Source organism: Metopolophium dirhodum, chromosome 3 (genome assembly GCF_019925205.1).
Source record: "Metopolophium dirhodum isolate CAU chromosome 3, ASM1992520v1, whole genome shotgun sequence".
Lineage (NCBI taxonomy): Eukaryota > Metazoa > Arthropoda > Insecta > Hemiptera > Aphididae > Metopolophium > Metopolophium dirhodum.
In genome coordinates this window covers 28,262,314-28,393,582 of record NC_083562.1, presented here as the reverse complement: position 1 = coordinate 28,393,582, position 131,269 = coordinate 28,262,314, and the positions used below count along the sequence as shown (strand labels likewise).

General features: G+C 28.8%; 13 protein-coding genes and 1 long non-coding RNA gene across 25 annotated transcripts; 6 read left to right on the top strand and 8 right to left on the bottom strand.

The window, feature by feature from the left end:
- Window positions 1-11,398: 11,398 nt before the first annotated feature.
- Window positions 11,399-31,618, bottom strand: LOC132940734 (mediator of RNA polymerase II transcription subunit 13-like). Of its 4 annotated transcripts, none has more exons than XM_061008457.1 (24): window positions 31,277-31,617; window positions 21,422-21,788; window positions 21,270-21,354; window positions 21,100-21,183; window positions 20,883-21,040; window positions 20,664-20,825; window positions 20,385-20,543; window positions 20,086-20,308; window positions 19,853-19,978; window positions 18,691-19,315; window positions 18,436-18,621; window positions 17,820-17,951; window positions 17,476-17,745; window positions 17,204-17,412; window positions 15,644-16,125; window positions 15,237-15,577; window positions 14,035-15,141; window positions 13,768-13,959; window positions 13,400-13,698; window positions 13,196-13,335; window positions 12,848-13,128; window positions 12,403-12,780; window positions 12,044-12,336; window positions 11,399-11,980 (listed from the first exon to the last, which is right to left on the bottom strand). In XM_061008457.1, the coding sequence occupies exons 1-24, from the start codon at window positions 31,343-31,345 to the stop codon at window positions 11,848-11,850; spliced, it is 6,501 nt and encodes a 2,166-aa protein (XP_060864440.1). In that variant the 5' UTR covers window positions 31,346-31,617; the 3' UTR covers window positions 11,399-11,847. The 4 variants fall into 4 exon arrangements, with proteins under 4 accessions (XP_060864440.1, XP_060864441.1, XP_060864439.1 ...); XM_061008458.1 differs by having other exon boundaries at window positions 13,196-13,332; XM_061008456.1 differs by having other exon boundaries at window positions 13,400-13,959; window positions 31,277-31,618.
- On the top strand, window positions 31,592-36,359 carry LOC132940735 (uncharacterized). Of its 5 annotated transcripts, none has more exons than XM_061008460.1 (5): window positions 31,592-31,797; window positions 31,878-32,028; window positions 35,503-35,597; window positions 35,690-35,889; window positions 35,951-36,359. In XM_061008460.1, exons 1-5 carry the CDS (start codon window positions 31,592-31,594, stop codon window positions 36,193-36,195), a joined length of 897 nt encoding a protein of 298 aa, XP_060864443.1. In that variant the 3' UTR covers window positions 36,196-36,359. The 5 variants fall into 5 exon arrangements, with proteins under 5 accessions (XP_060864443.1, XP_060864446.1, XP_060864444.1 ...); XM_061008463.1 differs by having other exon boundaries at window positions 31,663-31,801; window positions 31,898-32,028; XM_061008461.1 differs by having other exon boundaries at window positions 31,731-31,823; window positions 31,898-32,028.
- Window positions 36,360-38,416: 2,057 nt separating this feature from the next.
- Window positions 38,417-51,010, bottom strand: LOC132940732 (protein hobbit). 2 transcript variants are annotated; one of them, XM_061008454.1, is made up of 36 exons: window positions 50,715-51,010; window positions 50,522-50,642; window positions 50,182-50,367; window positions 49,686-50,129; window positions 49,488-49,626; window positions 49,329-49,423; window positions 49,118-49,237; window positions 48,271-48,457; window positions 48,006-48,196; window positions 47,821-47,939; window positions 47,527-47,669; window positions 47,317-47,456; window positions 47,077-47,239; window positions 46,876-46,989; window positions 46,620-46,809; window positions 46,377-46,536; window positions 45,766-46,309; window positions 45,500-45,664; window positions 45,239-45,439; window positions 44,989-45,182; window positions 42,552-42,691; window positions 42,095-42,467; window positions 41,830-42,036; window positions 41,398-41,746; window positions 41,104-41,313; window positions 40,863-41,032; window positions 40,560-40,763; window positions 40,327-40,484; window positions 40,148-40,262; window positions 39,834-40,066; window positions 39,614-39,764; window positions 39,458-39,551; window positions 39,228-39,397; window positions 38,931-39,143; window positions 38,723-38,830; window positions 38,417-38,591 (listed from the first exon to the last, which is right to left on the bottom strand). In XM_061008454.1, exons 1-36 carry the CDS (start codon window positions 50,774-50,776, stop codon window positions 38,541-38,543), a joined length of 6,624 nt encoding a protein of 2,207 aa, XP_060864437.1. In that variant the 5' UTR covers window positions 50,777-51,010; the 3' UTR covers window positions 38,417-38,540. The 2 variants fall into 2 exon arrangements, with proteins under 2 accessions (XP_060864437.1, XP_060864438.1); XM_061008455.1 differs by having other exon boundaries at window positions 48,012-48,196.
- A 2,257-nt stretch (window positions 51,011-53,267) lies between these two features.
- On the top strand, window positions 53,268-55,872 carry LOC132940899 (transcription factor A, mitochondrial). The gene is made up of 4 exons (XM_061008701.1): window positions 53,268-53,583; window positions 53,671-53,837; window positions 55,148-55,353; window positions 55,410-55,872. The coding sequence occupies exons 1-4, from the start codon at window positions 53,516-53,518 to the stop codon at window positions 55,698-55,700; spliced, it is 732 nt and encodes a 243-aa protein (XP_060864684.1). The 5' UTR covers window positions 53,268-53,515; the 3' UTR covers window positions 55,701-55,872.
- Window positions 55,873-57,585: 1,713 nt separating this feature from the next.
- On the bottom strand, window positions 57,586-59,806 carry LOC132941972 (general transcription factor II-I repeat domain-containing protein 2B-like). Its single transcript, XM_061010242.1, has 2 exons — window positions 57,748-59,806; window positions 57,586-57,666 (listed from the first exon to the last, which is right to left on the bottom strand). The coding sequence occupies exon 1, from the start codon at window positions 59,319-59,321 to the stop codon at window positions 58,176-58,178; it is 1,146 nt and encodes a 381-aa protein (XP_060866225.1). The 5' UTR covers window positions 59,322-59,806; the 3' UTR covers window positions 57,586-57,666; window positions 57,748-58,175.
- Window positions 59,807-65,874: 6,068 nt separating this feature from the next.
- LOC132942121 (troponin C-like) lies at window positions 65,875-70,028 on the top strand. Its single transcript, XM_061010432.1, is given in 6 exon segments — window positions 65,875-65,923; window positions 65,926-66,044; window positions 66,149-66,173; window positions 69,284-69,427; window positions 69,494-69,745; window positions 69,815-70,028. Coding segments are annotated over 6 exon segments (603 nt in total). The 5' UTR covers window positions 65,875-65,889; the 3' UTR covers window positions 69,844-70,028.
- LOC132942120 (proteasomal ubiquitin receptor ADRM1 homolog) lies at window positions 69,911-74,783 on the bottom strand. The gene is made up of 8 exons (XM_061010431.1): window positions 74,395-74,783; window positions 73,523-73,639; window positions 73,344-73,446; window positions 72,628-72,736; window positions 72,413-72,570; window positions 72,247-72,345; window positions 71,987-72,165; window positions 69,911-70,265 (listed from the first exon to the last, which is right to left on the bottom strand). Exons 1-8 carry the CDS (start codon window positions 74,596-74,598, stop codon window positions 70,038-70,040), a joined length of 1,197 nt encoding a protein of 398 aa, XP_060866414.1. The 5' UTR covers window positions 74,599-74,783; the 3' UTR covers window positions 69,911-70,037.
- Window positions 74,784-74,949: 166 nt separating this feature from the next.
- LOC132942119 (probable ATP-dependent RNA helicase DDX46) lies at window positions 74,950-84,224 on the top strand. 2 transcript variants are annotated; one of them, XM_061010428.1, is made up of 15 exons: window positions 74,950-75,301; window positions 75,359-75,469; window positions 76,381-76,495; window positions 76,787-76,913; window positions 77,498-77,625; window positions 80,276-80,479; window positions 80,540-80,725; window positions 80,785-81,061; window positions 81,318-81,518; window positions 81,614-81,816; window positions 81,877-82,265; window positions 82,375-82,525; window positions 83,083-83,326; window positions 83,473-83,834; window positions 83,894-84,224. In XM_061010428.1, the coding sequence occupies exons 1-15, from the start codon at window positions 75,285-75,287 to the stop codon at window positions 84,134-84,136; spliced, it is 2,958 nt and encodes a 985-aa protein (XP_060866411.1). In that variant the 5' UTR covers window positions 74,950-75,284; the 3' UTR covers window positions 84,137-84,224. The 2 variants fall into 2 exon arrangements, with proteins under 2 accessions (XP_060866411.1, XP_060866413.1); XM_061010430.1 differs by lacking the exons at window positions 74,950-75,301; window positions 75,359-75,469 and adding an exon at window positions 76,617-76,728.
- Window positions 84,124-86,088, bottom strand: LOC132942122 (DNA-directed RNA polymerases I and III subunit RPAC2). Its single transcript, XM_061010433.1, has 3 exons — window positions 85,925-86,088; window positions 84,329-84,601; window positions 84,124-84,259 (listed from the first exon to the last, which is right to left on the bottom strand). The coding sequence occupies exons 1-3, from the start codon at window positions 85,928-85,930 to the stop codon at window positions 84,218-84,220; spliced, it is 321 nt and encodes a 106-aa protein (XP_060866416.1). The 5' UTR covers window positions 85,931-86,088; the 3' UTR covers window positions 84,124-84,217.
- A 3,115-nt stretch (window positions 86,089-89,203) lies between these two features.
- On the top strand, window positions 89,204-91,207 carry LOC132941426 (uncharacterized). Its single transcript, XR_009664161.1, has 5 exons — window positions 89,204-89,268; window positions 89,334-89,437; window positions 89,505-89,628; window positions 90,722-90,852; window positions 91,113-91,207. It is a non-coding gene; the product is annotated as an uncharacterized LOC132941426 (long non-coding RNA).
- On the bottom strand, window positions 89,827-92,646 carry LOC132941425 (uncharacterized). 3 transcript variants are annotated; one of them, XM_061009470.1, is made up of 10 exons: window positions 92,430-92,451; window positions 92,209-92,343; window positions 91,719-92,146; window positions 91,411-91,641; window positions 91,111-91,350; window positions 90,876-91,032; window positions 90,509-90,802; window positions 90,230-90,443; window positions 90,106-90,172; window positions 89,827-90,006 (listed from the first exon to the last, which is right to left on the bottom strand). In XM_061009470.1, the coding sequence occupies exons 2-10, from the start codon at window positions 92,233-92,235 to the stop codon at window positions 89,949-89,951; spliced, it is 1,716 nt and encodes a 571-aa protein (XP_060865453.1). In that variant the 5' UTR covers window positions 92,236-92,343; window positions 92,430-92,451; the 3' UTR covers window positions 89,827-89,948. The 3 variants fall into 3 exon arrangements, with proteins under 3 accessions (XP_060865453.1, XP_060865452.1, XP_060865451.1); XM_061009469.1 differs by having other exon boundaries at window positions 90,106-90,443; window positions 92,209-92,267; window positions 92,335-92,646; XM_061009468.1 differs by having other exon boundaries at window positions 90,106-90,443.
- Window positions 92,647-93,244: 598 nt separating this feature from the next.
- LOC132940864 (CDP-diacylglycerol--inositol 3-phosphatidyltransferase) lies at window positions 93,245-95,719 on the bottom strand. The gene is made up of 5 exons (XM_061008659.1): window positions 95,145-95,719; window positions 94,386-94,520; window positions 94,019-94,172; window positions 93,791-93,954; window positions 93,245-93,732 (listed from the first exon to the last, which is right to left on the bottom strand). Exons 1-5 carry the CDS (start codon window positions 95,188-95,190, stop codon window positions 93,587-93,589), a joined length of 645 nt encoding a protein of 214 aa, XP_060864642.1. The 5' UTR covers window positions 95,191-95,719; the 3' UTR covers window positions 93,245-93,586.
- A 1,169-nt stretch (window positions 95,720-96,888) lies between these two features.
- Window positions 96,889-125,284, top strand: LOC132940081 (N-alpha-acetyltransferase 16, NatA auxiliary subunit). The gene is made up of 18 exons (XM_061007496.1): window positions 96,889-97,074; window positions 97,270-97,354; window positions 97,411-97,555; window positions 97,648-97,765; window positions 100,009-100,149; window positions 101,223-101,367; window positions 101,894-102,109; window positions 102,178-102,357; window positions 102,685-102,854; window positions 102,936-103,088; window positions 104,408-104,536; window positions 104,697-104,910; window positions 123,427-123,626; window positions 123,690-123,798; window positions 123,867-124,109; window positions 124,214-124,311; window positions 124,368-124,559; window positions 124,946-125,284. The coding sequence occupies exons 1-18, from the start codon at window positions 97,018-97,020 to the stop codon at window positions 124,958-124,960; spliced, it is 2,610 nt and encodes an 869-aa protein (XP_060863479.1). The 5' UTR covers window positions 96,889-97,017; the 3' UTR covers window positions 124,961-125,284.
- Window positions 107,429-115,418, bottom strand: LOC132940080 (uncharacterized). The gene is made up of 2 exons (XM_061007495.1): window positions 115,241-115,418; window positions 107,429-111,786 (listed from the first exon to the last, which is right to left on the bottom strand). The coding sequence occupies exon 2, from the start codon at window positions 111,784-111,786 to the stop codon at window positions 108,853-108,855; it is 2,934 nt and encodes a 977-aa protein (XP_060863478.1). The 5' UTR covers window positions 115,241-115,418; the 3' UTR covers window positions 107,429-108,852.
- Window positions 125,285-131,269: the final 5,985 nt, after the last annotated feature.

Here is a 131,269-nt window from a genome sequence, read left to right as displayed (position 1 = left end):
GCAAAATATTGCGTACGCCACTGCAGGCGACTAACGACAGTTGTATGGTTGTATGGTTGTAGGTACCTACCTACTTACTGAGGTAATCATTTTGACGCGTTATCTTTCCAGTGGCGTGCTCAGTGGGAGGGAAGTTAGGGGTTATATACCCCCCCCCCCAATGTCTTTTTTTTAAATGACCTACAGAAAAGTACTTATTAGTTATTACAGCTGTTAAGAGCCAATAATTTTTCTAAATTATATTATTTTATTCGTTGAGTCAACAAGCTTGAAATTAAATTATGATCCTAATATATTCTTACAATGACAGTTGAAAAATATTAAAATACAGTCACAATTTCTTTCATAAGCATTTAGTTCGAATTTTGACAAATTGCGTAAAAATCACGCAAACTATTTTGAATTAGAAATTCATAAAAATGTTTATCTAACTATCTAAGATTTGATCATTTAATACAAAGTTCCTCATAAGTTTGGCTACCTTTATCAAAAAAAAAAATGTTTACTGGAAAGTCAAATTACATTTTTATGAGAGTCTAAAGTTTAAATTTTAACATCATTGGATGTTCACTTGATTACTCATGTAGTGACTTTCTGATGTTGAATTTGTTTTTTATATAATATATATCAATACATTTTTATTTGTTTGGTCAAAAAGCGTCAAAATATAATACACGGCTCCTAGTATATTTTTACAATAGCAGTTGAAAAATATTAAAAATACATATGCACAATTTTTTTTAGAAATATTTAAAGTTTTAATTTCGACAAAATGTATCAAACTTAAAATTTAAAAGCGGGTAAGTGGATGTCACTCTGCTGTACAGTAGATTACAAGTGGGTCAATGTAGATATAATGGATTGTATTAAACTTGAATTCAATGATATAATATCATTGTACAAGAAAAATGATTCTGAGCGGAGACGGTTTGTCAGTCTGAATATTTTATATTGTTATTTTTTATTACCTATAGCGCCTTTAAGTTGAATTAATATTATAATATTATTATTTTTTATTCGTTTCTATGGTGATGAACAAAGCGTTAGAAATTCATGTTTTTTGCGGTTTTTCGTAATTTGTCGGTGGTTTTTCCGTTGCATTAAATTACTATTGAGTAAATCGAAAAATTACTTCTTGATGAAAGTACCATCTTGATCCAATTTGCTAAAATATAAGATACTATATGTTGAAATCAAAGCACTCCTTTTAGTAGAAATGTTGTATCCAGGATAAAAAAAAAATAAATAAATAAATACCATTGTAAAATCACAAGCTTCCAAAATAATTTTGTAGTTAAAAATGTATATATATTAATAATAACAATATAAGTATAATAGAAAATAACCTAGGCTGCCAAACCGTCTCTGCTCAGAACCGTTTTTTGCACACATGATATATATAATTGAATTCAAATTTACAGTCACTCACTTGTAGCCTACTGTACAGCAAAGTGACTTCCACTTACCTGCTTTTTTTTGTTTATTTAAAAAAAAAAAGTTGTCCTCTCATTTTAAATTCCTGGGCACTCCACAGGATATTTCCACAATAGATTGGAGCAGAGTAGTAGAGTAGGTAGAAATATTAAAAATGTGTTGATTATTGTCATTAAGCGCCAGTTCAACGTAAAAAAGTGGTAGTGGCCGTCGGTTTATTTTTTATATTCACCACACGTAATAACGAGTGTCCTAGATCCGCTAGAGCATCTGAGATATAATAATTTAAGAGTAATTGTAGACTGATGAAAGTTACGTATTGGCGCATGTAGTGAGGACGGAAGCTATATGCAATTTCTGTACTGGTACTTTTTATATATTTCATTATTGTAGAGAAGGTTAGGTGACTGTTGGTACTTGGAGCGGATTATTAAAAATGTTGGTGTGGACTTACAAGAAAAGTTATTAATACCCGTGAGCTAAATTATTTTTTGTAGAATGGATATTGTTATGCTTTTGATTGTAGGTAGTGTATAGCTCACCCATAATAATATATAATTGGACAGAAATATGCCAGACTCAGTCTCATCATCTGCCATTGACACAACAGCAAAATGAATAGATGAACTGGAAGATTTGATTTTTGGATGTTGAGGAGAGCTGCAATGCGAAGACAAATTACTTTTTAGATTTGTTGCAAAAGAAGATTGAGGCGATCAGCGTGGCGTCATTTCTGTTTTCAATAGAGGGAGGCAAAATTGTAGACACGCCAATGGGTAAAACTTAAAAAAAACTACTTGTTTCGCTCGCAAGCTCACATTTGCTTACATTTAGGTTAGATTAGGTTAGGTTAGGTTATAAAACTATCATTCCCACCTCAAATATTTTATAATTTAAATATTTTTTACTCTAATCGTTGCAACAATTAAATTATTATTAGATACATAAAAATATACATAAAAACATAGTTTCCAAATACTTATATAAGGTAGAACATATTTTATAAAAATAATTGTACATACAACAAATTAAGACTATTAGAAATTGTTTTCGATCATTGAGCGATTTGCTCTAACTAAATTAATTGTTTTGCCTGTCCCATCCATTTTAGATTCTGAGCGAAGCGATGAATGTATTGATTTTACAATGATGTGTGTTTTTTTTTTTTTTTTTTATTATTTTTTTATTTTTTTGTCTGTCATCACCTTTTAGGACAGTAAAAGTGCTTGGATTTTCTTCAATAGTAACTTTTCTGATAGGAAAGTGAATCTAGTTGGTACTTTGGGGGGTCAAAAGTAAAAATTTCCAAGTAGTTTTCACAAGCGACGTGAAAAACAAAAAAAAAATTAAGAAAAAACGGGAATTTTTACGCAAAATCTGTTTTCGAGAAAATCGATTTTGGTTTTTGGAGTAACTCTAAAACAAATGACCGTAGGGACGTGAAATTTTGACTGAATGTTTATATTAGCATTTTCTATATACCATAAAATTTACAAAATATTTTGACTCTTTTTGAGCTGTTTACGGCCATTGTCAGTTTTCAATTTTTTTAGTTTTTTTTTTCTATAAATATCAATACAATTTTATCTGTTGAGTAAAAAAGCTTGAAAATTTAATAGAAGGCTCCTAGGTTATTGTTTCAAAGGCAGATGAAAAAAATTAAAAATCCTTAGTCACAGTTTTTATTTATAAGCATTTAAAGTTCAAATTTTGACAAAATACGGAAAAATCACGAAAAATAGCAAATTATTTTGAGTTGAGAATTCATAAAAATTTTTCTTTTTAAATCTAAGATTTGAAAATGTAATATAAGATTACTCATAAGTTTGTCTACCTTTATCAAAAAAAAAAATGTCTAGAAGAAACTTAAATTAAATTTTTATGAGCGTCTGAAATTTATATTTTTACAACATTTGATATTTACTCGATTTCTCATGTAACAATTTTCTTATTTTATTGTAATTAAAAAACGAATGACTGTAGATACTTGAAAATTTCACTGAATGTTTATATTAGCATTTTATATACACCATAAAATGTTGAAAATATTTTGACTCTTTTTGAGCTGTTTACGGACTTATTTTGTGGTTAAAAATTTATAAATTTTTAACTTTTATGGCTAAGGATTGAAAATTTAAAACAAGGCTCCACGTAAAAAGGTTATATCTAAATTACTTTATTCACAATAATATCATCAAATATACTTGGAAAAATCATAGGCTGACTGACCGTTTTCGCTCAGAATCGTTTTTCTTATACAATGATATTATATCATTGAATTCAAATTTACACCATCCATTACAGTGACCCACTTGTAACCTACTGTTCTGCAGAGCGACATCCACTTATCCACCTTTTTTTTTTTCGTATTTAATGGTTCTAAATGTAAACAGTCAGGCAGCCTATGTAATATATATTACTAAGTATATTTGATGATATTATTGTGAGTAAAGTAATTTATTTAAACCCATTTACGTGGGACCTTGTGTTAAATTTTAAATTCTTAGCTATACAATTTAAAAATTGTATAAATTTAACAACAAAATCATTTTTAAATTTTAAATTTGATAAAAAAAAATGCGCCTATGTATTTTCAATATATTAAAACTGCTATTGCAACAATATATCAGGAGCCTTGTGTAAAAAAATTTAACGCTTTTTGACCAAACAAATAAAACAATATATTAGGTACCATATATTAAATTTTTAAGCTCTTTGACCCGACGAATACAATTTTATTGACATTTATATAGAATAAAAGGTGGATAAGTGGATGTCGCTCTGCAGAACAGAAGGTTACAAGTGGGTCACTGTAATGGATGGTGTTAAATTTGAATTCAATGATATAATATCATTGTATAAAAAAAACGATTCTGAGCGAAAACGATCAGTCAGCCTATATGATATTACCAAGTATATTAGATGATATTATTGTGAATAAAGTAATTTATATATAACCTATTTACGTGGAGCCTTGTTTTAAATTTTCAATCCTTAGCCATAAAAGTTAAACATTTTATACATTTTTAACTACAAAATAATTAATGAATGTTGTCAACATTTGAACTTTAAATGCTTATAAAAAAAAGTTGTGCCTACCTAAGTATTTTTAGTATTTTTCATCTGCCTTTGAAACAATAACCTAGGACTTAGGAGCCTTCTATTAAATTTTCAAGCTTTTTTAATCAACAGATAAAATTTTATTGATATTTATAGAAAAAAAAACTAAAAAAATTGAAAATTGACAATGTCCGTAAACAGCTCAAAAAGAGTCAAAATATTTTCAAAATTTTATGGTGTATAGAAAATGCTAATATAAACATTCAGTCAAAATTTCATGTCCCAAGTGGCCCCAAAGTACCAACTAGATTCACTTTCCTATCAGAAAAGTTACTGTTGAAGAAAATCCAAGCACTTTTACTGTCCTAAAAGGTGATGACAGATACAAAAATAAAAAAAAAATTTTAAAAAAAACACACATCATTGTAAAATCAATACATTCATCGCTTCGCTCAGAATCTAAAAAACTAAATAAATTGAAGATTTAAAATGTTCGTAAACAGCTCAAAACTAGTCAAAATTTTATTAAGTATATGAATTGATAAAATAAACACATTAAACAAATTTCAAGTGTCTACAGTTATTCATTTTTGAATTACAAGAAAATAAGAAAATACTACTTGAGAAATCGAGTGAATATCCAATGTTGTAAAAATTTGAACTTCATACGCTTATAAAAATGTAATTTGACTTTTTTAAGGACACTTTTTTTTTATATATATTAGATTTAAAAAGTAAAATTATTATGAATTAAAAACTCAAAATAATTTTCAAATTGTTGTTTTTTTTACGTATTTTGTCAAAATTCGAACTTTAGATGTTTATAAAAATAAATTGTGACTGTATTTTTAATATTTTTCAACTACCTTTGAAACAATATATTAGGATCCTTGTATTAAATTGTTAATCTTTTGACCCAACAAATAACATTTTATTGACATTCATTCCTCTTCTTTTGGCCTATTAATACGGACCATTAAGGTTTCTTGCTGCTTCCATAATCCTTCTCCACTGATCCCTATCCGTTGCCATGTCGATGCTGAAGGTGTTGTTTATTTTGGACAGGTCTCTCTTCACCGAATCAAATCATCTCAGACGTAGTCTCCCCAGGGGTCTCTTTCCAGTCGGGTTCCCCACCATAACCTACCTTCCGTATGAGGTATCCTTCTGCCCGCCATACGTGGCCTGCCCATTCTATTCTCTTACTACACGTATGAATTGGCATATAGGCACTTGGATTGTTATAAAGTCTTTGTAACTCGTCATTCCTTCTTCTTTCGAATATCCCTGATTCCACATTATACATTGTCCCATATATTTTCATCTCGAAATTCGAGTTTTTCTTCATCTCCTTTTATACTTGCTCATGTTTCACATGCATACGTTGTTATGGGGCACAGGTATGTAATGTATAACCTCTCTTTCGTTCGGAGCGACTGAAGCTTTGATGAGAACATCTCTTTCATAGCGTAATAGCTTCCATTCGCTTCGCACATTCTAAGTTTGATTTCGTTGTGCATATTATTTTTCTCGTTAATATTTACACCCAGGTATTTAAATTCTTCCACTTGCTCAAATGAGTGGTATCCATTTATCTTGATATTATTCTTTTGGGTCACCTGCCTTGACATAACCATATATTTTGTTTCATTAACTAATAAACCTATATTATGGCTAGCTATAAATAGTCTGTTTGCCTTTTCTTCAATTTCTTTCATCTCATGTTCCTGGAATGACGATGTCATCCGAATACGCCAAAAGTGTGTTTACCCCGATTATTTCCATCTCTTGTTCCTCTTGGATGTCTCTTATCACTTTTTCAAGTGCCAAGTTAAAAAGCACCGGCAATAATGTGTCTCCTTGTCTCAAACCGGTTTTACGTTCAAAGTTTTCAGATGTCTCTCCCATGAAACGTACGACATTCATAGAAAAAAAAACTAAAAAAAATGTAAACTGAAAATGTCAATTAATACAGTTTATTACAAATCAATATTTTTTGAAATTATTATCGTATGTGTAATATATATATAATTAATGCTAATTTAAACAACCAATGAAAATTTCATGTATTTACGGTAATTTTATTTAGAGTTACATCAAAAACCAAAATCGATTTCGAGTAAAAATTCTCGTTTTTCTTTAATATTTTCTGTTTTTTTGGCACTTTTGAAAACTACAGATTTCAGAACTTTCGAATCGAAGCATTATTTTGATTACTTATATTGTACAAAGACGCAAAAAATAAATAAAACCCACACAACATGGTAAAATCAATACATTCGTCGCTCCACTCAGAATCTAAAATTAATGGAAACACGCCGAAAAAAATCCATTTTGATACACTAAACTAAATTCAACACATTAGACCGTAAATGGCTCAGCCATGATGGCTGTCACAAAGTTAACTGAAGTCTAAAATCAATGATAAATAAGAATGTCAATTGGTTGTTGTTTTTAAAATTTTTATTAATTTTAGATTTTAGAAATAAAACTATAAGTCATTGTGATATTAATTATTGTTATTGTTTTAGGTACATACAACATTTTTTTTTTTTTTGTCATATTTGTTTTTTTATTTGTACAATCTGTATAAAAATATAATTACAATAAGCACAATGGAGGGGTAATACAATTTTAGGGCATTGGTCATGGTTGGCTCGAAGAAGAAGCTATTCATTAATAACACTTCATAACAGGATAGTAAACATACAACAATTGAACAATATATTAATTTTCCTTCATAAAACACACGCACACACACCTTGCCACCTCCTAAAATCAAAACGATGCTACTGAAGTCAATGAAAATGTATTAGCTCATTAGAGAATGATAATACAGAGGGAACCAGGTTATCACTGTTTAAAAAAACTCTACAAATATACCAACAAGTTAAATTAATTTTGAAAAAAATTTAAAGGGGTGTTTGCGCCCGCAGGCAAATGCATTTTAGAAATAAATTTTAAGAATATATAAATATTTTTTTAACAATTTCCAAATAATTTGACTTATTTTGAGCTATTTGCGGACATTTTCAGTTTCCATTTTTTATAGTTTTTTTTTCTACAAATATCAATAAAATTGTATTTGTTGGTTCAAAAAGCTTGAAAAATTAATACAAGGCTCCTACTATATTGTTACAATGACATTTGAAAAATATTAAAAATCCTTAGTCACAGTTTTTATTTATAACCATTTAAAGTTCAAATCTTGACAAAATACGGAAAAATCACGAAAATGAACAAATTATTTTGAGTTGAAAATTCATAAAAATTTTTCTTTTTAAATCTAAGATTTGAAAATGTAATACAAGATTGACCATAAGTTTGTCTACCTTTATCAAAAAAAAAATGTCTACAAGAAAGTCAAATTAAATTTTTATGAGCGTTTGAAATTCATATTTTTACAACATTTGATATTCACTCGATTTCTCGATGTAACGATTTTCCTATTTTGTTGTAATTAAAAAACGTAGTAATGCCCAGTACACGAACCAACCCGCACTCTTCTCAACCTACCACCCAACATCAAAGAAGCTCTAAATGAAGAACACACTTTAAAAACTATCGAATTCATCACCAAAGACAACCTTATCAACAAAATATAGTTTTAATATAAATCAAATTGTAAATCTATTTAAACAAATATTGTAATTTTTTTAATATTGTAATCTACTTTTCTTTTTTCCTTTTTTTTGCTTAGTTAAACTAAAACATAAATGTTGGCTAATAACCTTTGTAGTTGAAGCCTGTAAACTTTAAATAAAAAAAAAAAAAAAAAAAAAAAAAAAAACGTATGACTGTAGATACTTGAAAACTTCACTAAATGTTTATATTAGCATTTTCTATACACGATAAAATTTTGAAAATAGTTTTACTATTTTTGAGCTGTTTACGGACATTGTCAGTTCTCGATTTTTTTAGTTTTTTTTTATAAATATCAATAAAATTTTAATTGTTGGGTAGAAAAGCGTGAAAATTTTATGCAAGGCTCCTGATATATTGTTACAATAGCAGTTGAAAAATATTGAAAATACATAGGCACAATTTTTTTTTATAAGCGTTTAAAGTTCAAATTTTGACAAAATTTATCAAATTTAAAATGTAATAATTATTTTGTAGTTAAAAAATTATAAAATGTTCAACTTTTGTAGCTAAGGATTGAAAATTTAAAACAAGGTTCCACGTAAATAAGTAAATATATAAATTACTTTATTCACAATAATATCATCAAATATACTTAGTAATATCATATTATGACCGTTTTCGCTCAGAATCGTTTTTCTTATACAATGATATTATATCATTGAATTTAAATTTAACACCATCCATTACAGTGACCCACTTGTAACCTACTGTACAACAGACCCACCTTTTTTGTTGTTTGAAATTATGCTTTTAAATCTTTTTCTTGAAGTTGTTACCACCATATTATCACTTGCAAATACTATGTTTTCTTCTGCATATGTAATAAACATAGTAAATTAATCCATTGCTGGGTTGCGAGTTATTGTTTAAACAAAAATTGAAGTAGGTAATATGATTTTGATTTACTGATAGACCAAACTACCAAAGTCTCTACAGGGATTAATAACTTTGTATTAAATAATCTCTCAATATTATCACTAACTTTATTCTTCAATGCAAACGGTAAAACTATAGGTTTCTGAAAAATAGGTTTAAAATCTTTTTGTAGAGTTAAATCAAACATTTTGTGCTTATAAGACCCCAAAATATCATTAAAAACAAATGGAAAAGTTTGTACTACATCTTGGTATGATTTTATTTTGATACTGAGTAAGTATCTGAATACATTGGAATACTCAACTCAGTTAACCATTTCCGAACAATGTTCGGAGGACCACGTGGTTATTACACTCTTTAACAACAACCGATTCCCAACTCTTTATAAACATTGTTATATTGAACTTTAACTTTTAATACACCTAAAGGCAAAATAATGGTATTGTTATAAGTCTTCAAACGTACATTAGATTGTTCTACTTTATAAAGTCAAAGTATACGATATCTATATCAAATGAGCTTTTGGTAGACAAACCAAAACAATATGAATTAATACTAAATATTAATTAATAACCAAAATAAAATTATCAGAAATTTTTTTCAAAACGAAGTACCTGCACGGATGCACATTAAAATAATAAATAACAACATTTTTATTATCGCGTTATTATCAGTGGCGGTGGTAACGGTTGTTCCAAAAAATAGATGAAATTTCATCTATTTTGTGGTTGTATGGTCAAATTGTATTCTTATAATTATTATATTTATGAAATTAATGAATGATAAATAGGTAATCCTATCTTATTTACTTTTAAATCGTTATAAGTTAGCCAATTGTAAGGTCTTATCGATTCGAGACGCGAGTGGCTTATAATCACAGAAGCCAGTGGGTACTTATCATGCAAACTATTTACCAATAGCCTATAATCAGGCGTAGGCTTCTCGGAACTTCTTTACTGGTGGTCTCTAAAAGAAAAATGCAAACGAGATATTTTCATATTCTTTCGAGTTTAAAATTTTATATTTTTGGGGGTTGTGCCAAATCTGTACCATTCAGGTATTCCAACCAATAGCACTTCGTTTGTCACTTCTGCACCCCAATACATAGGTATCCAACAATGCACTAGACAATGATTTAAAAATAAAGCCCCAAAAAATTTATCTTTAAATAGGTTATTATTCTTTATTAGCTACTTTAAATGACATATTATATATAAGTAATTTTTTTCATTATAATTAATTAATACATTTTATTTTATTTCAGATTAAATTTTAAGAAATCCGGGACACCAAAATTAAATGTTTCTCATAAAAACAGGTAATATTATGTACCTTTCTTTATTTATATATATTTATTTTCCAGTAAACCAGTAACGTCCCGGGAAATACAAGACAAACAGCCACCCAAGCCTAAATGATTAAATTCAAACTTTTTGAGCACAATTCCAGTTTTTACAGATTAAGATAATTGATTAATTAATATAAAAAAAATTTTGCTTAACCAATGCATTCCATATTTACCTCTCAAAATCTAAAAATAATAAATAGGTAAACATCAATGTAATACAAATACACATTCTTCACTTCTATCACAATATAACATACTCTATTCTAGACTTCTTCTTTTTTTTGTACAGCTTAAAGAAGGTGATATCCATTATGAATAATTGAATAAATAACAACTCATATAATTTTTTTTTCAAATGTTGTTTTCATTGGAATAACATTAACATTGCCTGCGTACAAGTTATTATTATTTTATATATTATATAATATTCACAATAATAATATTAAAAACCGCCTGTATTCCTTTGTAATGTTTGTACAAACCTTAAAATGTGTATTGTAATAATAAATTTTGTAACATTAATAATTTATTAAGATTATTTTTTACATGCTATGTACCTGTACAAAACAAAAAAAAAAAAAAAACTAAAAAGATTTAATTATAATATTAATTTCATTATTATTCGAAAATGTTTTATGTATAAATATTGACTTTGGTTAGAATAAATATATAATTTAATTTGTTCAAATTGGCTACAATTCTGTTGGAGTTTCTACAGGATTTTTTTTCTTTTTTGGTCAATTTGATAAATATTTTACATAAATAGTTAATAAAATATATATATATATGTATATATGTACAATTCAATAATGATAATAATATACGATAATAAACCAAAATACATTTATAAATAAATATTATACAAGTGGTCCGATTTAAAAAACCGAAAGGGAAGGGGAAATAAAAGCCCAAAAAAAAGAATATATAAAGCTAAGACATTTAAACACAACAACAATCACATTTAGATGTGACTAAAATTGACATTTACTAAAAAAAAAAAATAATAATTTAGTAAGATAAAAAAGGAGAAATAAATTATATTATACAAAAAAAAAAAACTTAAATATGAACAACCATTAAAACGACACAATATTTTATGGTAACTCGTTCCTTGACAATTTGAACAGAAATTGTCATTAAAAAAAAGAAAAAAATAATGTATCAAGAACAATAATAATATTATTACATTCACAATTCGCCTATAACGCGCTGTTTAAAATAAAATTGCCCTAAAAATTTTACTATCCATTGGTACCTAGATATTACATGTTATTTGTTAAAAATTTGTAATTAACATTTTGTCTACACTAAAATGGTGTCCAGTTATTTTTCATTTTCATTTTTTTTTTTTTATATTTTTCTTAAAATAAAGCTAAAAATTTACATTAATTAAATATCACCTTAATTGACCTAATATTAGCTGAAACAATAGAGGAAATGTTTCACGAAAAATTTAACTATGTTATTCGAAAAACATGTTACCGTCATATAAGAGCATTCATAGTGTGGTAAAGCTGCATTAGTACTTGCATGTGTATTGGCAAGCAAGACATCCGGTCATGAGTGTTTGAGTCCAATGATAACCATGATAATGCATTGTAACCCTCCAAGACATACCTGTATAAATATTGAATTAATACCAATATTTGATATACATGAGATTTGATTATTAGCTATTACCTTAGGACGTCTGTGGTATATTGAGAATCTAGTGGATGTGCTGAAACTGCAGATGTCGGATGAAGGAGATCTGCAGCTGCCGGATCAGCATTATTAGGTAATTGCACAGTATGCATGTGCAATGCACTTTTAAGGAATGCAGGACTGCATTTCTCTATGTCAGGTGCACATGACGCCCAAAACCATGTAGGCATACGTCCAGTTGGTGCTGTAGATACTAGATATCCTAAAGCCAGTGGTTGTTGGAGTAATGCTCCCACTTCTTCATGGCCATCAATACAACTACCACCATTCTGAATAGAAAATAAATACATATTATATAAGATACAGTATTTGTCTCATAACATTTATTTTCTTACTCTGTATGAAGAAGATCCACAAGTATAAGGACTACAAGGTTGTGAAGACGGTGGGCTACCAGGTTGAGAAGAACAGTCTCCTCTGGTCCCCATTGACCCTCGACTCATTCCTATGGAACCACCTAATGATCCAGAACCCATAACGCCTCCTATAACATTACTACTAGGACCACCTAAAACCCCGGAAACACCACTACTAGGAAGCCCCAAGCTCGTATTTCCTACAGCGTCCGAATCATTCCATGTGCTAAATATGTCGTTGAAATCACCCATGCCCTCCATACTTTGCATATCTTCTTCATTAAATGCACTGAATAATTCATCATCACCAAGTTCAGGACCATTAATTTGTTGTTCTTGGAACGCAGTTTGTGAGGACTGAAACATCAAAAATATACATGTAAAATGGATTATTAGTTAACAGCCTACAATTATAAATAATTACCTGTGTTGTAGCTGATGTTGGGAAAACTAGTATATGAGTTGCTGAAACATCACGCGGTGTAGAGAGTTGACAAGCAACAGATGCTTGGCTAAAGCGTTCATCGGGTGTGAATTGGTCTGTCATCAGTCTTAATGAAGAATCAGGTTCCAAGGAAACTAAGCAAGCGCTGACTACAGAAGGTACATCAGATTTTTGGTACAACAGACTGCATTGGCCACAAGATTCTTTTAAGTGACGCGATGCTTTCATCAATGCTTTACGACTCAATAACCACGACCAACCTACAATTTACATGTTACACATATTTATTTAATGGTACATAAAAATCAATTTATATTGTTTAATTACCTTTAAGTTCTCCGTGGCCAATTCTTCCTACTCGACCTACAACTAACCGCCAAGGAGTTACACTTTGACTCATTACACCTAAGATGAAATCCATTAACTTTTGTAAACCAACTCTTCGGGCTGGAGATTTTCTTCGCCTACTAAAGATTAAGTACATATTATATAACTACTTCATTAATATAATATAAAAGAAATATTTCTTACTTGTTTGGTACATATATATTAATTGTAGCAGTTTCTAATAGAATTCCCTGTTCATCAGTTGCTGTAGCTAATATCCACCTTTGATCTTCTGATATACAATAACTGGCATAAAGCACGGAACATTGTTGATCGGTACCTGAAGGAGAACCAGTCCCATTGGATCCACCAAGGTTTGATAATGAATCACCACCACCATTATCGCCAGCTATTCCACTATCTGTTCGACCAGTTTTATTATTTCTATAACTAGCTAAAATAAAAGGGGGAGTATATGCCTTATATGCTGCTCGGCTTTTTTCCTGTAACAAAACACATGAAACATTTAAGTACAAAACTATTTTCCAACTGAAAATTTTAAATATACGAACATCTTTATTTTTTAAGAACAATTCAGTCATGGCTGCTGTGCCAAATCCAGTTAATGCTTTGATGTTAGCAGTGTGAGTTAAGTACCGCCTACATTGACTGAAGACTGACAGGGCTAAGGTTCTCATATTATCACTCATTTTAAGATGGTCTGAGGATCGACCGAGTTCCAAAACACTTTCTAAAGATATTAACTGAAAATTCAAATTCACAAATTTAATACACTTACATATAACATTTTTCTCTTTGTATTGCAAATTAAAAATTACCTGTACTGAAATATTTGATCGTATAGCTTCTGGAAGTGTAGCCAAAACTGTATTATAACATCGTAAAAGTCCATGGCAAGCAATCCTAGCAAGGTTACTACTATCCTTGCCAATTGAAAATGGTTCAACAAGATAAATAACAATGGCTGGTACTTCACCATCATCCTCTTCACAGTGACTATTATCGCCATTACTATTAAAACTTTTATCAGCCTGTGAACCACTAGAGGAATCATCTAACCCATCACTCTTAGGAGTGGGTGCACGCTCATTAGATGAAACAGGCGATTCCACAGAGTTAGGTGTCAGTGATGCTGGTGGTGGCATTGGAGAAGGCGGAGGTCTTGGAATACTACCTTCTGGTGGATCCAATAAAGTTTTATCCATAGAAAATTGAGAGAGTTGTGGAGCCAAATAATGACGACAAACTTGGGCATATAATTTTAACATGGATGATTGATGATTTTCACCCAACATCGAGAACCATTCGTCTACAGGTTCTTTAGCTAATTTCGCAGCAGCTGATTTGCCAACTCTAAGAATACCATCTCGTAATACTTTAGTAATTGGACAATGGCGACCTAATCGATTGATTTCATAAGCGGCACTTAATTCTTTGAAAAACGCTCTTGTTCTTTGTAAAATAAATTCATTATCTGGACTAACAACTATGTATGCAACATCACGTGAATATGAAAATGGTTCTAGTAACAATTTATCCCAATAATGAAGTGCTAAAGGAGCAACAGCTACCCAATCTTTGTCATGTCCAACAAGAATCGGAGGGATTGGCTGTGGTTCACATCTATCATCGGTACCTCGACCAGCTAACCGATGGAATTGTCGCCAAGTTAATGGTCCGGTGACAGTGTAGGGTTCCCATAACCGGGAAGTTACACTTCTTCTTTGAATAGCTTCTTGTAAAAGTGGTTGTAATGTCCTCATAACTCTTATAAGCTGCCTACTGCTACGAGGTCCTGGTGCTTGACTGTAAGCCCATCTATGCACAGGGGGAGAATTATTATTCAATGGCGGTAATGACTGTTGGTGATGACCAGGCCAACGATGATGTTCAACTTGCCAATGATTATTCATTCCACCTTCCAGCTGTACAAAATAATATTTAAAATAAGTAAATAAATACTTCAAAATCTGTAAAACGAAAAAATCTACTAGACTATGAAATATATTGTTAAACAAACCTTAGCCAATCTCCCTTGTTCTAGAGCTAGTAAAGCTACTTGATTAGTATCAGTAAATTCCAACATATTGACAGCTGCAGTTTGTGGAGGATGGTTTATAGGAAACTTTGCTGCTGCCCGTACTAGAGAACTACACGAACTATAGATTACAGCAGCACATTGTTCCCTAACTAGTTCTAAAACATCTGGGTTCATGGAGTTATCATCAACACGTGCAGGGATATCTTCAATAAGTCCAGTTATTTCAGCTTCATCTTCTGGAAACAATCCTGATTTATGAGATAATCTGCGGTTCACAACAGCACTGAAACCACAACTGCAACGGATTCCGTCCTCATCACCTAAAATAATTTAAAATAATTAAATCCAAGTAAATTACTCATGATTACAAAAATCGTAATAATTACCAGGTATTCCAACAGACATATGATGCTGTTGATACTGAGATGAGTATCCGTTAGGAGTTAAAGTATGAGTGAGATAAACAGCTGCATCTGTACCTTTAATATTACCGACCACTTTTGGACCAGCATTACATACACACAATGTGCAACTGTCAAAATTATGATCTCGGAAGACATTTAGTAGTGAGTCAGTTAACAAAACATTCACAACAATTGAGTTAGCTTCAGGTACAGGTGGAGACATATTTGTCGGTACAACATTTATATTGTGATGCTGTGAAAGTGCAGGACTATATGGTGGAGGAGGCACTTGTTGATGTTGTTGTATTTGTTGTTGTGGTGGTCGATGGTATTGATTTCCTCCTCCAGGCCATGGTGTACTATGAGGTGATGGACTCATCATAATTGGATGATGATAATGATTATTGCGATTCATATTTGGCAATAAATTGTTATTAGCGGAAGATGCCGGAGGAGGTACAATCCTAAAATAAAACAAATTTCAAATTGTATTGATGAAAATAAGAACACACAATTAAAATTAAGACAGTTAAGGAACTCCTCAAATTTGAATATTTAACTTAATTTACAGGAGGCAATATAATTATTAAATTATATAATTTGACTAATTTTGAACTATTTTTAGGCCCGGCCAAAAAGTTTGAACATTTTATTTAAGATACCACTTAAGTTGTGTTCTCATAGCAGCGAGTGTTCGTAATAGTATACATATACCATATAAACTTTCACCAGTTTTTTTTTAGTATTAATTTTAATTTTTAACTGTTTAATGTTAGTAAAAATTTAGAGTTTAGTTGATTTCAGTTTGGTGACCTTGAAAGACACTTTACCAACCAATTGATAGCATGTACACTCTACGGAGCCATAACCAAAATTAAACTATTATTAAAATTTTGCTTAAAAAAGAGTGCTTTACTTTTTTTTTTTTTTGTTATAAATGATTACTAAGTAAGATTTTGTGAAAATGATAATAGTCAGTCAATAGAATTGAAAATTCAACAATTATTATTTTTTTATCTTTTCACAGTTCCACACCAGCTATGTATGATTTTTTTTATAATTAAAACTTATGTACTATTAACAAGCAGTATTTCCAAACTAGTTTATATAGTGTATTATATAATTATGTATAATAAGTTATTCAAGTCTGGAATTTTAATTTATTAAAAAGTGTAAAATATTAAGGCCCATTGACGCTGCCACTCTATAAAGTTTTTAATGAAAACTTAACCAAAAGATAACATAAAAATACTCATTATATGATAAAACATTTACTACATTTAGAAAAAATATAAAATTTAATAAATGATAAATAATTGTATAGATAAATACGAAAAGTATCTTATAATTTTTATATAAAATCTCATTTAGTATGGAAGATTAAAAACAGCAACACAGAACTTTAATTTAGAAATATTTATATTGATTAAATATAAATTATTTCTTACCAATAAAATAATGTATAACCATTAATAACATACTATTGCTTAATATCTAAATATAACTGAAAATAAATCCATTAAAATAAAATGTTGAACTTACTGATTTGGTTTTTCAGGCTGTGGTGGATGATGTTGTATTTGTTGAGGTTGTGACGAGGCGTGGTAAACAAAAGAGGAAGGCTTATAAACACAATTGGAAGGTACTATTAACGGGGGTAGATTTTGGCTCGGAAGATTTGTGAGAGGTGCGTATTTTGAAGAGCCAACCATTTTTGCTATGGCTGGAGGTTTGTACACATACGACCAATCCTATTGAATGAAAAACAAATAAATATTAATAAAACACTAATTAAGTTATTTAGAATAACCTACATCTATGTGATCATGTTGAGGACTTCCCATGTAAGAATTTGTTTGGTAAGTACGAGGTGGAAGTAGATCTATGTCAGGACACGGAGATGCTATAGGATTGTGTTCTAACGATGGAGGAGTTGGAAACATTTTAACTAATTCTTCAGGCCTTAACACACCACCGCCACTGCCACCACCACTACCTCTTGGCGGTCGCACTAAAAGTGTTGTCAACCCTCCTCCAAGACAATCATCTGGTTTATTTGAGCCAGGAGGTGTTTGCATTTGTAACTATAAATGTTATTATTATTAATGGAAAAAGAAAATAAAAAATAAAAATAAATTCAGTTAATCCCAATGCTTACAGCAGCCACAGCTTCATCACTAGATAAATCATCAGAATTGTCAAACATATGATCAAGTTCCCGCATACTATCATTCGTACACCTATTACCATTCATTAACCCAGGATCATATTCTTTTTTGATATCTTCGTTCTAAAAAAAAAAAACCAAAATTATTAGGTTTAAAGAGCTTTTTTTATAATAGTTTCTGGGCTTCTTCAACAGTATATTTTTGAATATCGATATCGTTTTGAATTGTACAATATTGAATCGCGATATGGAAAAAAAAAATTTGGTATCGATATATCGATATTGTCTGATATCTCTATGACTATAATAAATGCCAATACTCAAATACTCAATTAACTGGGTACTAGGTAGTAACTAGTGGGTATTATATTAACAATTAATTGTTTTGAAATATATTTTTCAAGAGCTTTGGCATGAAAATCAGTTTTTTTGATGTACATCGATTATCGATATATTACGATTAACGATATATCATACAATACATTATGATTATCAATACCTAATTTTCTGAAAAAAAGTTCGCGATATCGATATCGTTGAAGAAGCCTAATAATTTCCAACTTTTTATAATAAAATAATGTATAAATATTAAATAACAATATTTTACCTTCATCACAGCCATAGAAGTATTAAGTTTATAATCATTAGACATCATAATATTATTGCTAGAACAAGCTCCACTCTCCTCATCAAATTCATAAGGATCTGAATGACCACCTTTAAATCTAAGAGCATTATTTCTTAATTCTTCAAAGCTGCTAAAATTATTTATTGAAATTTCAGATGGTTCAACCTTAAAAGAAATTAATAATTAATAAATTAATCTATATTAATATCATATTATATAATAATTTTAAATTACTGGAAGAATAGGTACACTAGTATCTCTTCTAATGTATACTTGTGGAGGGGATGCTGGATTATCTGTCACATTATTTATTCTCGTGATTGGTTCTTGTTTAGGTACAATTGGCTTAAACTTCTTTACTGGATGATATAACCAAGCATCAATACAAGAATAATCATATAAAAGTTTAGACGGCATTATTTCTTCTTCGACCAAATTTGCTTCATAATCTTTAGATGAGAGCTGTGGTCGTTTTAACGTAATATAAGCACTTGAACTTTGTGTTTGCATTGGAACCGGCGTTGTTGCAGTTGGAGTTGTTGCTGGGATGCTTACAGTATTACTAGGTGGTGCAGGTGTGCCTGAGTTACTTTCTCGTCCAGATTTTACAGGTTCCTGACTAGCAGGAGCCGATGAAGGATAAGGTGAAAATACTTGGTTGGAGACAGATGATACAGATTTAGGCTGAAAGTCAACTGAAAGAGGTGTAATAGGAATTTTTTCATCATGTGGACTAAGCATTGGAGGAGGAATTGAAAGTGGTGCTGGTTGTCCAGCTGATGGAGGGGTTGGCACTGAAGGCAAAGGTGGTACAGAATCCAGCCCACAAGGACTATCTGTAGGACAAAGACGTGTAGACCTAAAAAATAATTAAACATTTATTAAAATATCTATTCAATGAAGATTTAATTTAAAAATGCTTATTATTTGGAAAATGGGGGACAAAAACCATTTATATTAGTTGTTTTTAATATAATAGTTCATGCAATTATGTACATAATATCAATATAAAATGTATATTATATTTTAATTATATACCCAACACCACCACCATTTCATGCCATTTATTTTTGTATTATATTGTTATTATATATATTGAATATTCAGTAATTATTAAATATTACAATTCAAACGTTCACAATTAATAAACTAATGTAAAATACTCCCAATTTTAAATTCAAAACAATTAAAAATTATTTTAACTATTCATAAAATAAATTACAAAAAAACTAGACATAAAAATTGTTAATGTAGATTAGAAATATAAAATAGACTATCAGTTGTTATTTAAAGGCCTTTGAAATAAATTGATAGACTAGAATCCTGTTTAGGAATATAAGATTCGTTTTATTTTTAACACCATTTCACCTCCCAAGCGTCTCATCAATAGACAAACCTGAGGGTGGCATTGTTTGCATCGGGTGGCGGCTGCTGAGTGACGAAAATATCAGGGAGGGGAGTGCGTCTATGGAATGGTGTGCCGATTGGCTGTGTCTGGTGCTTGGAACTCATTTTTCTACACCTGTAAATAGCCGGCCAAATAACAAAAACCAATCGACTTCCAAAGCTCCAAAAGACAAACATCGCACTAACATCTCACTCATAACATATAAATACAAATCATCTTACCTTGTACAGGAACATGTTAATTTTTGTAATGGATCGGATAAGTGCCATTGACCTAAAGTTGGTGATTCAGGTCTGGATGGGGGGTTCTGCTCTGTGTGTAGTGGTCCTAGCACACAATCTTGCCAAGCTCGTTCAGGTATGGATGCCACTGCATTATCCAAAGCATATATTATTGTATCTGGATGGTGTTGATGCTTAGTCGCAAACAATTGTTGTTTAGGTACTAATTAAAAATAAAAAAATTCAATTTTAAAATAATCGTATTTGGTATATATTAATCAACAAATTAAATTAAATACTTTGTTGCTGTGGTTGTTGATGCAGCTGTGGTGGTTGTTGTTGCTGTTGCTGTTGAGGAGTTGTTTGATTATTATTCTGATTTTTATACAACTCAGCAGTACTGTCATCTAAATCAGTTACCAAAACATAACATGATGGATATCTCATTTTTACACCACCTACAAAAAAAGTACAATAAAACAAACAAATAGTTGTGAAAAGTTGTAAAATTTTAGATTATAAAAGTTAAAAGTATCGATGATGACAAATTCAAAAATAGTGAAAATATTAAGACTTACCAACTAAAACTTCTACTGCAGGAGATAATTCATTAGGTCCATTATTATTAACAGCTGGATAAAAATGACTCCATTCATCCATCATACGGCTAGTTTCAGCGTCCATATTTTTATATACATGGCCAGTTAATGTACCAGCAAGGCCAAATGGTGCAAGCATTACTAGAATTATGGAATTAAATTTAAGATAGATAAATAATAATAATAATAAATAGGTACCTTGAATATTTGTTCCATTTTGAGGTTGAGAAGACGCTTGTGCTAAGTGTTCTTTTGATAAAGTTCGTACTACAGAATGTTGCCGTACATCGATGCTAGCACAAACGGTACTTTCTCCGTGGACAAAAAATGCAAAAGAAAATGACAAATGACTCGCACTATAAAAATATGAACATTAAATTATGGTAAAATGTATTTATTTTACAAGTAAACTTACCTCGAATTATCTAACTTCTCTGAAGATGAATAAGGTTGTACAAACCATTTCCCTAATCGAATAAATTCTCTTGACATTAAACATCTGAAATAATCCGGACACGTTTTAGATTAAAATTAAAATAAACTTTTGAAGTATATTTAATAATAAATCATTTTAAACAAATTTACCTTTCAATTAAATTATGAAGTGCCTTAAATAAAAGTGAACGACATTCATAAGATAGACCACTTTCCCATGATCCATTATCACCTTCTGTAAATAATATATATAATATTTTAAAATTTGAATTTAATTAAAGCTTAGTAATATTTAACTTTACCATTGAGTAAAAGTTGAGGAGAAACAAGTCCGGTCAGATCTGGTTCTTCACCATACCAAAATATCCACAACTCTTTCGATGCTTTCAAAGAAAGTGCTGGTGGAAGAGCTGGTATGGGTGTTGGTGGTGCAGGAACCAAGGGATCAAGTGATGTCTGTTGAGAATTGGCAGGCGGTAATGAAACACGTCGCCATACAGCCAACATATCATGTGTTAAACATCTTGTATAACTAGATAACACAGGATCCTCAAGCACCGAGCCACAGGCATTGGTTCCGCCACCAGGACCACCTCCCCAGTCAGGAGGTCCTTCTGGACCAGCTGAACAATGTACAAACTTACGCCATTTTATGCCGCATAAGTCAGTCTAAAATTAATAAATTTAAATTCAGTTATTTTGTTTTTAAATGTTTAATTAAACTTTGTATAGTTAAATCAAATTTAGCTATTTATATAAAACAAAAATAATTAAGTATTTATTAATTCAAAACAATTTTTTATTGTAGTATATGTTTCATGTAAATATAAGTTATAACTAGAGCCTAGGGATCAGAATCTCAGAAAAAAAATATTTGAGAAATAAGCTGTTAGGGTTTCTAAATTTTTATCAATTAATTTGTTAAACCAAAAAGCCAGCCAATGAGAAGGCCCATTCATAAATCCAATCAAGAATTACACTCATAAGCGTGCTCGAGGGCAGTGGCGTCATATGAGGGGGGGGGATTTGAGCCGGTAGAGCAGTGAAAAGATGCCCTTGTCTAATAAAATCTGAAATGACACCACTGCACAAGGGGATGGCTGAACCTGTAAGATGTACCATAACTGTTATAGATTGTTACTTAGATCATAATATACATAGATGACTACACTAATAATATAAGATATGAGTTTAAAAAGTAATATTATCAAGCTTATAGATTCAATTACGGGCAGGTTAGGTAGATTATTACGGGAGATTATTTATTATTTAGGTACGTATTTATAGATTAATCAACAATGTTAACAGTTTTATAATAAAAAAAATGTTATCAATATCATCCCGAATTCCGGATTTTGGAGCTAAATAATTCTCAACCCCGTTCACAACTATATTAATTGTATCTGGTCGATAAAAAACATTTATTAAGGTGAGGAGAATATTGTACTATGACCTAACATGTACCACAACAAATCATACATAGGTACCCGATAATAATAATTTTTCATTTTACATAATTTATTGTTTATTGTATTCACGATGAGAAACCCAACCTAAAGCAATACTTCTAGAAAATGCCTGATCAAACTGACATAATATTATATAAATGCAACCTACGGATACGATGTAACTTGTGGCAGTTGTAGGAGTACGCATTTAAAAAAATCTTAAGATTTTACGAAGTCAATTTTAAATAATATTATATAATATAGATATATATATATATAGAGAGAGATTTAGTATAAAAAATCAGTAGTTTACATTTGATAACCATCCCGCGCCTAAAACTGTTCGACGCCATAAGCTCAACATGTTATACATCACACATTATCCTGTGTAATTGACAAACGGCAAACAAACAAAATAATATTAAGAACTACCTGGACACCATACAAGTAGATGGTCCGGATGTACGCTCTCCCATTAATTTATCATAATTCATAAGTAATGAGTTTTTTTCTCAAAATCAAAATGTACATTATTTTACATTATACGCGCTGCGCTCAGTTATTCTCTAAATTATTCGTCTTGGCCGTGGTATGGCAAAAGCTAACTTTGTAATATAAACGTTGACAGGCAGTTATGCGCGTTGACCGTTTTACCACGGTGAGATTAATACTTAAAATTAGCGGGTACGAAAATGTATAATATTCTAGGAAAGTGCACGACGGAACGGAACACCGATGGGGGTGGTGTTGTCGACTTGAATATTTGAATAATATACCGAACTAGTCTACCACTGCTCGTGCTGTTACGAAGGCACGTGGTGATGACGTTTCTCCTAAATACAGGCAGCCACAGTGGTGAGTGTAATGTACGCTGCTGTTAGAGGGTGGAACGAGACGGTGGTCGGGTTAGTGGTAAGGGTTGGTCGTGCAGACAACCGACCGGTGTTACAGCACACGTGCGGTCGCCAGAGGTCGGTCCGATAAGAGTTGATATGACGTTGCGCAAAGCGGGAGAAATCGTATTATTTCCTACGGAATAATAATATTTTAATTATTTATTACGCAGTGGTACAAGCGTACAACATGTTCTGTGCATGTACGATAATTGTACATAAGACATCTATAAATCAATAAATTATAATGTGACGTACAATCATTGACTTGACGTGCGCGATACACGGTGAGTGTACAGGATAACGAAACAAACAAAAAAAAACCCACAATCTAAATACACAGATTTCAGGTGGAGGCAGAACGGTAAAAAGGCGCGAGAACGTCGGCGAAGGCAAGAGTGCGCGTTCTCGTGATGAAGTTGTGCACGGCGGCGAGGGGGCATTATCGACTATGCATCCTCGTCTTCCTAAAGACATGGACCCGCCGCTCCCACTTCCGCGCGTTAGTCGCGAAATCAATATCCGCTGGTGGCCGAGACACGAGTACACGACACGACCCTGTGGCGTCACGCCGATATACCCCCTTCGCGCGCGCACTCGTGTATTCACATTGAACACAAATATAATATATAATTTTCGTACTTGACGATCCCCGTAAGTCCACGTCGGCGAAAGCGGACGTATACTATAGCGTTATACACGCTAAATATTTCAAAAGTAGATCGACGAATTACGAGACACTGCCAGAGGTGCATGGCTTCTAAGCCACCCCCCCGATACAGACCAGTTCAATTATACCATACACTATACTACTAATACTACTACTACACCAAACCGTAACGGTGGAGGTCGTCGTCGACGCCGTAGCCGGTGTATGTTGCGATGGACATTCAATGTGCGTGCGGCGGATCATCACATTCCAGTGGGCGCCAAACGATATGATAAACAATAACAAGGGAAGACGGGTAGGTGTAGGTGCGTATGTGCGCACAAACGACGTTTACATAAATAATATATTTTTCAACGTTTATATCAACCTCTTTTAACTCCTTTGTCACCGAGTGAATTTCGGACCAGAAAAATCGATACGGCCTTTTCGCTAACGAAACGAACGAGTGCTCCGACAAGTGCTTTTAAGCAAACATTTTTCCTGCAGGAGTAAAAAAATAAATGACAATTTTAACTAGTAGTGCGTACTGTAACGTGGGTTGTACACCCCTAAGATTTTCAAAAATGTAGAAACGGTATTTTTGTATAATATTCTAATGCCCACCAAACCCCTTCAGTCTTCTCATTTGCACGCAACAATTATTGTGGTTTCTTCCTACGTGTAATAGACGGTAAAAACAATAACTTATTATGCGATGCGCCTTTTTGGGTAACCCAATAAGCAAATAATATTTTTAAAAGTACAACTCTCGGGATCTCTAAAAACACAGTTATTGCTTATGAAAATATTATACATTTACACCTAGTGTATGAATGGGTGGTGTTCTAGATTTACCAGAGATTTTACGGCAGCGCGAGTGTGCGCGCGCCGCGTAAACAAGTTACCAGAGAACACTGCAAGAAGAAGACACCGTTAACCCTTGCGGGTAGACTGGTGGCGGGGGCGGGCGGCAGCCGACCGGTGTTAATAACCTGAATGATGTGTCTGAGACACAATTGATTCTCCTTTTCTTTCTCGACACGGTCGTCGGTCGTATACACAGGATACGGCCGCCACCCACGACATACCGTAATAATAGTAGAATAAAATTAGTAGTTGTGGACTTCAGCAGTTCGGCGGGAGAATAGTTGGCAACACTTGGCCCCAAGGGGGAAGGGGAATTCGTAAAATGGAGAAAACGACGGATACGAGGGTCGCGGAGAAAAAATGTAAAAGTGTAAGGAAACGATACAGAAAATATTAAGTATTAGCTATTAGGTTTGGGATTATAAGAATGCGCGCTGTTTTCACCGGGTAGGAATAATTGTCGCTGTATATTTTGGTGGGGGGCAAAAGAAAAGTATATGTACATAAAATGAGAGTACGTGACCTCGTTCGTAAAAACAAAATACCTATGGAATATACGGTTGAATAAATGGTGAACATCGGTGATGGTCATTGATCACCCCCCCCCCCCTCCTAATAAAAACAAATATGTATTAAACGTTTGTTTTGTTTTGTATCGTTGAAAATTGAAATAATCGGGGTTGAAACGATAATAATATCATAAAAAATAACCGCCGAGTTATCGTGATGTTTTCCAATATTTTGGTAACCACTGCACGCGTCCGGTTGTTACGGTACGCGGAATTATAGAGGTGTCGGCGACGACGGAGGTACAGTGGTTGCGGCGGCAGCGGGGTCCCCTCTACCGCGACACAACAATACGATCAAAAGAAACTGCATGTAAATCGTACGGCGTAACGACACCGGCCGAAGTGAAAGAGGTCGGAGCCGGTCGGATTTTTGCGCAAGACGATCGCCGACCGTGACCGAACGAGTGGCAACGTCGCCCCCCGCCACCGACAACGGCTCTACTGCTTTAGGCGTCCCACCACAGTACTACACAGTACACCGCGACCGCATCACAAACACCACCCTATCCCTACTAAAATATAATAGCGTTTTCTCGCAGTGTCCGCACGATGGCGACTCCGTCGACCCGAAAAAAGAACATCTGTCAGCGGTGAAACTCCGAGGGAGCGCACGTTACATACAATAATATTATGTGTATAAATGTATGATAATATGTAAAAGTATTAAGTTTACTGTATGTCCGTAATATAGCGACGAATAGTAAAGGTGGAGAGAGGGTGGGATGATAGTCAACGAGTTGGCTTCCCCCGCGACCGAGAGAAGTAAACACGAACTAGACTGATATTCGATAATAGAGTGACCCGTGATGCGACGGGTTTGGGTGAGTGTCGAATGGTGAAGGGGGCGAACGGGTGAAAGAACTGTACAGTCGGTGGTCGAATCCGTGATTATCCAATGTCGGGATAAATTAAATAAAAACGTCTGGACAAACAATCGAGCGCCGCCAAAGGTGGTTTCCTCAGTCAGCGCTCGGCGAAAACGTCAGTAGTGAGTAGTGTAACAGTGAGCGAGAGGTACACCTCTAGACGGACGAGACGGGTGAGGGGCGAACGCCTATTTTGCGGCCAGGTCACTTTTTAGAGCGGCGACGGCCAGCCGCGGACCCACCGATAGCGGGCGGCAATGATTACATTAAACGTGTGCCGTGTTATTATCCACTACGGGCTGGTGGAGTAGAGGAGTACACACACTCATTACAAATGTGTTTATTATCGAGTAAACGCTACCGCCGCGAGGCCGAAAAGACCACCACCACCACCGTTTATCACCCCCAACGAAATCATACTTATTATAGTATTATCCCTCCGACTAGTTTTCCTCGTAAAGGGTGAAACACCTCTACGGACAACGACACAACTCTCCCCACCGGCGCACAACAATAATCCAGTTTTTTTAATCCGTACACATTATTACAACTATCCGGCACGCAACAACATAATGATATGGTATTAATATTTTATAATATTATGTGTGCACCTTGAACGACGCGAAGGCAGACACACGGAATTCTTGAGTATGTCAACTATAGTCGTCGCCGCCGCCGCCACGGCCACATTTACGAGAGGGAGGACCCGGTCGAAAAATAGAACGAGAGCGCTTATACAGACATATTATATTAATAAAGTTTATACGCAATGATTTAGAAAAATCAAAAAAAATCAATCGATGGCCATGTGGCTATCTCATAATATGCGTGTGACTAATAGAACAAACTTATATGATGTATACTTTGAGGACGTAAACTGCCAAGGAAACTATTCGAGAGATGTATTTTATCAAAGAGAGATCTAAATTCGAAATGTATATAACAGTAGTAATAATAGTTAATATATATAGATAGCACAGATGATGTTGTGAAAAAAACGAGCGGGGCATTGACAACCCTGTAAAACATTATAAATTTATAAACAATGAAATCAGTCTAATAAATACGATTTTTGATATTTTGTAATATACACACACGCCAAACAACGGAGTCGTGTCGTGCCCCGTAAACGGTCAAACAATAAAAATATTATGAATTTCGTCACCGCCGCCCCGCGTTTACCACAAATACTATTGTGGACCACAGACGAAGTGCTGCAATGTATACAATAGCAGCAAATGTACATTTCGGGGACATCTATAAAGAAAGAAAACGCGCGCGTGCGACTATTAGGCGGACGAATTTACAGCGGCGGTGGAGGCGGTGACAACAACGGAGGTCTTCCGGCGGGCGCGGGAAAAATCAATATTTAACCGATACGGAAATGTTTACGAAATTTTGGGATGGGAAAAAAATATGAAAAAAACAACTGATAATGTCGGCCGCCCGCTTTTGGGAACCACTGAAAGCGGTTTGACAATACGCAGGACATTGCCTCTGTGTGTGCGCGCGCGCGAGAGGCGCATAATATATACTTATAGTAGACAGTGGCGAGGATATATTATTATATTTATTATTGTGTGTATTTTACGGGGGAAAAATATTTACAGAAATATATTTTTAAGAAACTGATTAATGCATAGGTATTATAATTATATTCTCATTGAACGTCAAGGCTTGTAGATTTCGAACTACTGATTAAGTTTGTGAATACCCGGAGTCGATCATCAATATTGTCTTCACGGGGTGAATGCAAAGTTTACTACTGCCATGCGTCCGCTTATCTACGTGCACGCGTCTCGCCGCCGCGTTTTGATAAAGAAATAGTCAATAATAATAACAACAACGAAAGCCACGGCCCGTTATGTTGTTGACGATAAGCGCAATATTGTTCGAAAATACGTTTTCGATTAAAGTACTATCTCCCCGTATGAGATTTCGTAGATATTTATAGAGACAAAGTAATAAATTCTCGTCTCGTGATAAGACGTAGTTTGTTGACAGGACAGGTAGACAGTCTGACTAGTCGTGGTGGACGGTGATGGTATCGTACAGTTGTAACTCTACCCGGTGGCATATATCTTACTTAATTTATAGATAAACGAATTGTTTTGGATTTTTATTACGAATATCTAATCAGTTGTTTACATTATTACATTACCACTATGATAGTACTCCGAAACGTAAGGAAACCGACTTGGTCAAAACAAAAACATTGAAAGATTTAACCCTACTGACACGTCTTGCCAATAAATAAAACCTAGACAATGTCCAATATTACTCAAGTAACAAAATAGTCAATAATGCTTTAACTATGCTATTTTTTAGTTGGTACATATTATAATTTTTTTTTTAACTTCTTCTAACCATAGGTTTCAGAACATCAGTTCAATCATTTTTACCTAGTTTTTATTTATACCTAATGTTACAAATTATAAATCTAAGAATTGAACACCTGAACTAAAATAAAATAAATGTCAGGTATACAATAGTAAAAAATAAACTTAATAATAATTTTTACATTTTCCTCTCAAGTTTGTATTTATGCTGTTTTCTTATCACTAATATAAATATTGTACTGACTAGCCAGGGAACCTATTTTCGAAGATCAATTGTGTTTGCAACCTGTACATTAATTAAATGGCAATTATTGGGGGAAATATTACAAACAGCAGTTCCTCCTCCGGTCTTCGATACCACGGAAAAAAAAATAGCAAGTTTAGTATACATAATTTACTAAAATAAAAGTAGAAAAATGAACATCTGTTTTGAATGTAAATTGTATTGTTGGGTATTATTCCATATTTTATTTTTGAAAATAAAATCCTTTTTGTACTACCTACCTAATACACATCCATATATCATAAAATTAATACTATAATTCTGAGTTCAACATAGGTAGGTTTCATCACATTTTCCAAAATTATTAAATTCTTAATAGATATTTAAGGACAATAATGTAATAATAATTGAAATTAAAAATAATGTCTAGCTATATTAATTACAAATGCATCTTTTTTTTTTTTTTTAAGTGAACAGAAATGATGATAAGCGATCAAATATACATTTATTAAATAAGAATTTATCAATTAGTTATATGAAAATATAAATAACCAGAACTACTAGGATGATTATTTGACTAAAATTTAAAAAAAATACCGATTGATTCAAGTTTCTATAAATTATAAAAGATAGAAACTAACACAAATTTTAATACTTTAAAAGAACATTAATATAATAATACTAGGTACCAACGGGCTACGACCTACCTAAATACTATGATTTCGAAAAAAAAATGTCTGATATAGTTTGATACATTAGTTTTGTGATAAATATTAATGATGTGAAAAGTAAATTGTTTGCTGTCTTATCTAAATTGGCAATAAAATGGAGTGATCATTACAAAATGATATACCTGCCTAAAATCACTAAAACATATATGATTGACAATAAATTATTTAAAAAAAAAAAGAATTAAGAACATTCAATACCTATCTATAAAATTGTTTTAACATAACATTTAGGTAATTAGGTAACACCTTAATAATATTATTAGAATTATTTTACTTGCATATCAAAATTTAGCTTGATACCTATATGTTCATAGGTTACATATTTTAATAAAGATGAAGATATATTTAAAATGGAAAATCATTGTAAAAAATTATAGTGTTGTCTTTTATTTTAAAGTAATTGCAGAAACAAAATATGTCAACGTAATATATTATGTCAATATATTATACATTATGAGTTCCAAGGTAAAAATCTTAAGGTAGCTAAATTGGAACAGGAAAACAATTTAAATTTAATATTAAGAAATACTTATCTATTATCATTGATGACCTAAAAACGTATGACCCGTCTATCATTTAGGAATATAGTATTAATGAAATCCTAACTCGGTACACAAATATCATATATTATTTTGAACTTAAAATAGCTAAGTAAATAAAAATGACTAGCATAGTAAAAGTAAAAATCATTTTAAAATTAAAGATATTTTTAAAGATTAATAAAATTGAATAGGTATCTACTTAGATATTTGTATTTGTCAGACGTTTTCTGGGACGCCATTTCTTTTTAAAAAGATTGACTTAGTTTTGAATAAAATAAACGATAGTCACACTGGAAATAAGTTATTATCTTATCTTCCCGAGCAGGTGACAACGTACTGACATTGATTGTATTTGAATAAAATATACCGTATAAACTGACCTATTCTATCAACGGTTATTTGCCAAATGTTTAAAGACCTTAAACTTTGAGCTTGATATAACTAACAGAAAATAATTGAAAGTTGAATTTTCTAAATAGGTCAACATGTACAGTCAATGGTTTTATGCACCAAATGAGTTCTACTTTCAGTGTTAAAAGACTTTCATTGAGATTTGTATTACGCATTTGTATTCCAACAGGCCAGGAAAAGCTCTGGGAAAACCCAATGAGCAATAAAACTGTAACTACCTAGACATGTAAACATTTGTCTATGTGATATGTGGGTGCTAGAAGTATTGTTACATGGAATTGCATCATACAGGTGACAAGCAACTAAATACACATCAACGGTGTTATTAGTTTGTCATCTGGTGGATACCAGTCCCCAGATTAGGGGAGGTACATTATATGGAGGAATGTTTGATGGAGTATGAACGAGTGGCGGAGGATAAGGGCTGCTGGCCATCGAGAAAAATTACATGTTTTGGTTTTGCACTTGTGAGTTGTGGCGACAGCTGACGGTTAAACATTATATTATGCGTAAAATACCTATATCATGTATACCTTCGATTATAAATTACCTATTACCTACGCGGCTTTAAAGAAAAAACGATGTAAAACGGATGCCACTAATGGTAACAACTACTAACCAGAGCGAAGAAGTTTGTGTGGCAATCCTCCAAGCTGGCACCGTTGGTCTGATGGCTGGAGTGAGTCATTTTTCATTGGACATTTTGCCTGGTACGACGGCTGCTGCGACGACGACGGCGACGTCTTGGACGTCACACAAACACCACGGCTGAGGCGCCGGCGGACCGCGGACACCACGACCACGACGACGCGACGGTATACGCGAAACAGTTTCGGCCGAACGACGGACGTGCGTCAATAACGCGTACGGACATAATCACAGGCCGGAAACGCGACAATCATTATCCGATGCGCCCGGAGCTGCGTTGTTGTTCATGTTCGACGACGGCGAGTCGCGTAAAATGGCGGACACACCAACACACACACTCGCGCACGCACGCACGCACTCACTCTCGCACGCACTCGCAACCCGAAGGACCCGCGCACCCGATTGGCTCAACACCCGTCACATGGTTAACACAGTGGTAACCAGAATTGCGGCCACTGCGGTAAAAACATACGCCGCCGCCGCACCACCAGAGTAGGTATATCACGAATTCATGATATGTACGCAATTTACGATGATAACAAATCGACAATATTTTAATAGATTAATTTTAGTTTATTTTTATTTTTGAAAGCTACAACGACAACGACGATGATGGCCGGATACGTTTTAAATCGGCCGGGCGCCTTACTACGTTTGTTATCAGCGAACGCCAACAACAACAACGGTGCTGCCACGACTTTGCACGACCGATTCAACGTTCAGGTAAATTATAAAAATTCGCAACAACCGCAATCATATTACATCATTTCGCGTGATCACAGAGATAATGTCGAATATCGATACAATTTTTCGCTACACATACGAATGTTTTCGCCTTGACGATATCGTACTTGTTTTAATTGTTTTCGTCCCGTCAAAGTCTTGTTGGACGATGTAACCTTTTGAAGGTTATGGCCGTAGTTTTGGAACAATACGCGTGTGTGATCAAAAAATCGGTTTCGATCCGTTCGTGCCGGCGAACCAACAAAACAACAACGATATCGTAACGATTATTAAAAATAATAATGATGGTGATAATAACTGACGTTTTAACTGGATTTGTCTTACAGTCATATATGAAAATCGTGATCGTATTATTGTTATGATATTTTTATCATTTTAATATTGTTGGCGGTGTCGGAGTCGGTGTAAAAAAAATCATTATCAAATCTAGTGTATTGATAAAATAATATTGTTTTGGTCGGCGCCGCCGCCGTCTTACCAGTGCCGACTGACACGACAGGCATGAATTTCCCGCTTACCGAACTTTGTGCCAGTAGTTATTATGTTTTTATTATTATAAATAATATTTTACTGTTTGGGTTTAGGACAATCGTGTTATACCTTATAGACCTTACTAATTAGTACCTTAGTCATTAATATTATGGTCATTGGTCAGTAATTTTAGCTTCAAATCACAATTCACAAGTTTGAAGTTTCCTCGTATGGCCATTTATAACAATTTTATATTTCCACTAATTTAGTATTATAGTAAATACTAAATATTACATATTATTATATTGAGTACTGTCAATACTTATGTAAGCTATATAATAATATTATAACACAATAATAATAATGACAAATATAAAAATATTATTATTTATTAGGTATTATCTTTGGGTGATGGTTCGCATGTTCATTGGACTATATATATTTTATTATTTGGATTCAAGTATCCAACATTAGAATAAAAACATACTAATTAATCACACTACGTAGTGCTATTTTGTTGAAGAGTATTTTAATCGCTGAACCGTTATTTTTATATCGTTATTATTTATTGATCTTTTATTATACTTAAAATATATTCAAGAATAAACAAAATCATTACTCTTGATTTAATATTGTAAAAACATTAATATACAGTACCGAAATCAAATTTATTACCACTACTATTTTTATTCCTGAGTTTTATACTAACTTAACAATTTTCATAAATATCCATAATATACAATATTTTTAATAACATTAAATTATAACCTGACAACAATTTCAAACAATTATTTTAATTTCCAATACAACTCTTATTTTGTGTGTATCCATTCAAAGACAATTTGTGGATGAGGGGGGAGTTGTATTTATTTTACATGAAGAGTTTAATTAACTTACAAACTTACATTTCATTATACTTGACTTTTGGATAACTTAACCCTTGCTTAGTTGCTTGTTATATTATATTCAATATTGCAACAAAATATTTCAATAAACTATTAATTTTGTATCACTAAAATACAATATTTTTAAGAACAAACGCACTACACAAATAACAATGTATTTTAAAACAATCATGTTTTTCTGTTATTTGTAAATTTTTACATAAATCATGAAACAATTACTTTTTATTTATTCTTAAATTGTTGTTTTTTATGCAAAGTATGCAAAATAGTATTTATTACTATTTAAACTTGTTTGCATATTCAATGTGAATGTATAAATAAAACATTGTCAAACATTTACAGCTTCATCTCGTCTACTTGAAATTCAGTACTTGGGTCAACATGTTAATTGATAATAGCACATTATAAAATATTTTAACATTTACATTAAGAGGACGCTACCCATGCATTTGTTGTCTCCGTCTTACACACACACGACATAGCAAATTGTCGTTCACTAGTTTCAATAGTGTGCTGTTAGTTTTGATACTAGAGTGAATTAACCTATTATAAAACTTTTAGGTCCAAACATTATCTGTGCCTAAGCGCTGCTGATTTTCCAAAATTTTCATTTTCAAGCAAGATATGGGTATGTGAAATATCAAAAATAAAAATCCTTATATCTCGCTTGAAAATTAGTGAAAATAGTGAATTAAATCCAACGCTTAAGCACAGATAATGTTCTAATGTATCTAAAAATGTATAATAGGTCAAATTACTCTAATATCAAAACTAACTGTACACTATTGAAACTAGTGAATGAAAATTTGGTATGTCGTACGTGTATTAAATGGAGACAACAAATGTATGGGTAGCATCCTCTTAGAACAGTAATTTCAGTAACTCTATTTATTATTTATTAACATTTCCAAAAGGTTATAATAATAGGTATAATATAACTATATAAGTATTCAAAAAAAAAACTTGAAGTATAATAAATTATATATTCATATTAAGTAACTACAATCATGGTCGTGTCTATGGGGATCCTACTTACTATACATAGAAATATTCATCTCGATTCTGAAGAAATTTTAAATCATTTTTCAAATGAAAAAGGTGGCCATATAGGTAGGTACTGCTCTGCTGTATGTTAGGTGTCTAAAGGAGTCACTGAAGTAGTGTAGTCTGTAATGGATGTGTTAAATTTAAATTAAACTTTGATGATATAAAGCAGGGATGGCAAATAGGATTTGTTCAACATGTCGGATTATGACACAATTCAAAAAAATTTCAGCCGTGCCACTTATTATATTTGTTAATACAGAACACTAAAAAATCAACTTTTATTGATTGTTAGAAACATTTTACATTTTTAGTTCATATTACTTGAAAGATTTTTTATGTCTGATTAATATGCGCTGTTGCTTTCATGGTATATAAATATATATAGACACATGAAAGTCTTTAGAGTGCCTTCGAAAATATCTCTCGTGCCACTTATTTGACATCCCTTATATAAAGTAATTGTATATGAATTACGATTCTGTGCAAAGATGGTTTGTCAGCCTGTATTAAGTACAATATTTTATGATATTATTGTTATTGCTATCAAAGAAATTTATTTTACTATTAAACATTACTACATTAGTAATATAGTAGGTTGAATTAATTTTTGCCAAAAAAATTGCATTATGTATGTACAATTTAATAACAAAAAATTATTGATTTTTATTGATTGTCGATGCAAATTGAATGCAAAGTTCCTTATAAGTTGTTTTAATAGCAATTAAAAAATAATTAAAGATACGTGGATACTATAAAACTTTAAATGTACCTGTATTGAAACTTTTTTAATAGTATCCACATATAATATTAATAAATTACAACAAAATAATTAAAAATTCTTTGTTTCAATATCTAATTTAAAATAAAAAAATAAAAATTTAACATTTTATAAACTTTTAACTAGGTACAAAATAATTTGAAAATGTTCGTGATATTGATGAATTTTGTCAAAGTTTGAACTTAAAATGCTTATAAAAAAATTGACTACATATATTGTTTGTACTTGATAATTTATTTTGTTTATTCACAGGTTAGACATTTACATAAAAAAGTAAAAAGAAGTATACCATGGGTACCTCCACGAAGCAAATTTGAAGGAAATGCAAAGGCCATAGCATCAAGAGGGTTGGTTGATATATTTGTAAATAATGTTATGTGTTAAAACAATAAGATTGAAATTATAAAAATTATAATTAATATTATGTTTTTATGTTCAGATTTTTAAGGCCACTTAAAGAATATGATCCTCCATTAGATATCAAGAACGTCATAATAAAAATAGCAAATAATACAGTTAATCAAACCAATGTATCATACTCACTAAATAGAAATGAAAAAATCCGTTTACTAAAAAAATGTGAAGAACTGGTTGACCACCAAGTACCAAATTCGCTTTTACATACTATGAATACTTTAGGTAAATTTTAAAACTAAATTATATTGCTCAATTTATTTTATTTATATTTTTTTCTTTATAGGTGATGTATTTGAATTTTATGAGACACCTGTAGATACAGTTGTACCATATGATGCACTTCAGAATCGTGAGCTCCCCCCTAATCTCCATATATTATCAAACTATCATAGGTTCCACCCAGAGACAGATCTAATGTTTGATGGTGTCACTGCATTCCCACGCAGTTCCAACTTGGTTACTGGATTAAAAACGAAAAAGAAATACAAAGGATTTACCACTTTGTCTCCTTATGATTATAAAGATTAAAACTATTTTGTATTATCATTTTTAGAAGAATATTAAAAGTAAATAGTAAATGTTATTGATCAACTCTTATAGTCATAGAATATGTTTTATATTATATTTATAGTTAGAGATTTATTTTTCCTGTTCGAGTGACAACAATTATATAACAATTCTAATTGGTTTCATTGATTATCTTCTAATTACACTATGTGCAATTATTGCAGTGTGAGTAACTCTATATTTTCATAGGTGACATGATTTTAATTTAACCTTGTTGAAATTAATTATTTTCAAAACGAAGGTTAAATTGTTTTTTCTTAAAAATTAATTGTGAACATTTCAGTTGATCTTGATGACATTAAAAAACGACATGTCTTCTATGCTATTTATTTTTTCATATGCCAAAATATTTGACGTTTTTTTTAAAAAGGGCCTTTTCAAAATCTATAAAATGTCTGTTCACCCTTAATTATTAATAGAAATATTAACCTATTTGACATTTATGTACAGGATTACAGGACAAAATCCGTCACGCGCAGTATGTATACTTTTGATAGGTTTTGAATATATTTTATAGCCGTAACTTTTATTAACTATAATATAAAAGTATGGTAGACTTCATCAGCTTACATTTTTTAATGTATATCCGTATATTCAGCTTAGAAGACCAACATTTGAGGCTTTGAAGTGTTATGTGGAAAAATATATTATCCTTCAATCTCTAACTGTGCATATACTTTTAATATTATCAATTATCAAAAATATTCCATGATTAATTAGTTATTTACATAAATGTTGGTCAAATTTGTAGGTAAATCATACAATAGCCAGAAGTTACTTTGTTTTAACAAAGATGATAAACAAGTAATTAAGCAGCTTAGTTTCTATTTTTATTCACCTTTAGTTTTATGCTTCGGTGAAAACCACCATTTACCTATTTTAGCAAAACACAAACATCGACACTAATAATTTGTGTTAATTAAAATTGTTTTTAACACAAATAAACTGATTTTTAAATAACTAGAATTTGTATTTATTATATTATATTAAACTTTATACTGATTAACTGAAATTCTTGTTAAACGTATATTCCAGGGTCACCAAATGGCCAAATTGTGGTACACAGATAAGAAAAAAAAGTATTAACCATTATTTATAGTGTTGTAATTTATCGTTTTTGTTCATTGATTTCTATCAATGTCTGCAATTTCACAACAATTTCAAAATTTCTAATGTGGCTCTTCAAAAATATTAAATGATGACCCATATTAAGGTTTGATTAAATAAAATTAATATTTCAGTTTTTATTTTGTTATTATTGAAGTGAACTTCTTTATAGAGGGTAAGAAAAAAAATTATCTTGACAGTATGGATTCTATGGTAAAAAAAATATCTAATAATCTTTGTATAATAATAATTATAATAAAAATAATTTAATTTTATAATGCATAAAAAAATTAATAGAAAGTAGAATTTAATACAATTTTGTTCACTTATTCTGCATAACTACATTGAGTATATACTGTATATATGTATCATACTCAATGACTATACACATTTTAAACTAATTTTTAAATTTAAATATTAATAAATATGCATACCATTTAGTCATTTATATTAAATCAATAAATTAAACAAAATTAAATTAAAATATTTTATTAAAACTACTAAATAAAACACATTGTAATCATTGCTTGATGACTTTTTGGACAAATGGTTAAACAATTTTAAGTACCTACATTAAAGATGTGTAGTAAAGTTAATACTTTCATCCACCCAATAGTTAGTACCACCTACCTAAGAGTTGTAAATATTACTGTATTTTGTTTTATTAATAATAATTAAGAATTAAAAGTTATTGCATTATAACTTAATTTAAAAAATTTGGGCAAGGAGATACCACTCTGCTATACAGTTGATGTCGAGTATACCTCGTCATTAGGTTGGTGTGTTCCAGTGTTAAATCATGGAAACATGTTTAATGAAAAATGGATTACAGAAATAATGATAATTAGTTTGGTGGATATGCCGTGCAGTGGGTTTATTTTATTTTGGTCTTTATCAGATATTTTAATAATTCATAATTATTGGTAAAATTTTCATAAATGTGCAAGAAATACAAAAAATATAATAGCCAAATACAGCCCAAAATTGCATAAAAATGCTTGAGTATATACGTATTTGTAAAAGTCTTTTAGCTTACTTTTAAAAAACATGCAATAACTTCATAGCTAGAGTAATATTATTAAGTATTTTTGGTATAAAATAAATATATTATAAATGTTCCTTAAAGAAATACAATTTTAGGTAACAAAATTCAATATCACAGAGTTCATACAAAATATAAAATAAATATATAGGTACTTCTATTTAGGAAATTTTAGTATACCACGTTTTGAATTTCTATGTTCATTGCGCTAGAAACAAAAAAAAATTATTCAATGTACAACCAAGAACTTCCAACTTAATTAATAATGGATTGTTATTGTTAGTATAAAGTTAGACAACAGTATAATATTGTATTAATATGTAATAATGACATAATTACCACTAATTTACTGCCAAACAGCATTCGAGCTTTGTCTTCTTCTTGTGGTGATGCACCACCATCTGCTATTGCTTTGTTAGTCTTTATTTGCAACTTGTGTTTAATAGCCTAAACATAATTTAATACCTTAAAATTGTGTATAGGAATTTTTTGTCTTATATTTATGGTAAACTATTTGGATATAATATAAAAAGTACTAAGAACAAACCTGGGATAGTATTACTCGTCTACTATCAGTTTTCATAGCTTGGCAAAGATCCAACCACGTCCATGTAACATTATGGTATTCAATTGTGGGAATTACTAAACTAAAATCTCTTATGTCTTCCAAATTTTTTTCCTTGTTACCTTTATAACTAACTTTTACTGGCACTTCTGGTATTTTAATGTAAATGAACAATTTGTTCTTTTCGGCTCTTTCCTAAGTTAAATAGGAATTGTGTTAGAGCATAATTATACTCAATTATAAACTATCAATATAATAATATATTTAACGTAATTTCACCTTCATTTTCTCAACATCATCTTTATGCTCTATTGGAACATAAAAATTACTTTCTTTGTTCTTTTTCCCTTTTGATGAATTTTTTTCATCTGTTTCAGCATCTATATTTTCAGGATCTCTTTCAGAAAAACAAAATCTCATCATAGTGCTATAAAATTTTTTGGTCATACCTAATTAAATGACTACAGGATTAATATTCACTCTAATAAACAAAGTGCATTAGTAATTACCAATTGTCAATGGTACCACATTTATTTCAAAATGTTCTTTGACCGAAATACCTCCAACTGGAGCTTTTTCTCTGCAAAATATTCTTACTGCCCTCTAAACACATAATACAATTTTGTAAAAAAAATGATATAATTTTTAAAATTAAAATATTGAACCTTTCGATCATCAACTGGCATATTGTTTTGTATTTCTGTAGGCACAATAACTTCTTTGTACAATTCATTGGCTAAAAGATTTGTCATTCTAATATATCCTAATTCTAATAAATGCTCAACTGAATCATCACTTTTGGAATTTTTTGTGTACCTGTATAAGAGGTAAGAATATTAAATTTACTTATTGATTGACATATAATATTTCTTTTTTTTTTCTTACAAAAAATTACTAAGTACTAAGTCCGCAATTCCCAGTTGACCATCATTTTCAGTTAATCTCCATTGAGCATGTTTGAAGCATATTTCGTTGGCTCTTGAAGGTACAACACTTGGTTTATCACCTCGTAATGTAGCTAATTTTTGAGTTGCTCTAAGTTGTGTTTCTTTATAACAAGACACCATCATATCTAATTCTTCGCTTTCAGAGTTTAATTGATCTTTTAATTCATTCATCTAATGATTTAAAATGTAAACAAAATATTAATTTACATACATAGATGTTTATAAAAAAAATAGTTAAGTTTTTTTTCTTACTTGTTTTTCTAAACTTCTAATTTCTGAAGATAACAATTCTTCATTTTGCCAATCTTCTTCTTTTTTTAATAAAAATATTTCTTTTTCTAATCTTCGTAGTTTTGCAACTAGACACCTATAGTAAAATTATTTATTTTATTTTATTTTTCATTATTCTTAAAGAGAGAAAAATGTATTACCGAACATGGTTTTGTAACTGTTGAATGGGTTGTCTGTGATCTTGACTACTTTGAAGTTGCAGTTGAAAACGCATTCTTTGCAAACGTTCATAAGCTTCTTTTCTACGTGGTTCCACATATAATAATAAGTTATTCACAATATCCAAGATCATAGCATACTATAATTAAAAGTTTATAAGTGTAAATAATCACTAATTAGTTAATAAATATTACATTTTTTTTAAATTTAATACCTGAAGAGAATTGGTGCAAACATCTAAATCATGATGCATAAGAGTAAATGCATCCACTGGTTCATGTAAATCTGGATCACCAACAACATCAGGTGTAGCTGTTGGTGGTGGCGGAACTTCAATTAAATGTGTTGGATTTAAACTACTCTCACCATGACCCGCATAAAAAAATTCGCATTTACATCGTGAAACGATTCTTTGAAGCTAATAATGGAGTAATGATATAATAATATATATATATACATGTACAATATATAATAAAATTAATACATTATATAGAATTAATTATAAATACCAATTTACCTGTAATGGAGAATTTTCTCCGACATTACTTGCACCTACAGTTTCACTGACTACACCTCCAACACTATGTCCACTTCCAACAAGATGCGGTAAGTCAGGAAGGTCAGATATGACTGTACTGTCTATATCTTTTTCTTGTATATTCTCAACATTTAACCACATAATATTTTCTATTAAAAATATTAAATATATAGTTAAATTTCATGATAGAATTTCATTAATTTTTAACATTCAATTTTACCATCAATAAAATCAGTTTTTCCAGCACTAACTGTAGCATAATACTGCATACTATCTAAAGTGCCAACCCAAGTTGTTTTAGATACTAATGAATGGTCCTTCCATACTGGACAATGAATTCTTTGTAAAATTTCCGCTTTAGCTGCACTCACTATTACATATCCTTTAGTTTCACATCCTTTAAGCAACACTTGACTATTTATTAAGGCAACTAAAATAATAATTATTGATAGTTAATTATTTGATTAAATAATGTTAAAAAATATGTACGACAACTCTTACAAACAAAACTTACTCAACCAATTCTTATAAAGAACATCATCTTGCTGGCATCCAGATAATCCTTGTAATCTCCGTTCTCTAGTTACTTGCATTGAAAGGTCATCACTGAAAACAACAGGTTTATTGTCTACTTCAGATATAAGTTGTTGAAGCATGGTAGCTGCTTGACCACCACATTGTAGTTTAGACATTGGAGATGGACTAGCTTGACAAGTAGATGATGCAACAGATGTAACTGATGATAATGGTGTAGCCTGCTCAGTAGAATCTGCATTTCTTGTACGATTCTTCATTGGTGTACATCCACTGTCGTTCAAACAAAACCCTTTCAATGCTTCTGTAGATAGGTTTTTTTTCAATTTCTGGAATATGTAGTTATGAGTTAGTTTGAATTATTTGATAGTATCATATTAATTATTTAATTATACAAATTTGAATATGTTACCTGATTCTTTACTAAAGAGTTGAATAATGCAAAAGCTACATCTCTATTTCTTGTTGTCCAAGCTCCTTTTAAATGATACACAACTAATCGATGAATTGGAGTTGGACTACCATCAGTTTCACATGTACCTGTAGTTTCTCTCCCATATGAAACTTTGCTGACACTTAATAAATAACATTTTTCAACGGGTTTTTCCTTAATTTCAGCCTGAAATGTGAAGTAAAATATGTTTATTTGTTTTTTAAAAAAATTAGAGTGATTTTACTTCTTCTTCTTCTTCTTGTTCAGATTGTAGGGCACTTTTTAACCATATTTCTGTATCCATTAATTCACAATTCATATAACCAACAGACCAAACAGGTCGTGATCGGTGTTTCAAGTCATCTTCAAAGTTGGATGCTAAGTTAAGGGTATGTTCTGAACTTATAGATATTCGCTGGCCAAATAGCTCAAATCCTCGTTGTAAAGCAAATGACATCCAATAGTGTACTTGAAAATGTTGCAAAGACACGCACAAATGAACTTTTCTATAGTGACGACTCAAAGTTAATTTTCTATGTCTATTATTATTAAATAATGGACCGCGCCTCGTAGGCCTTGTTACACCAGATAATATCAATTTTAAGTTTTCAAACCACCTAAAATATCAATAATTACTTAACATTATAACATTTGCATGAAAATGTATATTTATTTTATATATTATACAGTTATTTGTTTACTTTAATGTACTTCCATATAAGAGTGCAACAGGATAATCTGTATCTGTATGTGGAGACCCAGTGTTTGGCTCTGGTTTGGTTTCAATAGAAAGACTAACGTTGAGATTTTGTGAACGGAATGCTCTAAAAGAGTCATGTTCCTAAATAAAAATACATCATGTAAAATATGTTTTTTAATCAAAGGATTAAAAAAATTATAACGAAAACAACTTTTTTTTTTTTTTAATTGGTTATTAAGCTTGGCAACTATGGCCATTAGCTGTTTGTTTGTTTATTTGTAGGGGAGGATACTGTTGGATGGTAAACACGTATGTGTAGTTTATGGCAGATTTTCAAGTGAACACCTGTAAGTATCTGCCATGCCCGGGTGGGGGATGGCGGCACTTGTTCTCCGGACACTGTGACTTGTCCGAAAAAAAATGCCGCCCACGGCCAAGGAATCAAACTCGGGTCGACTGCGTCGCAGTTGACGCCTTAGTCCGCTCGCCCACTCCGTCCCCCTTTTTTTTATTGTTTGGAAATTTAGCTTCAAAAAAATAATAATTTTTATGGCCTAAATATCACTGCCAGACAATTTTTTATATTTAAATATAAGTTGAATTTTACTTATGACGTCATAAAATCATAACATCAACACAACACAACTTATTTACTTTGTGAGATAGAATAATTATTTGACATGCAAGCTATAAATTAAGTAAATTATTTAAAAAGGTTATTAGATGGTATTTTAAGTAGGTATTAGATGTAGTATTCGTTAGACTTCGTATATATTCATTTTTTACAAATTATTTATATTGATACATCAATTTAAATTACTAAAATGTTCATATCATCAAAGTCTCCAAATCCACTTAACCCATTACCATAGACATATTATCCTTAATACACAAAGTTATATAACTCAAAAACTACTCTAATGAATTTTGATTTAGATACACCACAATTCTCAAAAAAAAATATCTGCTAAATAATTAAAAGTGAAAAAAGATGGTTCCTAATTGAAAAATAGAAGTTTGTATTTAAAAAACAAACGGGGGACGAAAAAAAAATCGGTTGCAACGCGTACCATCGCCAGTTCGGACATCGGCCACAGGCAGCACTTCTTTTTGGGCAATCACGGTGTCTGGAGAGAGAGGCCGCCATCCCCTAACTAGGCATGGCAGATACCTACAAGTGCCCACTTGAAAATTCTGCCAAACTAAAAACACACGTATTTAAAACGTACAGTACCCTGCCCAACAGTTAAAAATCACCCAGTGGCCTAAGTTGCCGCGGATTAATAAAAAAAAAAAATCCAAACATGAGAATTTGAATATATGTATAATTTAATCAAAATATAGGGTGAGATTGCTTAAAAAATCATCCTGTATATTTTAGTTGTAGATGTTTGTATTATTTCCATAGTATTAAAAATGTTATAGAGTAGTTTATTAATTTAAAATAACAATTAATAACAAAATAGGAGGGATAGTGGGTGTCGCTCTGCTATACAGTAGGTTACAAGTGGGTCACTGTAATGGATGGTGTTAAATTTGAATTCAATGATATAATTTCATTGTATAAGAAAAAACGATACTGAGCAAAGACGGTCAGTCAGCCTATGATATATTGATATTACTTAGTATATTTGATGATATTATTGTGAATAAAGTAATTTATATATAACCTATTTACATGGAACTTTGTTTTAAATTTTTAATCCTTAGCTATAAAAGTTGAACATTTTATAAATATTTAACTACAAAATAATTATTAAATTTTAAATTTGATAAATTTTGTCAAAATTTGAACTTTAAATACATATAAAAAAAATTGTGCCTCTGTATTTTTAATATTTTTCAACTTCTATTGTAACAATATATCAGGAGCCTTGCATTAAATTTTCACGCTCTTTTATCTAACAAATAAAATTTTATTGATATTCATAGAAAAAAAAACTAAAATAATTGAAAACTGATAATGTCCGTAAACAGCTCAAAAAGAGTCAACATTTTATGGTGTATAGAAAATGTTAGTATGAACATTCAGTGAAATGTTCATGTATCTACTGTTATTCATTTTTAAATTATATTAAATTAAGAAACTCTCTGCATGAGAAATCAAATGAATATGTTAATTATTAATGTTCCTATAAATTACCATAAAACAAATTTTAATACTAAGAAAATAATACGAATATTGAAAAATACTTTTTAGAAATCTACTTTTATAACTTATACATTAAATTATTTTTAAATCAATTTTTCTATAATTATTTTTATCATACAGAGTAAATACGATGTGTGTATTTTAAATACGGTCTATTGGAAAGTGTGATTTTATGACTTCACGAGTAAAACACAGAAATGAAAAAAAATTTTTCGGACCACCAAAGTTATTCATTTTTAAAGCTTTATATTTTTACATAGTAAAAAAAGATCCTATGAAAACTTACTTGATTGCTAGAATATTCTGGTAATTTATCAGGAGCACAAGGCATAACTGAATAGTGGTCATTAGGATCACCCAGACAAGACCATTTTAACTTGATGCTTAATTTTAAATTAGGAAGGTTTAATAAACATACATCGTCATACTTCGAAGCTGTTCGTACAAGAACTTTTAAATGACCTTTGAAAATAAACTTAGCTAGAAAAAAAAGTTTAAGTTAAAAATATAAATTTTCCAATTAAAAATTAAATTACCATTAGTCCAATCCATAGCAGTATTATACCAATTTAATTCCATTTCTTCAGTTGTGTTGTATGGATCAAGAGATGCATGCAATTTCACTTTTAATTCATTCACAATCATTGTCAAGCGGCCATGATATATTAACCTGATTTTATCCCAAAATGGTAATGGTGGACTTGGATCTCTACTAGAACCTAATACTTTTTCCAAACCTATTTAAAATAATTATAGTTTTTAATTACTTTTATACAACAATAATATTATATAAATACATAGTTTGCACTGTGCAATGACAGGTTCCCAACATGGTCCAAATGAATATGTATATTTATCAACTTCACAATTTAAGTCATAATAATATTTCAATGAAGTCATTCCCCTTTCAATTGTCACATCGCCAAAAGGATCACTTAATTCAATGGTCACACTTCTTTTAGCTAAGTATAAAAATTAGATATTTAAAACAATATAATTTAATATTTATGCTCTACAGAAAATAATATAATATTATAATAATATATATTATTTAATATATTGCCTCTGGCTGTAGGTTCTTGTTCAGCGCCAGCTAATTTTCCCCAAAGTTGAAATTTTCTAATATCAAGCCATGTTTGAGGGAAATCTCTAAGTTGAAATTTCCATTCCGCACAACTTGCAAAAATCATTCGACACCAAAGAATACAAAATTCTAAGCCGTCCTCAGGCCATAGGCTATCTGCATCCATTTCACATATATGATTGACAACTTTTTGAGGTCCATGCATAGACTCATCAGCCAAAATAATAATACAAAGATCACACATAGTCCACGAAAATAAACGAGTTCGTACTGGTGCTTGTTGTTTCATTTGCTTTGAACGTTGTATATATATTTGAGCATTCATTTTTTGCAAGCTAGTTAACAACTCTTCCACTTTGCCTGCTGGTAAAAGTAAACGATCTTTGACCACTTCAGACACCTTAGTTTCAAGCATTTTCTGACGTTTTAAACTTTCTTTGTATTCATCTTCAAGAAGTTCGTAGTTATCTCTGAGCTTTACTTCAAAATCATCATCACTCAATTCAAAAATAACCTCTTGAACCTGTAATTTATTATATTTTGATATATAATAAATACAAATTAATTTAATAATCTTATTGTTGATTTACTTTTAAAACTATATCACTTGGTAGAGGTTCTGGTTGGAGTTTAGGTTTTTTATGAATTAATTTTAACCATTTAACAATACTAATGAATTCACCTTGAAAAATACTGTAAAACTCAAAACCATAAGGAAATACCACTTTAAAGTTTTCAATAGCCACATCCCTATATTTAAAAAAATTGTAATTTAAAAATCTTAATGTTGTAAATTAATATTAAATTCTTTCATTCTTTTTTTTTTTAATCACCAAATATTGTTTGCTTCAGTTAATAACCCTTCAGAATTTTGTCTCTCAGCTTGAACTTCCTTATTAAAATTTGTTTTCAACATTTTAAAACCTTTTATAGTAAATATATTATACTGGTCAACAGCGACTTTAAAACTTTTGCTTTCAAGATGACGCACCTTTCCATTGTTTTTAATATACATTAAATTATCTGAAAATAAAATAAAAATGTTCAAGTTTTAATTTTAAAAACAATATAGTGAAATAAAAATGTTACCTGTTGAAAATAATAAATAATGAGATGAAGAAACTTTAATTGAAAATTTGAATTTTGATTTGACACATAATTTAATGTCTGTTGACTTGTTTGGATCTTTAATAGAACTAATGCCTGTTAGACAATTCAAAGTTCCAAATTAAAAATAATGGAGGTATTTTTAAAGAGGAACATTTTATTCTTATAAAATTATAACATTACCTAAATGATTTTTCAGATCAGATATGTCTGTAAATATAGTCAATAGTTTAAGGTGAACATTTGCACTCCATCGACATTCAAATATTTCATTGATTTCAATTAATATTTCTTTAGTTTCCAGTATTTTTTCCAATTTTAATGACTTTATATGAAGCCACCAGCTCTATACCAGTTTTAAATTTTTAACAATGTTAATTTCCTCTGAATTCAAATAATTAATAAAAACGAAAGTGAAAGTACCTTAATATCGTCAGAAGATGTGCAAACATAATGATATTTAGTTGGTACTAAAGAATCACATTTAAGACCTTCAATTGCACAAATTATCCTTGTAGTTCCAATGTCTACAGAAATAGTATCTACACGTACTAAAACACAAACTATAAATCAAATAAAAAAGGAATTTACGATATGTATATTTTAAATTATGTAAGTTGAATAAAAACATACTTTTTTTATCGGCTATAAGAAAAATATTTGCATTTGTTACAGAAATACTAGTTGTAATTGTCTTAGATATAGAAAATTGTTGATCTTCTATAACAGATTGATTACTTTCAGGTTTCAAATTTATTTCCAAAGCGGAAAAAATTCTATAAAAGTTATAATACATAATTATTTATATAATTATATAAATAAATACTTTTCAATCAGTGTATAAAATAAAAAGTAAAACAAATTTTTTATTGGATTAAATATTAGTTTGCATTTAGTCATTTAGTAGTTACATAATATATAACTTACTGCTGTAAAGAATTATGTGCTCTCAATATGAACTGAGCAAGTGGTGGACTCCATTCTAAGCGTACAGTATCAAGTAAAACATTAAGTCTAGGTGCATTTGATGGGATAGAATTTTTAATCTAGTTATCAATATAAAAAATCTGTATAAATAAATTAGGTCTTAAAATAAGAATCAAACAAGTTACCTGTACCAAAACTAGGCCAATAAACAAGGGTGTACCCCAGGAATGACATTTTTTCATACCCGGGCTATATTCAGTATTTGTAAATGGTTTTAACCAACAACGCACAGTTTCTAACATCAAATCACTAGTCCATTTTCTGTGGCATAGCCCAATATGCCAATTTGCAAACACCTTACCGTTATTTTCATTTCCTAATCAAACAAATACATTAAGTTAATAAGATTGTATTAGAATACCATTATGAATTAATATAATAAATACAAACTTAGAACTGGATTACAAGATAACATTAGTTTAAATTTATTTAAACTAACAGACGCACATTCTGAGCCGAGTCTACATGTTGTAGTAACATTTAAAAACTGAACCAATAAATCTATACTTATATCATCCATTGGACTGTTATGTGATATTAACAATTTATTTGTTGGTAAAGGTGAAGTTGATTTTATCTAAAACAAAAGACATTAATAATCATAACTTTTCTTGAAAACTATGTTAGAGATGGGTAGGTATGGGTTGTGCATAAGACATGTTTGGGGCTTTGTGATCACGATGATTCAACTAAAAATTACAAATATTTATTAAAGATCAATTTATATCTAAATCAATATTAATTAAATAATATCTTAAGTCTTGAAATTTATAAAATTGTATAATAGATACTTTTAATTTAAAATAGAGCCATACAATAAATAAAATAAATTTAAAATATATAATTATGCTATAAAAAAATGAGAAATTAAAGTTAAAATTTTAAAAAGAAATATATATGTATTTGTTAAAAAAACTTCTTGAGCAACAACTTAAAGTTTAAACAAGCCTAACTTATGGTTCTAGTGATAAAAAAACAAAATAATAAACCATATACATTTTTGTTTGCGTTAAGAGCAGGGCCGTTCTTAGGTGGGAGGGACGAGCAGGGCTCAGGCCCTGGACCTAGCGCTTTTTGCTAACATTTGGAGCCCTTTACCAAAAGTGGTAAAATTGGTTTAAAAATTGGTTTTTGCCCTTGGCCTTGCAAATCCTAAGGACGGCACAGGTTAAGAGTCATGTGGTTGGGCATATTATATAAATGGACATAGGAATATACAAGGAGAATCATAATTTACTTGATGTGGATTCAACATTTGATCAGTATAAGAAGTATACCATTGGTAAATATCGTCGTGTGAATATAAAGTGTACACATTATTTATCTTCAGATCGAATTTTAATGATTTCTTAAAGTACTAAAAAAATAAGAAAAATTAAAGAAACATTATTTTTTATCACAATATTACAATCAACCTATATAATAATTCATTTAAAATAAATCTATACCTTAGCTTCAAATGAGAACTTTTCCAGTGATACGTAAGTTTCTTCATAACCAATCAAACACAAACTTTCAAAAAGTACTTTTAATGAAAGATTACCTACAAGATTATTAATTGTATTATAAAATATTATTAAACTTGATCAATTTTATATTATGTCTACTTTGTTTTATTGAATGATTATTGTCATCAGGAATGATTAGATTTTCTATAGTCAATAATTTCAATTCTGCTTTCATCTCTGTAACTAAATTATCTTTCACATCAACAATTGTTAGCTCTTCTAGATGTATTTTTATTTTCTATACAAACAACATTAAATATTAAAAATTAACAAATCAATATAAATAATTAAACTAACCTTAGGTACCAATGGTGGTAAGGAAAGTAGAATGTCTTTTGCAGCCACATCCAAATCAATACTTTGATCTTTATCCTTTTCAGACAGTGTAGAACAAGCACTGTTATTTTGAATAAAACTATACAAACCTTTATTTAGAACAATTTTTGATTTGTCAAGTTTCAACATTAGTGACTGAATTGATAAAGGTCCGTGTGTGTCTAATATGCTTTCAGCACATACATTTACAGTAATCTTTGCTAAACAACATGAATTTGGATTCATAGGATGACGAAGTAATTTTGCTTCTGCATATGGAGCGTTAACATTAGCTAATAATTGCCTTGATGATCCAATGACAGATGCATCCAAGTGGAGATCTATAACTGATACTATAAAGAGCCATTCAGGAGTGTTTGGTTGTAACGACATAATTGATATACGACTAATTCGAACAGCTAAAAACTAAAAAGAAAAGTTAAAATTTTAAAAATGCTAGGTACATCATTTAATGTACTTGTGCAAATTTCATGACAATTGGCAATATATCTTCAATTTTATTATTGCTTTGGTTTTGTTTCATAATAGTGGAATCAATCCTTTCTATGTTTTTTTCAATTCTCACATCGCGAGCTACAAGACATACCAATTTATTGACTTCACTGCTAATAAAGCTGCTCCGGAAACCAATATTATCAATGTGCTGTCAAAAATAATAATTCATTAAAATGTGATGATATGTCCGTATACATGGTCAATTCATGTGTCACATAAGACATAGTATAACATGTCTTATGTGATACATACATTGACTATGCATACAGGCAATATAATTGTATTTTTTGTTTGCAACATACTACTGAATAACCGTTTTTTAAGAAAATTATATCTTGTAGTGAGAATAAACCAGCCGTGCCAATTTTTACGTTCAAATGGTATTTGTATTTGAGATATAAACTGATGGCTTTGGGTAACAACCTAAATTAAAAAGTTTCAGTGAGTCGAGAGAAATTTATCAATAATTTGACATCGAAAGTAAAACGTACTCACCATTTTAAAGAATACAGTAAGATGGAAAATACACAAAAAAATACAGTATTAAATTCAATCATTGTATTTGCTGGTTTGTTAGTTATAACTTATAACTGTTGGAACTCTAATCTATTTAAAGTGTACATTTTAGGCTATATTTGTAATAAGCATCCCATTTGGTTACACTATTTAATGTGGAACCATCATTTATTTATAATTGAACAAGTATTAAAACGATTTGCAATTATTTAGATGACAAAATGACTTGATGTTGACATATTTTTTAAAAAGGTTTTTGTTCAGAGATAAATGATAATAATAATTATAGTAACTGTCTCTTATCTAAATAGTATTTCTTAGGACTCAAATTGTAATAAAAAACGGTTCACTAATAATAAACTCTTTATCACTTTATCATTCCGTGTTTATAGTGTTTATACTCATATAAGTCATAGATAAGAGGTCAATAGATAAGATATATCTTCAAACCCGGATGTCCCGGGGTCCCGAGGCCCATTAATTTTAGGGGCCCATATTTTTTTTAACGCGTCCAATACAGTTGAAAAAAAAAATTTTGTAAGTAGGTAGGAAAATTATTATTAATAATTATAAGATAAAATTGTTCCCAATTTTATATCACGAAAAATTACTATAAATAATAAACTATGCTTGCCAACAATTTTGTTTGTTTGTTTTTGTTTTTTGAGCATTTTAGATTTCCGATTTAATTATTTAAGTACATAAAAAGGTAGTTATAAGAAAATAATATTCAGCTCTTGTAAATTAGGTATTTCAGTTAAAATAATTAATGCATATTATACTAAAATTTAGAGGACCATAGTTAATAACACAGTAAACCAAAATTGATAATTTTACTGTCAAAATGTTCAGAAAAAAGCTTTACCAGAATCCATCAAAAAATATTGTGGTTACCATTTGAAAAAATAGTCGATTTTATTATTGGTACAACTGCGTGATTAAAAATTTTGAATATGTTATAAACATGAACTAAGATAGTTATTATCTTAGTTCGTGGTTATAAAAAATTGTCTATTAAAAATAGAGAAACATCAAACATGTCTTTTGTTTTAATAAAATTCCATATCATCGAACCACAATTGTTAAGAAAAAAAGCCGTGTACAATGATATAAGATACATCCTGTATATTTTTTGTATATTAAAAAATTATACAATAATATAAAGTCGTTAATATGTAATGGCACAATTATTTTGAAGTTGAAGGGAGCCCACTAAGTGTATGGTGTCCCGAGACCCAATTGATCCTTAATCCGGGCTTGTCTATCTTAGTCCGTGATAGTCACCAACCACCATAGATATTGTGGGAGCTTTTTTTCCGTCAACAGATTTACAGATTTACAATGATTTACAATGATTAGACAGTTTGCAGTTAGGCAAATAAATGTCAACTATTAATATTTTAATATAAACCACGGTCTTCGGACCCTTGAGACCGTGATATAAACAAACCTATTCTGCGCAATCAATTTCAACATCCGATAATACGCACGCGTATCGGTTTGTCGTCAAATACCTACCTAAACTTATTGTTCTGTGCCTAAACTCAATGATTCAATTGGGAAAAAATTAGAAGGGGTACGCATAAATATTTTCTAAAAACAAAAGGACTCTGACCCCCCACGTGCCCCCACAATTAAATTACTGCCTAAACTAAACATTTCTTGTGGGCTATGATGTTAGTAAGTATAGTATAGTAAAATAGTACTATCAGTACAAGAGTGCCGTATATCAAAATTGGTAGATTGTACTGCAGGAGAGCGTTTTTAATATTTAATAGCTTACAGACTACAGTAATTATGTAAGTAATCTTTATCCACATATTATAAGTAAATAACAAATTGTATTCGAAAATGTCTTGTCAGTTTGATAATGTACTTTTTAAAAACTTAAGCTTAGGTACCAAAAATAGTAGCGTTACGGTTAGGTTAAGGTAATGTTACTCCAGCCCCACCCGGGCTGAGTAAAAAAAAATTGAAAAAAAGTGGGCAAAAGCCTCTTAGACCCCCTGGCCTGAGTACGCAACAGGTTTCACCCTCTGCATCAAAGGTCTGGACAATGGACATGTCCATGTCCATGTCCTTAGAAGGATATAAAGTATAATAACTAAAACTTGGTGAAATTTTTTTTTTTTCGTATATGGACATAATTTTGCCTATACATTATCATTACAAAAATAACTATTGATATAGCATCAAAACAGTTTTTAAAGTTTTAAACATCGTAAAATACTTAAATACACGTTTTTGAAAATATAGTAGTAATATAGTCTTATCAATAACTATAGTATTTGAGTACATGTATGATATAATATACTTAGAAATTCCAAAAACCAGAATTTTAATAAATCCTTTACTAGCATTAAAATTGGGTGAGCATGCAATACGTACACGATAAATTCTAAAATTATTTATAACAAAACCTATACCTTAATGCTTAAAGAGTTCGGCTTCAAATTTGTTGCCAACATAACATTTTTTAAAATAAATGGATTTTGAGGTTATACGTTTGTATTCAATATTGTATGATATTGATATTGTATTATTGTGTGATGATTGACGATTGTTTTATGTTTTCAAACGTTCAATAGGTATCATTAATTCAAGACTCAACTATATTATATTAATTCAACTCCTCACCAAAACGGCATAACAACAATTTAAAAAAAAGTTCAAATTTCTTATTTAATATTCACTTCAATCAGTATTCTTTTTTTTGTCGCACCCTCATGCTTCGGTGTTCCGTACCTTAATATCTAAAAACTATTAAATATTTACTTGAAATGGGTTTCAAACAGTTTCTCACAAATCAATGGCGATTAGTCAATTCAAATAATTTGTTTATCAACAGGTTAATATACCTAAAAGTTTAAATTAATTTTATTGTAATTTATGTTCTTTAATATTTATGATAAAATACAAATTTATTTTTTCTCAGATGTGCAAATTCTGTTTTGGAATCTCATAACATAGGATATGCTCAAAAATCAGTGGTAAATAAGTTACAATTACCTTTGAAACCAAAGAAACCTAGTCCTCCATTCTTTCAATATCTTAAAGAAAGAAGACAAGAAGTAATTGAAAAACATAATTTAAATTTTAAAGGTAAACATTTCAATTTATTTTATTTTATTTTTATTTTACACTAGGTACTAAACTTGATGGCTTTTTTTTAAATATGGTAAATAATAGTGGTTGAGACTCGTATTAGCTATTTTATTCATAATAATTAACACAGTATCGCAAATACCATATCGTGCTAGAAATGTATGGTTGGGATAGTGAAGATTTTTTTGCATCTGAAAAATTTAAATGACTTCGTATACTAATTGCATTTGATGTAAATACATTATTTCCCATCCCATTTGATTAAGACTTAAAACTTTGAATATTTTACTGTTAAAAGAAGGTTAAAAATATTGTTTTTCATCGTTTTGTTATTACATATACCTATATCAAAATATTGTTTTTTTTGACGTTTTTTCTTTCTATATATTCTACATTGAATTAAATTTTAGTTGTTCATCATTTTATATAAAAATATTACATTTAAATTAAAAAATATATAGGTATAGGTTAATTTGGTTAATTTAGGTTACAAAAATTCATAATTTTCAGACAATTTTGATGATTTTTATTTGTAATTTTATATTTTAACAGTTAAATTTTTTTTAGAAATACAGCTGGGGGGGCACAGGCCCGAGGCCCCCTCCCCTTGGAGCCGCCACTGCCCTGAGATGGTGATGATGGAACCAATATGATAGGGATTTCCCCTCGCAAACTTATCCAAAATAATGATAAATTTATTTTATTAGTATTAAGAGTAAAATATATTTTAATATTATAGTTTTAATTTTTAATTGATTAGTTAGCTCATATTCTAAAAAAAAGTTTATATTTAAAGTATACCTAATTGATGATAAATAAATAAAAAGAAATTAAATAAATAAATAAATTAAATCGATAATATAAAATATAAATGAATTACATAGGTAAGTAATAAAATAAATCCCCCTTCTAATTATCAATACATGATCTATTAGAGGTTAAACTTCCAACTGATTAATTGATCCTGGTAGGCTCGTAGTAAAATTAATCTAAATAATTTGAAATTGGCATCGTGTACTAATTTAAGTAATAGTAGAATGTTTAAAGTTTCGACAATTGTTTGAATATTATGATATTACTACTAAATAAATAAAATGGTTAAATTTTGTTCAAATATACAGTTTCATCAAAATTTGAAATGCAAATGCCAATAAATTAAACAATGTCACTATTTTGTATTACATCTTCAAGTTTTTTGACAAAATAAAAAAAATTTCAATAACATTAATCTAAAAAATAAATTAAAATAATTGAATGTATATCAATCTTAAGATTTTTAATTGGTTTATTTAATTTTTTTATTTTAGATGCTGTCCGTTTTCTAAGTGAGTCATGGAAGGACTTTGATGGTAATGCTAAGAAAAAAATGACTGACATTTATAACAAAGAACTTGAACAATACAAAGACAGTATAAAAGCTTTTAATGAGAGCTTGACTGTCGACCAAAAAAATGAGCTGTTTCGAGTCAAATATGAGCAGATAGAACAAAGAACAAAACGCAAAATAAAAAAAGTAAGTTAAAAAAAAAAAATGAATTCACTTATTATAATATTATAAATTAATTTCAGGAATTAAAAGAATTAGGTAAACCTCGTAAACCTCTTACTGCATATTTGAAGTTTGTAACTGAAGAAATAAAAAATCATGGAAATGAGCCAGTTCAAACGTATATGGTAACAGTTGCTAGTAAATGGAAAGAATTGGATGAAAATAGAAAAACAAAATATATTGAATCAGCTGCTGTAGATAATGAAAACTATAAAAATGCACTTCTTAAGTGGGAAAATGATATGATCAAAGCAGGGCGATTGGATTTAGTTAGAGCTCGTGCATTATCTAATGATGAAACAGATAATTAAAAATTAAATTTTATAATTCATCAATATATTTATGTGTTATTAGTAGCTATTAGTTTACTTTTTTTTTCCTAATTGTCAAGAATATTAATTTATTATTTTCTAATGTTAAAAAGTGATGTACTGATGTTTTTTTTTTACTTTTGAATTATAATATAAATATTATGATTATGTATTTTGTTTGAATGGTTAATTTTGTATTCACATATTATAAAGGAATAAGTATTAGTCGCAGCAACTTATTCATAATCTTAATAGCTTAATTATATTAAAAGTTATCGGGGCAGGCTCAATATTTTGGATTTTAAGTTTTTACTGGTAAAATCACAACAGAATTTTGTACAAGCAGTAGTGTAACCAAGATGTAAAGATACATAATTGAATATTGAAAAAATCTAGCAATACTTTTATGTAATTTACATATTTCATAAAAGTTAAATTTGCTTTTCATTTTTAATAATACAAAACTAATAAGTAATAACAAGTCAATTTTCAAATAAATGATAAAAAATCTATTTTTTACAATTAATGTCTTATAAACAGATTAAAATTATCCATGCAAATAGCAACAACAAAAAAGGGGTGATTTTGAAGAAGTGGTTGGGTGGCAGTTCCCCCCTCCACTGTATACAAGTAACCTTGCAATTTATTTTAAATATCTGGAATGGAAATTGAATAGAGGATATTGCAGATTAACAGAATAAAAATTGGAGCAACCAAGCATAAATCCTTATTTATCATAAATGTATTTTTGTTCTCAGTGTTCCCTAATGTACCACCTTAAACTATTAATTCATAAATATATCAAATTTTTAATTTTCTCCCTTCCAATTAAAACTGGCCAAAATGTTAGATCAAGGCATTGTTGGTTTTATTTTTGCATAGGTATTTGAATATTAATTAATAATGCATATACATTTTAACACAAAAAGTTATCTATATTTTTGAACAATTGATTTCTTATAGTAAAAATTATCACTGGTGCTACAATTGTATAGATGTATTCTGATCTAACATTACTATATGAAGCAGATAGCCATTAGCCGGTGTTCACTGGGTGTGTGATAGAAATATAGCCATACAGGGTGATTCACCATGGAAGCTCACCCCAATTTTTTGCTTCAATTTGTATTATTAATTTATTAAAATATCGTTAAAGAGGAGATTTGTTTTATGATATATACCACTGAATAGAGCTGCGAAGCCAACATGCCATGGCTGCCTTAGAAATAATATTCTTAATATATTCCATAATTATTATAAGCTCCTAGGAATCACTATTTAAGGGGGCATACCATATTTTAAGGAGTAATGCTTAGGCATTTCATATTACATGTACATTTTGACTTGTGTTAATATGTGTGAGAAGGAAATTAACATATTAGTGTGTGAAATCCGTTATCACATTATTCGCGACGACATTTGAATTCCCTGATTTACAATAGTAATCAAAATAAACCACACTAGGAAGGGCTTAACCCCCCCTGCCTAAGATTTAGCCCCCCCCCAAAAAAAAAATTTATTGATTTAGATATAATCCTCCTATAGGGAATTTTAAATAAATAGTTTTGTTAGCCCCACATGATGCAGCATGAGGACTCGTCGAAAAAAGGTATATTATTATTTTTCTATATAACTATTAATATTCATTCATAATAATATAGTCGTATCATACCCGCGAGCCGCATTATAAAAAAAATTAATAATAAATGAAAAATCAATTTACATAAAATAAAATATAAATAATTAATATTGATAATTATATTAATTTGTTGTATTTATTTTTGATCACAAATCATTTACAAACAACCATAATAAAATAAGATTGAATAGGTATATTATAATAATAATTAGTTAATTTATTCAACAAGTAGTTGAGGCAACATGTTTTCTAAATAAAATATTTTTAATTTCATTTTCATTTTGTTTTCCCAAAAACTGTCGTCACGTATTTTTTTAAACATCAAACCTATATAAATATACATAATTAATTATTTACAAATTATACATCTTTGTAATGAGTAGTTATACATAAAATATATCCACAAACCTTTAGGCGTCTATAAATACAAAAATAGCAGTATATAATTTACTCGAAATATGCAATTGCCCGTTTGTACTTGGTAATGGTATCTGTACTTCTGTAGTTGTGATTACGTTTGAGATACAGCTGTCCATATTTTATTTCACAATATTTTTTTTTTTTCGTAGCGATTCCGTCTTTTGACTCATACTTTTTGCTGATGCTGGACACTTTGTTTCAACTAAATCAGGGGTCGGCAAGTAATTTCTATTGGAGTCCTAAAGATTAAAATAATAAATCAATGAGGTCCAGTGAAAAAAATCTTTTTCAAATCTTTATATATTAAAAATAGCAGTATAAAAATAAAAATAATTATTCAGTTATTACAATTAATTTATATTAATAATTACAAAATTAAAAGTATGAAAAAAAATATATTTATTACAGTAAATTATTTAATGCGAAAAATTGCATTTATTTTCCTTAGCCAGCTTTTTGAAATCGGGAACTCGTGGAGAACAGCTTATGCGCAATGTGTCCTCAAGGTGAGAGTCTGTTAATTTTGTCCGATATTTGTTTTTCAAAAAATTAATTTTTGAAAACGATGCCTCACAAATGTATGTCGAACCAAACATCGTAGCCAAGTTGATTGCCAGTTGCTTACAGTTTGAATACTTGTCAATGGCATCTTTAGCCCAGAATTCTTCAGTTGACGCACTTCTGTACTGCTTCAAGGAAACATCTTCCTGTAAGTCTATTATTTCCATTTGGAGTTTTGACTTTGAAAGATTAAATAATTTTTCAGCTACATCAGTCCATTCTCCGTCTGGGAGAACATCGTAAGGGGTTTTTAAGAATTGTGATAGTTTTCCTATTTCAGAAAAGTCTTTGAATCTAGCATCGAATTCCTTCATAAGATCTGACAAAAAACTTAAAAATGTTTCGATGTTTATAATTTCTGAATGATTTTTGCATTCAAATATTGTGGGAAAGTGAATGAATTTTTTTTGTTCAATGTCGCCTTTAAATATATTTAGTTTGCGACGGAAAGCAGACACACTTTGTATTAAATCACATATTAATTTCCCTTCTCCTTGTAATTCGACATTAAGCGTATTTAAATACTTCAAAATGTCATTTAAGAAAGCCATTGCAACTATATTTCGATTGTTTTCTAAGAAATCCGAATGTTTCTTTGCTTCTTCAGTATCTACATTTTTTAGGAATGTTTTTACTTCTTTAATCTTCCAAAAACGTTCAACTACTCGACCTTTACTGAGCCAACGAACATGATTGTGTTGTAGTAAATCTGAATAAGCCGAATCACATTGACACAGGAACTCTTTGAACTGTCTGTGTTGAAGAGAAGAACGCGACCTGATAAAATTGATTAACTTGATCAAACCGTCCATAACGTCTTTCAGTGTAGCACTGAGTTTACTACAAAGTGATGTTTGGTGAATTATGCATTGATAAGTTAATATCCCGGAATTATTATCCCGGATTCTTTTTAACAATCCTTTTTCTTTTCCCATCATCGCTGGAGCTCCATCAGTGGAAATTGACACAATTTTATCATAACTCAAATCCGATTTTTTCATGAAGTCATCAAAACTCTTAAATAAATCTTCTCCACGAGTCTTGCCTTCAAATGTCAATATTGCTATCTTCTCTAAACACTTTATTTTCAATGTCAAAGAATCGCACGAAAATTGACATTTGTTCAGAATCAACTAAGTCACAAGATTCATCAAGCGCAATGCAGTAGCACGGTGACTTATGTAAAAGTTCAAATAAGCTTTTTTTGTTTTCGGCTGCCAACATTTCTGTCCTTCTTGTGTTACTCCTTGCCGACAAAGGAATATCTTGGATAGAGGTAACGATTTTTTTATTTTCTTGAAAAAGTGCAGTGGCCACTTCCAACATACACTCTTTTACTATTTCGGAATCGGAAAACGGTTTTTGGTGCTTATTAAGAACCCAGCACACACGCAACGCTGCTTCAGTTGATTTCTCTTGTTCACTCATACACCGTATAAGTGTAGTCGTACTATTTTTGTAAGATAACATACATGCATGGAGCTTATTTTTACGCACTTCACTGCCTGGAGGAAATTTTGTATGAAAATCTTTATGAGTAGTTTCATAATGCCGTTTTAAATTTCCACTTTTAATAATAGCGACAGTTGAATTGCAAATTAAACAGACTGGAATGGCTCCAACCCTTTCAGGCAATATAAAACAATATAGTTCAGTCCACTCGTTCATAAACTTCCTATTTTCGCTGTCGATTTTGCGTTTTTTACTCAACATATTGAACGAATAATATAAAACGAAACACGCACTGTATCCACCGGCGAATGTACACGTACTAAAACTAAATAGTTAACGATTTAGTTAACGATAAGCAATAAATATAATTTTACGCCGTCGGTTCTTCGGAGTTCTTAGAAAATCGAAATATTTGGTATTGTTGCGACTCGGCCGTCGGCCGATAACATTGTAATAAAACCGATTATTACCTGCCCGATAAAATATTTTTCAGTGAATTATGATATAACTATAATCTGAGTTTGATAAATTAAATAAAATAAATGTCTGTATTAATAATAATACTATTACAGAAAATAACATAATGAAGATGAAGTACAATGTTTTGACAGGGTCCATAGTCTTGCCTTCCGCGGTCCGGATCCGGACCGCGGTCCGCCAGTTGCCGATCCCTGAACTAAATCATTATTTTCCACAAGACCATCAGGAGATGCTGCACAAAATGATAGACCTTGATCTACTATCATGCCTGCATTTTTTATATTTTTCCCTATAACTTTTTCTAACTGTTCTTTGGCCTTTCATCGTGCTGGATTCCATATAACTGGTGGCAGCAGCTAGCATTGCCGGTAATAGCCCCAAACAATAATTCCTTGGCTACATTGTTTCGTGGTTTCACGCAATTTACATATTATTTTACCGAATACAGACGCTGGTAACCTATATTTATATAAAGTTTAAAGAAATTAGATTTATAATTTATTAATTTATAAACACATTTATGCAAATACAAATATGGTTTTATATAATACAATAATTAAAACAAACTTTCTTTTTCTTTCTAAATGCCACTCTTTACATTGGTTTTGTACTTTTGTCTTACTGTTCTTTTTTCTAAATTCAAGAATTTTATTTTTATCAAGTTGTAGCTTTTTTATAAAAATATTTTTAAATTTTTTTTCTTCTATTGTTAAGTGTGTTAAATTATTCGAGATGTTCCCATAGTTCTCGTCGGGTCCAACGTAAGTAATTTTAGATTTATTTTTAGGTTTCATTGGAAAAAATTGACGTCGTATTACGGGCGTTCTACCATTTAAGATTCTGAGCGGAGCGATGATTGTATTAATTTTACAATGATGTATTTTTTTTTAAATTTTTAAATTTGCAATTTTTTTTTTGTCTGTCATTACCTTTTAAAAGTGTTTAGATTTTCTTCAACAGTATATTTTCTGATAGGAAAGTGAATGTAGTTGGTACTTTGGATTTTGGGGGGTGAAAAGTAAAAATGTCCAAGGAGTTTTCAAAAGCGTAAAAACAAAAGAAAAATTAAGGAAAAACGGGAATTTTTACGCATAATTTATTTTGGTTTTTGATGTAACTCTATAAACGAATAACTGTAGATACATTAAAATTTCACTAAATGTTTATATTTGCATTTTCTATACCATTCTGCCATGATTTTTTAATTCATAAAAAATTGGGCAAGGGCTACCCTGCTATTAAAACAATTATATAATAATATAATATACCTAATATAACATTTAAGAATATCAGGTCTTATTATATTACAATCTTTTCTATATGCAAGTATGTTATTTAATTATTCAAAAATAATTGAAATATACTTCCTTTTTTATTTAAGTTTCGACGAAGTGTTTTTGTTGTGATATCACTAATTTTTTAGAAAATTGTCGAACCAACAATTTTTTTGGGGAATTTATTTTATAACTAAGTTTCTTTTTTTTATTCAACACAAGTATATTTTTCTTTATTCGTTATTCTTTGTTTGTAAACTTTAGTTGGTATATTTATAGTTAAATAATATCATTAACCAATATATTATAGTACGCGAGGTGTGAACACAGTAATAACTATTAACTAACAACAGATTCGATTTATGCCACAAATTAGTAGTTATACCTTACATTTTAAGAAATAACTATTTTTTAGTGGGGGGAGGGTGACAAAATATGTTGCCCCGTGTCGCAAAATGTTCAAATACTGCAGCCCTGAATGGAAATAATGGTGAGTGTTGAGTGATGACTAAACACTAAATATAAATAAAATTACGGTATTGGTAATAATAATATTATGAACATACCTATATATTTATTAATAAATATAACGAATATTGGGGTATAAAAACATTTTGGACCGTGAAAACTGAATTGTATGTTTAGGACTAGGGCACGATGGAGTGATGGACAACAAACAGATTTTAAAAACAATACATGGAAACAATCCAAGTAGTCGACCCACAAACATATTTCTCTGATAGGTGTGGTCACGGGAGAATTTAAAAATATTTTTCAACGGTTTGTAAATTAGCTGTTAGATTTGTCACGAGCGCCGGGCGTGTTACATACTGTTGCCTGATGAGATCATACATTTTAAGAACTGAGCCAAATTGTCATCGATAATACTTAGATATACCTACTGTACAATAAATGAATAAATAACGAATCAATCATCGGAAAGCATATACGCATTATTATATTGCTGCCACTTGGCACCATACAAACTTATTTTTTTAAATTAAGTATGAGTTAAATATCGCTATAAAACATGTTAATGACGAAGCCAATAAGATAAGATGTTTTTTATACTAATTACGAACTATAAGTAAATATTTTGTTTGATAAAATATCACTGTAAGTATTGAAATGTCAAACATTATTTTATGAATTTATAAAATGAAAACATTTTGATTGATAATATAATTATGTGCCTATAAGTACAATTAAAATATCTACTTATATTTACACCAACCATTGTCCATTATAATTTATTGATCAACCCACCTAGACAAATACGATAGATAGATACCTAAATATATTTATACCTATACTGCAGTGCTAATGATACTATAAGTATACATAACCTAACCTAACCTACCTAATTATATATTTTTTTATATTTACAACCTTATACTAAGTAGGTTGTATAGCGGCGTCATAGGCGCAAATAGGGTTTGGAATTTGAGGGGGGGGGCTAAAAAGCCTTACTTCTATAATATTGAATAAGCTTAAAACAAAATGTAGGAAATTATGATGTTTGGTGGAGCTTATAAATAAATATGTGGTGTACATTTCAAGTACCTACTTTTCGGTAGACAAACTTATGAGGAATCTTGTATGACATTTTAAAATCTTAGATATTTAAATACACATTTTTATGAATTTTTAACTCAAAAAAGGTGGGTAAGTGGATGTCACTCTGCTATACAGTAGGTTACAAGTGGATCATTGTAATGGAAGGTGTTAAATTTTAATTCAATGATATAATATCATTGTATAAGAAAAACGATTCTGAGCGAAAACGGTCAGTCATGATATTACCAAGTATATTTGATGATATTCTTGTGAGTAAAGTAATTTATAAATAACCTATTTACGTGGAGCCTTGTTTTAAACTTTCAATCCTTAGCCATAAAAGTTGAACATTTTATAAATTTTTAACTACAAAATAATTATTAAACTATAAATTTCATAAATTTTGTCAAAATTTGAACTTTAAATACTTATAAAAAAAATTGTGCCTATGTATTTTAAATATTTTTCAACTGCTATTGTAACCATATATCAGGAGCCTTGCATACAATTTTCACGCTTTTTTACCCAACAAATAAAATTTTATTGATTTTCATTGAAAAAAAAACTAAATAAATTGAGAACTTACAATGTCCGTAAACAGCTCAAAAATAATAAATTATCGTGTATAGAAAATACTAATATAAACATTCAGTGAAATTTTCAAGTATCTATTTTAATTACAACAAAATAAGAAAATCGTTAAACGAGAAATCGAGTGAATATGAAATGTTGTAAAAATATAAATTTCAAACGCTAGATAAACTTATGGATAATCTTATATTACATTTTCAAATCTTAGATTGAAAAAAAAAAATTTTTATGAATTCTCAACTCAAAATAATTTGCTGATTTTCGTGATTTTTTCGTATTTTGTCGATATTTTAACTTTAAATGCTTATAAATAAAAACTGTGATTAAGGATTTTTAATATTTTTTGAATGTCATTGTAACAATAAAGTAGAAGCCTTGTATTCAATTTTCAAGCTTTTTTACCCAACAAATAACATTTTATTGATATATGTAGAAAAAAAAACTAAAAAAAAATGGAAACTGAAAATGTCCGTAAATAGCTCAAAATAAGTCAAATTATGTGGAAAATGTTATGGTGTATAGAAAATGCTAATATAAACATTCAGTCAAAATTTCACGTACCTACGGTCATTTGTTTTAGAGTTGCACCAAAAACCAAAATCGATTTTCTCGAAAACAGATTTTGCGTAAAAATTCCCGTTTTTCCTTAATTTTTCTTTTGTTTTTCATGTCGCTTTTGAAAATTACTGGGAAATTTGGTACCAACTAGATTCACTTTCCTATCAGAAAAGTTACTGTTGAAGAAAATCCAATCATTTTTACTGTCCTAAAAGGTGATGACAGGCACAAAAAAAAATTAAAAAAAACACACATCATTGTAAAATCAATACATTCATAGCTTCGCTCAGAATCTAAAAATTTGTAAATTTCGTAAAAATTTGAACTTTAGACAATCATAAAAAATTGTGGATTTACGCTCAAATTTTTTCATTTACACTAACAACAACTTACGAGGAAACCTTGTATTAAATTTTCAAGGTTTTTGACTGAATGAACATTTTTTATAAAATATTGACCTTAATTTAAATAAAACTAATAATAATCGAAAACGTCATAATATATGTATAATAATAGTTCAATATTTGTCAAAATATTTTGAAAATTTTATGGTGTATAGAATTGTCAATATAAACGTGTATATTCAGTGAAATTGTCATGTATCTATGGTCATTTTTTTAGAGTTGCCTACAATAAAAAACAAAATAAATTTTATCAAAAACCAATTTTGCGTAAAAATTTTCAAAACCAAATTACCAAAAAACCAATAACTTTGCTACCAACTTTATTATGTAATATGTTTGGTTTCGTATTATTTTGCGAAACCAAATTCCCCTGTTTTACAAAGAATTACAAAAAAAACCATTCTCATTTTCTCTAACAATCGAATCACACATTTTTAAAACTTGAACACGATAATTTTGAAAATAAATAAGTCATCATGTACAAACACTAACTATAGTCTGTACAGATGTAGGAAGAACGTTAGGTAATATTGTATAGCTAATATAAATATTATAGTATATAGATGGATGTTTTAGTAATAGATTACAGTAAAATCGATGGAAATTAAAAAAATGTACTAAATTAATACATAGCTGCAAATACAATAGGTAAATAACGTCAGTTTTATAATCAATTTCCTAAATAAGTTGTCATCAACACATTTATAGCACACAGCGAGGCTAAAATATAATAAGGCTTATTTATATTGTAGTACAAAAATATGTTTAGTAGTGGGCGTTAGGATAGTGTTTAGTTATGGCTCATTAGCTATTTTCATGATTTGCACGATATGGTTCGTTTAAACGATACCTGTATGACAACATTTCCAAATGTATCTATTCCTATAGTACCTATCTACTATTATTTATATCAGCTCGTCATGTGTGAACTCATAAGTAAATTAAAATTAAAATATATGAAGTATGCATAATGAGTCTATTTTTTTCAAGTATATTAAAAACTAACTGAACGGAAAATTACTTTTGAACTCTAACCGGTCGTTTTTGTTGAAATAATGAAATGTTATGAATGCATTAAATAAAATTAATTTAATGTTAAACGAAAGAATTTCTGTCATTACTCGCTTGAAATGATCAAGTTCTTTGAGAATCTTTTGTGATGTGTAAATTAGCGTTAAGCATTTTCTTCACTAGTATGGCAGAGTGATATCATAAATTTCATATTCGTAGAGGTGTAAGAATAGGCCAGCGGAATGCCTATCTATTTTTACCATATTTCTTTCATGGGTCTTCTATGCTTTCCCCTCCAATAAGAACTCAAGCAACAAACAGCTATTTACCTAGGGATTCGGACTACAAACCTCACGAGCATCACTATATGCTGACACCACGGACAGAAACCAAAATGGTAAGTGTGATAGATACCTATGTAAAATATATAACCAAGACAAATTATATTGATGCTTATAATATAGATATATTGAAAACGTATTATTACGTATTATGTTACAGGACGAAGATGACCAAAAAGTAGCCAGTAAGTATAAAATTAAATAATTGATTGTTCAATTTAAACGAGTATAAGCTTACTCTATTAGAAACATAGTATAATATATTACTATATAGTGTACTTGTTGAACATATATGTCGAGTTTAAATTTTAATTATCTATAAAAACTAAAAAAATATTTTATGTACAACCAAAAGATAACAAAATGTGCTTCTTTTTTTATTAGTGTAAAGACCTAACTATTATTCACATTTTAAAAATATAAAGATAAAAATATTACCTATACTAAATTTTAAAATGTGTGCATTTACAAATTTAAATTGGCATAATTTATACAGGTTATTAAAAAAATTATTTGTGAATAGCTACTTAAAAAATTATACTTTTTATTTTTACTGTTTTTAGTTTCGTATAATTATAAAAATTATATTAGTTTGTTTAAACGGCAATAATATTTTTTAAAGTTATATCCTATATTATTATAATATTTTGATAAGAACATAGGTAATTCATAGCTGTTTTTGAGGTACCTAAAGATGACTATAAATATTACTAGTTAATTGTTATAGGTAGTTATTAAACATCAAAAATTATTCACAATATTATTAATTTAGTTATTCAATTATTTAGGACGAAAGAGTGTATCACGATTCATCGTTTTTTTTTACTAGATACCTCCTATTATATTATTTTATATTAGAAACTAGAAAATTCTAAACGTTATCATTTTTAAACTAGGACCTAGGTAGGTTACCTACCTAATTTAATTGTACATTTTCAAAATCAAAATAATTATAGTTCACTGGATAGGTGGTGGTAGTATAAAGTTTTTTTCACCTAAGTACCTAACTTAAATGCAAATACTTACTATAAATACATTATATTCAATAGAATACAATTAATAAAATATATATTATGTTATACTTACACACAAAATTATAGAAACATACATTACCAGGAAAATGATGACTTAGGCAAATACATAGGATTTTCCACGTTCCAAATATTTTATAAATTACAATACATTATAGTATATAACGCTATATACATAATGGTTGCAATCCGTCACGTTTATAACCAAGCCAAAAAATGTGTCCGGAAAAAGAAAACGCGAATCGCTAATTTTCTATTGATTTTAAACGAGACTGGGTTGGACAACAGAAACGCCGCGTATTTACAATAATTGAGTGTAATTAATAATTGTGTATAACTAACAATAATTATAAATTATATTAAAAATGTAAGGATATTTTCATTTTTTACTTATTAATGCAACACTGGAATAATTTTTTTTTTTTGGTGGTGGGAGGGTGGATAAAGTACTTTACGCCTGGGTTTGAGCAACCTTGCTTTACGACTATCAAGATGCAGGTACCTAATTACTAATAAGTCATAGTCAAGTAAGTATAAAATTCCAAGTAACCATCATTGTACCTAAGAACATTTAAATCGTTTATTATACACGTATACAGTACGTATAGGTATGTTCAACGATAAAGGTAACACGTAATATTTCGAACGCACGATGCAGAATTTTATTTGGATGTTTTTTTAATGCATAAAGGTCTTAATATAACAACTATTTTTTTAAAATGGTTGACGCGCACGTGCAACAATTAAATTTTTTTTTAATAGTTCCCCCTATTATAGTTTGAGTTTGAATTCCTTTACTTTGACTTGTAAAGTTTTTTTCATTCTTAATAATTGACTTATTAAGAGTGAGTTAAAATTTTGATTTATGCATGTTGTAATATTTATCGTAGGTTTTAACAGTATATCTACAACAATTCTTCAATTGTCCGTGTAATTTTGTGTTATTTTTGAAAATTCAGGTGTGGACCCGTTTTGTATCGTAAGTAAAGCACATTTACATTATTTTCGCCAAATTATTAAATAAAATGTCTTGTGCGTATAGTATAATTTTGATTAATAACTTATACAATATAACATATAACAAATACAACATGCATAAAACGAAACTTTACCTCAATAAGTCAATTTTTAAAATAGAAAAAAATGAATGTAAGTTGGTTAAAAAAAAAAACTTAAGTAATTTAAATTCAAACTCAAAAACGGGGCAAGGTATAATTTCAACAAAAATTTGTTTTGTTAAAAATATGCAGAAAACATTAAAAAAAATTTCATTTCAAAAATAATATTTATATAACTCATAATATGAATATTATTTAATAATATGTGTATTTAGTATTTACTATAGTCTATAAATAATTATAAAAAACATATTATTTTGTGTTCTAAATTCTTTCTAACTAATTTAAGAACAACCATAATGTTGTGAAGAGACGAAGGAGCCGTGGAATGAAAAAGTTTGAATACCTCTGGTTTATAGTTTTATACAATGTAGTGTTAATCCGTTCAACGGTAAAGGTAACAAATATTTTTTTAACATGATGTTTTTTACTGCAAAAAGATTTAAATAAACCTTTTCTTGAAAATTTAAATGTTTTTTCCGCGCATGAACAACAAAACAAATTTTTTATTCTATTGTACAAATTAATCATTTTATAAAATACATCAATCACCTTATTAAGGCAACAAATTTAAAAATAATTATGCATAAAATATTTAAATTAAATACTTTACGTTTAAATTAAATTAATTTAGAATTTGTTATCATTAATTTTTTCTTCTTCTGAGTCACGGGCTCCCATGACAAATACTAGTCACGTACAATTTGAATACATTTCATATGTACCTATTAATTATTGATTTTTACAAATAATTAAAGTTTGGAAGTTAACCTTCAAATGTACCACACTATTTATACCTCAAAATACTTATATTGTCTATTCTATAGCTTAAAATGCCCAATATTTCATGGATGAAACTTGATCAAAAATGCTGTTTATGTTTATAGCCAAAGCAGGCTATTTTCATACAAATTAAAAACCTTTGCAGATCATGTTATAAACAGACTTCAGTGTAGACAAATCATATACCTACTTCATTTAGAATGATGTATTCTTCAGGTGTAACATATTAAATTATTTGATTATAACTAAGTCATAAATAATAAGACATTATAAAACACCATTCTTGACTTATTTGTATTAATTAATGTTTTGGCTATAAAACAATAACTACTTTAAAAGTCAATAATCTTATTTGTTTTAAAGTCATGCGAAAGGCGTTTCAAATGTTCGACACTTCTAAATCTGGTTTTATTGACACATTAAAAATTAGTACCATATTAAATACTATGGGTCAATTATTCGATGATTCAGAATTAAACGAACTTATAGAAGAAGTTGATCCAGATGGTAAACTATTATTTAGAACTGTCACAATAAGAATTTATATATAATACCTATTATATTTTATTATAGCAACAGGAAAAGTTAACTTTGATGGGTTTTGTGAAATCGCTGCACATTTTCTTGAAGAAGATGATGCTGAAGCTATGCAAGAAGAACTAAAAGAAGCTTTCCGACTTTATGACCGTGAAGGTAATGGATACATTACTACTGCTACACTAAGAGAAATATTAGCAGCATTAGATGACAAATTAGGTCCAGAAGACTTAGATGGCATCATTGCTGAGATTGATACAGATGGTTCAGGCACAGTTGACTTTGATGGTAAATATAAATACTATAAGCTATAAAGTATTGTTTAATACTTACCTTGAAATCACTTTTCATTTTCAGAGTTTATGGAAATGATGACTGGAGAATAAAATGACAAGTTTATATCTGAGGATTTGAAACATTTTTTTAATGATTGAAAATTATGATAACAATAAATTATCTGGATTAATTTTTATTGTTTATTTATTATAAGTATATTATAAATTTAATTGAATAAGAAAACTGTAATAAATGCCTAAATTTATCTTCATTCAAAATAAATCATAAAATATTAGTATTAGTATTACTTTGACCCAATATCATCATTGTCTGGTTTTTTGCGTTTTTCTGGGTTTATTGGACAAGCATCATCTGACTCTTCAGCACTAATATTTGCTTGTTGAAGAGCTCGTACAAATTCTTCCATGTTTCCTTGATTAGCTGCACTTACTGCTTCTTCTCCTAAATCAAACTGTTGAACCACAGATCCTAGTTGCCCAGTCTGTAAAGCATTACTAAACATACTCACAGCCTAAAAATGAAATATTTATAATAATATATTTATAAAAACTAAAAAAGCAAAATGTTTTATGCACTAAAAATATGCAGTGTAAAAAGTAGACCTACCCAAGCCCCCCCCCCCCCCCCCACCCGCTTAGTTGCGCCTATGTTTATTTACCCGTTTATTTATATAATTCTTATACAATATACAATTTAGTAACACTATATACTATTTACTTTTACTAATGTTTATAAGACCAGTTACCATACATTATAATGTTTTCAAAATATTTTGAATCTTTTTAGAGCTATTTAAAGGTATGAGAAGTTTTCAAATTGTTTTTAAATTATTGTTGATAAATAATTTTTAGCTCGGTCAAAAAACTTATATTTATTTGGTAATTTCTCTAACATGGAAAAATATTTCATAAAATATTAATTTTCTATAAGTATAGACAAATAAAATTTTGCTAGGTTAAAAAGCTAAAAATGTAATACAAGGTTCCTCAGAAGTTGTTACAATTGCAATTCAAAAATATATTATACATAGGCAGGACTTTTTTTTTATTATCATTTAAAGTTAAAATGCTGACAAAATTCATAAAAATCACGAAAATGTTCAAATTGTTTTAAAAATTTAAACAAATATATTATAATATATTTTATACACACAATTTGTTCCCCAAAATTAATTCAACCTACTATATCACTTATGTTTAATAGTAAAATAAATTACTTTATTAGCAACAATATCATAAAATATACTGCAGAACGGTACCCACTTGCTCAGCTCCTCCCCTCCCCCCCCCCCCTAAGTAAATAGATACTATCAACTCTCAAAATTAAAATCAAAACATTTTTACTGTTCCAAAAAGTAATGACAAGATACTAAAATAAGAAAACACACATCCTTGTAAAACCAATACATTCATCGCTTAGAATCTAAAAGGTATTACTACTTTTACTTTACTCCAGTCTCAACATTCAGCGAAATATAAAATAATTTAGTATCTGTTTTGTTATTATTAATTATTATATAATAATATGTTATGTTATTATAACTCACAATAGTGTACAACACTACAGCCAAAGCTTAACATCTTTGTACATGGTGCATCTATCACTTAGTTATATAAATAAATAAATTATGATAAATATTTGTATGGATCCAAATAATGTTATTACTGTTTTCAATTTTTCATCTAATGAGCACAAACATTATGAAACATTCATGATTGTAAATATAACGATTTCCTATGTTATAATTATTGTTACCATTATGTGAATATTGTTAATATCAAAATATCTCAAAAAATTAAATTTATTAGGCGTACCTTCTCATATATAGTTACACCAATATTAAATAAATATATAATTATATATCTTATGAAATTATAAATATATTAAAAGTGCCTATTAACACATGCCACAAAGTCCCATCAATGGATGGTCTCTTCTCTCATGCCCCCTGTCTGAATTGTTGTAAATAATCTTAATTATCAACCCGTTTGTTATTACCCTATTATTTCGTCTTTCCTATATTATTCTTTTATCACTTGTGCTTATTGTAAACCTTTAAATTACAGATTGTACAATTCTCTTGTTTAAAAAAAAAAAAGTGCCTATATCCCTACAAAATAAACATAGGGAGTTCGGGGGAGGATGGCTAATTGTATATCTTGGATAGCTTAGCACCCCTCCTAGCTTCGCCCATGACCACATTTAATCTTTTATTATATTTTAAGAACTTACTTGTCTAAACTGTGGGGAAGTAATTGTGTCTTTCAAATTATCAGGTGTTGTTTGACTTGTTGGTGTTGAATCTGAAGTACTTTCTGATGTTGGTAAATGTTGTGCTAACTGACTCAATGCACTTGTATTTTCGATAACACTTTGTAAATTTTCCATATCCATAGCAGCTGATAGATCAACTGTATTTTAAAATGAGGAAAATTAATATTGATTACAAAGTATAAAACTGATTAATAAATAAAAGAAATTTGTTTTATGACCTGGTGGTTTTTCAGTTGTTCCTTGACCACCAGTCAATCCAGATAACATAGATTGAAGGTCTCTCAGTTGTATGCCAGTAGCTCTTTGTTCTTGACTTTCTAAAAATTATTAATTTAGCTTGATAATTGTATTATAAAATATATAAAATTATTTTTCATTTATCACCTGTAGATCCTGTGGTAACACTATTTGTAGGAGGAGGAGAACTACTAGTGGTAGTTGTTCGATTACTGCCACTGCTTGTATTTGTAGTGGTGCTGGTATTTGCAGGTTGAGCACTAGATGAATGAGTTGATGATGATGAGCGCCCTGTTTGACTAGATCTAAGTAAAATATTACTCTTTAAATATTATGTTCACATACTTTTGTTTAATATTTACCTCATTGTACCAAGCAAAGATGATAAGCCCCCAATTTGACCAACTCCCCCAAACAACTGCATTAATTGTTGTTGAGACATATTGCTTAGTAAATTTTGCAAATCACCATCTAAATAAATAGGTTACATTATAATATATATTTAAGTTAGTATACAGTGTCTCACCATATCTGTCCTCGTTAATAACTTCATTTCTGAGTAATAATTTAGAAATATGGTATTGAAGAACCACAATAAGTATTTTTGGTGTAACTTAGATCAAAACAAAAATAACTATTTTTGGATATTTTTTAATAATATGAGATATCCAATTTATGTAAATATTTTGAAAGTTAAAATACTAGTTTTAATTAAGTGCTCAAATAGATAGGCAGGAGAAAAGGTAGAAGAGAATAATATACAGTCAGAATTGCGGGTATGAACAAGCAGAAACACAGTGAGACAATCTAGATAATTGTTATGTTATATACATTTATATAATATTAAACCATCGCTTTATATTCCTCTTATATACAGATTGGGCTTTCATTTATATATATATATATAGAATTAGTAAATGTTTTATCATTATTTAAAGGGCATAATTTTGCATTTTTACATAGGTAACTACATTTTTATTATTTATTAAGAATAAGTAGATATAACAAAATAAAAGTTAATTGTTAAATTTTTATATGAATAAAAATGAGATATATTAATTAAGACTGGTAAACAAACCAGGGGTAGTGCCACCACTACGATTTGAACCAGGTGCTGGAGGGTTGTTCATGACATCATTGATACGGCGACAGTTTTCATCGTCTTTGTCAGTTTTTGCTTCCTATAAACATAAAAACATACTATAAATGATAAATAAAATATAAACAATTATTATTGATAATATAAAAATATATAACCTGTAGCCAAAAAAATGACTTTTTGTTTGATGACTTGAATTTCAGCACATAAACTCTTCCAGTAGTACATTGTGGTACAAACTTAAACTCGCAATCATCGGGGAAAATTATTAAATCCTATAATTTAATTTCAGTTGAATAATTTTTATTATTTAAGTAATGGAACTAATTTTTACTTAATCATAAAAGCATGTTTGAATAAAATAAATATCATTTAATATTTGAAATATATCGAGATCTAATTAATATAGATATTTTTCCACAAAAGTAACTATTTGTAATAACATTGCAAAAAAAAAACACACACATATTTATTGGAAAATTAAATTTTAGGTGATATTCTTTTTTGTAATGGTATTAATAATAATAACCTGGTTTCAACATTAGTATATTTAAGAGTTACATTAAATTATAATTTAAAAAGTGATTAATCAAAAATATATAAAATATTGCATTTTTTAGTAAATTGACTAATATAAACAAGAAAGAACAGTTTAAATAATGAATAGACAATATTATGTACCTGTATCCAAATGTGAAAAGGGTGGGGCCAAAGGTACTAGTCTTTTCAAAACAATTATCATAATCAGCAGAACTATATAGGTAAGTTAGTTTAAAATTGTATTCAATAATTTTAATTTATTTAAGATGATTAGGAAAAATAGATGAAGATATTTAAACATAACCTAAAATAAATATTTAGGAATGACAATTGACAATGAATACTTCTCATAATTAATACTATTATAATTGTAAGCTATATTAGGTATACCAAGTAATAAGTGTATTTCTATACAATAATACATAGATAGGCAGCATTTAAAATAAAAAACAGCAATTTAACAATTTAGGAGTAAAAAGTAACAACTTACATCTTCAACAACACCTGATGAACGATCTTTCCAGCAGAAATGAATCAAAGAGTCATCTGATTGATGAATGTATAATAATCCCTTTCTTTTGTCAGGGTACACCATTTTACCTCTCATGTTCATTTTCCCAGCTTTAAACTCTACAAGATTTTTTGACTGATTTCTACCAGCAGTATTTCCAAACAATGCAGTTGCTCCAGACATTGTTTTAGTAATATTGAAAATATTTTAAAACAAAAAAATTACAGAAATTTAAATTGTATTAAAAATATTAGAATAAAAAAGAACTAAGCCGTCGCAGGTCAGCAAAAGCAGACATGCAGTGAACAGTATAATTACCTAATCGTAACTCGTAAGTAATAAGCAATAGGAAAATCAAAATTTGCTTTATCACGGTGAACGGGTGAATATATGTGTATGCACCATAGATAAAATAAAACTATACAGTGCAATCACGAAGTAGATGATAAATTATATTAAGAATTCAGTGTGACCTTTTTCGATAATATTTATACATTTAAAAAAAAATAACCGGAACACGAAAACTTTTTCAGTTGTCATCGATTCACGTCAAATCTTAACTGTTGTTTGATAAATGAATAAAATGATAATATCTTAATTCTTAAATAAATCCTCAATTCTAAATTACCTGAATAGTAAATTGTTAATTGTAAATACATATTTAACAGATTTGCATAAACGAGTGTGGGTAAACTCTCGAGGGTAAATACTAAATATCGAATCTTGTCTACTCTTAACCGCTATAATAATTTATTACTGATGCATAGTGCATACATAAAAATTAAACAGCATGTGTAAACAAATATATACTTTGTAAGGAATCACAAATTATCAATTAAATATATTTAATTAGTTTTGATTAATTGAATATGGTTCGTAGCGGGAGGTAAGTTTTTTTTTAACATGAATAAGATTTGAATAATATTTAATTTTCTAATTTCAGCGATAGAGTCCATCGTAAACGCTCAAGAAGCCGTTCACGGAGTCCTCGTCGTCATCGTCGCAGTAGTAGATCTCGGTCTCGATCACCTCGTCATAAAATACATAAATCAATGTAAGAATTTATTAAACAGATTTTAAATCCATACATGCATGTACATAGTTTTTAACTATGAATACCTACTCTTTTTTTTTCTAGAAATAAAAGGTTTGTAAATATGAAGCAAATAATTTTAAAATAAATAATATTGAAACTAATCAATTTTGTAGATTAATAAAAAATGGATATACCTATATAATATATACTTCTACCAGTTTTAGTAATATCTATTTATTTTTTCTAGATTTAAAAGGTTTGTACATAATGATATAATATTTTAACTATCTTTTGTACATCAATATAAATTAATAAATAGGTAGTAAGATCAATTAATACTTAAAATAAATAATTTTCGAATTGATTATTAATGTATAAAATCAAAATACTATATTATTACTATACATATATTATTAATAATAATGTTTTTTTCTTTTTAGAATTAAAAGGTATGTAAAACTAATATGAAATGCTATTTAACCTATATTTATATTAATAAAAGTAAAATGTTAGGTACAATGTTACAGTTGAGTAATTTAAATGTTCCGAATACTTATATGTCAGAGAATAGTATTTACAACAATATTCTGAGTGCAATGAATTTTATGTATAATTGGTTTAACTAAGGATCTGATAATATAACATTTGTGTGCAAGTTTTATCAGCTTGGTATTTCAATATTTCATGAACTCTTTCTTTTGTCTAGATTACATTGTATGCACATAATTAAAATAAATCATTATCTATAGTTATTTGATGTAAAATAAGATATTAGGCAAACCCAGTTTTAGGCACCTAACTTATCTTATATTTTTCATGTTTAGTTGAATAAATAAACTAAACAAAAACTTAGAAAAAAAAAAATTTGTTTATTCTGTCATGTGTAACTTAATATGAATTGTAAATTAATGCAATATGTATTAATATAGAAGAGACAGAAAAAAGTCTAGATCTCCTCGTCGTTCCCGGTCACCTCGTAACAAAAGAAAGTCACCGGAGCGTAAACCTGAAGAAGTGCCTTTTGATCCAACCAATCCAGATAAGGTTTAGATATTTAATAATATTTATTAGTCATATTTGTTAATTAGAAAAAAAAAAATTTTTAAAAATTTACTTTAGCCAACATTAGTTTTTTCTCACTTTAACTAAAATGTCTTTTTAACAGATCGTTCGATGGCAGTCAGTCAAAATTGAATATACAGATATATTGTTCATTTTGTTCATTGAATGATGGCTAAACTAAATTTAAGCAAACTTTTTTTTTTCTTAAGTTCATGGTAATAATTTAAATATTAAGTTCTGTTTTGGTAATAATTATTAAATGTTCTATTCTAGGAAACTGAACAAAAAAAACTTGAATTAGAAATGCAAAAGCGTCGAGAACGTATTGAACGTTGGAGAGCAGAACGCAAAAAAAAAGAATTAGATAGTGTAAAAAAAGATGTTCGAACTACAATCATGTGTAAGTCTTATAAATGTATAAAATTTAATTTTAATGTTTTACATTTTGTCTTGAACAATTCTTGGTACATGTGTGTTACCATACCTCAGAATACAAACAGTTTTTTAGTATTATGCGCAGCTGTATTTTAATTACTACATGTCCATTAGTGGATATGTAGTACGCTTATCCATAATTTTTTTTTATTTAAGTATGACAAGTACACTTCCCAGCTCTGGTTATAACACACTGCAGGAAATAGTTAACAATATCAATTTCAAGAGCGTTATAAGATTATAAAAGTTTAATGTCATTAGGGTACTTTATAAATGACAAAATTATAAGGTTTTTTTCTGGTCTATAACAACACACTAGTGCCTTATTATTCATTAGTTATAACTTATAATAAGTGAACATTTCATAAACAACATTATAATATGAACCATTTACCAAAATGTTAATGATGATAATATTTTTGATCTAAAAATAATTAAGTTATACTATTTTTTATACTTAAACTATATGAATAAACCTTGCATAATAACTAAATTTACAATATTATTACTTTCATATTTTAACTATTTTAACTAATTACTTAATTTTAGCCAACCTACAAATACCTTCAAAAAAATGGAATTTAGAAGATGATAGTGATGAGGAAGAGGAAGCAAAAAACAATGCAGAGAAATTGATTGAAGAAGAAGAAATTGATCCTTTAGATGCTTTTATGCAGGTTAAAAAAAAATTTTTTGTTCCTTTATTACATGACTTGAGTCAAGTATTTAAGCTTATATTTTCTAATTGTTAAATTTAAATGATGACATAATTTTTTGAACTTCGATATTAAAAATAAACATTCAACTAATTATTAGGGTAAAAAATATTAAAAAAAATTCCAATAATTATTAGTTATAAATTTATGTTGGCTGACAATTAATCATCATCAATTACACCTAACTTAAGGTAATCATACATTCTGTTTAAAATTAAATTATCCCTTTTTTAGTATGGTCTCAATAAACAAGACACATTTTTCCCGAAAGAAAAAACCTATACATAAAAGAAATACAATACTAAATATATATTTCCAGTTTTATATTTAAACCAAAATAAAAAAAATAAATAGTTTTCTTAGAATGAGTGTTGACTGCAGGGGTGGAGTGGGCGGTCTTGAAATGGGAAATTTCCAGATGGCCTGGTCAGTAGAAATCTATACATTTTTTAGATTCTGAGCAAAGCGATGAATGTATTGATTCTACAATGATGTGTGTTTTTTATTTTTTTTTTTATTTTTGTGTCTGTCATCACCTTTTAGGACAGTAAAAGTGCTTGGATTTTCTTCAATAGTAACTTTTCTGATAGGAAAGTGAATCTAGTTGGTACTTTGGGGGGTCAAAAGTAAAAATTTCCCAGTAGTTTTCACAAGCGACATGAAAAACAAAAGAAAAATTAAGGAAAAACGGGAATTTTTACGCAAAATCTGTTTTCGAGAAAATCGATTTTGGTTTTTGGTGTAACTCTAAAACAAATGACCGTAGGGACATGAAATGTTGACTGAATGTTTATATTAGCATTTTCTATGCACCATAAAATTTACAAAATATTTTGACTCTTTTTGAGCTTTTTACGACCATTGTCAGTTTTCAATTTTTTTAGTTTTTTTTTTATAAATATCAATAAAATTTTATCTGTTGAGTAAAAAAGCTTGAAAATTTAATAGAAGGCTCCCAGGTTATTGTTTCAAAGGCAGATGAAAAAATTTAAAAATCCTTAGTCACAGTTTTTAATTATAAGCATTTAAAGTTCAAATTTTGACAAAATACGGAAAAATCACGAAAAATAGCAAATTATTTTGATGAGAATTCATAAAAATTTTTCTTTTTAAATCGAAGATTTGAAAATGTAATATAAGATTACTCATAAGTTTGTCTACCTTTATCAAAAAAAAAATGTCTAGAAGAAACTTAAATTAAATTTTTATGAGCGTCTGAAATTTATATTTTTACAACATTTGATATTTACTCGATTTCTCATGTAACAATTTTCTTATTTTATTGTAATTAAAAAACGAATGACTGTAGATACTTGAAAATTTCACTGAATGTTTATATTAGCATTTTCTATACACCATAAAATGTTGAAAATATTTTGACTCTTTTTGAGCTGTTTACGGACATTGTCAGTTTTCAATTTTTTTAGTTTTTTTTCTATAAATATCAATAAATTTTTATTTGTTGGGTAAAAAAGCGTGAAAATTTAATATAAGGCTCCTGATATATCGTTCTAATAGCAGTTGAAAAATATTAAAAATACATAGGCACAATTTTTTTTTATAAGCATTTAAAGTTCAAATTTTGACAACATTTATCAAATTTATAATTTATTAATTATTTTGTAGTTAAAAATTTATACATTTTTAACTTTTATGGCTAAGGATTGAAAATTTAAAACAAGGGTCCACGTAAATAGGTTATATATAAATTACTTTATTCACAATAATATCATCAAATATACTTGGTAAAATCATAGGCTGACTGACCGTTTTCGCTCAGAATCGTTTTTCTTATACAATGATATTATATCATTGAATTCAAATTTAACACCATCCATTACAGTGACCCACTTGTAACCTACCGTACAGCAGAGCGACATCCACTTATCCACCTTTTTTTTAATTATTGTTATCTGTAAATTTTAGTCCACTACTAGATACAGTTATTGAAAGTATGGAAAAATGTTTTTAAAATTATAATGGAGTTTTAGCAGACCTCAGAAAAAAATTATATTATGTTTTTAATAAATGGTAAAACCGGAATCAAAAGTGAAGCAAGTTCAATTTTGTATTATTAATTATTTAAAAAAATTTTCATAAGGTGGGTGGCCTGAATGAATTATTTTTTCCTGGCCTGCATTTGGTTACCACTCCTTTGATGTCGAGTGCTGAAAAAAAATTTTCTCAGCAATAAACATTGAGAATGAATGCAAAGGTCACACTTCTCAACAACATACTTAGTCCAACTAGAAAGGGAGTAATTTATTGGATTTTTTTTAATATAATAATTGTTGATGGAGCTTAACCTCTTTACTTTTAGGATTCCCCCTTCCTGTTACACTATGTCAATGATATTGATAATAAGACTTGCAGATGTTTTTAAATATTAAAGTTGTGTTAATATTACCAAAAAATAATTCTTATTTGATCTTTAAATAAAAAAATATCAACTTTGTTGTGTATCTTTAAAAACCTTTTAAAATTCAGTGCTACACAAAATATTTGGAAATTAACTGCACTCATTTTATTTATTTGGAGTTTGTAAATTTAAATTTTAAATAATTTTGTTAAAAAAAATGTGTCCATTTTCATAAGAATCAATTTATTTCAGGGTGTTCAAGAAGAAGTACGTAAAGTTAATAAAGTAGATGGGCATCGAAGTAATTTATCAGAAAAAAATTCATTGAATGATCTTAATCAAAGTCCAGGAGTTGACACTACTAGTTCAGGTGTTGTAATTGTATCTGGAGTAGCAAAGAAAAAAGATAACAACACCAGAGGTGAACTCATTGAGCAAAATCAAGATGCCTTAGAAGTAAAATATAAATCAATTCTAAATAAATACATGCATACTTTATGTTTAAAAAATTTCTAGTATTCATCTGAGGAAGAACAAGAAGATTTGAATGTAGCTGCAGCAAGTTTGGCCAATAAACAAAAGAAAGAATTACCAAAAATTGATCATGCTGAAATTAGTTATTTACCATTTAGAAAAAATTTTTACGTTGAAGTACCAGAAATATCCCGTATGACTTCTGAAGAAATTGAAAAATACAAAGAGGTAATATTTTAAAGTTAATACATTTAATGGTTAAATGTATTCTGTATTTTATTCCCCAGGAATTAGAAGGTGTTCGAGTGAAAGGAAAAGGGTGCCCTCGACCAATAAAAGTATGGGCTCACTGTGGTGTGAGTAAAAAGATTATGGATAATTTAAAAAAACATAATTATGAAAAACCTACTCCTATACAAACACAAGCAATTCCTGCTATAATGGCTGGGCGTGATCTTATTGGTATTGCAAAAACTGGAAGTGGCAAGACTCTGGCGTTTTTATTGCCTATGTTTAGACACATTATGGATCAGCCTCCTTTGGAAGATACTGATGGACCAATTGGTTAGTACCTACATATTGATTAATTGGTCATATTTTATATTTAAATTATTTCTGGTTTACATTCAATTCGTTAAAATATTAAAATGTATAGTGTATATTGTTAATTGTTTACACATAATATTTATTAAGATTTTGAAAAAAATTTGAATGCAACATTTTGCATAATTCCTATTAAATTTTTTTTTTTTCTAAATGATTAATAGTAGTTTACCTTGTAAAACAATTTAAGAATATATTTTATTATTTATTCATTTAGCTATTGTTATGGCACCTACAAGAGAACTTTGCATGCAGACTGGAAAAGAAGCACGCAAGTTTACTAAGAGCTTGGGGTTAAGAGTTGTATCGGTTTATGGTGGTACTGGAATATCTGAACAAATAGCCGAATTAAAACGTGGTGCAGAAATTATTGTGTGTACTCCTGGCCGAATGATTGATATGTTAGCTGCAAATAATGGTAAGACTAGATAATATATATTTTCCAATCACTTAAATAGTTAAATAAATAGCTATAGATTATAAACTTTATATTTTTTTTATATATATATATAGGTAGAGTTACTAATTTAAGAAGAGTAACATATGTGGTATTAGATGAGGCTGATCGAATGTTTGACATGGGATTTGAACCTCAAGTTATGAGAGTGATTGATAATGTACGTCCAGATCGTCAAACTGTTATGTTCAGTGCTACATTCCCTCGTCAGATGGAAGCTTTAGCTAGACGGATACTACAAAAACCTGTCGAAGTTCAAGTATGTTTGTTTTACATAATAATTACTTATGTAAAAATGCAAATTTATTTATATTTATAGATTGGAGGTAGAAGTGTTGTTGCCAAAGAAGTAGAACAGCATGTAGTTATTGTAGAAGAAGAACAGAAATTCATGAAGTTACTTGAAGTTTTAGGAGTCTATTACGAAAGAGGAAGTTGTATTGTGTTTGTAGATACTCATGAGAATGCTGATACGCTTCTACAAAAATTATTAAAAGCCTCCTACCCATGTATGTCATTACATGGTGCTATAGATCAATATGACAGAGATAGTACTATAGTTGATTTTAAAAGTGGTCAAATCAAATTGTTGGTTGCTACTTCTGTTGCTGCTAGAGGATTAGATGTTAAAGACTTGATATTGGTGGTTAATTATGATTGTCCCAATCATTATGAAGATTATGTTCATAGATGCGGGAGAACTGGAAGGTAATTACTAATTAAATCAAAAATGTTTACTATTAGTATTAGTTAAAATTAACAATGATGGTACTTTTAATTTTTAAACTAATTGATTTGAATTATAATGTAAAATTAGAGCAGGTAATAAAGGATTTGCCTACACATTAGTTTCACCTGACCAAGAAAGATTTGCTGGTGATTTAATAAGAGCTTTGGAAACATCTAATGTACCTGTACCAGAATCATTGCGTACTATGTGGCTACGTTACCAAGCAAAACAAGCCGCAGTAAGTAGTACTAACTGTTGTATACTATATTATTGATTCCCTTAAACTTAAAAAATGATTTATAAGTTGTTCATACCAACGTTTTCATGATATTTTTAAAACTGTATTTTTATCTCTTTACTGTTAATCATATTTTACTCTGAGAAACAATTCTTATGCAGTATCTATTTTTTCAATCACCATTCTAAAACTAAATAAATTAACTATATTAATTAAGACGATTGACTATGGCAAACATAGTTGATTATACTAAATTGCAGATTTTGATACTTAAATTACTTTATGAATAATACAAATTATATGTTAAACATTTATCAGAGATCATTGAATTTAAAAAGTTGATGTTTAGTATAAAAAACTATTTTGTTTTTGATTTTTTATTTTTCAAAGTTATTAGTGCCTAAGAACATTAGTTTTGTACCTAAATTCATAAGGTACTATTTTAAGATTACATATAACAATTAACCATTAAAAGAAGTAGCAACAACCTTACATTTAAATAATCAACCAACGTCCCAATACATGGAAAATATTATAAAAATGTATTTTATACATAGGAAGGAAAGCAAGTTCATACTGGTGGCGGTTTTAGTGGAAAAGGATTTAAATTTGATGAAACGGAAGCTGTTATGGCTAATGAAAAGAAAAAATTACAAAAAGCTGCTCTTGGTCTTCAAGATTCTGATGATGAAGACATAGAAGGAGATATTGATCAACAAATTGAAACAATGCTTGCGCCTAAAAGAATTGTAAAAGAAGTAAAAGCTAGTGCTATAGGACTTCCAAATCTAACAGGCTTAAGTAATTATCTTTGTTATTTATTTTCAAACTATACTATTCCAGAAAAATTAAGCATAAGTGTTTGAATAGTTTTATTTAAATAATGATTCTATAATTTTATTACATAATATATTTCTCAATTTATGAATAAATTGAATATGTTTTAGTGGAAATAAATGGAACTCCTCAAGCATCAGAACGACTTGAATTAGCCAAACGTTTAGCTTCACGTATCCATATTGCTAAAAATCTTGGGCCAGATGCCAAAGGTGCATCACAACAAACTGCAGAAGCTATATTAAAAGGGGGTCTTGCTAGTTCTCAACCAGTTATCACTGCTAAGACTGTTGCTGAACAATTGGCAGCTAAATTAAATACTCGATTGAATTACCAACCAAAAGATGATGATGGTGAGAGTGAATGTGGAGATAGTCCTGAAGCAGGGGTAGAAGAAATATTTAGAAAGTATGAAGAAGAATTAGAAATTAATGATTTCCCCCAGCAAGCTAGGTGGAGAGTTACTTCTAAGGTTAGTAAAGAATTTTTTTACAATATGTTAATTTGTGTTAATATAAAATGTTATTTTAGGAGGCTTTAGCACAAATATCGGAGTATTCAGAAGCAGGAATAACAGTCAGAGGTACTTACTATCCACCACCTAAAAATCCTCCAGAAGGAGAACGTAAACTATTTTTAGCTATAGAAAGTACTGATGAATTAGCAGTCTCTAAAGCAAAAATAGAAATCACTCGTCTTATTAAGGAAGAATTATTGAAAATGCAAACTTCTGCACACCACATGGTTAATAAAGCTCGATATAAAGTCTTGTAATTTCTATTGTATTTTTTTTTATTAGTAAAGTACAATTATTTATAATTTTTATTCACATGGTTTTAAAATAAAACTTGAGTCTTATTCAGTTGCTTTAGTTTCTTCATAAGCTGAAATTGCTTTCTATACATAAAAAAAATTATTATTAGTATAGAATGTTACCACATAGTAATTTAACTTATTATTACATACATTAAATGTTTTTTTAACGTGATTTAAGATTTGATTGAGCTCTTGAAAACCGCGTTTGAAAATATCTTCTACGGAGTGGCCATTTTTCACTTTTAACCGTAAATAAATTTTATTTTCTGACGGATGCCTTATGGAATAAGCACAAAAATCTGTTTCAGGAAAACTTTCTAAAACATACGTTAATAGAGAACCCAGTGTATGTCCTTCGTCTTCAAAAACAAATGTTCTATCTAATTCGGAAGGTCCCGTGATTACATCTTCTTCTAATAATTCCTATAAAAATATTAGTATACTATAAGATAATTGTCTATTGATTAATAATTTTATAAATCATATACATAATTAGGTTCTTAAAATACTATGGGCTACAAAAAGTGTTCAGATATTAACTATAACTACAGTTGATATGTACAACCAATGCGCTTGGCATTGTACAATTTGATTGCTTTTTTAAATTAAAATATTTTTAGTAACACATTATTGATATTAGAAACTGGTCCAGGTGTAAGGCTTGTCACCTTGTCCCAAACTACAATTTATTGAATGTTAAAAACACTAATTTCCATTCATAATATAACATCATACCCATGCTCAGTCATAACTGGGTAAAAATCTAGGAGTACCAAAATAATTTGTTCACAAAAATCAAAACCATAACTTAATTGTTTGTTTATATACAATCCCTTAAAACTCATTTTATGGCTTATAAATAAATTGTAGATACCAAGATACCCACATCGTTAAATAATCTTAAGTACACAAAAGTTTATAAAAAAAGGTGCAAACCAGTGTCCTGACTTGGAAAAATTAAAGTAGAGGGACCGTTCATTTTTTTAAAAAAAGAGTGTCCCCATCAATTGTTACACGTTATTAAGTCTTGGGGCTATGCCCCACACCCCCTAATACCCCTCTTTAAATCATATAAAGAATATTTATAAATAATCAATTTTAAATAAAAAGATGTAAGTTAATATAAGACATAGGTAATTACGGTAGGTAGATAATTATATAATATATAATATTATAGATGTTATAAATAATAAGTTCTAATAAAGTAAATTAATTAATAGTTTAGCAATAATTAGTTAACATTAACTAATTTATAGATCTACGTTATGAAATAATCCATAAGACAAATTATGATGGTAGGTATCTCGCACATTTTGATAAATATTCGGAATGATAAAGGCATACAAAGCGACCTGTATGTTCCCCTTAAAAATAATAGTAGGGATATGCTAAAATTTCTGAAAAAACAAATTATAGTTAAAATATTAAATTTGATATCAAACACTGTTAGACTCTAAAAACGATTCTGAGTAAGAAGCACGGTTATAGATACTAGCATCTATAGCAGTGGTAATAAGAATATTTTTTTAGTTAAGATGCAATATTATTATATTCAGAGTTCATATTTAGTTTGCATGAAGAAAAAATATTATTTTGGTACATTTTACGTTTTAATAAACCCATATTATGAAATACCTTTAATTACAATTAGTAAGAAATTTCTAAAATAAATAAACATGTAATATTTGAATTTGAAATAAAACATTATTAGTTAGACAATATTGTAGGTAGATTTGTTCAACTCACCGCCATAACATGGAATTCATAAACTACCTATAAATTTAATAACATGGAACATCACTTGATGCAATTACTATATGGCGTATTTACCACGGGGCACGGACTAAGATATTTTGTCATGGATATACAGCACGATTTAAGATAGTATGGTTGCCAAACGACCCATTAAAAAAATGTTATCACACGGCATGCGGTTTGAATTGAAAAGTCACGTGATCTACGGGTGCCCTCGCATACAGCGCTCATATCGGTTCAAATTATAACAAATAAAAATTTTTATGGTTGAAATCACGGATGTACGTCCATGGTTGAAATCATATTAGATAATCTTAGTAGATATATATCTATCTATCTATATATATATATATAACTTATTAGATACCTTAGTTCATGGTTGTATATTTCAACCATGGATATAACTGTCATAAGAAATCGCCTCACCTTTTAATAATATATTATAAAGATAACGTTCTATGGCTCTATGCATATTATTAATATATTATATTAGTAAAATAACCATAGTATGTTTTGTACGCTTTGTCAGTGGCGTCATTTCAGTTTTCAATAGAGGGGGGCAAAGGTTTAGACCGGCCCGAATGGGTAAAAAAAAACCGCAAAAATATTAATAGTTTATTAAGATATCTTCTTTTTTTTATTTTTGAAAATCTATTAACAGCATTATCTATAAATCAATTTTACCTGATTCATTATAAGTATATATTATATAATATATATATATCTTATATAAGTATATGATATATTTACAAATTAATATTATCTTAAATTATAATATATTTTTTTTTTATTGCTTGCTTACCGGCTCAAGTTTTGTCTGTTTATTAACATGCTAGAAATTATTTTCGATACTTTTCGAGCAGTTTGCGGTAATTTTATATTTTTAGTCGCACCCCTTAACCACCCATCTATTTTTTTTAGATCATATTTTTCCCAAATTAAAAGATTAATATAAACATGCGTCACGAAAAAAATTAATTTTAATTTAGGTACTCAACTAAATTAACACAATACGCAGAATAGTTGAATCATACACGACTGTCGCAAGTTATGAAGTCCGTGATCAATGATAAATAATAAGAGCGTCAATCGGTTGTTGTTTTTAGAATTTGTAATCATTTTAGATTTTAGAAATTAAACTATACGAGATTATGATACTAACTGTTCATTTTCCTTCACAAAACACACTCACACAAACAAACATACATAAATACATACATACAATGTGTACGTCCCCGCATACGTCTAAATATATTCGAACTATCAATTAGTAAAAATGTATCATTGTGACAATAATTTCTTAGTACATACTATAATATTTTCTGAAAATATTATAAAATTCCCAGACAGCAAATGTTTGACTAAAAATATTATTATAACATTAATATAGGCACGTTTTTGCACTAATAAAATATAATAATGGTAAAACGGCAACAACTGGAAACCGGCCCATAGGGCTGCTTTTAAAATCAGACAGGGGCAAATGCCCACCTTGCCCCCCCCCCAAATGACGCCACTGCGCTTTGTACTAAAATATATTAATGTTATGCTTTGCAATTTTTAAAGATATCTTATTACCGTTCCGTCAGTTCTTAATAGATTCTTAAGTCTTCTTTTTATAATTTTATGGACTGTAAATATCTCATCCACGCATAAATAAAATACGAACAAAAAATTCTTTATTCTATTTATGGCAGTCACAAATAAAGATAACAAATCAATAAGTAATTGAATTTAATTTAATTTAATTTTTGACTCTTTTAAAAGCCATTTTTTATAAGTAATATTAATATTTTATATTAATTATAAATATGTAATGTTTGTTTATGGGCGTTAAATACAGTAATATGTAGGTAACCAATAAACATCTATGATATCCAATACTTCATGCTTTAACCAGATATTATAAAAGTGTGCATGTTAATATAATATTTTTTTAAGTTCGGCGTAGATTTGTATTATTTTCAGTGGCCCAATTAGGGCTGAAATGTTGGGGGAGGCTGTAACCCCCACCTTACATTACATGAAAAGTTACACGTGAGGGCAATGCCTTCCACACCCCCATATATGTTCACTTAAAAATATAAAAAAATCATACAAACAAAATCAATTATTTATTTACTCAAGTATTTAAGTATACCTTATTTTAGATTCTGAGCGGAGCGATGAATGTATTAATTTTACAATGATGTGTGTTTTATTTTTTGTGTCTGTCATCACCTTTTAGGACAGTAAAAATGCTTAGATTTTCTTCAACAGTATCTTTTTTGATAGGAAAGTGAGTTTATTTGGTACTATGGTAGGTCAAAAGTAAAAATATTCCAATAGTTTCCAAAAGTGCCGTGAAAAACAAAAGAAAAATTGGGATTTTTACGCAAAATCTGTTTTCGAAAAAATCGATTTTGGTTTTTGGTGAAAATCTTAAAAAAATGACTGTAGGTACATGAAATTTTGTTTGAATGTTTATATTAGAATTATCCTAGTATATTGTTTCTGAGGCAGATGAAAAAAATTAAAAATTCATTGTCACAATTTTATTTATAAGCATTTAAAGTTCAAATCTTGACAAAATACGTAAAAATGACGAAAACTTGCAAATTATTTGAGTTAGAAATTCATAAAAAATTTTCTTTTTAAATCTAAGATTTGAAATGTAATACAAGATTCCTCATAAGTTTGTCTACCTTTATCAAAAAAAAATGTCTACAAGAAAGTCAAATCAAATTTTGATGAGCGTTTGAAATTCATATTTTTGCAATATTGGATATTCACTCGATTTCTCATTTAGCGGTTTTGTTATTTTATTGTTATTCAAAAACGAACAACTGTAGATATATGATAATTTTACTGAATGTTTATATTTAATTTTCTATATACCATAAAGTTTTGACTCTCTTTGCCCTGTTTACGGGCATTGTTGGTTTTCAACTTTTTTAGTTTTTCTATCTTAGTCCGTGGTATTTAGATATCTGTGGTAACTACGATTTAAGATATACAGGTTAAACATCGGCATATAATGAATAGAGTACCTTACGATGTTCTTCATTGTACCAAAACATATGCAACTGAAAATACACACTAATGATGTACATTTACACCTCAAACCTTATAAATGTCCATTGTGCGAACTATCATTTGGTATGTCAATAGCACTCTTCCGACATCGTCAAAAAGTAATACATTAAATGTAATACTAACACAAATACAGTTTTATAAAAAAAGCTTTTTTGTTTCAGGTACACATAATGACCTCAAATGTTGACACCTGCCTGATAAGCCAATAACGTAAACTTCGTAAACTTTTGTCACTACCCTTGATGTACACAGCTATACAAGTAATTTGAAAATAATGTACTTACTAACAAATTATACCTAAATGTTTTTTTTTGCTTTTTTGTAGAGTCCATCGCTACAAGTCCCATCATTGTGTGATGCAGAGGCTACACCCAGTGATAAGTGTCCAATCAAGGATGACCGCTACCATTGCAGTATATACCAAAAAAAGTACGAAAAACATTAAATGTAATACTAACACAAATACAGTTTTATAAAAAAAGCTTTTTTGTTATAGGTACACATAATGACCTCAAATGTTGACACCTGACGCATTTTACAACTCCGCACATATTTTCCTAATCTAGGGTGACACGCCTGTAATTGTTGACACTGTCGACCGTTTACAAACTTCAACATGGGTAATACACCGTTTTCTTCATGAAATCATTATTTATCATGTTATAAAAATGTAAAATATTATAATATATAAGTTAAATTATTAAAAAATCAATAAATAAAAAGTAGATTAAAAATGATCATGTTATAAAAATGTAAAATATTATAATATATAAGTTAAATTATTATAAAATTAATAAATAAAAGTAGATTAAAAATGATCATGTTAGAAAAAAGTAAAATATTATAATATATAAATTGAATTATTTAAAAAAAGTAGTAGTAAATATAAATTTGAATTAATTGATTAATGGTAACATTTTAAAAATACTGAATATGTTGGTTAAATTTTAATTTCATGTAATTCTTCTTGTTGTTTTTCAAAAAGATCCAATGTAGTGCTATATTAATAATTAAGAAATATATTAAAGAATTTAAATTTCAAAGATGAAGATATTAATTAAAAATAACTGATTATGTAATATTAATTGTTTACTTACAGGCCATAAAAACATGTAGTGTCCAATCTTTTAGTTTGTGGTTTTGAATCTTTGGTAATGTCATTTCCTATTTGCATAATATAAAATTTTTTTTTTATGCTATTCATTAAGCGTAATACATTACTTGATTCTTTTTGTAATTCATTCATCTTGTAATGATAATAATCATGTATATTTGTATACTCCGTCTTGAAATTATTTTTAATAATGTTGATGATTGCTGATTCCATAATATGAATTCTTTTTGTCAAGCGGTTGTCACAAATAATCTTCTTCACGACATTTGTATCATCATTGTGATATTGTGTAATGTTAAGGTTAAACATCTTAGTATTTTTCTAAGAATGAGAAGAAAATTAAAAATTGCTAAAAATGTATTTAAAATATATATTAATTTATTTACTTTATATATATGGGCATATACATTAACATCATCTTTTTTGAGTTTATGTAAATTCTCTAATATGTAATTATCGTTTCGCAATCGGTAATTAAATATAATACTTTCAGTTATTGGATGGATACATTTTATTTTGTATTTATAGGCTGAATGACTGAAGTCTTGATTTTTAGTAATTATATTTAATTTTTCAAATTTTTCGATGGTATGTTTCAGGAATGATTTGGAGTTATCATAAGTGTCATTTTTCATTATTATATTCATCACCAACTCAAATGAATCACATATATTGCGCATCTGAAAGTGATTTAAAATTAATTTAACTAATGTACAATGATGTAATATTGGTAAGTAAATGATGAATTATTACTGTAGAATGGCTTAAAGCAGTATTAGTAATATATATGTATAAAAATGTCATTACAACCGCATCACTGTATGTCAAATGTTCTGATTCAAATTGTGTGGCTTGTGGTATAGACAATATTTTATTGTTAATGATGCATGCTTCATCGTTTTTACATGTACTGTTAAAATGTATGTTTATTGTATTGTATTGTGTTTTTTGGACACACAAAGATAATAATAATTTTTGAAATACTTACAGATCAAATTCATAATTCTCATCCAAACAAAGATATTGATCAAAATATTTAAATTGATATTTAAAATCAAAAAAACATCTTTTGATTACATTGTAATATATAATACCATTTTTTACAATGACACTATTCTTATACTTATTTAAAATGTTGATGAACCTAATTAATTTTTGCAATTTGCAACATTCAATGTGCAACATTAAAACATTTTTAAAGCCATTCAAACAATATTGAATGCCATCTCTGTAAATATTTTAATTGTAAATAAATGTGTGTTATATAATTATCAAGATTAATACTCACGATTCATTGAATGCGAATTTGTTAAATTGATCATTTGTGTTAAAATTTGTTAGCATGCATTCAATCATTTTTTTTAGATCATTTTTATTATGTATGGAATGAGTATTAATATAATTTAGAAATCCCAATGGCAACTTATTTGAATTTAGTAGTCCCATCATATGTTCAATTTTTTTGCTACTTTTGTACACAATATTTATTTGATCACAGTCAATATTTTTATCAGGATAACTATTTAATAAGTTTAAGTAATAAATTAATAGTGCACAGTGAATTATTTTATGTAGTGTAATTATGTTAAAGCTTACTTATGCATTTCATACAATTGCAATAAATGGTTCATTTGCACACTATTCAGTTTATTTTTTATATCTTGTATTGCAAACTTTTTAATATTTTTGTTTTTTTTTTTAAATTTTGGCTGTTTACTAATATAATGCTTAGCCAGATGATTCATGTCTTTGATGAATGGATTTGTTATTACGAATTGGAATAAATTAAAAATATCATCATCTAATTTAAAGGTCAATATTCTTTTGTCCAATATATTGTTTTGGATGACACACACTTCATTAAAATATTTTCCTACATCAATATGATGATGGCCAAAACATTTTAAAATTAATGATATACTTTCATTATTTAAGGTAATTGTACCAGTTGAATTGCATATAACATCTTTAGGAATAAATTTTATAGCTAAAAGGATCGCGGACGAAACCTTTATTGAGATATCCTAGGAAGATAGAAGAAAAAAAAATTTTATTAAATTACAGAACAAACACAATTTAAACTTACATTGTTGTAACAATTGTTTTTTGTCATCTTTTTCGATTGAGTTGGCTATCGGGGTGGATCTAATATATATTATAATCAATTACAAAATTTTTTTTTGATTTATAATTGAATAAAATAATGGCTCACCAATAAATTCTGAAAGTGAATATTTTTTTTCGTTGTGGTTTAAATATGTTGAATATATATATATTATAAATATCATAACGACATAAACCACTTACCATGGTTATCTGCTTTTGATACCAATAATACCTATAGTATATAGTATTATTGAATCTTTAAATTTGTCCTCAGGGTGCGCAAGTAGTACTGGGAACAACTGTTTCAGATAGTTAGTTCACCGGTTAAATTATGGGAGTTCGATACGCAACATGTATATTATCTTAAATCGTCGTAGTACCACAGAATAGATTAAATGGTATTTGCGTAAATTGTTAACACGTATCAGCTGAATATGTGAAATTGTGAACATGCATAAGAGTTCTAATTATTAAATTCGATTTATTTATAGTTCAATCCCCAATAATTTTCACTCGCAGTCGTACAATGACACGATTACACGAATATCATATTGATAGCAGATAGACCATAGACAAAGTATTTAGGAGGTAACCAATGGTTGGCGTAGTCTGGGGGGTTTTGGGTGTTAGTGGTGTTACACAATTATATGTCAAAATCACGAACATTATTTTGTACTTAGATAACATGACAATTAATTTGTCATGCATAAATAATAATTTTAAAAGCGGTTAAATTGGTCGCTCTGCTGTATAGTAGGTTACGAGTTGGTTACCGCAATAGATGGTGTTAAATTCAAATTACAATTTCAATAATGTAATATAATTGTATACGAAAAACGATTCTGAGCGAAGTCAGTCAGCCTAGTATGATATTACCAAGTATATTTTAATACCGCTAGAGAGAGAAAACAAATTGCATGCTGACATCATATTAAGAAAAATATTAAAAAAGAACTAATGTAATAATGTAATTATTGTTTAAATTATTTTAGTATATTTATTTGAATTACAACAAGAAAGAATATTAACTACAATTTATTAATAATGGAAATCACTTTCAGTAAAACATGTAATAATTGAAAAAAAAAATAAGTATACAATTAAATTAAACTAATGTTTACTATTACAAAATAATTATAATATATAAATGTAATATTAATACATTTAAAACAATGACTAGAAACCAAAAATTGTAGTAATTTATAAGTACATATCTGAACTGCTACAATAAAAGGAACCAATAAATAGAGTAGTATTATGATAATGGAATGCTTAAAAATATAACACACCAATGTATTAATGTTTAAACTATATCATAATTTTTTTTCTTATTATATATAGTTATATATACTAACAACCTATTGTTTTACTTGACGTTCGTTCATGTCAATAATAGACAAATTTAAACTAGCCACATAACAATGAATTAATGATATTAATGTTTTAACAACCATTATTGGACTTGAAAACCAGCATAATAACTTAAATAAACCATGTCCTGCAACTAAAAAAAAAATCATTACAATCTATATTACTTATATTTTATTTTTATTAGTACTTACTCATTGGTCCTGTAATAAAATGACACAGATATAATGATGCAAAAAATAGTTCATTTCCTGCACACATGAAAAACAGTACCGGTTTTGATGTGTAATACCATTTCATTATCGGATTTCCAGACATATCTACAAACTTATGGCTAGTTTTACCTTGCAAAATGGATCTATTAAAAACAAATTGATTTAATTATGTCCATTAAAATGTACTTATAACTGTATATGTATTACGAGTGTAAATAGATCCAGTGACAAGCAATATCAATGATACAGCTAAGTTGGAACAAAAACATATATTTTGGATAAAAATTAGACAATGCAATACATAAGCTCATTGTTCCACAACGATCAGTTAGTTGATCTAGTATAGCCCCAAATTTAGTACCTGAAATACACAATTACATCATAAGGCACATTTAAGGTTACATAAATAAATAATAAATATAATATATTAAATTAGATATATATTTTTATAAGCTAAGGAAAATACATTATCTAACATTTTCAATCCATCAATAATTACTAACAGTAATTAGCAACAGTAGACTAACTATAAACTGATTGTATTTAAGTTATTAAATTTCCATGGTATTCTTACTTTGGTTAAATGCTCGAGCTGCATGACCATCAAAAGCATCCAATAATGCACTTATCACATAACAACTGCAAGCAACTTTGTAATTGGTTGGCATAAAGTAAATTGAAACGACTGCTAGAATTATTCTGGCATATCCTATAGAATCAAGCAAAAACCAAATAAACCTACTAATATGTTTGTACATAATTTTAATTTCAAACCTAATTGAAATATATAAATATATATTTATTAGTTATTATTTGAATCAGTTGTTAGAGAAACCTGATTAGACCCAAAACCCAGTTTCATAAAAATGAAAATAACTTTTCCAACTAGTAGGGTTTCTATGGATTCCTATAATTTGAACCGCAATTAAAAACTATTTCAAAAGATGGAAAATTCGGGATTCTTTTAAAATATGTAGATACACATATGAAAAATACAAACCTGCAATAAAACGCTATTCTATATTTTTGGACAAGTAGGGTTTCTCAAAACAACCGATTCATTTATATTTAAAAATTACTAGGTACCTCCTGTGAACTATTTAAGAATCTATTCATGAGTAGGTATCTATTTTAAAATGCATTATTTTTTCTTTGCTAAGTTGATACAATATGCAGTAACTATTTAATAAGCTATTATAAAATATGACATCTATGTAATTTATAAATAAGTATACCAAACACAGTACACATTCTGCATTGGTGAGTTGGCATTAAAATTACTTGTTAGTTGATATTGATTATATGTAAACTGCAATAATCTATAGTAACTTACCAATTAAATTTGGCACAAACAAAAAGATATTTTCTTGTTTACCCATTTTTAACTGAATGTATTTAATACAACGCTGTAAAAAATATTATAAAAATTTAAGCTTAAATCAATGTAAAACTCTTAGTCAGATGTAGACAGTTACGATGTGTTATTATAAAGACTATTAATTTAATTAAATCGTAATAAGTAGGTGCTATAGTAAACTGCAGTAGGCAGTTGGTACGGCAGTTGTTGACTTGTTGTTGTACAAGTGTATAATGTACAACACGTAAAAGTTATATTGGCGTAATGGCGTATGCAATTTGCAAGTGCTACACTACTGCCGTCTGCCGGCTGATCGCTGACGAGTACTGATCCTAGTCCGTGGCCATGGCCGATGGGTGGCCAAGTGTTCAGTGGGTACTTCCGTAATTATTGACACTTGTACAACTTCAAACTTGGCCGAGACGCCGAGTATCGACACAGGACAATGTATAGTTGTGGTGGTGTACGTGATACGGAGTGCGGATGCGCAAGAATGACCGGATTTCGTCGAGACGCGGTACCTTTCTTTCATGACACCACGATTTGGATATTAGATAATAATAATGCGGTGCAGTCACTAACTATGTTTGATGATAACATTTTTAAGTCGTTTTTTGACGGAATTTAATGCGGGAATAATTGTCCGCCATAATTCGTGATTGATACACCATACACTGCAAAATACTATATAATATTAACTATTGTGTACCACATTTAAGTACTTATATAGTTATATTTATATCTATTATGTGTACGAGTGTACGTACTAACCATGTACCCGGCACGGACGTCTGTGAATGTGTATGACGTTACGTTTCAGTATATAAAATCAGATAAGACCTATTTGATAATATATATTTATATAGGTATTATAATGTACACAGAATTAATTTAATTTAATCTATTCTGTGTTTAATACTTCAAGATCAAACTTACATACTTCAGACCTTCAAGAAGGTGTGTAACGTTGAAATACCTGAATATTTACCCTCCCCCAATCACTCACTACTGTGGCAGAAATAAGAGGGGGGAAGGAGTGTTCACCCACCCCCTGGGCAGACTTTTTAACGTTATTTTTTATTATAATGTTTGGCTTAACAAAAAGGTAATTTAATTTTAATTTTTAAAAATTCATCCCTCCCTTGGGTGACTTCTGGATCCGCTACTGACCCACTATGGCTATATGAAGCTGCGTGAAAAAAATGTTTGACCTAAAAGCTTTTAGTTTGACTGCCAAATTCTGACTTGACCGTCGTTTTTCGTAAACCTAATTGCATAAATTTAAGAAAAAAACATTTGCCAAAAAAAGGGTGTACGGTATACTAACTAAGATCCTAAAATTCAAAATATATTACAGAATATTAATATAATATGGTTTAAAGCCGGCCACCGGCTGTAAATTGTTGGCGACATATTATTTTGGCGGTTGTTTGTATATTTGAAGTTATGACCAAGAATTATTATAAGGGATTTTTCAAAATACAAACATTACATTTTATTTAATGAATAATTTAGTATAATGTCACTACTTACCTGTTGGATAAATAATTGTATAGAACTAATATTTTAAATAATTTCCCTTTATTGTTTTATTTAAAATTCAAATAAATTACATTTAAGATTGTTATTCCATGAAAAACAAATGTCAAAGAGAATATAAAACATATTTATCATTTTTTTAATATGTTTCTAACTTCATATTCAACTGTATTTATGATTTCTCTCGAAAAGTGTTATGGAAATTCTCACGAGGATCGTCTTTCTTAATTAATATTTTTTACGGATTTTGTACTGCCTGCAATCTTGAAAATTTGTCTTTATAAGATTCTGACTAAAATAAATAAGAAAAATGCCGTCGGGTCAACCCTTACCGCCCAAAGAAAATTCCTTATTTAAACGAATTCTAGTAAGTATTGTATTATTTTTCTATTAGATAAACATTAAATAGGTTTCATCGTAATATAGGTAGGTATTATTTTTCCTTTTTACCTATTATTAAATTGTTTTTTTTTTAAATTTTACTGTTTATATTACTTGATTTAACTTATACCGATTATACTTTACAATTTAATTTTTACCCACTTGTTTTATTTTATTTTAGAGATGCTACGAACAGAAACAATATAAAAATGGACTTAAATTTGCAAAACAGATTTTGTCGCATCCAAAGTTTTCTGAACATGGAGGTAAATAATTTTTCATGTAATTAAATAACACATTTAAAAAAAAAAAATCTGTTTAGAAACTTTGGCTATGAAAGGACTTACTTTAAATTTTCTTGGTCGAAAAGATGAAGCATATGAACATGTTCGACGGGGTCTTCGTAATGATCTCACTTCACATGTTTGCTGGCATGTTTATGGTCTATTGCAAAGATCAGATAAGAAGTTAGTTTAAAATATAGATTATGCATATATTATGAATTTTTTATATTAGTCTAGTATTAATGGTTTTTATTTACTATCAAATGTTTTTTTAGGTATGATGAAGCTATTAAATGTTATAGAAATGCATTGAAATGGGAAAAAGACAATATTCAAATTTTACGAGATTTATCACTGCTACAAATTCAAATGAGAGATTTGGAAGGATATCGAGTAAATATATTTATTATACATATATTTTTTCGATTGAGTTTATTTTAATTAATTTGTTTGGGAATCTTGGTTGATGTTTTCTTCAGTGGTTATTTAACTTTACAATTAAATTAAATTAATTAATTATTGGTTTGAACTTAATATTTTTAATTTTAAAAAATTGACTAATATGTGACCGCTGGCTGTAACACGATAGGTATTATCTGTTTGCCAAGCATATTATTCTGTTATTCCAAATTTTATTTCAAAAATATAAAAATAATATGTTTATTACATCAAACAATTTGTAATGATTCCCTCTATGCCATTTTTTTAGTGCATTATTGTATCTTTATGAAAAAGTTAATAATATAAAACCATATTCATTTACGGTCCCCAGCAGTCATGGGAGTAATGATCAAGTATGAGTGCTGGCAGTCAACATATCAAATAATTTCTAAAGAGTATTTACCATAATATTAAAAATGGTATATATTATAGTGTATGTTCACCGATTTAGGGAATACTAAAAGTTTTGACCGAATTAGGTTGGATTGAATCAGGACTTTTGAGAAACAATACATTTTTTAAATGCTTCGTTCATTTAAATCCTTGTTACACATGTGCAATTCAATTTATTTTTATAAGTATCAACACCTATTTAAGTACTGTATTTGAGTAGGCCTATTTTTTCAATAAATGTTGACTATTTTAAACTATTGAACTACGGCACCAAAATTAAAATATATTTAATGAGATTGGAAAATTGAATGAATTTAAAATAAAACTATAATTCAATAAAATATTTAAATCCATTTATTTTTTTGTGTGTTTATTTTAAGTATTTTGTTTGTTATATGTGCTGAATACTAAACAATAAATATTATCTTACTATTTAAGTAATTTATTAAGATATTACAATTATTAAAACAATAATTACTATAGACATGTGAATTTATATTACACTAACGTATTAATAAATAAAAAAATTTTGAAGGATTAAATTTTACATGACTTTCATTTAATTTTGATTTTAGAGCCATAGTTGTTATGTCAAAATTACTTGAATAAAATAGTCACCTGAATATGGTATTGAAAAAATGTTTTGCTATTTTAAAATATATAAGTTCAGTGCTCATGCGCATACGCAGAGGTTACAATTTCATGGATTCCTATAAATGTGTATTTAGGTTACCCCTAGATTCTTAAAAAATTCTCCATTCACTCAAACTACATAACTGGCACAATACTTAAGTGTTTCCTAAATTGGTGAACACACTGTATATTAAAGGGAATTGTTCTATTATTTGCCCTAATTTTCTTAATATGTAGTAGGTATATTATTAATTACTGGTAAACCTTTAATCTATATCCATTCCACAAATTTTAATATGCTTTTAGATTTAAGCTGATTTATTTTTCATTAGTAATTAGTAATTACCCAACTTTAAATAATAATACCTATAACTACTGTACATAATTTAAGGGTTAACTAAATGTATTAATGTTGCAATTCATATTTTGGTGATTTACATAATATAAAAAAAAAATTTAATTTTTGTTGCTTCATATTTTTCTTTTAAAAGTATTTTCATACCTATTTTTTTGAAATAAGTAATTAGTTTATTTAGTTTTCCAAACAACTCTATTTTGTATTTGGTTGTAATTTGTAAAAATAATTAATGAGAGATTAGTAAGTTGTGGTATCAATCTATTCAATAATAGATGTTAAGCCATTTATAAATAAATTATCTTATAGTTATCAAAATATCAAGTAATTAGTTATATTAGAAATATATTATGCGCAGTAAGTTAAAAGTGGATAAGTAAAAAATCACTTATTTAAGATTTTAAATAATACAATTATTTTTATTTTGGTTAGAAAAACTATGTTATTTTTATCCACTATACATATAGAAAAATGCTCCTCTTTTCTTTTACAAAATCATATAATTATACTCTGTTCAACGAGAGAGCACACCCTGCGCATTCTGCGCATCCCTCTGTGTCACAATGCTATCAAAACCTGTTCACCAATGGCAGGGTGTTGCGTGGAGGAACCAGTTTTTTTTTGGTGCGCGGCGCTGTCTCTCGCTGAACAGAGTATAAATATTGAATGTTATAATTTTTATGTATTATCCTTGACATATAACATTCAGAACTAAATTACTTTTGAATAAAAACTGTTTGTGGGACGTAATATTTATTTAACATTAGCATTTATTGCTGTTTGGTGTCTTTTAAATAATTTATTTTTCTTTAAGGACACAAGATATCAACTGTTCATGTTGCGGCCAACTCAAAGAGCATCATGGATTGGTTATGCAATGGCATATCATTTATTAAATGATCATGATATGGCCTTGAAAATTTTGGAAACTTTTAGGAAAACACAAATGGTTTCTGTAAGCTATTATTTTTATTATTCTTACATAAATTTTAACCTAATAACTACAGATATTGAAGTTTATTAATTTTTTTTACAATCTCTAGAATCAATCCCTTTAACTTTAAATTATCACCTCTCATTTTTTATATTAAAACATCTTCTTTTCTTTGGGCTATTAAAACATCAATTACCTTAATCAGTAAAATTGCTTAATTCAACTTATGTAAGTCTCTAGCCACATTGGCATATATGGAAACAAATTCTACTTCCAACACAATTTTATCTTCCTTTGCCCAATTACCTCTGACCAATTTTTCTCCAATCTAATTTTGTCACACAATCAACAAATTACTGAAATAACCTGTTGGCCAACTGTGTTACCAAATACAAAATTAATGTTTATTAACAATATTCCTAGTAAAAAAAAACATGGTTTAACATCTGATTTACTTTTGTCGATTACAACTGACTTCATGTGGGTCATTCGCTTCTACCCAATCACTCTAAGACTTGGTTTAAATGACTCTCCTCTTTGCACACTACACTTATCTGAAAGCTTTTGCGACTTCTCACATTTACTCTTAGGACTGATCCTCATTACTTACCAACCGTATATTTTTGCTCAGTTACCTGAAATCTCTTAACATTCCCCCCAAACCTCTTCTCTATACTCTCTATACTCTATACTTATCTATGTTATCTGAAGTGGTCATCAAAAAAATAATTGATTTAGTATTGTAAGTTGGTTTCGTTATTTAATATTTGTATTTGTTTTTTTAATTGTCATAATTTTCTATTACTTAAAATAATTGTTAAATTGTCATAGTCACTTACTAAAAGCTAATAAAAAAAAAATATAAATCTTATTTAAAAAATTAATATGTTGGAAAATAAAAAAAATTTGATTTAATACAATTTTCTCACAAATTATGGTTATTTTGAATTATTATAATTACTATTATTATTATTACTAATTATTATTATATGCTTAAATATCGTGAACTTGTGTTATTATTTATGTTTTAATCTTTGAGTAAATTATGTTTTTGTTTATGAAAAATATTGGTAACATCTAATTTTTGTCCTCAGGCCCCATTTGATTTTGAGTATAGCGAACTTCTTTTGTATCAAAATATGGTTATTCAAGAATCCGGTGGAGTGTTGGATGCCATCAAACATTTAGATATGTATAAAGAAAATATTTTTGATAAATTAACAGTTCTAGAGATTTATGGTAAGTTATTAATTGCATTTTTCTGATTCATATTTTAGTTAGAGGATGTATCATAGACATTTGTTGACTTATAAGTGCGTAATATAGCAAATGTACGCTACTCAGATCACCTTTACTTTGTTAGTTTATAAATTAAAGTGAATAGTATTAATATGAAACTTGATGGTGAGAACATTATCTGTGTTTGTATGTGGGTTTTTAATGATGGTTCAATTTTTTAGGAAGTTTTGCGTATATAATATAGCAGAAATTACAAATGCTCATAACTCACTTAAAAACTGAATTATCATAAAAAAAACTGATTAAGTTCTTAACGTCAAGTTCCTTAATAGGTCAATTCACTCTAATTTTTAAACTAACAAAGATAAACGTGATCTGCTGATTGTACATTTCTTATGTTTTGCACTTGTAAGACGAAGACAACAAAATCCAGTATTATGTCCTCTTAATTTCAGTATTTAACAAATTTGATTTGTATCAAACAAAATTTCATTTTTCAAGTTTATATATATATGTCTTATTTTAGGTTCATTATACTTACAAATGGGAGAATATCATTTAGCTACATTGTGTTATGAAAAATTACTACGAAGAAACCAAGAAAACACACCTTACTATTTAATGATTAAAGAAGCTAAGCAATTGCATAATGATGAATGTGTTTATAATATGCTATGTGGTTATCGGAAAAAGTTTCCTAAAGCGTTGGCTCCTAAACGATTATGTTTAACTTTTGCATCAGGTATGTTAATTCTTCTTAAGTTTTAGCCATCAAAACTTTTTAATAATTATTCATGTCATTAAATTTAGGAAATGCATTCCAAAGTGAAATTGATTCATACTTAAGAGCTGGTTTCCATAAAGGTGTTCCACCATTATTTGTAGATTTACGGTCATTATATAAGAATAAACATAAAGTACAAATAATAGAAAGTCTATTAGAGATGTATGTAAATAATTTGACAAAGTTCAGCTCATTCGATAGTGAAGGTATGGTATTATTTTTCTTAATAAATAAAACCTCAATAGTAAGTATATTTATATTTTAAATAAGAACGTAAAGTTGTGTTCTGTTTTATCTTGCATTAAATAGTTTTTCTTAAATCAGTTAAATATCAGAGGCGTTGATAAACTTCTCGAATTTGCCTACTCAAAGTTCTTATGAAGGCAGATTTGAAGTTACACCTATCTCTAGATTAAACAAATTATCATACATAATATGATATTATTATGATTCATATTTAAGCTTGATCATTTATAACTGATTGATTCGTGTAAATATATTATAATGTATATTCGCATGTTTGTTTATTTTAGATACATCCTGTAAAGAACCTGCTTCTGCATTGCTGTGGGTCTATCACTATTTAGCTCAACATTATGATTACCTTGATGATATACAAAAGGCATTGACTTACATTGATATGGCAATTGCACACACACCAACTTTAATTGAACTATTTGTCACAAAAGGAAGAATATTTAAAGTATTATTTATTTTTTCTTATAATATTTTTATTTTTTTGCACTAGTGCTATGTAATTATTCAACAAATTTATGTCAATTAGCATGCTGGTGATGCATATGAAGCGTATAAATGGCTAGATGAAGCACAAGGCTTGGACACAGCTGATAGATATATTAATTCAAAATGTGCAAAATACATGTTGCGTGCAAATCTTATTAAAGAAGCAGAAGAAACATGCTCTAAGTTTACAAGGGTGAGACTGTTATTAATATTTTTTTGGTTTATTTTTAAATCATGATAATTAAATTATACCTTATTGATAATAATAGTAATATATCATCTTTGATATGTGTAATTTTAATCGAATCAATTTATTTTTATATTTTACCAATAAGAGGATGTCGCACCCGCATGTGTTTTATACAAATGTACAACATAGCAAAAACTGTTTCGCGCGGACAACTTTTATCTTTCTGTGTTTATAGTAGTGGCTCCAAAATTTCTGAACATATAGGGTGGAAATTTATCTATGCAACAGCGTGCCCATATTTTAGATAACTTAAATACAATAAAAGTTATTTGTTTCTAAACATTTGGTTTTTTTTTTTTTTTTTCATTTGCTTATAAAAAATGATTGGATAGTGCTATTAAAAAAAAAACACGCTGTTGCACAAATAAAGTTCTTCTTTACGTGTTGTGAAAATTTGGTAGTTCTACAACAAATATGGTGCGAGAAAAGTTGTCTCGCGCAAAACAGTTTTTGCTATGTTGTACATTTGTAAGACGGAGACAACACTGCGGGTGTGAGATCCTCTTAAAATTTCTCAATTAGACTATTTTTAGCATACTTAGGACCAGTTGTGCCGTCCATGGTTACACTTCGATTACGCTTAATCAGCTTATAACAGATTTTATAACCGGCCAAATTCGGCCGGTTAAACTTCGGATAACTTAAATCGGAGATGGTACAACTGGCCATTCAGCTCAACCAAAGAATCTTGTTGTTTTAAGATATAACAGTCATTAATAAAATACTGTAATTTTTTGATATATTTATCAATTAAACATAGAGCTTCAAATAGTTTATAAATAATCTTTATACTCCAAATAAATAACTAAGTTTTAACATTTGAGCGATTAGTTCTGAAGTAATCTTATATTTTCTAATTATAAACCCTGGAAAATCGCGTATTTGTGTTTATTTTATGGTTCTTTTTAGATTTTTTATGTATAAACAATGCTGACAAATACTTTGATTGCCCATTACATAATATTCAGTGTTATTTTTTAAAGTATTACTAGTATAAATGTTTTATTTTTTTGATTATTTGTACATTTTTGTCTATAATTAAGTTATTAAGCTATAATTTTATAATTTGACCATAATATTTTGAATAGTTAGTTTAATCTATTGTATACAAGCAAAGTGTTAGTTTAAAATGCCAAAATAGTATTAAGCATATCCTTTTATGTATTCTGTACATTACTCTTTAGTCCGTGTAAATACTTAGTACCACAATACTTCATACTTAATACCATAATTTGTTTTATATTTTTATTGATATGTTACAGGAAGGTGTTTCGCCTATGGAAAATTTAAATGAGATGCAATGTATGTGGTTCCAAACCGAGTGTGCGTTGGCCTATCAACGGCTTGGAAAATGGGGCGACAGTTTGAAAAAATGTCATGAAGTTGATAGGGTAAAATAACCTTTTATTTATTTTTACAGTAATGTATTGAATATTGATATTTGTTCTGAGCTTGTATAGTTCTATAGGATATTAAATATTATTAACACATACATTATTTTAGTCAATTATTAGACTAATAATTGTTTTCCAACTGTATTTAATTTTATAGCATTTTACTGAGATCATTGACGACCAATTTGATTTTCATACATACTGCATGCGTAAAATGACTCTAAGGTCATATGTGAATTTATTAAGGCTTGAAGATGTATTACGTTCGCATCCATTTTACTTCAGGGTGGCACGATGTGCAATACAAGTATACTTACATATTCATGATAAACCTCCGACAGATGCATCATCTAGTAATGAATTGGATACAGGTGAGTTTATTGTTAATTACCTAATTGTTATACTCAATAAATATATTTATATATTCATTTGGTATAGTATTCCTAATAAGTTTTAGGAACTCATATTTTTATTAAAAGTGTGAGAATATTTCATAAAAAATGAATATTAGCACATTGGATATTGAGAAATTATTTTGTTAATTTTATCTAACTAAACTTATTTATGATCTTGATTCTTGGCTTTCTAAAACTATTATTCAATTTGGAATTTAGTTTAGTTAAAGAACTACCGCTAAAACAATTTTTTTATGATTTTATAAAAACAGAGCTTCATAAGAGAATAATTTTTTAATCTAAAAATTGTTGAAGGACAATTACTTCTATGTTTAAAAATAAAACTCATTTTAGGTATGCGACATAAAATTACACCATCTGACAGGATGTATTTAAAATGCACGCTTGGTATTTACTTCATGCAGTTAAAATAATTATAGAAAACTAATTATTTGACGTATAAATTATAAAAGTATATTTCTATAGTAAATTGTGTGGCAAGGGCGGGAAGTGAGCTATTTCAGTCGCGGGCGACGGCTACTTTTCGCCCAAGACTGAAATTGCCTTCCCGCACGAGACACACATACTATTTTCTGTCACGCCTCTGCGTTCATTGATCGCACCATCACGGCTAAGGTAATTTAGGCTAGGATGTATGTAACAACCTGACTATTCTACGAAAACAATATTTCATGAAATAAATGATTTGGTTTTATTTTAAGCGGTCATACTTGGAGGTTATAATATGAATATAAGATGTAACCAAAAGTTTAAGTTTTGTAAGGACAGTGGTATAGATTTTAGTGTCTGTTTGTTCAAAGAATACGCGTGATATCTGAGCTCAGTACTCTTGGGAATTTCCACTTAACTGCCTAGTACTTTTGGAGATTTCCACTTTACCGCCCGGTACTTTTGGGGATTCCCACTTTACCGCCTGCTGGACAGAAAAACGTCGCTTTCCAACGCTTCAACTGTCATCGAAAACTAAACTTTCGGTGCAGGCTTGACTAAAAATAATTTATATATTTCTTCTGACGTTTGGATTATTTCCATAATACTAATAATAATTGTTTCAGGGTAGTTTACGGGAACAATTAAATATTAAAATATACAATAGCAAAGATAAATAACAATATACTCTATATTCTATAATTTAAAGTTTAAACTAATGCACTATTATTTATTATAATTTATAATGTAAGAACTAAAATAAATGTATAAAACAAACCGTATAATAATATATATAAATTCAATTAAAAATACATACAATTTAATAGGTTGTGAACAACTTAATGTATACCTAACCTACTGTATAAAACCAACAATCTACTTATTTTATGTAATATACCTATTACTAATTTAGCTTGTAATTGCAAAATTGTAAAATTCCTGTCTGGCATTAACAACAACAAATAAAACTAAAATAAAAAATATTATAAATTATAATGGTTAAATGATGATTACAATCGAAAAAAAATTGGGTTTAGAAAATCATCATGTTAAAAATCACTTTAACATTTTTCAACAATTATTTTGTGGGGAAATAAACCTTATAAATTACGGATTTTGAAAACCAACATAATATAACCCGTTTTCTTCAACCTATTCAATTGTATGTATGTTTAATATATTATTAATATATTTTACTGTGAGGTGTTTTTATACATTAATTTAAACTTTTACGTTATATTTTATTATTTATTTATTAAAAACAAATGGGCGTAAGACCAATTTACAAAAATGTTATTAGATAACAAAATAACATGCAATATAGTACAAAAATGAATAAGATCTTAAATATTAAAGATTATATTTTTTATAAATAATTCCATGTGCAATGTGGAATGAAAATCTGGAAGTATTGCGGGTGCATCAAACAGGAACCCTTAAGTTAATTAGTGCAAGAATATAAGAATACAGTAGAACCTCAATTATCCGTGTTTGCGATTAACCGTGCTCACTCTTCCAAAAATTTAAAAATAAGTATGGACTGTAGATATATATGTAGTTATAATCGAACATTTTATATTACATAATACATGATATCGACAATTATATTAATGACATTTTTGATGATAATAATATGAAGATAAGCAATATTGTACATCGATTTTGACTTCCATGACATTATTGGCTTAAGAAAAATTAGAAGTGAAGTAAGGAAAATTATTTCAAACCAAAAAAAACAAAGACTGATAACTTCATATTTTAAGCCCTAATAACTATAAAATACATAAAACACACACTGATGAAGTACCACGTGCACTTATATTTAAAAATAAATGGTCCATTGTTTGATGTTTGAAGAAAATGTTAGTACTCTTTTATAAATTCATATTTATAAAAATATGATTTAATAATACATTAACATTTACATTTAGATTTAGATGTCAAAGTTAAACTGTACTAGTAATTTTTGTACAAATTTGAATTATTAGAATTAGAATGTATAAACATAAGGTTGGTAGAAAAAGTAGACCTTATTCTACATCAATAAGTTAGAAAAAATGTATTTGTTTATTTGTAGGTAGTAATTATTAACAATAGTATTATTAAAAAATAAAAATAAATTTTAATACTTAGGTAATGTATAGTTTAAAATATAAAAATATTAGTATTTTCATTTTTGTATTAAAAAATTTCCACCCTCCAAGTGGACTTTTTGTCAGCAGAATTAAAACTAAGTTTTATATTTATGAATCATGATCAATGTTGCTCTGTATCTCAATATTTTACATGTAGGTAAATCTAGAATGCGATCTATTTATGGAAAATGGTAATTATTTTTATTATATTTGAAATTTTATTTTATTATGATATAATCATGTTAGCATGTTAGCTTGTTGCTACATAGTAGGTAAGTGTAATCTCAGGTGCATACTTATCTTAAAAATAACATTATTAATTTATTTTATGATATTGTTAAAAAAATTTACAACAAATAAAATGTATGACATTAAAGAATTTTTATGAAATTTTCTTATTTATTTTCTTATGTCTTATTATGAAATACTAATTACTAATTGTAATGGTATGTATGTATAAAATACTATAGTACAATGGACGGTCACCTGGGGGGGGGGTTATGTTAAATTGCTTATGGCACAGCGAAGTACACTAATGGCTTGTGATGGCAAACAGTACCAAATATTTTAAACTTCTTAAAACCATTTACGTTGTATGTATGTTCTGTTTGCACTGTGACATGTCTCTAAAGTTTAGGAGCATTATACAATATAATTGTTAAATGTATTCTCAATGTACTCAATGTGTTTCAATATTAATTTCATTGTTATATTTTTATATTGATACAAAATTCCAATTCATTATGCTAAAAGTATTATTTAAATATATACTTAATGTTTCATTAATAAATACAAAAGTTTCTTACATATTGTATACACATAAACACAAATTGATGTCTGTTTAACTCTTAATATTATTATAGATGAAAAAAATCTTAATCAAACATCCTTAATTCATCAAATTTTATTTTACAACTAGTTGTGTTAAACAAAAATTAATAGTAAAATAGTTTCTTATATTTTTTAATTATGACACAATATTAAATAACTACATTGAAGTATACCTTAAACTTATTTCAATTCATATTAACTAAGAATTGATACAATAATTTACTTTCACTATTACTAATAGATTTATTTCTTAAAGAATAATGCCATTAATCAAAAATAAGAAATGAATTTAGTTCCATAATATGTCAAATTAATTAAACACTAATAATATTGTACCTTACATAAGAATTATTTCATATTACATAACACAGTCTTTTATTTAACAATATCAAATGTTTGATTGTATCATATATTTTATCCACAGTATAAATGGTTCCATTATAACTTTTTGAATTGCAATTTCAATGCTCAAACAAAATGTAATATAATTAGTATTAAACTTCTATTTGACATTTCTCTTATAGTATTGATAGTTATGACTACCCAAATTATATTGTATTGGATGTCCAGTGTGAGTTGTTAAAAAGAAAAAATGACTTCCGCTATTTCCAGGTAAATTGTATGAAACTACACGATTTAATGGTCTTTGTGTTGTTACTATATATTCTGAATCAATATTTTTTGTTGGCAGTGGTTGTTTATAGTTTACTTGAACATCATCAATTAAAGATACTGGTGTCTGTGAGTATATAGATTTAGGTCGTTGAGTAAAATACTCTGTATTGTGGTTTCTCAATGGCAATGGTCTTTTAAAATGAAATTGAGCATCATCAACCAGTGATGTCTGAGGAAACTTAATTTGTGGTCTTTTTTCTACTGTTTCAATGTTTGGATTTTGTTGAAATATTGTTTGTTGATAATTCACTTGCGTGTCTTCAAGGTATTGAGTGTTTGGTACTTTAATATAGGGCCTTTGAGTGACTACTCCACTATTTGAATATTTTTGTGGCTTAAAGTTTACTTGAATCCCATCATGTATTGACGTTTCTGGAATATTTTTGTATGGTTTTTGTGTAACCAGTTCTATATTTGGAATGCTCGATGAATAAGTTTGTTTTTGGTGTTTATTAGTCATTTTAGTATCACTATAATATGGTGTTTGGGGTATGTGCATATATAACTTTTGTGTAACATGTTCTGAATTTGGATTCTGTGTTACAAATGAAGAGTCTAAATTATAATTTATATCTTCATGTAAGGGAGATTGGGTTATTCGCGTATGTGGCCTTTGAGTAATTTGTTCTGAATTTGAATTTTCAGATCTCAAAGGTTGTTTATAGTTCACATTTGTGTCTTCAAATAATGATGGCAATCTGTATAGTGGTATTTGAGTAATAATTTCAGAATTTAAATTTATTGGTGGTAATGGTTGTTTGTAATTTACTTGAGTATCATCTAAGAGTGATGGTTGATGTACATTTAAGTATGGTCTTAGTGTAATTGGTTCTAAATTTGGATTTTTTGATTGTAGAGGTTGTTTATAATTCACTGGAGTGTTGCTTTGTAGTGAAGTTTGAATCAAAGGTTTTTTAATTATTTGGTCGGTGTTACTATTTTTAGGTGGCAAACGTTGATTGTAGATGATTTCAGCATCAATCGAATATGGATAATTTTCTTTAAAATCATTTGAATTTTCAGATATTATCTCAGTATCAGGATTAATTTGTGCATGTTTTTCTTTAAAATTTACATTTATATCATCATGTAAAGAAATTTGAGGATAATTGTAGTGCGGTTTCACCGTAGTTATTTTTGACACTGGATTGTTAGTTGGCAATGGCTGTTTAAAGTTAACTAATATGTCATCAATGATTGATATCTTATTATCATTTTTATTACTATGAGGTTTTGATTGTGATGTTACTTGGGTCGGTTTCTCAGTTCTAACTTTCTGACCAAAGAGAGCAAAATATTTTTTTGTATTTTCATCTACTAAACTGGCATCATCTTGTGTGAAAAATGCATGATATGGATTATCAGTAGCAAAGTTGGGTTTTTCTGTTTGATAATTATAATCAATATCCGAGTATTGGTTATTTTGTTGTGGCCACGATTGATATTTTTGCTTTTCCATTTCATTATTGAATTGAGTATTTTTTGGGTTTTCTGACCATTCTTGAAATACATGTCTTTCTTTTTGGTATTCTGTCATTGGCTTTTGTTTATGGATTGGATTTTGAATTTGGGATTTAATATCGTACTCTGGAGCAATATAACTATACTCATAATATGGCTTGACTGTAGTAGACTTTTCGTAATTATTTTGGAAATCAAATTGTTGATTTTTTATATTAGAATCTTCATATTTATTGTGTTGAGCTGGTTTTTCTACATCATATTTATTATTTTCTTCATAATAATAATAAGAATCTGGACGTCTTGTTGTATGTCCTACTGGATTTTCTAGGAAAAATTGGTGACTGGGGAAATTAATTTGTTCGTTATTATTTGAATTGTAATTATTACTACTTTCAGTTGTACTAATAATAATATTACTTTTGATTTTCAACCCTTCAATATAATTTGGCTTGATTGATGGTATTGGAACCCATCCATTTTCTTTAGCATTATGATTTCCTTTGGGGATTTTAAAGTATGGTTTTTGATTAAATCTTGGAATTGTTTTATTCGTATTTAAGTTAATTTTTTTAGTTTTTTCTGGCTTTTCTAAAGGACCAAAGAAATTTGGTGGTGGTGGCAAAACTATTCCAGGAACTAATGGACCTGGAGGAACTCTTGTAGAATTTTCTTGAGTATATACAAAATCATACTTGGGTGGATAAAATAATGACTGATCATCTTCATCAAATGTTGTGTTTGGAAGTGGTGGGCTTTGAATTGATGGGAATGGAGGAGGAAATACTGGATTCCAAGTAGAACCATTAATGGATATAAAATCAATAGGTCCATTGTCTTCCAGCTGTATTGGAAATGGTGGAGGTATTTTAGGGTTTTCTGGTATTTTTACCTGTCTTAATGGAGCAATAAAGTTATCTATGTATGACCATTTGACTTTTTTATCACTAAAATTCCCCCCTCTTAACACAAGTAAATGATTCTCTGCCAGCCATATTTCATCAGGATCTAACCCTCCTAAATTATTGATGTTGTCCTTTGGCACTTCAGGATTTATGTTGTAACTTATAATTCCAGGCCTTGATGGTATGTCATTGAATAGTTCTTTATGTATAAGACCATACTTGCCTTCAAAAATTTGCTGTGCTAATGTTTTATCTTCATCATTGGCTGAGTTGGATTGATCCACATTTGTTAGGGTTTGACCATTCTCTGCTGGTAATAAAATTTCTAACACAGGTTCCGCTATGGTGCTTGTTAGTAATATTATTTTTAATATCACATGTGGCAGCAAATACATCTGCAAAGAAAATATTATAGATTAAAATTAGGTTATTTATGTAATTTTTTGATTATTTGTATGAAACAACAGGAATCACGCACTTATGAGTCTTGAATTAATTGTTCAACTTCACAGTTACGTAACATCAAACAGCATTAAAAATACATATCATTATTACAATGCATTTTTTTTGATAATAAAACTAAGACGTGAAGTGTTTTTTAGAAGGAATTGCTTTGATTGTAATATTTAAAATTTTGTATTATATTTTGTCATAAAAGTATTTAGAAAATATGTTGCTTAATAAAAAGAGCTTTTTAATAGTTTTTCTGGTTAAATTTAGTTAAATGTTCCTATATTTATTTACTAACCTTAAATATCTTTACCAGCATTTGAAATTCAAACATACATACTCAAACTTATAATATGCTTTCAATTTTAATTTATTAATATGTAATTTGGGTACCTACTGAATTGTAAGTTAAATAATTGGTTTTACTCATGTTGCTCTATCAGTCTATAGAACTATATATTTACTTTGTTTAACTGGTCAGTTTTTAAATGTATCAATAGTTCAAAGAATGAAAGAACATAATATTATGAAAAAACATAAACTCATCAGTGTTTAACATGTCCTGGATACTGAAAGGGCTCAAAATGGTTTTTTGAATGCAATTTATAACAATAGGTACTATCATGTCCTACTGATTTGCGTCAAGGTGAGTAATGAGAGACAAGTGTCATACACCTTAGTTTTAAAATCTTGTCTATATCCATACTTTTTTTTTTGCTTATTTCATAATTCCAATATACTGTATTTTTTTTTATTTATTGCTACGCCCATAAATTACTTCAGGATAACTTATAAATACATTGGAATTTTGTAGACAAAAGAGTTTATTATAACTGGTTAACCTTGCTCTGGTACAAGACACGATTTTAGTACTATTTGACCTACAGCAATAATAACCACGTAATTACTCTTGGGCAAAATACTGTAACCAACTTTTCACCCGGGGTTAAACGAATATATATACTTTGTTTTTATATTATGTTATTTTCTAGATTGTATTATATATTTATATGCATTGTATAATATGATGTAAAAATAATTAGTCATCATTAAAAATATACATACGAAACTCCTATATCAATATTACCCGATTTTCCGTTGAATCATTCATAACAATATGAACAAGAATGAAGAAACCAATTTAATAAAATGTATTAGTACTCTTCGACTCGTCATTAAGTCAACCAATAGTATTCACTATTCTGTATCTTAAAATAGCCTATTTTTGTACTTCCGTTAAAATCGTCTTTATAAAATATAAAAGGTTTAAAGGTATACCTACTTCTGTTTATAAATATAAAAGTTCTCTTTACGCATGTATTCATACATACATACATACATACATACTCGAATAAATGAATGGTTATATAATGTGGAAAATACAATTTCCGTTACAATAATATCCAATTCATGTCCTCGGGTGTCCAAATATAATCATTTGTGTAATTGTGTCTTTTGTTAAAATACTAATATTACATTTGACATAACGGTATTAATTTATATTTTATTCATTTTTTCCATTGGTATTTCTTCGTGTTCCGTAACGTTTCATTTATTATTGTAACGATAAATGAATTATATGTTAGATGACCAGTATTTTCGTATGTACGTATGTCTATTTTCCATTTAGTAGTTAATATTTCACTGGCGTAAAATAAAAATACTATTCCCCGTGTTCGATTAGGTCAGATTTGTTTTATTGAATAATATGTTTAGATTAACGTGTGTTCGTTAAAACGTAATTTTAGACTGTTTTTTTTAATTTACTTGATCCAAACACTATACATCTAAATATTATATTATGTTTAAATATTAATTATACTTTTTAAAATATCAAGGAAATGTATTTATTTATCTTTTTAGTCTTATTATGTAGTAACAATGGATTTAAAAAAAATTAAATGAGTGGATTCGCCATTGTTCAATGACTAACTATTTAATTAATATTGTCTAAGGTTATCAATTATAATAATTAATAAATAAAAATAATAAATTTGCATTGATCTTGTTGAAATATCTTTTTTAATCTATTGTTTTTGATTGCTTATTATACTAATTATCTTAACTTATATTAGATATTATATTATATCTATGTAGTAGATTCAAAATTAGTAGAAAATAAATTCCTTATTAGTTCATTAATATGGTTATATCGTTCACTATTAATTTTTTTAATGAAATAAAATCAAAGATTATTAATCAAGTCTACAAACGAACAATTAGATCGATATTAAATTAAAACTTCACGAACATCGACTTATAAAAATATTAAACTTTAACTGATTTTTTTTTATTATATTATAAAATCTAGTGTAATTGTTGAAAACTATTTTATTGTTTGTTCGTAAATAATTTGTGTAAGTCTAAAGTGATTAATAATTGTATCTTTTATATTGATTATTTTGTATGATATAGTTGATAAACAAATTAGTTTTTGTCCTTGTAGATGTTTACGCCTTCTCTATTATACACCTCTGTCCAATTGAGCAAAACAAATCATTTCAATCTTTGCATATAGTCACTATATTATAGTGGGCAATATCCTTTTTATGTAACTCCTCCTCATCAAATTATTATAAAATACTGAATTAGTCATTATACACAACGCCTACCTGAACCATGTTATGTATAATTTTATCATCCGCATAATGAAATCAATATCGATTACTTCAGAACAGTCTGAATGTGGTATTTTAAGAACGTAACTAACATCTCCCATTTTATTAATTTAACTAATAAAATCAAAACTAATTACGTATTTTGCTTTAATTCGTGTAGGTATAATAAATTATAATATATTTTATTTATAAGTAGACTATCTATAAATTAATATGTAATCAACTTATTATTCGGATACGGATAGGTAAACTTATTGAAAATATATATTTAGACAATACTTTTTCAATTTAGGTAAATTAGCGATAGGTAAATTAAATTCCCGTTAAAAATATGTTATTTATTTTCAAGTATAAATAATAAACAGAGTTTTTTTTTATTGATAAATTGATGTATCTATCAATACTCAATAGGGGATCAATTACTTTTTTATTTATTATTAAAATAATATATTTTCAGATCATACCGATAAAATAATAATATAATATTATGCTTGTGCTTATTTGTGTAGTAAACTCGTAACTTGTAATTGGTAATTAAATAATACATTTTTATATTTTATAACAAAACAAAAAAAAAACTTTTTCATAAATAGGTACTAAAAGTAAATTAGAATTTTACGAGATGAATACAAATAAATTATTTAAACATGTTAGGCAGTGTTAAAAGAAGTAATTAAATAAAAAGTAATTTCATTGTATTCAAATTTTCGAAGTTATCTTTGTATTACATTAACTGTTTTTAGATTACATTAATTACAAATAAAATTTTAACTGTACGTACCTTTTAATTGTATAGATGTATATTCCAAATAAGCAGTAATTGAAGTGCCCATTACACAAAAATTAAAAACTTAAACTTTGAATGTAAAACAAACTGATTTTTATAAACATTCGTCATGCTACATTTACGTGGTGTAGCACGACTTCACGGCATAAACTGAACACATGGAGTGCACGCAGAATACTAATACTATAACTCATTCATGCAGTTTTACTTTGTCGGTAGGAGAGTACCCTCTGGCTGAGGGAAAGTTAAGCGTTTGATTTAGGAGATTATAATCCTTGTTATTAATCTTTTTAGATAATTATTGTTTTACATTTCTGTAATTTGTATAAAAGTATTATTGTATTAAAATAATACAAAAAATACTGCGTTATTAACGAACATTTAACACGACTTAAGTATATAAATATGGATACATTATAAAATTATAACGTAAATATTATATATTATACAATATACATCTCAGAAAATCTTCTTACTCGTTTTTCTTTTTTTCTTTATTTACAAATGAACATTAGATTTTTGTATCTTTAAAAAATATTGGTAATTTGAAAAAATGTAAGGTGTATTATAATTTTATATCTTAATCTTATGCTGCTGTGCATTAACGATAGTTCCAATAGAGTTCATAAATAATGCAATTTGCATCCCTATAATAAACTATACAAGATTAACCTTATTTTGAATTTGAATAAACAGTAACCTTAATCAACAATTTATATGATTCGTGACATGATACACGATTCCATATATTCGACGATTAAGTATACATAGGTTTATATTTTTATTTTCAACCGATAACTCTTGATTGTTTTGTTGTGTTTAATATAATTTTAATTTCATCGGGTAAAAGTTAGAACTGTAACTAACTTATTAGAAATATTTAAAAAAAATTAGAACTAATTTAGAACTACTATTAAATACTTTTGATTTTATTAGACCTATATATTTTATTTAAAATAGTAATGATCAGGTTAGGTTATGAGACAAGTATAAGGCGCACTCGTCTCGTTTCGTAAGCGCAAGAGCCAAGAGAGCATTGTATTATTATTATTGCATTCAGATTTCGGATTTGATGATTTCTAGCGAATCTCTCCTTACACAAATATGGTAAAAATGTTTAACTAAATTACTGTGTTTACCCTTGTTTGCAGTTTTTTAATTACGTTTTTCAGTAGTGATAATTTATATTATATAACCTAATATGATATTAATTTTAGAAAAAGCATAATTTGAAAACGTATGTTTTTACATCTACCCCTTGACTTAATGTGTCTTTATCAAATATCTGTAGATACCTGTCCTAATCTTATTAAGTGCATTAACATGTTACATTAGAATTTATTATTTTTAACATTACAACAGACACATAACTGGCAAAAAAAACCGCAAAACAGGTGTGGTGAAAGTTTTACAAGAGGGCGCGGTAACTTTAAACTAGAGCAACTACCAGAATCGTGCAATGGGCCTCGAGCCATACACGCGACCAGCCTCCTTCTTTTTATTTTTATCAGGATCTATATCACCTTACAATGGTCAACTTGATTTTCTATGTGTAATTGGCAATTTTCATAGTATATTGTAATGAATCGTCACGGACTACCATTATTTATACTATACTAGGTATATAGTTTTGGACTCCTTGGAATTACTTTTTAAACCAACTTAGGACCAGGGGCGTATTTATAGAAATAAATAAGGGGCGGGGCACAAAATAAAAAAATTATCTTTTGTTCTGCTCTTTTTGGGCGCATTACACTTTTATCAAATATTCAAAAACTTTAAAACATTATACAATACACTTACTAGTTAATTATATTTAAGTCTAGTATATAATTTAAGTCTTAAATATTCAACTCGTATTAACGTGCTATAATACTGACAAATGTCTGCAGTTTATCAAAATATTCGCTAATGATAAGTAACTTTGCTATCAACAACAGTGACTGTAAATGTTTGCCGTTTTTGTCCCAAAAGTCACAAAACAATTTCAACCATTATGAATTTAATTATACTAAAAAAAATGCATAAATATGGTCAATGGGGAGGCGGCGGCCCTCTAGCGATCCGCTCAACTATGTTGCTATACTTGCGAACATATTTTAGATAGGTACTTACACACAAATGTAATTTCCTTTATTTTTCCGGGCTTTTCCCAAGCATTTATTCAAATATTGAATATATATAAAATAATACTTAAAGTGGAGATTTTTACTTGTGTTGTTAACTTTAATATTTCAGTTAAACAATGTTAAATAATCTTTTTTTATTATTATCAGGTGGTAAAAATTATTACTTGTCAAAAATATATTAAAACTTAATTTTATTTCTATGTTTTTAAATAATTCATGTTTACTATATCAGCTTGAATATGTTTACTATGTCGAATATATATTTAAATATTCATTTAAATTAATATTATTTATAACGATTTATATTTTATTTTTATTTGCATAATTTTGTTATTATACCATGATAATTATGAGCTGTGACTACATTCATTAACAATAATGTAGAGTATTTTTACGTGAAACTAATACAATTTCATCATGCAGGTAGTGTTATGCTTATGGCTTATGTTCGATGTTGTGTCATTTGGTACTAGGTATTAACTTACAGTAGGGAATCTGACAATATATCTGATTACATAATTTATATAAGTAGATAATATTATACTACTATACTTATAAGTTATAATATACACAGAATATTCGTGCTGAAGTTCATGATATTGCCCAGAATTTAGATACAATTCTAACCGCTTTCGAATTTAATAAGATAACACACCCACAACCCACTTGTGTGACCCACCCAAACAAGTAGTATACCCCCATCAGAAAATAAACAATTTATACCCCAATGTATAAATTGTTTATTTTCTTACTTTCTAGTATTTTCTCCAAAACTAATGTTTCTCAAATGAAATATAAAAATATAAAACATCAATTTTATCTTAGCATTAATAATATCATGATTACGTTTGATTTGTTGTCTCTTTCTGAATGCCATAAGCAGCTTGTCATTTTAAACAATCATTGTTCCAAAACTACATTGACCTATGCTCTATTATCAAATGTAAGTATTATATTATTAATCGTTATACGTCTTTGCATTTTTTTTTAGTAATTAACTAAACGTAATATCAAAGTATTTAAAAAAAATCAATTTGGGCAATATTTAAATCTCGCTTTGCTATTAATATATTGGACATTTATTTAAAAAAATTTTAAGTAATAGCTATTATTATTTATTTTACTTGAAATCTGCCATTTTGTTACTACAAATATTGCATTAATTGTCGATGTTACTCTCATACACCAGATACTGTGAATAAAATAGTGAGTTGCTTCCTATATAAAAATATACCAACAGTAAATATTTTCAACTTTTCTTTTTACTGTAGGTAGTTTACCTATGTTATTATTTAAATTGTGTGGAAATATGTTAGTAGATTTCGTAAAAAAAACTATGACGCATAGTATTAACTCGGATAGTGGTTAAATTAAAAATTATTTTATACATCAATACATAAATAATATATTTGATTACCTACTATTTTAACTGTTTTTTTTTAATTGGTTATACCGTGGACGATAGATCTTCTATATTTTTATATGCAATTATGCGTGTAATTATGTATTTATACTATCGGCTATCGGCACATTACATCTTGAATCAGATTTAATTTTAGATTCTGAAAAAATTCTTCGATTTTCAACTTTGGTGGTTTCTGGTACCTATCAAATTGGATCTTTAGTTGCTACTTTTAAGAGGTAAAAATTAATAATTCCCAATACGTTTCTTAATGATTGAGAAAAACATAAAAATTGCTTTTGTTGTAATTTAAAAATTAACAACAGTAGATACATGTAATTTTCACCAAATGTTTGTATCATCGTTTCGTGTACATTACAACATTTTCAAAATATTCTGACTGAGCTATACCTAGGTATGATAAACTTGATTTTTTGTATTTTTCTTTAATTGTTTATAAAACATTTTTTTGCTCACTAAAAAGCTTAAAAATGTAATACGAAGTTCCTCAAAAGTAGTGCATACTGAAACCAAAAATATTAAATCATCCTATCGTTAATTCTAATTGTTAAATAAATTACTAATGATAATATAATATAAAATATCATAAGCTACCTATATGATAAAATATACTTGGTAATATTGGCAGACGGGGGCAGCTGTCTCCACTCATAAATCATTTTTTGTGTTCAATGAATAACAACTGAAGGTATCCAATATTTATGTTCATTAATATACATATTATTATATTTATATCATAAAACAAGTCTATTTCACTCAAACAAAATGTGTGTGAATCATACATATTCATATCATTATATATCAACATTTATTTAAAAGTTCCTCGTTTTGTTTTAAACTATTACAGCGGGCGTCAGTTTCACTAAGAATATTCCCATCGTATATTGACCGCGAAATCTTGAGAAATCCCCTATTGTAATTATAGGCAACGGCAACCCAAGTTAATGATCCTCCTGCGCAACATTTTCTAATTTGAATAAAACGATTTTAACTTTCTGCGCGGATCACCGTCCACCGTCGCACTGCATTAATTGTGTACCATACGTCCATGTTACCATATTATCTATATGTATTCAGTATTCATTGTTTATTAGTAATAATACAAATAAATAAATACGTTGACGTGCAGTTTGTCGATAGTATGTAAGTATGATAATAATAATACAATTATTATAAATACGTTAACGCTGCCGCAGATTTAGAAACAAAATGTCCCGGTCACGAGAAAAGCATTAACTTACAACAGTCAAGAGGCCGCTACCTTCGTTTATTTATTATTATGACTATTGGACCGGTCTTTTTTTTATTTCATTTTATTATTATTACTATTATTGTACTTATATTTCGTTCGCGCGCATCTCGCATTCTCGCACACATGTCTGACGTCGCATCGTCCGGCCATCGGCCGATCTCGGCGGCGCTATCGGTTTCGCGTCGTGATTCATCTATTTTAAATCCGTCTGCACGTCGTCACGACCCCGAGAGAGAGAGAGATAATCCATTAACGCGCGCGCCGGACCACCGTATATGTCGAGTTTAATATAATATATACCTACGATGAGATAGAACTAATGTACGATCATTATTATAGAGCTCCGGAGACGACGCGTCCTCCGCACTTGGCGCTTTTTGTCAGTCGTTACAGTTCTGTTTGGGAAACGGTTAAGACTGACCGTTTAAGCAATAATAATAATAATCGTAATATGCGTATTTTGGCGGCTCGTGGCCAAGACCCAGTTCTCATACGGTCGTTTTTTTATTCTATCATTTCTCTCGTCTCTTTATTTTTTTTTTAATGACAACACATTTCAGATCTGTTATAAACTATAATATTATAAACCCGTCGTCGTTGGCGACTGCAGTGGAACAATGACCGCTCCACTAGATAATAATAATAATAATAATAATAATAATACACGGTTTGCAAATCAAAACAATGGACTATTTATATTATACAGGAGAACTGCGCGTGTCGCCGCGTAAATTTTTTTATTCCAACTGTTCGCGGGAAACCAGTTACATATTATATCTGGTATGTATATCTATCATCGCTCTCGGTTTCGTTCAGCGTCCTGTAGTCTTTTCTGTGCGTTTTGTAGGTAAAGCACAATTTTCCTTTTTTTTTACCAATAACCTGATGACTGATGAGGTCAGTTGGCTTTTCAAGTTTACCTATCATCGTCGGTTTTTAGTTTTAATGCCTACAACTGTAAATTGTAATAATGTAATTTAGTGCCTACGCTCGCATTCGACCAAAAGTCTATCTATGGTCGCCTCTCGCCTATTCGTATTATGTTTTATTATATTATAATATTATCGAGGTTAAACGTACTTGACTCCGAGACATTAATTAAGACAGCATTTTCGTTCACACGACATTGACTTATTGAAACAATTAACTATTTAATATTTTAATTAGTGTACAAAAGTAAATAAAGTATAAACCACAATTAATATTGTTGTTGTGAATAACAAAATATACATGTATTCCGATTTCTCCTGTGAAAAAAAAACTATACTTCATGGATATAAATCTGTTGAATATCCGCACGGAGCCGCGTACGTCATAATTTCTTTAAATTTAATCAACTTCAGCTCTTGGGGTTTAAGTGTTGAACATTATAATTTATAAATATATAAGTGAGCAACTATTTTTACCGTGTTGTATTTGTCTAATAGAGTACAATACAATTCAAATGGGTAATATAATATTTTAATAGTTAATCGACTATTCTAAATTCTAACTCGAATAGCGGACAGACGATTTTCAAGGGCTAATAAATTTGTATACATTTGCTGACAACTAAAAACGTTTGTAATGGACAGTGGAAATTTGTGTTAAAAACCCTGTTTTTATTTATTTCAAATAAATTACAGGTGGCAGAGGCTGCTTAAATGTAGTATACTTGTAGGTACTGTTTATAGTGATCTTGTAAAGACAAAGTATTTAAATATTCAGTACCTTTTAAGCACTGTATTTCCTACTGAGAGTTATAAAAATTTGTTTATTGATGTTCGAAAACAATGGTATTTTAACTAATTCCATCTTGTTGATGGTTTTTAAATCTGTTTGTCTAAATACATGTTCATAACCAATATTAATTTGAAATAAGTATATAATATTATATTAAATATTTATTTAACAAAATACGTTGTCTATTATTTAAATTTCTATTGACTATTTTCCGATATTTATATTTGATAATTGATTCGATGCCTATTATAATAGTAAGCAGTAATATTGAACAATTTTAAACATATTTCTTAAGCAATACAAACATTTACTGACCACTATGTTTAATTGTTGTTGAGATCTTGAATAAGTTATTAATAATACATTTAGTCCTTCTATGTATATTATAATACAAATAAACATAGGTAAAATTTAACGTACTGATTCGTCTTGATTATTAAAGATATTTCAAACATTATTTATATAACAAAACTAATTACTAAATGTACCAACTTGATACATATAATTTGACCACAGATATAAATTACTATTGCTGTCCTTGGCCTCGAACGTAACTTCTAAATTAAAAATAGCTAGCTAATTTCGCGTGTTTGATTCGAACAGTTACGTGTTAAACGAAATATTGTCTTATGCAGTTACATACATACATACATACATACATACATACATACATACATACATACATACATACATACATACATACATACATACATACATACATACATACATTTTAGGTTCTTAAAGAATCGACTGTCGACCTAATCATACATAAAGACAAAAAAATATAGATCACATTTTCCAATCTACACTTCCATTAACTTTGGACCGAGTTATGCAACCATAATAATGATATTTCTGTCTGCTCATGTAACATTGCAAGGTCTCTCTTGTGGTTCAATTTCAACATTCTCGGACCAGTTGTTTTCCTGTTTCAATATTGACTTATCAATCAATCTAGGTAATAGTATGGGGTGCAAGATATTTTTGTAGGAACCGCTGTATTCAAAATAAACACGTTAGTATATGATTTTTATTTATATAGACATTATATACATTGCGGTTTACAATAACTTTCCTTATTATTTGAACAACTATTTTATTCTGTATAGTGTATGCAAATACCGTATTATATTATATTATATATGTACACACGCAGTTTTTTGTAGTACGTTCCTATTTATTTATTTTATATTTTCTACTTAGATGAGTACATTCCTTGAGTACTCAAAAGTTAAAATGGATAACAATAGATATAACTGTTATAACGTGTAGACTAATAGACTATATTATCATAGATGTCATATCAGTGATGTTACATCATTTTTATATTTTGACAATAGTAACACTTTTGATTAGATGTTTGACTGTCTATTGTTTCGGTTCACCTATTGCATTCCAATGACGACCTTAGACGTACTTATTTGTTATATTGTACAGCATACAGGTGTGGCTCGAGGAAAATTAGTTTAAAATTGTTCAGGCCAAGGAACCTCCCTAAAGTAATTCTAGTTTATTATAATATCTTAAAATAAATATATACATATGATACGTCATGTAATATAATTAAAATATGTCTCTCATTAATGAGTTATTTAATTTTTTGTGACCGTTCTTCCTATATTTACAACATTTATTAAGTATATTAATGTTTTAGGAAACTTGGCTCCAGGACAGTTGAAAAAAATGTTGAATAAGCAAAGAAAAGCACAACGAAAAGCCCAAGAAGAAAAAGCTCAAGCGTTAGCAGCCCAGGAAAAACGAGATATGCATAAAAACCGACAACAGGTAACTAATACCAGCGATGAAGCTGATGCATTGCCATTGGATGAACTACTTCCAGAAAAGTTGGAAAGAGTAAGTGTTTGCGATCTATTTCATATTTAAAATAAATAAAAATAAAATATTATGCTGATGTAGGTGGAAGATCCTTTGGAACAATCAATCAAGTTCTTGAAACCGCTTCAAGAACTCGCATCAGATAATATTGAAACTCATTTAATGGCATTTGAAATCTATTACAGAAAAGGTATTTTATTGCACATTTTAAATATATTTGAAATTCAGTTTAATACTTATTGAAAATGTAATTTGTAGATAAGCTTTTGTTGATGTTGCAAAGTATCAAAAGAAGTCATCGTATTTATCCAGATCATCCAATGTTTCACAGTTGCTTAATTAGATTTATGGAAAAACTATTGAAACTAGACAATATTCAAGAAGAAATGCAATTGGTGCTTAATAAACAACTAGAACCAATATTGGGTGGAATGTCGGCTGCTGATATCAATTCGCAGTTTCTCAATAAACACCAAAAATCATTACCAGCTTTAGTTCAGGGTGAATAATTAAAAAAAACATTTTGTACTTTCAGTTTAAGCACTTAAAATATTTAATTATTAAAACTTAGGTATTAAAATACTTAAATATTATTTAAACTTTAGGTTTGAAAATGAAGTATAAACTCGATAATAGTTCGCAACAAGAAGTTCTTGACCAAATTACTAAGCTAGATGATTCCCTGGAGGATGTCAATATCCAAGTAAAATTCAATTATTATATCTGTTTTAACTTTTTTTAATTAATAAATTGTTTCAGACTTGTACTGATATTTTAAATTCATTAATCAATGGTGAATTTGGGGAAGTTGGTGATGTTGCCGAAGAATATCGTAAAACATGTTATAAACGTTTCCCATTGGCTACTGCTTTCCATACAGATCAAGATCGTTCCCCAATGGCATTCTGGTCCAATTCCTACAAAACGTTAAATGAAACGCATGATAATTGTGTCAGTAACTAATTGTAGCCTGGACCGTTAGATCAAAAATGTATTTTTTAATTTTGTTGAAAAGTTTTTCTCTTATATAGAATAATATGTCTTTATTATAACTTTTTAATATAGGCTTATTATTTTTTTGTAGGAAAAACAACATTTGTTTTTGCCTTGAGTATCCTGTAAATAGTTAATAATATATTATAATTTCTTATCTCAAATCTAACACTTCACTAATCGACATACAGATTACAGTTTTGACTGAATATTTATAATTTATGTTTATAGTTTAAATTGCTTAATGAAAAAAACACTATTTATTAACTCCAAACAACCCAAAATGTTTTCTGTGATACACCCCCAAATGTATGCTAATTATTGATTATTTAACTACTTTACAGGTTTGTAAAATATGAACTTATATAAGAAAAAAAAATGTGGCTCATTTACTAACCAAAGGTTGATCTCCAATCATTTAAATTTAAAGAAACATATTTATTGCTAACAGTAAGTATATTATTTTTTACTGTTAAATTGACATTAAGTAAATACTTAACAACTATATGGAGTATAAGTAGTAATTGATATTCTTTTTATAAAGTTAAAAAAAAAATGTTCCGTCGGAAAAACATATGGTGGTAATTGAGCTTATTTTTTATTTTTTTAATGAAAAATGTCAAACTTACGTTTCTTTTTGAATAATAATAAAAACAAAAACAAAACAAAAAAGCATTTTTATTGATTATTTATTTTGGTGAGTTTTTTCATTTAACAAAAAATATTAAACTATAAAAATCATTTTATGCGTCATACGTGTGTGAATGAACTGATAATTTTTTTATATTAACTTGACTGAAATATAATAATAACTATGTGCTACGGGTACCTAAATGACATTGGCTGCACTGCCCAAATGGCCAAATATATATCATACGTAATATTATTGTAAATTTTTAATTAATGTTACGCGCCAGTACACAACCAGTGCAATGGTTCTTAGCATAATAATTTCCAACATGGAATGCGATTGTCCATTATGATTCACAAGTAATACATATTATAATTTATTAATCTCATCAATGTTTTGTGTCCATAACAAGTAAACGGAACGAACTTAATATATTTATGGTTTTTGGATTTTTGGTGGGAGAGAAGAAATTAAAACATAAAATTACAACTTACAATAACAACGTATGTCGTATATATAGTATATGTCCTATATACGCCACGAGTACATGACCACCATCAAGGACACAAGTTTTACAAAAAAAAAATGTAATTATATATATAAATATATTATTTAATATAATAGTATCCCGTTTGGTGGTTTATTCTATTCTGGTTTAATTTTCAAATTGACCATGTCACGCAATTTAGTGGGCTTAACGTTTTACCATAATAATATATATAATATATCTATAAAATTAATTGTACTTATTATGTCCCTTCTACGGACTGCGTGTCTGCGTGTTCATATCGCTCGAATTTCAAACGTTTAATGGTAATTCAAGAGAAAAAATGAAAGTCGGCCAATTCGTTATGATTGACCAACATGTAATTTATTGAAATAAATGTATTTGATTGCTCCTTTGTAGCTAAAATAAACACGTTAATCGTATGGTCAATTAAATAGTACATTCAGGTATAATAGTGGTATACCTATAACTAATCTAATAGTAAAACGATTAAGATACCTGGGTGTATACTTCTATACTGTATAATGTATTAATGTATATTTTACCTGAAGCAAAATTTTATTGTCACGATGTATGATTTATTATTATGTCAAGTGTCGATTGTTGTAGTGTAGGCAAGGAAATCAGAGGTATTTTAAACTGGGACGTAATTTAGGGTGATACAGGATACAGATCATTACGAGTCGAAAATTAAATTATCAGTAATCTATGATAAGACGATCGCAGAGATGTAATAACATGTATACTGGATTGGTAGTATTTAATATTTATACATGCTCTAGCTATACTCTGGTACAGGCCAGACCCACCCGTGATTCATAAACTACCCTTGAACACGCCTAAACACGATCTAAAATATAAGACATTATAGTCCGTGTATAAACTAATCTAGAAGTTCTATCAATCAGAAAAAGGTCGGTAAGTGGGTTACCGCTCAGCGGTATAAAGTCAATATAAATATTGTTAATACTTTACCAATTTCAAGTGCCAATGAATAATATTTTTAAATTACAACTAAATAACTAAAATCGTTATTCTTCGTTATTATTTTGTCTTGACGGCGGGGGGTAAATTGTGTCTAGACTCGTTGTATCATCACCGCTACCGCTGCAGTGTGTACCAGGTACCTGCTACCTTATTCGACAATAATTTAAAAAAAAAAAAATTTGAAAAATGTATTTTGCCTATAAATAGCTCAAAAAGAGTCAACATATTTTGATTCCAGAAATGGAACATTATAAAATAAACATTTGAAGACAATTTTAAGTATACGGTTATTTGTTTTTGTATTACCTACAACATAATGAGAAAATCATTCGATTTGAAATCTTTAATTTACGGGGGAATATTCAATGTTAAAAAAAAATGCTATTAGAACGATATATCAGGAGCCTTATATTAAATTTTCACGCTTTTTTACCCAACAGATAGAATTTTATTGATATTTATTGATATTTATAGAAAAAAAAAACTAAAAAAATTGAAAACTGACAATGTCCGTAAACAGCTCAAAAAGAGTCAAATTATTTTCAACATTTTATCGTGTATAGAAAATGCTAATATAAACATTCAGTAAAATTTTCAAGTATCTACAGTCATACGTTTTTTAATTACAACAAAATAAGAAAATCGTTACATGAGAAATCGAGTGAATATCAAATGTTGTCAAAATATGAATTTCAAACGCTCATAAAAATTTAATTTGACTTTCTTGTAGACATTTTTTTTTGATAAAGGTAGACAAACTTATGGACAATCTTGTATTACATTTTAAAATCTTAGATTAAAAAAGAAAAATTTTTATGAATTCCCAACTCAAAATAATTTGCTATTTTTCGCGATTTTTCCGTATTTTGTCAAAATTTGAACTTTAAATGCTTATAAATAAAAACTGTGACTAAGGATTTTTAATTTTTCTCATCTGCCTTTGAAACAATAACCTAGGAGCCTTCTATTAAATTTTCAAGCTTTTTTACTTAACAGATAAAATTTTATTGATTATATAGAAAAAAAACTAAAAAAATTGAAAATTGACAATGGCCGCAAACAGCTCAAAAAGAGTCAAAATATTTTGTAAATTTTATGGTGTACAGAAAATGCTAATATAAACATTCAGTCAAAATTTCATGTCCCTACGGTCATTTGTTTTAGAGTTACACCAAAAACCAAAATCGATTTTGCGCAAAAATTCCCGTTTTTCCTTAATTTTTCTTTTGTTTTTCACGTCGCTTATGAAAACTACTGTGAAATTTTTACTTTTGACCCCCCAAAGTACCAACTAGATTCACTTTCCTATCAGAAAAGTTACTATTGAAGAAAATCCAAGCACTTTTACTGTCCTATAAGGTGATGACAGACAAAAAAAAAATAACACGCATCATTGTAAAATCAATACATTCATCGCTCCACTCAGAATCTAAAATTCCAAGTAGTTTCCAAGCACCAGAAAAAAAAATCAAGAAAAACCGAAATGTTTACGCAAAATAGGTTTTTGACATTATCTTGAGCTGTTTACGGACATTTTCAGTTTCCAATTTTAGATTCTGAGCGGAGCGATGAATGTATATGCATTGATATTACAATGATGTGTGTTCTTTTATTTCTTATTTTTGTGTCTGTCACCGCCATTTGGGGCAGTAAAACGGCATCAATTTTCTTCAACAGTATCTTGTCTTTGCTCAGAATCGTTTTTCTTATAGGTACAAGGATATTATACCATTTAATTCAAATTTAAGACCATCCATTTCAGTGATTCACTTGTGACGTAGGTACTGTACAGCAGAGCGACACCCACTTTACCACCTTTTTTTAGTTTTTTTTCTATAAATGTCAATAAATTATTCGTAGGGTCAAAAAGCTTGAACATTTAATACAAGGCGCCTAATGTATTGTTATTTGTTTCAAGGCAGTTGAAAAATATTAAAAATACATAATGACATATTTTTTTTATAAGCATTTCCAGTTCGAATTTTAACAAAATACGTAAAAATCACGAAAATTTGCAAATTAATTAGTCAGAAATTCAAAAAATTTTATTTCTAAATCTATGATTTGAAAATGTAATATAAAGTTCCTAATAAGTTTGTCAATCTTTTTCTACAAAAAAATGTCTACTGGAAAGTCAAATTAAATTTGTACGTGCGTTTGAAATTCAAATTTTTACAACATTGGATATTCCCTCAATTTCTCTAGTATAGCGATTTTCTTATTTTATTGTAATTCAAAAACGAATGAAACCGTAGACCGTAACCGTTGAAATTTATATCATATGTTTATTTTATGAATTTCTATACTTGATACAATTTAAAAAATATTTTGATTGTTTGTTTACAAGCTGCTTACGGACATTTTTAATTTTCAATTTTTTAATTTATTAATCTTTTTAGTCAGAAAACATGAAAATTCAATATAATAAGGCTTCTGATATACTATTACAATATAATAATTGAAAAATATTATAAATACTTAGGCACAATTTTTAAAGCATTGAATGTTCGAATTTTCGTGTCACCCCCCCCCCCCCCCCCCCCCTCCCCCTCCAATCATTAGCCGTACCAACATTGCCTTTATTTAATATGTATTATGTAGCATATCAACATATTACTGTAATGTAATAATTTTCGTTTGTTGTCTGAACAGATAAGCAGACTCCTTGTGGCGATCGTTCGAAAACATTGTTTAAAAGTATTATATACATTATATACATCTGTACGACTGTACCTATAAAACCACATGGGTCCAAAAATCATTACTCTATAATAGTACCTACCTATACCTAAACCAATTGTTGATAAGTAATGCGAAAGCGGTCCCCCGGGGATATCGAAAAATAAATACACAGATATTAAACAACACCAATAATAAACCAATGAGTAATTAAATTGGGTTACAATACCCAAAATGTGGTTATGTGCGTTTAGTGACTTGTATTTTTTTTATTCAATACTACATTATAGAATATAATTAACTAGATGTATGAGATAGGTAAGTTTCTGATAATTGTTTATCCCCCTACTTTTTTGGTTGTAACATACTTGCACTAAATAGCATGTATGATGTATCTAATATTGCTTGGTACCCACCTAACACCTAAGACAAAAAAGGATTTCATGTCAAAATTACAGTAGGTATGTGAAATGTATAGGTACTTGCTACTCTTAATTGAAAACCAGGTATTCCTTCGTTCAGGCTATAACCGTATATATAGGTATATGTGGATTGTGTGTAAAATATTTATATAAAATCAACAGTATTCAAAATAAATATTCTAAATCACTCGATTTTATGTTTATTTTAATTAATTTTTTTTTTAATATCTTTTATCAGTTGTATCTACTATCTTATACACAACACATAAGGGTAATGAAATATTTTTTTTGGTTTATGGTAAGTATTTTTATTCCGATACACAATAATAGGTAATCACTTTTTCATTCTAGAAATGTCTTATAATTATATAAACTATATTATTAAAGAATTTACGTAAGAGTAGTGCATATACTGTATACAGACATACAATTAAGAAAATCCCAGGTGAGGTTAATAACCCCCATTACCCCCACCCCCACCCAGTGCGGCAGTGCGTACCCATGTACTTATACTTAAAATGTATTTGATCATTTGTAGGTCTGAGAATTTCGATTTGATAATATTACTTATTGGCAGTGCAATAGTAAGTACCTTCCAATTGTACAAATAATAAATATAAATTATAACTCTGAATTCTGATATTATAATTATATTATAAGTTACCTAGATCTTCATGAATTATGATTATTATACTTGTTAGTACTTAGTTGTAACTTGTAAGTCATTAATTAAACACTAATACATAGATATAAAATAATAAAAAAATGTATCTTTTTATGAATAATAAAGTTGATAAACCTAATAAAAGATTCACTAAATATGTCAAATCCCTGACAAAAACGGAAAATACCGCAGAAAATTATTATAAATTATCAAATGTAACCATAACGTGCAAAGAGGTAAGGCGTAGGGGCAGATTCCGAAGGCGCAACATTTTAATTTGATTATTTAAATGTTAATAAAATGTAACAATGCTCAATATTGTGACAAACATAAAAAATAATATGAATTTATAAGCATGTGATTATCTCTATTATTTATTTTTTTAGAAGTAGGTGGAATTGTGGGAGAGTAATAGTCTAAGGGCGCCACTAATAAATCTGCTGCCGGTCGGGAAATTGGCACTGTCAAATGATGCAATACGAATTTATAAAAATGATTTTTTTTGTGTTATATTTAATTATTTTATAACTACCTGTACCGGCAAAATCAATGGATGAATCAATACATAAATGTTGTGGACTTTCGAACCAGTTTTCGCAAGCCGGGCTCGCTCACGTACCTATACTGTCTGTTTTACCTTTACCATTTACTACCGGACACGACGACGACGTACGACTAACGTAAGATGAAGCCGTTTAATTATTACAATAAAAGCCCCATATTTACTTTTAATCTTAATAATTAAGACGTTGCCCAAAATTAATTTCTGACAAATTT

Bases quoted from the DNA above. Each gene is read 5' to 3' on its own strand.
- LOC132940734 (XM_061008456.1), bottom strand. From the start codon at position 31,345: ATGACTCACTCCAGCCATCAGACCAACGGTGCCAGCTTGGAGGATTGC. The intron at 15,142-15,236 runs GTTTGTTTAACA...TATTTTGTACAG, and splicing joins AACAAGGGAGATTGGCTAAG to CTGGAAGGTGGAATGAATAA. The intron at 13,129-13,195 runs GTAATTAAACAA...TGTAAATTGTAG, and splicing joins TGGCCACGGAGAACTTAAAG to GTTGGTCGTGGTTATTGAGT.
- LOC132940735 (XM_061008460.1), top strand. From the start codon at position 31,592: ATGTTCGACGACGGCGAGTCGCGTAAAATGGCGGACACACCAACACAC. The intron at 31,798-31,877 runs GTAGGTATATCA...GATTAATTTTAG, and splicing joins GCCGCCGCCGCACCACCAGA to TTTATTTTTATTTTTGAAAG. The intron at 35,890-35,950 runs GTAAATTTTAAA...TTTTCTTTATAG, and splicing joins ACATACTATGAATACTTTAG to GTGATGTATTTGAATTTTAT.
- LOC132940732 (XM_061008454.1), bottom strand. From the start codon at position 50,776: ATGATTGAATTTAATACTGTATTTTTTTGTGTATTTTCCATCTTACTG. The intron at 49,627-49,685 runs GTTAGTTTAATT...TTGTTTGTATAG, and splicing joins TACCACCATTGGTACCTAAG to AAAATAAAAATACATCTAGA. The intron at 45,665-45,765 runs GCAATATATTAA...TTTTATACTTAG, and splicing joins ACAAGAACCTACAGCCAGAG to CTAAAAGAAGTGTGACCATT.
- LOC132940899 (XM_061008701.1), top strand. From the start codon at position 53,516: ATGGGTTTCAAACAGTTTCTCACAAATCAATGGCGATTAGTCAATTCA. The intron at 53,838-55,147 runs GTAAACATTTCA...TTTTTATTTTAG, and splicing joins ACATAATTTAAATTTTAAAG to ATGCTGTCCGTTTTCTAAGT. The intron at 55,354-55,409 runs GTAAGTTAAAAA...AATTAATTTCAG, and splicing joins CAAAACGCAAAATAAAAAAA to GAATTAAAAGAATTAGGTAA.
- LOC132941972 (XM_061010242.1), bottom strand. From the start codon at position 59,321: ATGAAAAAATCGGATTTGAGTTATGATAAAATTGTGTCAATTTCCACT.
- LOC132942120 (XM_061010431.1), bottom strand. From the start codon at position 74,598: ATGTCTGGAGCAACTGCATTGTTTGGAAATACTGCTGGTAGAAATCAG. The intron at 73,447-73,522 runs GTTATATATTTT...TTATGTTTATAG, and splicing joins AGTCATTTTTTTGGCTACAG to GAAGCAAAAACTGACAAAGA. The intron at 72,346-72,412 runs GTGATAAATGAA...AATAATTTTTAG, and splicing joins TGTTACCACAGGATCTACAG to AAAGTCAAGAACAAAGAGCT.
- LOC132942119 (XM_061010428.1), top strand. The intron at 76,496-76,786 runs GTTTAGATATTT...GTTCTATTCTAG, and splicing joins ATCCAACCAATCCAGATAAG to GAAACTGAACAAAAAAAACT. The intron at 76,914-77,497 runs GTAAGTCTTATA...ACTTAATTTTAG, and splicing joins TGTTCGAACTACAATCATGT to CCAACCTACAAATACCTTCA.
- LOC132942122 (XM_061010433.1), bottom strand. The intron at 84,260-84,328 runs GTATGTAATAAT...TTTTATGTATAG, and splicing joins ACGTTAAAAAAACATTTAAT to AAAGCAATTTCAGCTTATGA.
- LOC132941425 (XM_061009469.1), bottom strand. From the start codon at position 92,235: ATGACAAAAAACAATTGTTACAACAAT. The intron at 90,803-90,875 runs GTAATAATTCAT...AATCACTTTCAG, and splicing joins CTGCTTTAAGCCATTCTACA to ATGCGCAATATATGTGATTC. The intron at 90,444-90,508 runs GTAAATAAATTA...TCTCATTCTTAG, and splicing joins TATATGCCCATATATATAAA to AAAAATACTAAGATGTTTAA.
- LOC132940864 (XM_061008659.1), bottom strand. From the start codon at position 95,190: ATGGGTAAACAAGAAAATATCTTTTTGTTTGTGCCAAATTTAATTG. The intron at 94,173-94,385 runs GTAAGAATACCA...TGTGTATTTCAG, and splicing joins AGCTCGAGCATTTAACCAAA to GTACTAAATTTGGGGCTATA. The intron at 93,733-93,790 runs GTAAGTACTAAT...TTTTTTTTTTAG, and splicing joins TTTTATTACAGGACCAATGA to TTGCAGGACATGGTTTATTT.
- LOC132940081 (XM_061007496.1), top strand. From the start codon at position 97,018: ATGCCGTCGGGTCAACCCTTACCGCCCAAAGAAAATTCCTTATTTAAA. The intron at 102,110-102,177 runs GTATGTTAATTC...CATTAAATTTAG, and splicing joins ATGTTTAACTTTTGCATCAG to GAAATGCATTCCAAAGTGAA. The intron at 124,110-124,213 runs GTGAATAATTAA...TTTAAACTTTAG, and splicing joins ATTACCAGCTTTAGTTCAGG to GTTTGAAAATGAAGTATAAA.
- LOC132940080 (XM_061007495.1), bottom strand. From the start codon at position 111,786: ATGTATTTGCTGCCACATGTGATATTAAAAATAATATTACTAACAAGC.